Genomic DNA, 142723 nt, shown 5'->3' with positions numbered 1-142723 from the left:
AATGAATATTCAGGACTGATTTCCTTTAGGACTGACCAGTTTGATCTCCTTGCAGTGCAAGGGACTCTCAAGAGTCTTCTCCAACACCACAGTTCTAAAGCATCAATTCTTTGGTGCTCAGCTTTCTTTATAGTTCAACTCTCACATCCATACATGACTATTGGAAAAAGCATAGCTTTGGCTAGACGGACCTTTGTTGGCAAGGTAATGTCTCTGCTTTTTAATATGCTGTCTAAGTTGGTCATGGCTTTTCTTCCAAGGAATAAGCATCTTTTAATTTCATGGCTTCAGTCACCATCTGCAGTGATTTCGGAGCACCAAAAAATAAAGTCTGTTCCTGTTTCCACTGTTACCCCATCTATTTGCCATGAAGTGATGGGACCAGATGCCATGATCTTAGTTTTCTGAATGTTGAGCTTTAAGCCAACTTTTTCACTCTCCTCTTTTACTTCATCAAGAGGCTCTTTAGTTCTTCTTCGCTTTCTGCCATAAGGGTGGTATCATCTGCATATCTGAGGTTATTGGTATTTCTCCTGGCAATCTTGATTCCAGTTTGTGCTTCATCCAGTCTGGCATTTTTCATGATGTACTCTGCACATAAGTTAAATAAGCAGGGTGACAATATATAGCCTTGATGTACTCCTTTCCCTATTTGGAACCAGTCTGCTGTTCCATGTCCAGTTCTAACTGTTGCTTCTTGACCTGCATACAGATTTCTCAGGAGTCGGGTCAGGTGGTCTGGTATTCCCATCTCTTGAAGAATTTTCCACAGTTTGTCGTGATTCACACAGTCAAAAGCTTTTAGTGTAGTCAATAAAGCAGAAGTAGATGTTTTTCTGGAACTCTCTTGCTGATTCTATGATCCAACGGATATTGGCAATTTGATCTCTGGTTCTTCTGCCTTTTCTAAACCCAGCTTGAACATCTGGAGATTCCTGATTTATGTACTGTTGAAGTCTGGTTTGGAGAATTTTAAGCATTACTTTGCTAGCGTGTGAGATGAGTTCAATTATATGGCTGTTTGAACATTCTCTGGCATTGCTTTTCTTTGGGATTGGAATGAAAACTGACCTTTTCCAGTCCTGTGGCCACTGCTGAGTTTTCCAAATTTGCTGTCATATTAAGTGAAGCACTTTAACAGTACTATCTTTTAGGATCTGAAATAGCTCAACTGGAATTCCACCACCCCCACTAGCTTTGTTTGTAGTGATGCTTCCTAAGGCCCACTTGACTTTGCATTCCAGGATGTCTGGCTCTAGATGAGTGATCACACCATCATGGTTATCTGGGTCATATAGATCTTTCTGTATAGCTCTTCTGTGTATTCTTGCCACCTTTTCTTAATATCTTCTGATTTTGTTAGGTCCATACCATTTCTGTCCTTTATTGTGCCCATCTTTGCATGAAATGTTCCCTTGGTATCTCTAATTTTCTTGAAGAGATCTCTGGTCTTTCCCATTCTATTGTTTTCCTTCTCTTTCTTTGCATTGATCACTGAGGAAGGCTTTCTTATCTCTCCTTGCTACTCTTTGGAACTCTGCATTAAAATGGGTATATCTTGCCTTTTCTCCTTTGCTTTTTGCTTCTCTTCTTTTCTCAGCTATTTGTAAGGCCTCCTCAGACAACCATTTTGCCTTTTTGCATTTCTTTTTCCCAACCCAGGGGGTTTGGGGATTTTCGTGCTGGAGTTGAGTTACAGATACCTGGATCAACTTGAGCCGGTTTAAGAAGACTTAACTCAGGGGATGGTACTTCCAGAATAGTCGACACAAGCAGAGAGCAGGCTCTAAGTTGCGTTTCCAAAACAGCTCCTACCTCACGCTTCAGGATGGGCCTGGTGAGACAGCTGGTGCTTCTGCTTCCAGCAGTGGCCCAGCCACGCCTGGCTTCAGGATTAGAATTTAGAAGCATCACATGACAGTGGGCACACAGACCTCAGGAGAGGGCGCTGGTGGTTCCAGGCTTCTGGACAAGGCCTGCCTCCAGGGCTCTCCAGGCCCCACCCTCCTTGTTCTTTAAACAAAGAAGAGTGACTCTGGGGACTCAGGACTCCTCTGTTAAGTGACAGTGGCAGAGTCTGCATGATGGGACCAGAAACCGCAAGTCTGACCCTGGACACTCGCTCTGTGGCCACTGTGCCTACGTGAAGGTCTTCATGCCTGGGCAGCCTCCTGAGCTGCCCTCAGTCATGAGCACATGCGTGGTGTGTTCATGTGCATGCACACTGGAGCACAGACCTGGGTTTGGATTATGGCTTGGAACCCTAACGCACCACTTGTTAGCTGTGTCATTTTGGTCAAAGGACCAGCTTCTCAGACCTCCGTCTACTCACTTGGGTAGCAGTGTCTGCCAGTTCAACATGGCACCAGACCACCTGAACAGGAGTCTGGGAATTTCCCAGAGACTGGGAGATGCTGTTGGGGTCTCCAAAAGGCCCCTGATGAGGAGCCCTCTTCTGCATCTGGTTCAACCAGGATGAGACACCCCCCTGGGTCCTGGGCCATCATGGGCTGTGTGCAGCTCCAGCCACACCAGCGACACCCTCTGTGAGAAGACAAAGTGCATCTTGTTGAGAACTGTGCTCGGGCTCACGGATATAGGGCTCTGCCACAGGGCTCCTGTGAGCACAAAGGACACGGTAAACTCAAAGGCCAAACGGACATGACTTGTGTAGGACTCACTGACTTTTCCAGTGGGACTTGGGAGGACCTTTCATTGGGGAGGAACTGACTACAACACCACACCATTGGGGTGTAGATGACCCACGTTTCGCTGAGTGTGTCAAGACTGCCTTCCTCCTCCCGCCCCACGGTTTCCTGAGTGCCGGGGTCATCTCTTCCACTCACATCCCTGGGACACACTCCGCCAGGTGGCCAAGGTGGGCTTTCGCTCAACCTTTCTTCCCATGCACCACTGACTGTGTTTCGGGCTTCAGCTGAAGTTTGAGGCTAACCAGTGAGACCTCACCTGCCAGCAGGGTGGGTGGGGGTGAGTCTGCAATTCCTGACTTCCCTTCCTCACTCTCTGGGGTCGCCTGTAATGCCTCACCTTGCCAGGTCACCACACAGACTCCTCTGAACATTTCTGAGTGGGATAAGAGGCCAGAGCAAATGGTCCTCTTCCCTTTTTGCTGACCCAGCAACTGGTCACTGACCAGCAGGACAGCTGCCTCCCAGGCAGGCCTGGCTGGCTGGGGAGATGAGAGAGGGGTTGACATCCCTGAAACTGGCCCGAAGCTCCCATTACTGAAGATCACAGTGCATATTCAGGCATGGTCACTTGAGAGAAGAAAAGAAAAACAAAACAAGACAAAATGAATAAGCCAAAACAATTAAAAGGTGAAAGAAAAAACACCAGAGTCAATTATCTACTTTTCGTTCTCTCAGGTTGTCAAATAAAGGTCATTTCCCTACCATGTTTTGAAAAACCAAGGGAACGTCTCTGAATTATGAGCACTTGTGGCAAATTATTTAATATTTGAAGTGCCACACTGAACGAGTTGCCATGGTGAGTGTATCATTACCATTATTAAAGTCCATGTCCTGTTTAATCCGTTCAAAGACTTTCACATACCTTTCCATTTGATTCCATGGTAATGTTTGCAGCAAAGGTTGCTGGATGTACCATTCAGCTTTTTAAAATGAGGAAACTGAGGGGATTCATAATTTGTCAAGGTTGCTTTAAGGAACTTCAGCACATCTGGGGAGACCATGAATTCTTACAGAAATATGGTGCAGACAGTGAAGAGAGGTAGAGACGTGGCTGGGGGTGCAGGTGTGAGGTGAACCCCAGGGTGAGAGCTGGGGTGTCAGCTGCAGCACTGGCAGGGGCTCCCTGAGAGGGAGGAGCCACATCCCTGTGTTGGAAGAGGACTCCAAAGGGCAGGGAGACTAAAGAGTTTGTCCAAGGGCACACAGCCGGTGCCGGCTCACACAGAGCCCCTTGCACTCCTCTGCCTTCCCCTTGCCCCTGCCCCAGGAAGGGCCGGAGTGCGAGCAGGATCGCGAGCCCAAGAGGGTGGGAGAATGTCGCGGACAAGGGCATCTGGGGTCACCCGAGCCCTCATCTCAGTCCTGTCTCCTGCCTGGCGGGCTGTGAAGGGAATCCCTGAGCCCCTACCCACATCTTGGCCTGAATCACCAAGGAGCCCTGGTGTCTAGTCGGGCAGCTCAGACCAACCTCCACTGGCAGGAAGGGCCTTGGCCCCACGGGCTCTGGTCCACTCACGCGGCCTGCAGTCCTCCTGGCCGGGAGGGAAGGACAGAGGACGCACCTTCAGATTCAAGTTTCTACTCATAACCGAGTTGTCACAGAAGAAGGAAGAGTGAATCAGATAGTGCTGGGAACCAATAACAGGATAGGGAGCTTTGAACCTGTACAGACCACCTGTTGGAATCTGGCCAGCCAGTCCGACAGCTACTTGCTGAGGGGTGGTCCCACTTGGGGTGGAGGGGGAGCTGTGTCTGGTGCTACCATTAGCTGGTACCTCTGCTGGGAGCAGTGGCCGAGGGCCAGGGTGCAGGGCTGCCAGCCCACACGCGTCAGTTCTGTTCCTGAGTCAGAGGAGCAGTAGTGAGCACCGGCCAGAACGAAGCTGCCTCCCCGGGGCACAGGCGAGAGCGTGCGGCCTGTGGCCTGTCTGGAGGGGGACCTGGCCCAGGGTGCAGGCAGGGGGCCCCGAGGGAACAGCTCAGATGGACAGTCACTTGTCCACTGCTAAAGGAGGGCTTGTTTGGAACTCTGTCCACTTGGTTTTCAAATCTCTAAGACCGCCTTTGACAAGAAAAGTTCAAGTGTAAATGGTGTAACTATGAGTCAGGCTTTAGAAAAAATGTCAGAAACAAGTAATCTTGTGTAGGTATTTTTCAGGTTGGCAAATTTTGAATAGAAAATTGTCTGTTCTAGGAAGGGTTTTCTGTTGACAACTATCTCACTAGTTCATGGTGTGTAGCAGCCAATGTTGAGACACTTCTCGTAGACAAAAATCAAGTTCTTTCTGAAATAGTATTTTTGCAGGATTTGGGCCACAGGGATCAGGTTAACTACAGTTGCCTGCTGTTTGCTGCTTCTGGGAAAACTGCTCAAACAGCTGTGGGGGCAAAGAACCCAGCTACTCAGGTGACACTGCAAAACAGTGATGGAAATGAGCAGAAACAACTAACATATATCATTTGGAGAGTTTCTGGTAAATTACTATTCCATGACAGAGGCTAATCCCCAGGAAGGTCAAGCATCAAATCATGCATTCAAGGAACATTTATTGAGTACCAAGTGTGTGCAAACGATACTAAGAGGGCAGTCCCCCTGCAGGAACAGGCAGCCCCCAGCCCCACGCTCTGGGCACCGTCTGAGAGGTGGTTTTGAGTGACTGTGCTCATGTCTCCAGGGCTGCAGCAACACACTCCATGGCCGGTTCTTGGTTTCCCAACTCAATGAGAAACATTTAGGGAGCTTGGCCACGTAAACAAGTCCAGGTGTATCTACTCCAACTACTAGATTGAGTTTTCACGCATCCATGCAGCTGAGGCATCCACAGCACTCCCTCCCAATGTGTCCTCCTCTCTCTCTTTATCCTTCAAGTCTTGGCTCCTTCTGGCAGAGTCTCATCAGTCAGCCCTCTGCCTGGCTGGGGAGGGTGGCCAGAGGGGCACAGTGTGTGGAAAGGATCAGAAGCCTCAAGCTGAGCACCTGTGAGGCAGGCCCGCTGCAGGGCAGACCCCACAAAAACCTTCTGTGCAGGAAAGCCCCCCTTTCATCTCATCCTGGGAGTGGCTCCTGGAGGCCACTTTTGAAAATTCAAACTCGTGCACCTTTTCGGTGGTGCCTCCCTGCCATGGGGCCAGCCCCAGACAGCTGTGAATTCCCATCTGCGGGTGGCTCCTCTGATCTCAGACCCTCTTCAGGGTCATTTGTGCACTGAGATGGGGCTACCTCACTTCTTAGTCTGATGTTGATGGCTTAGTTCCCAGAGGTGCAGCAGGAGCAGTCCCAGAAGCTGAGAGCAGCCAGGCCCTGGTCTTGGCTCTCACAAGGGGAGGCAGGCGAAGGCCGAAGCTTCCATTTGACACCTTCATACCCAGAGCTGCCTCCTGTTTCGAACCTTTCTCTGGCTTCAGTGCACAGACTTTAGGGGCTTGTGAGGGAAGCAACCTCAGAAGCTCATTCGATCCAGCCCTCTGCTTCAGGAGGGACCACACATGGGAGCATCGGGGACAGTCTGTGGAGGGGCAGCCCCGCTTGGCGGCCAGCCCTGCCGTGCGGGTGGGGTGGAGGCTTTAGGCTCCTGCTGGCCCCTCTCTGCAGACCTGTGCTGGTGACCAACACACCCAAGCTTTGGGCCCTGGTGACAACTTCAGGCCTATAAGCAAAGCCATCGAGAGTATCTGCTTGCCTCTTGCAGGTTTAAAAAGAAAGCATGCACAGTGGCGAGGGCCCCTTCCCTCCTACCCTGAAGCCTTGTCCCCAGAGGCCCGCTGAGGGTCCTCTGTGGTGTGGACACTGCTGTCTGCCCTTACCTCCCTCTGTGAGCACGTTGCCCGAAAAGGCAGCCCCTTGGCTGATCCTGGTTTTGTTTTTAATACAAGTTTTGCCTGTAGAGCGATATAATTTGATATCTGTACACACTACAGCGTGCTCACCACCTCAAGTACCGTTTGCAGCTGGCATGATACAGATGAGTACCTATGAGCTTGTTTTTGTTTTGTTTACTTTTCAGATTCCGCATATGAGTAAAATCACACAATATGTCTTTCCCCATCTGACTTATTTCACTTAGCATAATACGTTCAAGGTCCATCCGTGTCGCAAATGGCAAATTTCTTTTTTATGGCTGAGTGGTATTATTCCATTTTATGTACGTACCACACCATCTTTATCCACTCATCTATTGATGGACACTTAGGTTGCTTCTATGTCTTGACTATAAAGACACTTGTAAACAGAGGTGTGATGAACACAGGGGTACATATAAATTTTTGATTTACTGTTTTTGTTTTCTTCAGATAAAATACCCAGGACCAGAATGTCTAGAATATATGGTAGCTCTGTTCTTAGTATTTTTGAGGGACTTTCATACTGTTTTCCATAGTAGCTGTACCAATTTACATTCCCACCAACAGTGTAGGAGGGCTCCCTTCTCTCCACATCCTCTCCAACACTTGCTATCTCTTACTGTTTTGATAGTAGCTCCCAGGATGATTCTTGGCTCCACTTCTTTAAGAATGTGGGGCACAGGGGAGGTACCTGCCCCAGCCCCTTCTCCCCGAGCCCTCCTCCCAGTCCAGCTACAACATCAGCATCTGCCTCTCTTCAGGGCACATTGAGGGGACCCACTCACAGGTGCTGTGATACTGTCCCCACGGGGCCAGGGAAGCCACTGTGAACCTAAGGAACATTTCTGGGGGCTGGTCTCTTTCTCCCACACCATTCCCCTTCAGCCCTTCTCTTCAGAGGCCCTGGCCGACTGGGTGGGGGCCCCCTCTGTTTATGGGCAGGGTACCCCACCTCCTGTGTCAGGCTCCCAGGTCGACTCCAACAGCTCCCAGTTGCAGGCAGCCAAGGGACAGTTTAGCGGCAGAGAGAGGAAGTTCCGTTACTAGTGGTGACATTTTGCATGTCATATTATGTGTGGTTTTACTTAGAAAATAATGCAGCATTTCTCAGGGGCTGCTACAGGTGCTGCTCTATGCCAGGGCCATGGGAGCACACATACACGGACAGCCACCGGGCTGCCTGAGACATAAACAAGGAGGAGATGTGGACACACCTCATGATCATTCTCAGTGACCACCCAGCGGGTTCAGCCCCTGTGGATGGGGCCCCCTGAGCCCAGACTGCCCTGGGCCTGGGTCAGGTCCCCACGACAGTGAGGCGACCGGCGTGAAGCGCAGGGTCTCTGGAGGGAAAGGCCCTCCCGGATGGCCTGTGACCAGAGGGTCTGGGCCCGTGACGGGGGCGCACAGAACCACCGAGCACTCTGGGGTCACAGCTGCCCCAAGCCGGCCCCTCACACCTGCGCCCACGGGTCTGAGTCTCAGGTGCAGACTCTGGTGGCCACACGCTGGGCTCCACGCTCCGCTCAGCAGGACTGTTTGGTGGGCAGGTGACCGCACCCGTATGTGTGAATGAGGGCGGCCTCATGGGCAACACGGCCACAAGCAACCACACTGTGTGACCGTACCTGTGGAATACACCCACAGAAACAGAAATCTGAAGGACATGACCAAATTTTCTTCCCTTCAGAATGGATGGATTCTGCATTGGCACCAAAGGCACAAGTGAGCACCCTGCCCTCAGCATAACCGATGGGAACACGGTCACTCAGGAAGTTTTATGAGAAAAGCTGGGCATCTTCTCGTGTTTAAGGGTGACACCCATCTCTAGCTCAGGTGAGCTCTTTGCCTCCTTTTCCTTATTGACCTACTAGTCTCTTTTTTATTGATTTATACAACAGAGAAACTATTCTTTATTTCTGATATGAGTTATAAATATTTTTTTAACCACTTATCATTATCTTCTGATTGGCTTATGGTGATGATTTTGATTAATGCAGCATCTTTATTATTCTTAAGTAATCTCTTTTTTTTTCCCTAACATTACGGCTTCTGTGTTTTGTGTTATATTTAGGCCTTCCATTGTTGTTCAGTTGCTAAATGGTGTCCAATTCTTTGTGACCGCATGGACTGCAGCATGCCAGGCTCCTCTCTCCTCCACTATCTTCCAGAGTTTGCTCAAATTCATGTCTATTGAGTAGGTGATGCTATCTAACCATCTCATCCTCTGCTGCCCACTTCTCCATTTGCCTTCAGTCTTTCCCAGCATCAGGGTCTTTTTCCAATGAGTCAGCTCTTCACATCATGTGGCCAAGGTATTGGAGCTTCAGCTTCAGCTTCAGTCCTTCCAATGAATGTTCAGGATTGATTTCCTTTAGGACTGACTGGTTTGATCTTGCAGTCCAAGGGACTCTCAAGAGTCTTCTCCAACACCACAGTTCAAGAGCATCAATTCTTTGGTGCTTAGCCTTCTTTATGGTCCAACTCTCACATCCATACATGACTACTGGAAAAACCATAGCTTTGACTATACAGATCTTTGTCAGCAAAGTGACATCTCTGCTTTTTCATACGCTGTCTAGGTTTGTCAGAGCTTTTCTTCCAAGGAGCAAGCGTCTTTTAATTTCATGGCTGCAGTCATTGTCCACAGTGATTTGGGAGCCCAAGAAAAGAAAATATGTTACTGCATCTACTTTTCCCTTTCTCGTTGCCATAAAGTGAGGGGACCTGATGTCATGATCTTAGTTTTTTTGAATATTGAGCTTCAAGTCAGTTTTTTCACTCTCCTCTTTCACCCTCATCAAGAGGGTCTTGAGTTCCTCTTCACTCTCTGCCATTAGGGTGGTATCATCTGCGTATATGAGGTTGCTGATATTTCTCCTGGCAATTTAAATTCGTTTGTGATTCATCCAGCCTGGCATTTCATATGATGTACTCTGCATAGAAGTTAAATAAGCAGAGTGATGAACAGAGTGACAAGTACAGCCTTGTCATACTCCTTTCCCAAATTTGAACCAGTCCATTGCTCCATGGCTGGTTCTAACTGTTGCTTCTTGACCTGCATACAGGTTTCTCAGGAGGCAGGTAAGGTGGTCTGGTATTCCTATCTCTTTAAGAATTTTCCAGTTTGTTGTGTTCACACTGTCAAAGACTTTAGTGTAGTCAGTGAAGAAATAAACATTTTCCTGAAATTCCCTTGCTTTTTCTATTATCCAACTGATGTTGGCAATTCGATCTCTGGTTCCTCTGCCTCTTCAAAATCCAGCTTGTACATCTGGAAGTTTGCAGTTTATGTACTGCTAAAACCTAGTTTGAAGGGTTTTGAGCATAACCTTGCTAGCATGTGGCATGAGTGCAATTGTATAGTAGCTGGAACATTCCTTGGCATTGCCCTTCTTTGGGATTGGAATGAAAACTGACTTTTTCCAGTCCTGTGGCCACTGCTGAGTTTTCTAAATTTGATGACATACTGAGTGGAGCACTTTCACAACATCATCTTTTAGGATTTGAAATAGCTCAGCTAGAATTCTATCACCTCCACTAGCTTTGTTCACGGTGATGTTTCCTAAGGCCCACTTGACTTCACACTCCAGGTGTCTGACTCTAGGTGAGTGATTGCACCATCATGGTCACCCAGGTCATTAAGACCTTTTTTGTACAGTTCTGTGTATTCTTGCCACCTCTTCTTAATATCTTCTGTTTCTGATAGGTCCATACCATTTCTGTCCTTTATCATGCCCATCTTTGCATGAAATTCTCCCTTGATATTTCCAATTTTCTTGAAGAGATCTGTAGTCTTTCCCATTCTATTGTTTTCCTCTATTTCTTTTCATTGTACCCTTAAGAAGCCTTTCTTATCTCTCCTTGCTGTTCTCTGGAACTCTGCATTCAGTTGAGCATATCTTTTCCTTTCTCCATTGCCTTTCACTTCTCTTCTTTTCTCAGCTATTTGTAAAGCTTCCTCAGACAATCACTTTGCTTTCTGGCATTTCTTTTCTTTGGGATGGTTTTGGTCACTGCCTCCTGTACAGTTATCAACCTCCACCTATAGTCCTTCAGGCACTCTGTCTTCCAGATCTAATCCCTTAAATTGATTAATCATCTCCACTGTATAATCATTAGAAAGGAAAGGGAAGTCTATCAGTCATGTCCGACTCTTTGTGACCCCATGGGCTACAGCCTACCAGGCTCCTCCATCCATGGAATTTTCCAGGCAAGGGTACTGGAGTGGGTTGCCATTTCCTTCTCCAGGGGATCTTCCTGACCCAGGGATCGAACCTGGGTCTCCCACATTGCAGGCAGATGCTTTACTATCTGAGCCACCAGGGAAGCCCTGGTATAATCATTAAGGATTTGATTTAGGTCATACCTGAATGGTCTAGCGGTTTTCCCTATGTTCTTCAATTTAAGCCTGAGTTTTGTAATAAGGAGCTCATGATCTGAGCCACAGTCAGCTTCCAGTCTTGTTTTTGCTGACTATATAGAGCTTTTCTCCATCTTTAGCTGCAAAGAACATAATCAATCTGATCTCAGTATTGACCAACTAGTGATGTCCATGTGTAGAATTGTCTCTTGGGTTTGGAAAAGGGTGTTTGCTATGACTAGCATGTTCTCTTGACAAAACTCTGTTAGCCTTTGCCTTGCTTTATTTTGCACTCCAGGGCCAAACTTGCCTGTTTTGGGGGGTATCTCTTGACTTCCTACTTTTGCATTTCAATCCCTTATGATGAAAGGGGCATCTTTGTGTGTGTTTGTGTGTGTGTCAATTCTAGGTGTTATAGGTCTTCATAGAACTGTTTAACTTCAGATTCTTCAGCATCAGCAGTTGGGGCATAGACTTGGATTACTGTGATGTTGAATGGTTTGCCCTGGAAATGATCTGAGAGAACCATTCTGTTGTTTTTGAGATTGCACCCGAGTACCACATTTCAGACTCTTTCGTTGATTATGAGGCCTATTCCATTTCTTCTAAGGAATTCTTATCCACAGTAGTAGATATAATGGTATCTGAATTAAATCTGCCCATTACTGTCCGTTTAGTTCACTGATTCCTAAAATGTCGATGTTCAATCTTGCCATCTTCTGCTTGCTGCTGCTGCTAAGTCCCTTCAGTCATGTCCATCTCTGTGCTACCCCATAGACGGCAGCCCACCAAGCTCCTCTGTCCCTGGGATTCTTCAGGCAAGAATACTGAAGTGGGTTGCCATTTCCTTCTCCAATGCATGCATGCATACTAAGTTGCTTCAGTCGAGTCCGACTCTGTGTGACCCTGTGGACAGCAGCCCACCAGGTTCCTCTGTCCACGGGATTCTATAGGCAAGAATACTGGAGTGGGTTGCCATTTCCTTCTCTACCATCTTCTGCTTGATCACATTCAATTTACCTTGATTCATGGACCTAACATTCCAGGTTCCTACGCAATGTTGTTCTTTACTGCATCGGATTTTGCTTTCACCACCAGACACAGCCATAATTAAGCATTGTTTCTGTTTAGATGCTGTCATTGCCTTCTTTCTGGAGCTATTAGTAAGTGCCCTCCACTCTTCCCCAGTAGCATACAGGACCCTTTCCAACCTGAGGGGCTCATCTTCCAGTGGCATGCTTTTTTGCCTTTTCATATTGTTCATAGGGTTCTCAAGGCAAGAATCCTGGAGTGTGCTGCTGCCATTTCCTCCTTCAGTGGACCAAGTTTTGTCAGAACTCTTCACTATGACCTATCTGTCTTAAATGGCCCTGCAAGGCATGACTCAGAGCTTCACTGAGTTACATAAGCCCCTTTGCCACAAGGCTGTGACCCATGAAGGGGAGGCCTTCCATACTTCAACAGAAAAACATCCTCCTGTGGTTTCTTTCTGTACATGTCTGTTTCTCTTTTGCATTTAGACTCTTGATCTTTCCGGAATTTACTTTGATGAGGTATAGAGATAACTTTTTAGTTTTCCATGATGTTTGCCCACATGACATCATTACAGGAAAATCATGTTGCCCAATGATTCAAACACTTTTATCATAAATTACACATATATGGGTCTGTTTTTGGACTTCCCAATTATCCATTTGCCAGTAACAGAAGCTTAAAATGTAACTTCACAATGTGTTTTAACATCTGATGGGACTAATTCCTCCATTATTTGTTTTTTCTTTTAGGTTTATCCTGCCTATTTTTTCATACAAATTTAGACTTAACTTGTCTAGTTAAAAAGGGTCAACACTTCAGTTGGGAGTGCATGATGTGTACAGATGAACTTGCAGCAACTGGCTCCTCCACGACACGGGCTCCAGCCCGAGTGCACAGGCGCTGCTCTCTGTCCCTATTTCTCATCTCTCCCTAACCACAGCATCAGATAGTTTATCTTTTTTTTTTTTATGCTGTGATAAATAAAGCCTTTTTTTTTTTTTTTTTTTTTCCTATCATAGTTCCTAGTGGTTTCCAGACAGGGAGGCTGCTGATTAGCTACTTTGTCAAATTCTCTTTTATTTTGTACATTTTTTCCAGCTGCTTCTCTATGGTTTTCTAGATATACAATGAAATAATATATAAGAAATCACTTTATCTCAGCCTTTCCCATTGTGGTACTTTGTTTCTTTCTTTTGACTAAACTGCACGAGCTGGAGCCACCACAACAGAGTGAGGGTGGCCACTGCATTGTGTGGCCTGCCTTCGCTCCGATGTTGGGGGGGTGCTGTTTCCAGGGTCCCCAGGGTACAAGCTTTCAAGCTGAGACAGCATTGATGACACTAAAGATATGCTCATCAACCTCTATTTTATTAGGAGCATTTTAAAAGCACAGAGTGTGTGTGTTGAATTTCATTCAACGTTTGTCAGCATCTACAGAGACGTTATTTTTATCTTTTGCTCCACTAAATGGTGATTTATATCTAAAGACCTAGTATTGACCCATTCCTACTTCATTGGGAAAAAACACTTAGTCACTCACTAGTATATAATCTTCTTAACACACTGCTGGATTCTGTTCTCTGATTATTTATTTAGGATTTTCACACTGCTACTTATACATTAGCTGACAGCTTTCCTTTTGTTGATCTCTTTGGTGTCAATACTATGTTTGCTTTCTTCCTATGTCTGCGATGGCTTAAACACTGTTGGAACAGACGGGCAAGTGGCACAGTGGGAGTTAGCCTTTTCCACCCTGTACCCAAGTAACCTGGAAATGGGTCTTCTATGTGCAGCTTTTGGACATCAGAAGGCACACAAATTATGACAAAGAAATTTCTATTTTTAAAAGCAGGTGAGATAATAAAGTCTAAATAGGAGTTTTGCTTTTGCTAAAATTCCAAGTTTGACTTGCTCATAAGGCCATTTGGTATCCAGCAATATTTGTTGATTAATTTGGAAGCTGAAGGCCAGATTTTAATTTTATTTAAATAACACTATGCTCTCAAGCTGCAATGGTGAATGGCCAAGAAAATGTAATTTATAAGCAGCCAAGCATCCGCTTCCCTGTGTCCAGAAAGCTGTAGGACTTGCCTGCTGTCGAGCACCGGGTAGTGAGTGTGTTGTGGGCTTTGGAGAAGTCGGGTGATCGGAGGTTGAAGGGAGGCGGGAAGGAGACAGCTGGGGGCCGAGTCAAAGTGCGGCCAGTGAGCCCTGGTGGGCCGTGTGATGGGGAGGCCAGGCTGATGAAACAACCGTGGGACTGAGAACCCGCAGTGACACCAAGCCCCTGGGTCTCAGAGGATGAAACATCCTAGAGCCACAAGTGAACATTTACAGCAGATTCTGTGAAACTCTGGGGGCCCTGCCCCCAGCTCCTGGTGCACACCAGGCAGCCCAGGGCTTGATGCTGGGCAGGCACTTCGGGAGGGGCTTGGGGATGACTCTGGCCACGAGGAGATCACTCATCCCAGAGATGGCTTCTCCTTAGCCCGTGTGGACTCTCTTGGGGGCCCTGACTTCCCAGTGACTCACGAGATGCCCCAGGGCTTGCCTGGGCATCCACTCCTGCCCACACAAAGCACTGAAGGGCCCCAGAAATCCCAGCGTGGACCTCATGCAGCCCTTCTGCCTGGTCCCGGCTCTGAGTGGTTCCACCAACACAGAGAATATGCGGGAGGGGCTGCCACGCTCTGCCCTTTTCTGATAAACCTGGGTTGGGGGGGGCTCCACATGCAGGTCTGAGCAGGGCCAGTGGCAGCACCTTGGACACACATGCCCGTCCTGATGGACACAAGCAGCCCGAGGCCAGAGCTGGTATCTCCAAAGAGAACCAGTGGGAAAAACAAGCAACTCAGTGTCCCTCAGTTCTTAGGGCTCAAAGAAGAAAGTAACTGTAAGCAGACAGGGTGGGATTCCCAGGTGGCACTGCTGGTAAAGAACCCTCTTGCCAATGCAGGCAGATGTAAGAGATGCGGGTTCAATCCATGGATCGGGAAGATCCCCTGGAGAAGGAAATGGCAACCCACCCCAGTATTCTTGCCTGGAGAACCCCATGGACAGAGAAGTCTGGTGGGCTACAGTCCATAGGGTCACTAAGAGTCAGACACGACTAAAGTGATTTAGCATGCACGCACAAGCAGATAAGGCAGGGATCCCAGGAGAAAGAACCAGGCATGGCTTTCTCACATAAGAAGCCATTTTTGGCCCAAGTCTTTTGTGATCTGAGTCTGGACACAGTGCCTGCCTTCGAACAGGTCTCAGTATTTAATGATCTTCATGAAGGTGGGGAACGCAGAAACAAAGGGAAAGCAGCCAAGAAGCAACAGTTCAGATAAAACAGTCCATTCCTCCTGTGGGATATAAGGGACAACCTGAAACAGGCTTTGAACTGCTCTGCAGGAACCGAGGCCCCCACCCCGGAGCACTGAGGGATGATGCTGACCCTCCCGACCTCAGTCAGCCGAAGCCCGGCCTCTGTCCACCTTTGTCCCAGTGCTGTGCTGGACTCCCCTCTGCTCCAGCTGCGTCACGAAGGTGCATGGGCACTTAGCTCAAAGCTCCCCGATTCTGCTGCTTTGGGAAGGATCCCTGGTGTTTTCCTGACTTGGTGCAAGTAATAAATCCTTCCTTATTTTCTGGCACAATGCTCACCAGGAAAGGAACCCAGTTTGGGGGACTTAACAGAGGTCTGGTTTTGCTTCAGACCCCTCCTTCCCGCTGGGGGCTCTTGTCCCGGCACCAACACCCGGAGGAGGGCCGTGCCTCCTGTGGGGGCTGGGACCCCCTCACTCCCTTCAGCAGCGTCGCAGTTCCACCTGAAAGCACCAACTCTCTCAGGAGGACCGCAGCTGTGCCCCCAGGGAACCTCCTCTGGAGGGATGTGGCCCCACGACAGGGCCTATGAAATGGTCCTTCTAATGGCTGATGAAGCCCACCCATTTGTTTCATTAAACCAGCTCCCTGAACTGCGTGGGTGGCAGACGTTCCCTGGCCGAGGGGCAGTGTCCTGGCAGTTGGCGCTCTCCCTGCAGGCAAAGACGCACCCTCAGACATCAGCCTGAAATCTGGGCAATGGTCCACTCTGGAGTCACCTGCCAGGTGCCAGGTGAACAAAAACATGCTGCCACCCAGCTCTGATTCGTTAACTCCCAACTGTAGCTGCTCCGCACGGGGTGGGACAGGGGGAGCACTGAGGGAGGGGGCCGGGACCGGGAGGAGGCCTGACCCCTCCCAGCCCCATTCCAGAGCACAGATAAAAGTGAAACCTGAGCCGGGAGTGTTTGTGTTGCCACCGCCAATCAAGGCCTCTGTCGTCATGGTAACAGGGACACTTCGGCAACTCGAACAGATGGTCAGTGAGCAACAGGCAGCATATGCTCCGCAAGCCCGGCCACGGCACAGATGGAGGCTGGGGGGGCACTCCTCGGTAACCTGACGTTTCCTCCTCTGCTCCCCGTCACGGGGATTAGCGCCGTGTGTGCACTTGGGCCTCAGCTAGCAGAGCCAGGACGCTGGACAGCCAGGGCTGGGAGCTGAGTTAACAGTCCTGCCCCTCCTGGGCTGGTTCCTGCGACCTTTGGAGATGGGGTGGGGGGAAAGACTAAACAACTCCTGAAGCATTTCCAGGGCGGGGGTGGGGCAGACAGGTGCTTGTGGGGACTTTTTAAACTCAAGGTTGGGAAGCACGTGGTCAGCCACTTGGCCACTAGCTAGTGCGTGACCCTGAGATTCTGTGTCTTCTGCTGTTTGTAAACATTCACTGCATTTGGTTATTAAACCTCCTTTCTGGGAGGTTTAAGTATCAGCCTCCACCCTGGCCTACAGAATACTCCTGTGCCGGGGAGAAAGGGCCTCAGAATGGCTGGTGACGACCAATAGCGTTACAGCAATTGCTCTTCAGGGCGTACTGGCTACACCCAGACGCTGGAGATGCCTTGGGCCACCTAAGGCAGAGGAGAAGCTGGGATGGCCATGCGGGCCCCAGGGCTTAGGGTTACGGGGCACGTCCTCCTGGACAGCTCCCTGGGGTCCTCTCCACCAGGCCTGGGCAGCAGTCACACTGTCACCTGGCCCCGGGTCTCATCTCCTGCAGCCCCAGCATGGGCGCACAGTAGCTGCTCATCTGTTGTTGTTTAAGTCTGACCCTGCGACCCCACAGACTGTATCCTGTCAGGTTCTTCTGTCCATGGGATTCGCCCGGCAAGAACACTGGAGTGGGCTGCTATTTCCTTCTCCAGGGATCAAACCTGTGTCTCCTACAGTGGCAGGCATTATGACTGAATGAACAAGTGACCATCCTCAGGGTTCCTAGAGCTATGCTTCAGGTAAAATTTGTGCAGATGATACTGAATTGGAAACGACGATCACCAAGAGAGACGTGCTATGACTGAAGTGAAAGTTGTGGAAAGCAGACATAACTCAGGCATCCCAGCCACCGCTGTGAACCCACCGGGACTAGAACCCTGCGTGGGCCAGAGGCAGGGGAAGAGCAACCGTCAGAAGGCCTGAGCGCTGCAGGCTAGAAAAATAAACGATAACATTTATTCCACAGAAAGAGGAGGCATGTGTGGTCCCCACGGAGGGAGGCTCACACAAAGAGACAGAGAGACAGGAGACAGGAGGGAGCTGAACACCCACCAGGCAATCAGGGAGCGTCCATCAACACGTGCTTGTAATACGCCTCCGTGTCAGTGATCTCAGTAAACTCCATCACACTTACTAAAGCTTGACTTTAAAAGCATGCTATAAACTACTATATATTGGATGATAAACAAGATCCTACTGTATAGCACAGTGAACTATATTCAATATCCTGTGGTAAAGCATAATGGAGAATGTGAAAACAAATTCATATAAACATGTGACAGTCACTTTGCTGTATACCAGAAACTAACATCATTGTGAATCAACTACTCTTAAATTAGGAAAAAGAAAAGCATGTGTTGCTTTCTTACTGGTTCCTTTTAAATGGTTATTAGGCTTTGCAAACAAACAAACAAAAAGAACCCACAAAATTTTACTAATATTCATCCCTAGTAAAAATGATGCAAATAAAATGCTTTGAACTCAGCAGCATGTGGGAGGAAGCAATCTTGGTGTGGCTGGCACTGGGGCGGAAGGCGGACTATTTCCCAGTTGCCGCGGGGCCTATGTGGAGGGGTGCATGGCCCTCCACAACCAGACAGAATATCTGCCCCAGGGCGAGCTCTCCAAGCAGAAGTGAGGCCCGAGCAGGGCAGCAAAACCAGATGGATCTAAGGGCTGGGCTGTCATGGTTGATGTGCTTTTTTAGCAACAAACTTACCTGCATAAAAGTCTGAAGTCGTAGGTGGTTCTGAATCAGTTGCCCTGGATCTCTCATGTAACCTGACCCACTTCACAGCCCATCAAAGGTCCCCGAGCTTGAGCTGCATTTACTCCAACTCGACGTGACCAGAAGACAGAGGAAGCCGCTGCACAGGACGATCACCTTCTGAGAACAGACCAGAGCTCGTGTCCCACTTCCTTCCTTAGCTCCTGTGGTTGAGGTCGCTGCTGGCGAGGTTTTGGGGATGCCTTTTGTCTCCTCTGCAGTGAACTGCTTGCTCCTCCCTTGCCCTCAGTTCTGATGCCTTCTGACCACAGAAGCCACGGAAACAGCCTCACGTGCTGTGGGCTGTCAGGGCCGAAGGGAAAGAGCCGACCCCTCACAGCAGCCCTGCGGCAGCACGTGGCCTCTGCGGACATGGCCCCCGGCAGTCACCGACTTCTACAGGCCCTGCCGAGTCTGCCCAGCAGCTGACGGGCCTCGAGTGCAGAGGGGATGTGTGGCCCCAGGCCAGGCTCAGAGGCAAGTCCCCTGGAAACTCCTGGTGGCCCCAGCACCTGCAGGGAGAGTGGAGATAAAACCTGACCCCAGCAGCCCCACCTCAAGGGGCTCTGACACCTTTGCTGCTCAGATAGTGTTTCTAAGATTCAACTCTCCTGAGAAACTCTAGACAGCTGGGAGCCCAGGTCTCAGGCATCAAGGCTCCAAGGTCAGGCGTCAGCAGCCACCCTTCCAACGGCGCCCTGGAAGCAGAACACGCCACACATTCCTCTGTTCCAGTTACTCTGAACACGTCCTGAGCCCCAGGTCGGACACTCCCTTCTCTCGGGCTACCTGGCTCAGAAGCAGCTTTGCACAGGCAGGAGGAGAGTCAATTCTTACCTGGACCCTGGGGACAGGGTCTCCCACACAAGTGTCACGGCGGCGCGGCTGCCCACAGAACAGCTGCACCACGCACGTGGCCCGCCGTGTTCCTGTACCCTGGGGCTCCGACCCCTCCATGCAGCCTCCTCCAGGCTGCCCTGCATTAGCTTTTGGACCTTCTGTTACAATTTATACCCTGTAACTCTTCCCACCTTCCATCTCTAGAGGTGCTAAAGTTGTCATTTCAGGAAAGCAATACAAAAACAGTTTTGTTGCCAACAATGGAATTTGAGATTTCAAGCAAAAATCAGAGTTTGGAGTTCTTGTGAGAGCCACAGCTGCCGGAGGCTGTCTACATGGAAGAGACCTCAGATGGGGCTGCCGATAACGCGGCCGGTGTGACTTGTGAGGGAGCACACTGGCATTTGGAGCCGTGGGACTCAGCGATCCATGTTTTCCACGTGACCAAGCAGGTCACACACCTGTGCGCCCACAGGGCAGGGCAGACCAGCGGCTGTCACACGCACTCGCCGAGGTCCTTAGGGGGTTTGGGTTCCATGGCAGTTGCCTCCAGAGAACTCCCGCCTGCAGAGTTTGGGGCAGTTTCCAGGAAGACTGTCGACAAGTCTCTGAATAGGCCACGAGGGCCACCTGCCCTTGAGCGACAGGTGTGCGGCTGGCCCTCCCCTCAGAGAGCAGCACACTCCTGCAGACCGGCGGCCGTCTTTCCTAAACCCAGACACTAAGTGCGTCTGCAGAAGCGCAACTGCCGCTCTTCTAATCTTGGGGGGCAACACAGGGGTTCCACTGGGAATAAAACATGTTCTCATGTAGTTGGTGTATTGTTACTTTTAAATGAATTAATAAATACACATTTAAAGTTTTTATCATTTTAAATTTCTAATACTTTAACCGAGAGTCCTCCAGTTTCCAGATGTAAAGGGGTCTAAGACCAGCAAGAAGAACTGCCCCTAAGGGGATGAGGGGCATGTTTTCCATGATCTCCATGCACTTGCTGGGGTCCAGCGAACCTGGGAGCCCACCGTGATGACAGCTGCTACTCTGTGAATGAGAAAGCTGTCAGTATCCGAACATAAGGCAACTCTCCTGACACCTGTCCACACAAGCTCAGAAATACCGTCTGACAGCCAGCTCTTTATAATGTGCTGTGAGCACGTTCATGAGAGTCAAAGACTGAACATCACTACACATCAGCCTGGATAAAAACAACTTTAAATCAGCTTTAAGACTTCGAAAGGTCCAATTTTTAGAAGGAATTATGCTGAAACCTAGAATATCAGAAAAGAGCAAAGAAGAGAAGGATTTCTGAGGGGGAAAAAAGGGTATGACTCTTTGTGGAAGCCTTTTCAGAATGAAATAAAATTCTATAACCTTAAGTTGGTGATTGTCCTTTAGGACGTAAAAAATACTGCTGAGTCACAGCCCCTTCAGCCACTGCAGCACTGTCTTCTCAGAGGCAGCTTGTCTCGGGGCTAACACCAAAGCTTCTGAAGACATCCCTTCTTTGGAGACGAACGTGCACGCCCCTCCCCTGGGCACACGTGACCTGCCACCATGCTGAGCCTGGGACAAGAAGGTTGAGGTCACACCAGACGCAGGTCAGCGGCTCAGACGGTCTCAATATCTCGTCACAATCGAAAGGCTTTTATCTTCATTTGGATCTGAAGTTAAGGGCTGTGGCTTGATTCAATAGACAGATTGGTGGCCTAAATTAATCAAATTATCTGCTTTTCCTGTATTTCAACAACTACACAGATCAGGAGAGTATATCTCATGCCATTTTACACAAACTTATGAGTCAGCTGCTAACACAGAGGGCTGACAGGATGATTCAAACCAAGAAACAGGTCTTGGACAGTGTTTCACTCTCGATGTTAGACGTGCCTCAAAGAACACAGGTTTAGAAGACAAGACGGTAGAAACAGCCAATGATAAAGCCCATCAAACCTGCCCTGGACTATGAGTTTTACTGAATTCAGCGGCTCTAGTGGAGACCAGGGCCCACGTTTGAGGCTGCAGCCATGGGGCCCGCCCCCTTCCCCTCACATCCCCTTGCCTCCAGCTCTCATCTCCAGGCAGAGGTGGGCTCCAAGCTGCTGTCTGTGGAGGCCAGTGGTCAGCACCGGCACGTGGACCCTTCATGACCACCCCGTGCCTGGTGGGCCTCTGATCTAGATCTCCAGGAGAGGCTTTCCAGGAACCATGGACAGGGAGACCAATCTGGTTTGCAGAGGTGGCTGCTTCTCCTTCTTTTTAGAACAGATGCCTTACCCAACAGAGAAGGCTCAGGGTAGTTTCCCATCTAACCTCTAATGAAGCTGGCGTTCACGATCTGCTTTCTCTAACCTCTAATGAAGCCGGCGTTCACTGTTTCTCTAACCTCTAACAAAGCCGGCTCTCACTATCTGCTTTCTCACTGAGAACTACACACGTCCTGCAGACCAGGGCTATTTCCTCAGGAGGCAGGCTTAGCTGGAGGCTGCTTGGCCTGGTCTGGGCCCTGGGGACAGTGAGGGTCCTGGGGACAAGGCACGAATCACCGTCTGGGGTGTCACCAGAGACTGTGAATCACCTTTCTAACAACACGGGACCTCCTTGTGCACGTGGCTCACGCGAGGGAATGTTTGCCAACTGTAGGCTCTGTCACTTTCGTGTGATGGGACTTCACACTAACTCTGCAGAGCCAGCCTCCAGGCCTTAACACTTCCCAAAGGGCTCCCAGAATGTTTGGGAGATGAAGCCATGGAAGAAGAGACATGAGTCAGCTTTTGCTAAAGTAACAGGGAGGCAGCCAGCTTGGCTGTCAGTCATGTTGGCATCAAACAGGAGGAGGTCACCGCCGGGCCCCCGAACACACCTGGCGGGCAGGCTGGGTCCGCTCTGCCCACACGGAGCTGCAGCTTTCCCAGGGATGCAGCTGCTTGTTTGACATCACGGTCTGCACAGCCTTGAGCCTGCTCCAAGCCGGTGGGATGGGTGGGGTGAGGAATCCACCGGGCACCAAGCCACGCAGACACTGAGGACCTGGTGAGGATGTCTGGCCACCTGCGTGTTGCCTGCTGAAGCTTCGGCACTACAGACAAAACACAGACTCGCCTCACATGTGCTTTGTTTTCCTTTTGCAACTTTTTTTTTTTTTTTTGGTGAACCAGGAAATATTGGTTCCTACTTATTTTTCTTCTTAAGTAGTGACAGAGGCCTGGAAGAGCTTTAAACTTTAAACAAGAAGTTCAAAGAATGGGAAAAAAATGAACATAATCAAGTTTGGGTTCTGAAACCTGAAATCAGATTAATAAATCCAAATAATGAGTACTTTGGCCTTCTCTGGTGGCTCAGCAGTAAAAGAACCCACCTGCAATGCAGGAGGTGAAGAGACGTGGTTGGATTCCGGGGTCAGGAAGATTCCCTGGAGGAGGAAATGGCAACCCACTCCAGTATTCTTGCCTGGAGAATCCCATGGACAGGGGAGCTTGGCAGGCTACATGGGGTCACAAAGAATCAAGACATGACTGAGGGACACCACCCCGATGAGAACTTAGAAATACACACTTTAACTGAGATGGACACAGCATCCCTGCCCCTCAGGTTCCACATGCACCTGCTGCAGAGGCTTTCGCTGCACGGCTCCGGGAGGAGCCCTTCTGAAACCCGGGTCCCAAGCTCTCCAGTTCAACGAAGAAGCAGCAAGGCCACAGTCCGGGTGCTGAGGGGACAAAGTGAGGATGGCCCAGCACCCCAGCTGCAGGGAGCAGGGCCGCTGGGCAAGGTCAACCCAGCCCCCGTCCCGGCACCACGGCTGAGCCTTGCTCCCTGCAAGGCCCTGACCCCCCAGTGCTGCCCATGTGGCCCCTGCACGAAGCTGACCATGCCGTTCCATAAAAGCCCTCCTCCGAGTACGGCCCACGGGGAGCTGCTGGGGTTGTGACACTGTCTGCTTTGTAGTTCCCTTCCACACATAGGATGTCTTAGACAGAAAGCTGTGTGAGGGAAGAGCTGCTGAGCCTAGAGAGTCTAATGTGTGTCTGCAAGTATTCAAATAATGTTAGAACAATAAATTGGCACAGGAATCACTTTTTCCCGCTTAAGGAAGAACACGTGACTTACAATTCTCTCCAAAAGTGACAGAAGAGGCAGGTGTTGACCAGGCCACCTGGAACACAAGCGAAGTGAGTCTCCCTGGCACCTGCATCTTCTGGGGCTGCCGGCCCTTCCTGCCAGGACCTGATGGCTTCCTAAGTGGGAGGGCCTGGGCGTGTAGGGGGTGGGCGGGACAGGAGGGACAGGAGGGTGAGTAAGCTGCAGCTCCTCCTCGGGGAGCATCACACTCGAGGGTGCGATCCACGTGTCTGCACATGTGCTGCATGTGTCTGTGTGTACTGTGCACATCTGCATATGTGCTGCATGTCTGCATATGTGCTGCACGTCTGTGCTTCATGTGTCTGTGCATGTGCTGTGCACGTGTCTGCACGTGCTACGTGTCAGTGTGTGCTATGCATGTGTGTGTGCTGCACACATGCATGTGCTGTGCACGTCTCCATGTGTGCTGCATGTGTCTGTACGTGTGCTGTTTGCATGTATGTTGCACGTCTGCATGTGCTATGTGTCTGTGTGTGCTATGCACATGTGTGTGTGTGCTACACGTCTGTGCATGTGCTGTGCACGTGTCTGCATGTCCAGGTGGACAGACGCATGCCCACACCCTCCTACTCCACATCTTCCCTGACATCACTCTCCTCCCATGAATTGTGGAATGTAGTACTTTCATCATTTCTAAAAGTCATTTTGCTTTTTATTTCCTCAATAAAAATGTACTTGCCCTTCAAAGAGGGCGTGTGTGTACAGAATGTACAGCAAGCAGAACTGTCACCTGTGCCTGGGATCAGGCAGCATGGGGAGCTAAGCAGAGAGGCCCGGGAGACCATGTGGCTGGTGGGGCCCGGGGCCAAATTCCTTGAGGCCGGTGAGCACTGAGTGTATGGTAGGGCTGGCAAAGGCCACGGAAAGGGAGCGCGAGGGACTAACATTAGGCTGCTGGACGGACTATCGAGTCAAGGCTATTCAAATCAACCCAAGGGTCACACTGGGAAGACTGAGCCAGGAGCCCACATCTGGAGAATCTGAAGGACAACAGGAAGCGTGGTGGTGGAGTAGAAGACATGAGAGCTCAAGTTCATTGGTTTTTTTTGGGGGGGGGGGGCGGGGATGCTCTGTTCAGGAGACTGTTTCCACAAATGGTCACAGCAATACTCCTGTCTCCTATGCTCTTCCAGAAGCCCACTCCTTTCCCACTGAAAGTCTACTTCATCTCCACCTGAAGCTGGATGCCTTTCTGGCTACTTTATTGGACAGAATATGGCAGAAGAGCATGACTTACTAGGTTATAAAAGGTGATGTGGCTTCTGCCTGGTTCTTTAGCTCATGGGGCACTTACCTTGGTATCCAGTTGCCATGCTGGGAAGAAGCCCAAACAAGCCCTGTTTGTGCACATGTCTGCATGTGTGCTGCATGTGTCTGCAGGTCTGTGTGCTGCATGTGTGCTGCACATCTGTATGTGTGTTGCACATGTGTCTGCATGTATGCTGCACGTGTCTGTGCTACACAAGTCTGCCTGTGTGCTGTGCACGTGTCTGCCTGTGTGCTGGGCATGGGTCTGTGTGCTGCACACATCTGTGCGTGTGCTGAACCATCACTTCACATAGTTATCATTTGTGTGTGTGTAGGGGGAGTGAGAACACTCTATTAGCAAATTTCAAGTATATATTATATTATTATCAACACGGTTGCCGTGCTACACATCACATCCCAGGAACTCATTCATCTCATAACAGAAAGCTGTTCATTTTGACGTATATCTTCCCATTTCCCCAACCCTCCAGACCCTGGTAACCACCATTCTATTCTCTTTACAAATTCAACTTTTTTAGATTCTACATGTAAGTGGTATCATGCAGTATTTGTCTTTTTGTTTGGCTTATTTCACTTAGCATAATGACCTAAAAGTTTATTGACACTGCCACAAATAACAGAATTTCCTTTTTTAAAAAAAGCTGGATAATATTCCTTTCATATATACACACCATAATTTATTCATTCATTCATTCATAAAATGAATGAATAAAGGACGCTTAGGTTGTTTCCATAATTTGGTTCTTGTGAATAGTGTGGAAATGAACGCTGGAATGGAGATGTCTCTTTGCAATACTGATTTCGTTTCCTTTGGATATGTACAGCAGAATTGTGACTTCTGGGTCATATGGTAGTTCTATTTTTAATTTTTTGAGGGAACCTCCATACTGTTTTCTATAGTAGCTGTACCATTTTACATCCACAACAGTGTACAAGATTCCCTTCTCTCTACATCTTCACTGACATCTGTTGTCTTGTCTTTTTGATGACAGCCATTCTCACAGTTGTAAGGTTGTATCTCCTTGTGGATTTGATCTGTATTTTCCTGATGATTAATAATACTGAACATCTTTTCATATACCTGTTGTCCATTTGTATGTCTTCTTTTGATAAATGTCTATTCAATTCCTTTGTCCATTTTTTCAATTATTTGCTTTCTTGCTAATGAGTTATAAGAGTTCCTTATATATTTTGGATATTACCTCCTTACTAGGTATGGCTTGCAAATACTCTAAACCATTCTGTAGGATGGGTTTTCATTTTCTTCATTACTCCTTCTGCTTTTGTTTGATGTACTTCCACTTGTTTATTTTTACTTTTGCTGCCTGTGCTTTTTGGTGTCATATCCAAAAGAAAAAAAAAATATGTCAAGATGAATGTCAAAGTTATTACCTACATTTTCTTCTAAGAATTTCAAAATTTTAGGCTATTTAAGCCTTTAATCCATTTTTGAATTGATTTTTTGTGTATGGTGTAAGGGTTCAATTTCATTGTTTTGTTATGTGACTATCCAGTTTTCCCAACATCATTTATTGATGAGACTTCTTGGAGACCTTGTGGAGATTAGTTGATCATGTATGAGGGTTTATTTGGGGGCTTTTTATTTTGTTCTACTGATCTATATGTCAGCTTTTATACCAAAACTGTAGTTTTGGTTACTTTAGCTCTGTAATATAGTTTGAAATCAGGAAATGTGACCCTCCAAGCTTTATTCTCATTTCTCAATATTGCTTTGACTATTTGGGGTATTTTGTGGTTCCATGCAAATTTTAGGATTGTTTGTTCTATTTCTGTAAAATGCCATTGGAATTTTGGTAGAGACTGCATTGAATCTGTAAATCACTCTGGGTAGAATGGACATTTTAACAATATTAATTCTTATAATCCATGAACATGGGCTATCTTTCCATTTATTTGTGTCCTCTTCAATTTCTTTCATCACTGTTTTACAATTTTCAGTAAACAGATCTGCTACCTCTTGGTTACACTTACTTCTAAGTACTTCATTCTTTTTGATGCTATTATAAATAGAATCATTTTCTTAACTTCTTTTTTTGATACTCTGCTGTTGTTGTTCAGTTGATAAGTTGTGTCTGACTCTTTGTAACCCCATGGACTGCAGCACACCAGGTTCCTCTCTCCTCCTCCACTATCTCCCAGAGTTTGCTCAAATTCATGCCCATTGAGTCAGTGATGCTATCCAACCATTTCATTCTCTGCTGCCCCCTTTCTCCTTTTGTCTTCAATCTTTTCCATAATCATGGGTCTTTTCCAACGAGTGGCGGCTCTTCACAACAGGTGGCCAAAGTATTGGAGCTTCAGCTTCAACATCAGTCCTTACAATGAATATTCAGGGGTGTTTTCCTTTAGGATTGACTGGTTTGATCTCCATGTAGCCCAAAAGACTCTCTAGAGTCTTCTCCAGCACCACAATTTGAAAGCATCAATTACTTGGCACTCGACGTTCTTTACAGTCCCATTCTGTTGTCAGTGTACAGAAAAGCAACTTTTTTTGTATGCTGATTTTATAATCTACAATCATTTACTAGTTCTACTAGTTCTAACACTTCTTTTTATTTTATTTCTTTGGGGGGGGATTTTTTTTTTTTTTCATTTATTTCTATTAGTTGGAGGCTAATTACTTTACAATATTGTAGTGGTTTTTGCCATACATTGACATGAATCAGCCATGGATTTACATGTGTTCCCCATCCCATTCTCCCCTCCCGCCTCCCTCCCCATCCGATCCCTCTGGGTCTTCCCAGTGCTCCAGCCCTGAGCACTTGTCTCATGCATCCAACCTGGGCTGGTGATCTGTTTCACCCTTGATAGTATACTTGTTTCAATGCTGTTCTCTCAGAACATCCCACCCTCGCCTTCTCCCACAGAGTCCCAAAGTCTGTTCTATACATCTGTGTTGCTTTTTCTGCTTTGCATATAGGGTTATCGTTACCATCTTTTTAAATTCCATATATATGCGTTAGTATACTGTATTGGTCTTTATCTCTCCGGCTTATTTCACTCTGTATAATGGGGCTCCAGTTTCTTTGGTGGAGTCTTTAAGGTTTTCTATATATGACATCATGACATATGCAAACAGGTTTTACTTCCTCCTTTCCAATGTAGATGTCTTTTATTTCTTTTTCTTGCCTAATTACTCTGGCTAGAATTTCTAGTACTATGTTGCATAGAAATAGTGGCAGTGGGCACCCTTGTCACGTTCCTGGTCTTAGAGGAAAAGCCTTCAACCAGTCACCATTATGTATGATGCTAGCTGTGGGTTTGTCATATGTGGCCTTTATTATGTTGAGGTACACTCCTTTTATACTTAATTTGTTGAAAGTTTTTATCATGAAAGGATGTTAAAATGGACATATATAAATAAATATAAATGTATAAATGTAAATGTATAAGGAAAATATTAACAAAACTAAAGAGAGAGACAGATAGCAATGTAATAATAGCATAATATTAGTATTGACAATAACAATTGCTTTTAACAATGGGTAGTAGAATCATCCAGAAAGAACACCAATAAACACTGAACTTGAACTGTTTTATATCAAGTGGGCTTAACAGACATATGTAGAACATTTTCATCCAATAGCAGAATATACAGTCTTCTTAGGTAAAAACAATATAATATTCACTAGGACAGATATGTTAGTCCACAAAACAAATCTTAAAAATTTAAGGCTAATGTTACATCAAGTGTATTTTCTGATAACAATGGTTGTTGTTGCTCAGTCACTAAGTCATGTCCGACTCTTCATAATTCCATGGACTGCAGCACACCAGGCTTCCTTATCCCTCACCATCTCCTGGAATTTGCCCAAGGAAAACAATGGTATGAAACTAGAAATCAGTAAAAGGAGGAAAACTGGAAAATTCACAAATCTGTGGAAATTAACACATTCTTGACCAAGCAATAAGTCAAGGAAGAAATCAAAAGGAAAATCAAAATGTATCTTCAGGCAAGCAAAAATGGAAATATAACATATAAGAACTTAACACAATAAAAGCAGTTCTAAGACTGAAGTTTATAGCAATAAATCCCTATATTAAAAAAGAAAGATCTCAAACCATGTAATGTTACACTTGAAGGAACGAGGAAAAGAACCTACTAAGTCCAAAGACAGCAGAGCATGTGTGTGTGCATTGTTTCAGTCGTGTCCGACTCTGTGCAACCCCATGGACTGTAGCCCGCCAGGCTCCTCCGTCCATGGGATTCTCCAGGCAAGAGTGCCAGAGTGGGTTGCCATGCACTTCTCCAGGGGATCTTCCAGACCCAGGGATCGAATCCACGTCTCTTATGTCTCCTGCATTGGCAGGCTGGTTCTTTAACGCTAGCACCACCTGGGAAGCCCCAACTTATCAAGAATGAATTACAATGAGACAGACAATCAGAACAGACCAATGAGTCAGTAACTAAAAACATTCCAACAAAAGCTCAGGACCAGATGGCTTCACTGGTGAATTCTACTAAACATTTTTTTAAAAATTAATGCTAATCCTTCTCAGACTCTTTCAAAAAACTGAAGGGAAAGAAACACTTCCAATCTCATTTTACAAGGACAGCATCACCCTGATACTGAAAACAGCCAAGGATACCACAAGAAAAGACAATCACAGGCCAATATCCCTGATGACTACTGATGCAAAAATTCTCAACAAAACATGTGTGTGCTCAGTTGCACAAACGTGTCCAACTCTTTGTGACCCTATGGACTATAGCCTGCCAGGCTCCTCTGTCTGTGGGATTCTCCAGGCAAGAATACTGGCGTGGGTTGCCATTTCTTACTCCAGGGGATTTTCCCGACCAGGGGAAGAATTGGCAGGTGGATTCTTTACCACTGTGCCACCTGGGAAGTCCTCAGCAAAGTTATTATGTTGGTGCTAAAGTAATCATGGTTTTGCATTGTTGAACTTTGCCATTTGATACTGGAATACGTTCTTTAAATAAATGTGGTTATGTTATACATCATTTTAATGTGCATTTCTCACTTCATATTTTTGGCTAATGACTTATTACTTGCTGTTTATGGCAAAAACCACTACAATATTGTAAAGTATTTTATACTTATTTTAGACTATAGAAATGATGCTAGACAAAAAGCAAATTTGAGCAATTTTTAGTTCAAAATGGCTCACAAAGCAGGGCAGAGAACTCGCCACAGCAACACATTTGGCCCAGGAACTGATAAGGAATGGACAGTGCAGCAGTGATGCAAGAAGTTTGCAAAGGAGACGAGAGCCCTGAAGATGAGGAGCACAGGGGCCGGCCATTGGGAGTTGACCATGACCAACTGAGAGCCACCACTGAAGCTGACCTTTTTACAACTACACAAGCAGTTGCTGAAGAACTCAACATCGACCATTCTACAGTCATTTGGCATTAAGCAAATCAGGATGGTGAAAAACATGATAAATGGGTGCCTCATGAGCTGACCGAAAATTTAAAAATCGTCATTTTGAAGTGTCATCTTCTCTTATTCTGCACAACAATGAACCATTTCTTGGTTGGATTGTGATGTGCGATGAAAAGTAGATTTTATACCACAACTGGTGATGTGCTTTCCAAAGCCAAACTTGCACCAAAAAAAGGTCATGGTAACTGTGGTCAGCATTTACCATAGTGGTCTGCTGCTGGTCTGATCCACTACAGTTTTCTGAATCCCGCTGAAACTATTACGTCTGAGAAATATGCTCAGCAAATTTAAGAGATGCACCAAAAACTGCAATGCCTGCAGCACACACCAGTCAACACAAAGGGCCCAATTCTTCTCCACAACAATGCCCGACTGCATGTTGCACAATCAACACTTCAAAAGTTGAAAGAACTGGGTTATGAAGTTTTGCCTTACCCGCCATGTTCATAGCAGGTGAATATCAACCAACCAACTACCACTTCTTCAAGCATCTCAACAATGTTTTGCAGGCTTCCACAGCCAGTAGGAGGCAGAAAATGCATTCCAAGAGTGTCAAATCCCAAAGCATGGATTTTTATGCTACAGAAATAAGCTTATTTCTCACTGGTAGAAATGTATTGATTGTAATGGCTCCTATTTTGATTAATAAAGATGTGTTTGAGCCTAGTTATAATGATTTAAAATTCATGGTCCAAAACCACAGTTACTTTTTCCATCAACCTAATATTAGCAAACTGAACTCAACAGTACGTTAAAAAGACTATACACCTTGGGCACCTGGAACTTACCCCAGGGATGCAGGGACGGTTCAACATTCCCAAATCAATCAACATGATATACCACATTAACAAAATGAAAATGAAAAATTATATGATTATCTCAACAGATGCAGAAAAAGCATCTGACAAAATTTAACATCCTTTTTCTTCACAAAGATCCCAATATGCTGGATGGTAAAATGCCTTCCAAATAATTTTTAAAAGTGAATTACATTTCCTTATGAATAATAATACTTTTATTTTCATTTTAAAACTGATATGTGGAAACTTCATCAGAAGACTTAATTGCAGAGATAATATAACACCAAAATTAGAAAAAAAATCACACTGGTTTTGCAAATGTAGTAAAGATTTTATCAACTTAATGGCTTTACTTAAGCTTGCTAAATGAACATAAACATTTTTTTACTAACATAAACATTTTACTGACAAGTTAGAATTTACTTATGACAGGGGGAAATGATATTCATGGAAGTCTACTCTTCTAGTCTAAGGAATGAAAGATTTATTTTAAAGTTATGCAAATAAGCAATAAAGAAATGAAACTTCTAGAAGCAGTAGTGGTCTCAAATTAGCAAAAACAAAATGAACAGAATGTTAAAAATTTAGACAGGAAACCTACATATAAAAAAAAAACCTATTTCCAAAACTGGGAAATAAGGCTATAGGTCCTACATGACTGCATGAAAAGTGACTAGACACGCAGATGTCCTGAAGAAGGACCTGTAGGAAGTGAATGGGAGACTATATTTCTTTTTGGTACATATTACCAAACGGGATTCTAAAACAAAGTAAGGAGCCTGCACACAGAGCTGGCAGTCAGGCTAAAGCATCAAGTGCAAAGATACAAACTGCACTGCAATTCGTTTAGGGTTTATTTTGTTTTAATGACATCAGCTGAAGGACATGTCTTGTGAGTGCCAGCAAGCACGACTCAAGAGGCTCTCCTGGGTATGGGTGCAGCCTGGAAGGTGGATTGGCAGTCACAGCAGCTCCAGGCCAAAAGGAGACAGCTGCTAACCTAATCCCTAATCTAGATTATTTTCAATTATCAAAATAACCAGGGGCTGAGGTCAGGACAATTTGGGGCTTAAAATTTCAATTCTTAGATTATGTGAAAATTCTTTCATGAAAAGAATGTCTCTGAAGTTGGATTCATTTAGAATATTTTTTAACAACAAGAGCCATTCAGGGCTCACAGATAAAGAGCAACAGATGTCCTACTTGTTAGCGGCATCATAAATTAGGCTTCCTGACACTCAACTACTGCCTCTCTCTACAGTTTGCAGGCTTCCTGTCTGATGCCTAACGTGTGCTGAATCCAGGTGTGTCTTCACAGGCACAGGCTCTGGGCTGGAGCAAATTCTAAATGAAAGGGTGACCCATGCGTCACATGCAATGTCAAGACCATGCAGCCACCTCTCCCACCAAGAGGGTGAGAAGGAAGCTGGTACATCTTTCTCTGTGAAGACCCAGTTGGAAACTTTACTTCTGGTTATAATTTATAATTAGTAAATAATTCCTGGAAAATGATATAGCCTATTAGACATCATGTCTTGAAAGATAAGATCATCTGGGAAATGCCCTCACAATCTAGTATTAAAGTTAAAGAAAGTGGGACATAATAAGATTCCAATTCATTAAAAGAATCAACAGATGCAGACTGGCATGAAGATGTTAACCATGGCTGTTTGGGGACGTGGAGTCAGGATGACATCTACAAGTAAGCCAACAAAGGCATTTTGGAAGAAGGCTGAAACAGACACTTTTCCTCTTGATGTGAGTCTGGGTCTGGAACCCCCAGAGAGCCTCTCCTCAGATGACGTAACTCTGAAGGATGGTCCAGAGGGTCCAGAGGCTTCACTCTGGTTTGACAGCCAGGCTCTGTGGCTTCTGCTTCTGTGCACACTGTTTCTGGAGGAAGCAAACTTACCTTGAAACCAAGTTGGGAGGTTTTAACATCTGAATTCTTTTAAAACTTTGGTACTTGATATGAAACATTTATGTTATAAAGACAGATGTTTTACTTCAATCTTTATAGAACTGATTTATACTGAAGATGTTAAGTGGTGGACTTACCAGAAGATGACTAATATCTTCTCCACTGGTCAGGCTCATACTGTCTACTTCCTGCACCAAACATAACAAAACAAAAAATAAGAATTAAATTTCTCTAAAAATAAAACAGAAAAAAAAGACACATTTTTAAGTACGTACAAAAACAACATCTGAGCTGTATTTGGGCCAGAACTTTATTCTCTTTTTAGCTGTGGCCACCTGTCATTAAAATTTTGTTCCATAATTATTCATTAAAGTAGGAAGCAATTAATTAAGAGGCAGTCCTGTTGGTGGAAGGAAGCACTGTCAGAACTGCTCCCCTCAACTCCAGGGCCACCGTCTGCACGGCGTCTACATGGCCACTGCTGCCAGGGATGTTTGCAAATGGCCCTTCCTGTGCAGATGGCGCCTGGGATGTTTTGCCAAGAGCAGGAAAGCGTGAGGGTGGCTCCCTCTGCAGCAGAGCTCAAGGCTTCCCTATCCCTGCCCTCGGGACTGCTGCCCACTTTCTGGCATCTCTAGGGTCAGAAAAGAACCATTCTACAAGTAAAACAGGTGATGGCTTTTCACATTTAAAATGTAACACTTCTCCAGCAAAAGGGATGGGCAGCCTTGTCACCTGCACCCCCCAGGAGGGTGACAAGAGAGGGTCACAGCAGTGGCCAGAATGAGGTTTCCAGGCAGCATCCTTGTTATCACAGATGATCAGAGGCAGCTTTACAACAGCCCAGGCCTCCTAGGAATCACCGAGAAGTGAAAATCTGAAGAAATCACAGGCAAATTTGTAGCTACTAACTGTGGAATTTAACACATCATTTCTCACCAACAGCACGTAGAGGTTAAACATTCTCACTTTAGCTGCCGGCTAGCATTTTAAAAGTTCCGAAAGCTTTGATGTTCACCCCTTGGTGAATAGAGGTTCACACCTCTGCTGGTCCCAGGTCCCCACCCCTGTCTCATTGGCTCCCAGCCCAGAAAGGCTCCCAGCCCAAATGGAGCGGCTCACCTCTCATCAGGTCAGGGGGCCTGGGGGCGGCCATGGGAAACCTGCTTGTTAACTCTGTCCTGAAAATAGTGACAACATTCTGCTTGGACCGCTTGAGTATCTCCAAAAAACACTATAACAGGGGCTCAAAAGTAGGTAAAACACAGCAAAAAATGTGCTGGCTAAGTAAAGATGACATAATTCAACCACAGAGAGGAGATAAAAAATGGATTACCTGACCTGAAAAAACATGTTCCTGTTCTAACAAAAGACTTAATGTACACATGCGTGCATGTTTAAAATATATTCTGTGTGGAAACATACGTGCACTGCAAACATTTTTTGAGCACCTTCCATATCAGGCAACATGCAAGGACACACAGTCTGCTCGCTTATATGTGTACTGTCAGACCTTCCAGTTTCTCGCCCATCCCAACTCCTGAATTCCCAAGTCCAACACCAACGTAGCACTCACCACCTCAACTCTGCCTCAAACCTGAGGCCCCCAGAGAAGTGTTTCAGCTCCAAACCCTCTGGCACCAGCACCCCTGGACTTTGGAGGGGCTCCTGCAGCCCCACAGAGCAGGGATTTCCTCAGAGACCACCTAGCAACTGTCTGCCCTGAGCCTGCAGGGAAAGCACCCCAGGGTGGCGACCAGCTCGGGAGCCACCGGCACCCGACGTCCGGCCTCGCTCGCCGAGCTGATGGTCCCTCAGGAGGTTCGGCAGCGGGACCCGTGGGGCCCAGAGCTCAGGTCACCAGCAGCGTGGAAGGACCGGGGTGACAGCACATTCCCCCCAGGACCTCTGCTCTGCCAACGTGCTCAATGCCCGTGAGTGGGCTGGACGACTCACCAGACACACAGGCCTTGCTGGCATGCGTCCTCGAACCCTCGCGTCAGACCGAAGTGGTGGCGGCCCTGGACTTATGCTCCTGCAGGTGACACCTCCTTCCCTTGCCTCCCAGACCTACCCCTTCCCAGAACCTCAGACCCTGCCAGACTGACAGGGAGATCACCAGGCACCAGCTTCCTGCTTGTCCTCTGGTCCAGGCCCAGGGGGACACCAGGCCCTCAGCGCGACCTGCTCACTCTGACTTGCATCACTGACAGCACTCACCTGACCTCAGCCTCCACCGGGCCTCGGCCATACACGCAGGACACAGTACATGGGCAGACCCTGGGGCTCTGCGTGGCCAGCTGTTCCCCAAGGGGCCGGCCATCTAGTTACGAGGGCTCCAAGATAAGACCCCTGCTGTCTAGTTATGAGGGCTCCGAGAGAAGACCCTCGCCATCTAGTTATGAGGGCTCTCAAGAGAAGACCCCTGCCCAGGGAGCCAGGGCTGACGTGAGGGTCTGCTCTTCAACCCTAAGAAGTCTCTGTTTTCTAATTCGCATGAGGAGAGATTTCCTAGACACCACCGTCTGCCAACAGAATCTGAAGAGACTGTTCACTGTAGATCCAAGGAAAACAGTTCCTCCTTCGATGTTAACATGCCCCTGACAGCTCTGCCATCACAGGGAAGTAAGGCGGAAGCCAATATTCACGCCTCTTCTTCCTTGGCCAGTGACCAGAGGAAACTCTGGCCAGGGTGAGGACAAGGGCCTGGGGAGGGCTTGGTGTTGAAGCGATGGCTTCTGGTCGCGTGCTCAGTGACGGCCGAAACCACACAGGCCAAGCCTGCAGTCAGTGTGCTGTTTCCTTGCTTTACTTTACGATTAAAAAACAGCTTTCACTGAGGTATAATTGACTTTGCTTTTTAACAGGAAAAACTTTAATAGGACAGGTCAATGTAAGAATATTAAGAGAAATTCTAGAATCAATGCAGGAGAAGAGTAAGATCAAAAAGGGACGATGGTGACCTGTGGGCCCAGGATATCAGTCTCTTCCCTCCATGTCAGAGGTCAGGGAGAGTTGGGGGGGGGCGGGGGGACTGCCTTTGCGGGATCGGAGGCAGCATCTACTTGTCTGGACTCGAGTGAAGTAAGAAGAGAAAGCCTGTAGCATGTACTGTTCTACAGGCTTCAAATTCAAGGCCCACCGGGTCCCAGTCCACCGGCACAGGCAGCACAAGGCCTGCTCCTGACAGCGTGTCCCCAGGACACGGCCTGCCCCCCACACTCACCCTGCAGGCCCGCCGTCCAGCTGCAGAAGAGCAGCAGCGGAGACCTTGGGGCTCGGAGCAGAAGGACCCCAGGGCACCAGGCTGACGCCCGTGAGGAGACCCAGGGAGGCACAGGAGCGGGCTGAGGGGAGGCCCGACAATGGGCTGCTGGGGTCGGCCACGCACGCCCACAGGCACTGCGGGTCACGGGGGTGCATGCCCCCCGCAGTCACAGCCTTGCCCATCTGTGCCCGTCTCAGCCTGCAGCCTCCCCACGGGGCTTTCTGGAAGCCGGAGCCAAGGAGCAAGGAAGGTGGCTATTCTCGCCCACTCCTGGCCACTACGGGGAGACGGCCAGGCAGGCGCTCTGGGCAGCCTTCCCTTTGCCTGGGATGCGGGGGTGCGGGCTCTGGAGAAGGGCCGAGCCGGCCACATCGGGCCGGGCAGCGGAAGATGACCGCGTCTCCGCGTGCTGCACCGCAGGCTCTAGGCGTGACCGATCACCGCCTCTCCCACGTCTGCCTGGGCCCCACAGCAGCCGTGTCCCCGCCCCCGCCCGTCTCCTCAGAGCCTCGTAAGGTGCTGGAGGAGGCCAGGGTGAGCCCCGCCTTTCTCCTTCCGGGCCTACACGTCTCCAGGTCCCTCTTTCTCTCAGAAACACCTTCCCCAGACTTCCCTGCTGGTCCAGTGGTTAAGAATCTGCCCGCCAATCCAGGGACGCAGGTTCGACCCCTAGTCTGGGAAGACCCCGTGAGCCGCGACTCCTGAGCCTGTGCCCTGGAGCCCGCGCTCCCCATCAAGAGAAGCCACGCAGCTTGCCGCAACTAGAGAAAGCCCTCTCTCAGCGACGGTGACCTAATGGAGCCAAAGATAGATAGATAAAATTCAAAACCAAAATGAAAACCACCTTGCCCTGTCTTCCCTGAGGAGGGCCGTCAGTCTTTAGAGTTACCAGCTGAGATTCTCCACGCACCACCGCCCAACTGGGGGCCATGTCCCTACACATGTGCGGGTCTGACAGACGGACAGTGACCCCCTTTCGCCCCCACCCCCATGTCTGAGGGACTTGCCCTCAACTGTGAGTCCACAGCACCGGGGCCCCTCTGATTCCAGGGTGGACACAGACCTGCCTATATGTGGGGGCCCTGTCTGTGGCTTAGTCCAGTTAACCTCAGACCCTTCTCAGCTGGAAATCCCCTCAGACACACTGGAACCAGGGGAAAGCTGGTATTTCCCGACTCCCGGTGACACTGCGCCACCTGACTGCTCAGACTACTCGGCTGGCGCCGGGGGAGGGAATCCACACTTGCCCCGGCGGGGGCTCCTCAGGTGTGGGCACCACCGACTGCTCAGCCAGCCCGCCTGGAGGCCCCGGGGGCACTGGGAGGCGTGACTGGGGAGCAGAGGCTGCAGGGGAAGTGGGGTCAAAGGAACAGCTGCAGCTTCTGTGACTAACTGTGGGGGTGTCTCTCTCCTCCAGGGCTGGGGCCTCACGGAGCCCTACTGTGGACCCCAAGTATCTGCTAAGTGTGCAGGTCCTTCAAGAACCAGCAGAGGAACACAGCCTCACAGGCTACCCGCGGGACCAAGGTCACACCGGAGTCCTGGGTCACGGCGCCATGATGGCCGCAGCAGTCACACACAGCAATGAGAAGCCGGTGCAGGGCACGCATCTCACAGGTTGCAAAAGTAACAGGAAAACTACAGGTGTTTGCATTTGGAAAGGTAAAATTAGAAATCTTAGGTAATTCAAAAGTCTATGCAGTTTGGCTCTCAAAACTGCAGAGAATCTGAATTTAAATACTGGTATGAGGTTTTTGGTGTATTTAAAGTATAAATTATTATATACAAAATTCATCCTCATGTTTTAAACCAGGCGTCGGTATCACACATGCAGGAAAAGACTCACCATGCTTCCCAGGTCACATTCTGAGGCTCCTGGGCTCCTCACAGGACGTAGGGAAATGCTGATACTGGCAGAATGCTACTTTGTGCGTTATTTCACTAGAAGGATGTACGTGTATATAGGGGTTTCCCAGGTAGTGCTAGTGGTAGAGAACCCATCTGCCAATGCAGAAGACTCGGGTTCCATCCCTGAGCCAGGAAGATCCCCGGGAGGAGGACACGGCAGTCCACTCCAGCATTCCTGCTGGAGAGTCCCATGGACAGAGGAGCCTGGCGGGCTACAGTCCATGGGGTCACAAAGAGTTGGACACGACTGCAATGACTTGGCACGCACGCAGGCACATGTGTATGTAACCTTCACAGGAGCTTTCTTCTCAGTAAATTACGAAACTGGTTCTTGAGCAGCTGAACGAATTGACAGAAGATGAATCAGGCGGCAGGTTAGTGCCCAGCACGGCGACTGCCTCTGCACTTGAGCAGGCGGGGCTCCCAGGCCTATGTATTTTCCTGCTCACTTGCTCGCAAACATAAAACCTACTCCCAAGTAGCCACGAGGCAGGCCCAGAACACCGTGGGCCTCTTACCTGGCCCCTGGTCCCTCCAGTGCTGTCTGTGGCCAGCCCGGCTGCACCCGGAGCTTGTCCCGTGGGATCTGGATCCCGGTCGGCCCCACCGTCCTGTGGGGACACGTGACGGCATGTCAGCAGCTACACGCGCCTGATCCCAGGTGGCAGCTGTTCTTAGGAGTGAGCAAGGTGGCCCTGGCTGGTAGCTTTCAAACACCTGGCATCCCTTCCATCAGAGGGACAGCCCATGAAAAACACAGGCTCTGGGGCCGGCTTTAAACCTATGCCCAGGAGAGTCTGTGTTGGTGCCAAGCAGGGTGTTCTGTTAGGTGCCTCCAAGCAGGGCCTCCTCGGTCAGCTGCCCTGGGCAGTGGACCAGACACTGCTGTGCCTGGAGCCAGAAGCCCAGGCCCACAACGCTGGCCACCAGCACGCAGCTCTGGGACATAGGAGGCAGGCCTGACCAGGCCGCCCTCTCCCAGTGCTTCACGAACTTCACCAGCGCGTACCCACTCACTCTCACTTCCTCTCCTAAAGTCCTAAACCCTGATGCCCTCTGTTTGTCTCTATGGAACGCAGCACTAGCAAGTCTAGGTACAAATTTAAATGTGATTTTAAACAGCATCTTGGTGCTTCCTGCTGCTCTATAAAGGAGGCCTAGCCTGCCCAGTACTGGCCCCAGGGTGAACCAGCACTTGGTGGACACAGGCAGGCAGCCCCTCGCTGGCCCAGCACTGTGACCCCTGCCCTCCACACACACTCTGACCCGGGCGCTGCCTGGAAGGTGCCAGGACCAGTGTCACTGGCACAGCCCTGTCCAGGAGGAGGAGGCAGCATTTGGTAGAGGTGACCAAGGATGCTGGGCTGGGCTCAGGGGGCTGAGTTCTGCCACCAAGAACCTACATGGTGTTGGTAGGTCACTGGGGCCCAGGGGACTGAACCAAAGAACCTCAGGCTGTTAACAGTTTCCTCCATAACTGGGGATAACAAGACAGGCCCGCCCTGGTCTGCCATCAGTACAGACACTTCACCAGAGATCAGTCACAGTTTCCTATCCCTACCAGAAGACACTGGATGGCAGCTTTAACACACCTGACATCTGAGAGACCACAGGCTGTCTTAGGGCCTTAAACAAAACCTGTCCCACATGTGGTCCTCCTGGGCCTGAGCACCCGACTCTGACATGCAGAAAGAGCTTCAGGAGTTCGCCTCCCAGCGACCACCGTGGCTGAAGCAGGCTGCACCCTGCCGTCTGCATGTCTGTAGCCAGCCCATCCCTGCTCTGCGGACAACTGCACCACTGACGGGAATCCTGGGCCAGGGCTCGCAGGGCACCTGTGATGCTGCCAAGAGATGCAGGGAACAGGTGATGCAGAGAGAACGCTGCCTATTTATTTTGCAAGGAAAAAACTTCTGCTTTGCTCCAAGCGGCAGGAGAAAGGTCACTGACGGCGAGAGGGTGAGGCCAGGGGGGTCTGTCCCACAGGAGCCAGGAGGGGCTGAAGCCGCTGCCCACGGCGCTGACCGGCAGGAGCAGGACTCGACCCTAGTAGGCCTTCCTTACTGACCTCAGGGCACAACATCTCTCAGAGAGAAACGTGCAAGGCTGGTGTGAGAACCAGGACAATCTGGGGGGAAGGAATTTGGGGTAATTCTCTAATTCCGTCACTACAGCACCAGGACTGCTACGGTGACAGTTACAGATCCTACCCAAATGAGAACATGGGAACATGATTAAACTGAACTCATTAACACAAGTTACTGAACAAGATGCCTGACTTCACTGATAGACAAACAAGCACCCAGTGAAGGAGATAGGCTTTTTCATCTATCAAATTAGTGAGAAAAGCAAATGTAAGTGATGTCAAGGATGCACCCAATGGACACTCTTAATCCTGCTGGTGAAGGTGTGAAGTGACCATGTGCTTTTAGAAAACAAGTTGGCAACGTGAATCTAAAACCCGATTATGTCTGGATCTGTAGTTCTGTGAACAATGGAACTCTACTCTAAGGAAACACACATACAAAACCATCATGCGTAAAAAGAGAAAACCGGAAGCTTGAGGCGGGGAAGCTATTAGGCGAACGCAACACGTGCAGAGGTGGGCATTCTGTTAAGGGGAGCCTGAGCACCGTGACTACGTGCTGGAAGGCGAGTGCCCTGGAGCAGAGGACACACACCGAGTACACTCGCAGTGAGACAAACACAGAGAGACGCTGTCAATAGCAAACATCTGTTACCTTCAGGGACAGGTTTAAAGGTTTCAGTTTCAATATAATTAAAACAAACCTTTTTAGTTATGTTCTTTGTATTCTGAGTTCTCCTCATATCATGAGAAAAAATAAACCCAAACCTTTGTCAAATAAAGACCCATCAACCCAGTGGTGCACACTCTAGGGCCTCCTGGAGAGCCAGTGAAGCCCCAGGGCAGGGCCCTCAGCCTGCACCCTCTGCAGACTCTCTCCTGCGGGGCCAGAACCTAACTGCTCAGCAGTGCACGAGCACCTCAGTTCCGCTGCTTCTTCCCGCTGCGCCAGCCTCCCTGAAGCTGCACGCAGGGTAGAGGGGCCAGGACCCACCTGCGTGGTGTGGACGCCAGTGCCGCCTGCTGACGATCGGTCTGCTCTCCTTCCCACAGGCTTTGCACACGACTGACTTCAGGGTGTGGAATCTGGTGACGTGGGACCTCTGCAGACAGACGCGACGGCAGAGCAGCGTCAGACACAGCAGGCACTCAGGAGACACAGTGACGGGGAGGGCAGCAGTCTGGGGCCGCAGGGCCGTGGGGAGTGAGACTGTGCCTGCCCGCACACCGCAGCCGGCAGGAGTCCCAGAAGCTGGTCCTCGCCTGCACGACCTGATGGTGACAGCGGCGGCACCTCTGTGTCTGCAGTGAGACAAGTGTCTGCAGAGGGGCCTCAGGTCTGCAGCGGCGTCTACGCCCTACCACCGACTGCACCGAGGACACCCCTGCTGGTGACGTCGTCACTTCAGTCCCAGCCAGCTCCAAGACAGCAGGCAGACAGAGAGATGCCGCCGACAGTGCAGGGACGGGCGACCTTCCTAGCTGCCTCTGGACGGCTGGGTGCTCGCTCCGCCTGTCGGCGCCTGTCGTGGAGTAGTAAGTGTAGCCCCTGACTGTCTGCACTGGCTCCAGACATGAGGCGGGTCTGCGGGGGTGACGTGCAGGCAGTGGCATGAGCCCGGCCTATGGTTACCTCTCACTGACTCAGTACTAAAGCCACGGTCGTGGGACATTCTCGCCAGTACTCTGCTTTTGCTGACTGTACCTAATTTTGGCTGCTTCTAAATTCTGAACACTACACTCCTGTGACACCCTGAATTGTATCTGTGTGTGAAACAGTGATGCCAACACATAAACGTTTTCTGTCTGACGTGTAAGGCGTGGAGTGCCACCCCGTCACTGACCAGTCAGCTCTCGCCCATCACAGGGTCCCGTGGGTACTGACACTTGTTCCAAATGAGCCAGGCTGTAGCCTGACTTGGAAATCTTCCAGGAACCATGCAGCAACTGTACTTACAGAGCCAGGGTGGTGGTGACCAGCCCCACTAAACTGCCGGCCTTCAGGAAATGATTCAAGGAACACATCACCACCACGCCGACTGAATCAGCCTGACACCTGCAGAGCGGGTCTGCAGGGAGTGCACGCTCTTCACCCAAATGGGGAAAAGGAAAAAAGGCGCTAGGAAATATAGAATGTATGACAGTGGGATGCTGTGCTGTGGCCTGCCTCCACAAAAGCTCGGGGGAGCTCACAATGCTGGGGGCACAGCCGGACTTGGGCGGCCACCAGCAGCCTCGCCGATTTCTGGGTCAGTTTCAGAACTCCTCAGTGCGGGTTTCTGGGGTCTGCCCCTGAAGGAGTGACTGTGAGGACAGACAGTGCTGCTGACCCCTGTGACCTCCAGCCAAGGACCCTGAGTTTTCATGATGCATTTTAACAACTGACTTCAAACCTACTAACTTCTCTAATGTGAAGAAGACTGTGGACTCACGTTCTGCTCCACGAGCACCTCCGCGGTGTACCCTTTCTCGGACTGCAGGTACTTCTGATGAAACAGCTTCCCATCGAACAGGTGCCAGGGCATGAAGTCAGCCATCTCCCAGGGGGAGCCACAGGCACCGTTGACCAACACCAAGGTGGTGAGACCACGCACCAGGAGGGTGGCCAGCTGCACAGCTCTGGGGTCAATGTGGTCAAGCTGCAGAGGCAAGACGCAGGGAGAAGGTGAGGAGGCAGCCCTCGCACGGGGAACCAGAGCTCCCCCCAGCGTGGCTGGTGGCTCAGGCACTGCGCCCACAAGGTCAGGCCACCTCTCCACACAGACGCCCTCGGGGCAGCAAAGCTCCATCCTGCCAGGAAGGTGACGGGATCGCAGCCTCAGGCCCACCGGGAAAATTTCTTTAAAAGCAAAGGCAGGAACTTCCCTGGTGGTACAGAGGCCGCCTGCCAATGCAGGGAACGTGGGTTCAATTCCTGGTCAAGGAGAGTCCACATGCTGCGGAACAACTCAGCCCGAGCCCCTCACCATGAATGAAGAAAACCTGTGCACAGCAATGAAGACCCGGCACTGCCAAAAAGAAACACAAAAAGATAGCAAACTTTGCAAGGGGAAAATGAAAAACAGGAAAGGCGGAGAGGCCAAGACAGAGTCATTCTGGACACTGATGAGTCAGAGTTCTAACCATGAGCATTACTATAAAAATTTCACATAAATGTCTGTCATTTAAGAATAAAATGGCTTATTATTGCACAGGGTTGATGGGCTGGTTCATTTCAGTCACTCAGTCGCGTCCGACTTTGCAGCCCCATGGACTGCAGCACGCCAGGCCTCCCTGTCCATCACCAATTCCCGGAGTTTACTCAAACTCACGTCCATTGAGTCAGTGATGCCATCCAACAATCTCATCCTCTGTCGTCCTCTTCTCCTCTTGCCTTCAATCTTTCCCAACATCAGGGTCTTTTCTAATGAGTCAGTTCTTTGCATCAGGTGGCCAAAGTACTGGAGTTTCAGCTTCAGCATCAGTTCTTCCAATCAATATTCAAGACTGATCTCCTTTAGGATGGACTGGTTGGATCTCCTTGCAGTCCAAGGGACTCTCAAGAGTCTTCTCCAACACCACAGTTCAAAAGCATCAATTCTTCAGTGCCCAGCTTTCTTTATAGTCCAACTCTCATAAACATACATGAATACTGGGAAAACCACAGCTTTGACTAGATGGATCTTTGTTGGCAAAGATGGGCTGGTACTTCTTATAAATTAATATCACACCCATACAAAATTTTTATTTTGTTGTCAAACCTCCTTCCTGTTCTTGGACACTGTGGGGGCTCCATATGGTAGGAAGCTGCAGAGACATCTTTCGCCTCAGTCGCTTGTGTTTTTGGCATTTGTGGCCTGTGCTGACCATAAACAGTGAACTGACCACAAGCAAGTGTCCACAGGGTTTTGTTAATACAGGAAGTTCCACTCAGTCTGTCAGCATCAGGTGGATCTATGTTGCGCAAAATAAATAGCAGTGATTTTCAACATCACATAGCTCACAAAACTGAAATAAACCAGGAAAAGGACCGATGTTTCATCCCTTTTCTAAGTCGTGTTTCATTTCCCTATTGAAAGAAACGTGGTTGCGACGTTGGATTGGGGTTGCACCAGGCTACCAAGCCCTCGCTGCCATCAGCACTCTGACCCCACCACCTACTTCCAACCACGGGGCACCCCCCTGAGTGCCCACACACGGCACTGTCCGGCTCGAAAGGCACCGCCCAGGCCAGTAGTAGGGCCCCAGGTGGGGCTTGAATTTAAGTGCAGTAAGGTTAACTGCACCGTTTCTCAGATGCCCCAGCCATTTCAAGTGTTCAGAGGCCTGCCTGACCCTACGGGACGGCTGTGGTCTTGCGCCCCTCTCTCTCCACCGCCTTCAGGCCCTGCAGTGCCCAGCCCTGAGGCGGCACCATGGGCCCCAGGTCAGCGCACCCACCAAGGCTGCTCAAGGTCCGCTGAACCGATGCAGACGTTACGTACTTACTGAGGGCTGGGGGCAATTCTCCCATGAAGTAGGCTTTCCTGTAAGAGTCAATTTCTTCATTTCTTATACACTTCTCTGTCACTTTTAAAGTAAATTTTAATAGAAGTAAACCACCTCCCAAAGCAGATATCCTCTGCAGACCATCTGAATTTTCAAACAAACCAGGTGACAAGCGCCTGGGCCACAAAGCAAGTGTCATCAGCACTGCAGAAGCCCCCAGTATCCCCACAGCCTGAAGGTGGTGCCACAGCCTACTCAAGTGTGGACAGGCCTGCTCACCAGCGAGTGATGAACGAACTGCAGCACACACAGGCTCAGGCTTCTCTGGGCTGAAACCGGGGTTTCTCTGGCTGTTCACCCTCTGCGCTGTTACCCACCACTGCATGCAGTGCTGGGGTTTCTACACTGCTCACCCTTTGCGCTGTTACCCACCACTGTATGCAGTGCTGGGATTTCTACACTGTTCACCCTCTGCACTGTTATACACCTCTGTATGCAGTGCTGGGGTTTCTCTGGTTGTTCACCCTCCACGCTGTTATACGCCACTGCATGCAGTGCTGGGGTTTCTACACTGCTCACCCTCCACGCTGTTATATGCCACTGCATGCAGTGCTGGGGTTTCTACACTGTTCACCCTCTGCACTGTTACCCACCACTGTATGCAGGGCTGGGGTTTCTACACTGCTCACCCTCCACGCTGTTATATGCCATTGCGTGCAGGGCTGGGGTTTCTACACTGTTCACCCTCTGCACTGTTATATGCCACTGTATGCAGTGCTGGGGTTTCCTACACTGTTCACCCACTGTGCTGTTATACACCAGTGTATGCAGGGCTGGGGTTTCTCTGGTTGTTCACCCTCAGTGCTGTTATACACCACTGTGTGCAGGGCTGGGGTTTCTCTGGTTGTTCACCCTCAGCGCTGTTATACGCCACTGTATGCAGAGCTGGGGTTTCTACACTGTTCACCTTCTGTGCTGTTATACACCACTGTGTGCAGGGCTGGGGTTCCTATACTGTTCACCCTCTGCACTGTTATATCCCGCTGCATGCAGTGCTGGCTGGGGCACTCTTAGCGTGTAATCACTCTGGAGACAGTAGCACCTTTCAACAGGCAGCCTGTTCTCACACAGAAGTGCATTCTATCAACACAGCTTTATGGCTCTCAGAGGGGATTCTGTCCAACTGCTGCTTTTCCTAAATGTTTCACATTTTTCCTTGTATGTTAAGTGTAAACGCAGCAAATGTGGTGGTTAGCTTTACTTGTTTCTGTTTTTGTAGAATATACTTGAATTATGCATGTCGACTTTGCACCATCCCCTGATAAATCTGTGTAGTGAGTCTAATTGTTGCTCTGTAAATTTGGATTCCCATAAACACAATCACACCACCTATCAATAATGAGTTTTATTCTATTCTTTCAGTGTAAGGGAAGTTGGTGAAAGAAGGCACCCCTGACTCACGCACACCATAGTGGAAAAACTTCCACTATTTTACTATGAAGTCTGATTTCTGTTGTAGACACTCCTTCTTAGATTAAGAAAACTCTCTTCTAGTCCTAGTCTGCTGAGACTGTTCACCACAAACAATAACTGAATTCAACCAATACTTTCTCTACAACATGCATGGTGCTAATGAAGGCAATCACACTGGTTTTCAAATGTTAAACTAAGCCTGTATTTGAAAAATAAACACTTGATTGTGTCAAAAGAGCAGAATGAAAATATGACGCTTGAGGGCCTCTTCCAGCAACTGGGAGAGTCACACAGCAGCTCTTCTTCCCAGAAGAACCGGGATTTGGGGACAAGTCAGTGTGGCAGAAGGCTGGGCCCTCAATCCCGAGTCAGAGTCGCTGGTAAGCATGGCTAATTCCATGTGGCTAAGGTAAGGCTTCACCAATAAAGTGATAAGAGGATGTGACCCACCTTTTGGAAATAGGAGTTAAGCATGTCTTCATGCTTTGGAATGAAGACAGGGAGGAGCTGATTCCTGAGCACTTCCTGCTGAAGTGATGGACATAGAAACCAGAAAAGCCAGTTCTACTGCTGCAAAGCCTCAGGGTGAATACTGAACAGTAAACACTCCACTGTCTGGTGTTTATCACAACTGGGGCTCATTCTGTATACACTGAAGCTGAAGCCCCTAAGTCAGCCGTTTCAGGCATTGCTTCACCAGAGCGACTATCTTAAAAGCAGGTGGAAACCCAGGCAGGGAGAGGAGAGTACTGCAGACATTGGACCACTCACCAGAAAACCAAACAAGAGCAAACTCTTGAGTTTTCGTGGTCTGAAAGGCCGGCTAGACTTTGGAGGTTCTACACCAAAGTTCTCTGTGGCTGTGGTTGGGCACGACCGTCCCACACAAGCCCGAGGAGGCCTGAACTTCACCAGGCAGGCTCACAAGGAGCAGCGGCTGCTCCCAGCCCTCTGGACTGGACAGGGTCCCACAGCTTCTGAGGGCAGAAGCCACCCATCCACCGAGCTCCTCCCCTGGAGGTTTCCCATGTTGTACCTGTCCCTTCTCCTTATAGTTTTCATTCCCCAAAGAAAGCTTTTATTTGCTGAAGGACACTGTCTGGCACATGCCCACCTATGTGAGTCACACTCAGACCCTCAGACACTCTTTGTCTTCAACAGCGGGCACATGGGCTAGAAAATACTGCTGGCTTGAATCAAAGACTGGTATTCTCCTGGAGCCCAGCAGCTCCCTAACTTAGACTTTCAAACCTCCCATCCCTGTCCGGGGCCACCCCCTGCCAGGAAACGGGATGTGACATGGTGAGAAAGCGGCGTGCACAGCGGGAGGAGGCGGCCTGGAAGCCGCGGGGCCAGTGGCAGGTGTCTGAACTCCAGTCACACAGCCATGGCCTAGCACGCATCCTCAGGACAGGGAGAGCTGTGGGCCAACAGGCAGGTGTGTGAACACGCAGGAGACAGGCTCATCTGCGTGACACGTGATGAGTGTGTAGGGGAGGAAGACAGGAACCATCGGAGCAGAGCCCGTGTCTGTGCCAAGGACCTGGACATGATGTGGTGGGCCCAGGATAGCCATATAACTGTGAGCGGAGAGTAACTCACCCACGTCTGTCTGACACACAAGCCTCTGAGAACACAGTGGGGCAAACGTGTCAGCCAGGTCACTGCAGGAGGAGTGCCCACACATTGGGTACTTTAAAAATAGCTGTTGGGTTCAGATGTAAGTAAGTGACATGTGAAGGCTGTGTGGGGAAACCCTGTCTGATTCTGTCTCTGAGGGAAAAAGAAATCAGATCGAGGTTTGGCTTAGCAAAGAACCCAGCAGGAGAGCATCCAGAAATCTCTTCTTCCTCACAAGGCACCGGGGTAGGGCTGGGTGTGGTGAACAAGGCGCCTCCATGAAGGACAGGCGCTGCCATGAGAACGCTGAGGCCTGGGCGGGCAAGCGCCTGTTACGCGGCTCCTGCCCCCAGAGAGCAAAATAAAAACCAGCTCTCCTCTGAGCGGTCCGTTCCCATCCAAGGTCACTTTTATGCTTCACCTTTAACCCAGGTAAACGCAAACTGTGTTGAGATACACTTCTAGAATTTAAATGGATACTTGCGAGGAACAAGAGGAGAGGGTAAAATGAAGTAAGAGACACACTGGCAAGGGCTGCCTGTCATAAGACTGGGCTGGCTGCTGCACCCTGAAAGATCACTAAAATACCACAGTCCCAGCGGAAACAACTGCAAGTTTTCTGAACTCACCATATGCAGCAACAACATCTCCCCCCAGCCAAAGTCAGTGGCTGTCTCAGATGAGCTGGGTCTACCAGGACTGACAGGCCTCCCAACCGTAACTGTCTTATCTGCAGCCTGATGGTGCAGGACACTGAGGAGGCAGCTTCTGAACACACATGACTTCCAACTTAGTCCTGACCCACATCTGAGGTTCAGAATGGAGGACCCTGGATAATAAACAAGAAAAACAACTTCTACTGGAGTGTCTGCCAGCTTATAGAAAGAACCCAGGAACACAGGAAAGAAGAGAGCGTGCAGCTTGGCCTGAGTCGAATGTCTTCCTCATGAAAAACAACATGAAAGAGGAAACAACTCGGGAGCAGCAAAGCCCATGCATGTCCTGCAGCGTGAAGCCTGCCCTTCTAACCATCTCCTCAGCCCACCTCTGACTCAGTCACCTGAACACACAGCGTCCTAGGGCTTCAGAGCAGGACTCACCTTCTCCATCACCTCATCCCAGGCAGCTCTTCCAGCCTCACATGCCCCTGTCAGAAGGAAGGGTGACCTAGGGCCATGACCACCATGAGATCTACCATTAGGTTTACAAGTAGAGAGTTGCAGAAAGGATCCAGGATTCAAAGGATGGCAAAAGGCAAATCTTTACAAGAAACATAGTAAGATCAAACCTGAACCACTAACCATAATCCCACCCTTCTCCCCTCTCTGTAGTCACCTAAGACTTGGTCCCCATCAATAAACACATGGGGACAGGAGAAGGTAAAACCGTCAAGTTCTGACCTCTGAGTTTCAAAAGCCTCACCGCTGGGAGAACCTGAGATACCTCAGACCTGCCCCAGGTGTGAAGAGTCTGAGCAAAGGGCAGGGGCAGGAGCACACGGAGCTCCGAGCTCAGAACAGCAAGACCAGGAAGCCAGCGAGCTCTGCCTCCAGCCCTGGAGCTGAGAAGAGGCTCTGCACGTGGGCTTTGCTGCCCAGTTGGCCTGGGAGCGGGCATTCCACAGGGGCTGGGGCTGGGCAACAGGCTCCCCCAAGCACAGCGAGTAGGGGATGGAGTCTTGGGATGCCCAGCCGCCCAACCCAGGACACATACCACAACCTATGGGAGAGTGTTTGTAAAAGAAACAAGTGAGGATACCTCAAGCTAAAATGCTCCTGCAGATTAAAAGATACAAAAAAAAAAAAAAAAAAAAAGATACGAACTACTATGTACAAAAATAAATAGGCTACAAGGATATATTGTACAACACAGGGAATAAAGCCAATATTTTATAGTAACTATAAAAGCTATAAATGGAGTATAACCTTTAAAACTGTGAATCACTGTGGTGTATACCTGTAACTCATATAATATTGTACATCAACTATACCTCATAAAAATGGAAAGGAGAAAAGGAAAAAAAGGCTTCTGCACAGCAAAGGAAACCATCAACAAAATGAGAAGAAAATGCACTGAATGGGAGAAACTATTTGCAAAACATTGGTCCTTATCAAGGGGTAAGTACTCAAAACACATAAATAGCTCACACAACTCAATAACCAAAAAACCGAGCAATCTGATTTAAATAGAGCAGAAGACCTGAACAGACCTTGTTCCAAAGAAAACATACAGATGGCCAACAAGCAAATGAAAAGATGTTCAACGCTGCTAATCATCAGAGAAATGCAGATCAAAACCACAGTGAGCTATTACCTCAGATCTGTTAGAATCACCATCATCAAAACGACAAGAAATAACAAATGTTGGAGAGAATGTGGAGAAAAGGGAAGCCTTATGCACTGTAGGTGGGAATATAAATTGGTGAGGTCACCGTGGAAAACAGTATGGAGGCTCTTAAAAATGAAAATCAGAAATACTATATGATCCAGTAATTCCACTCCTGGGATTTATCTGCAAAAAATGAAAATACTACCTCAAGGAGATATGCATTCCCATGTTCACTGCAGCACTATTTACAATAGCCAAGACAAGGAGGAAAACCTAAGTGTCCATCAATGAGTGCAATATTAGCATGTGCATGTACACAGGTGTGTGCATGTGCACACATGTGCACGCACACACACACACGATAGAATATTACTCGGCCATAAAAAAATGAAACCTTGTTATTCGTGACTACATGAATAGAGGGCATGATGCTATGGGAAATAAGTCAGAGAAAGACAAATGACATGCTTTCACTTCTATGTGGAATTTGAAAACAAAACAAAAAACAAACAAAAAAAAACACAAACTCACAGATACAAAGAAGAGAGTGGTGGTTGCCAGAGGGAGGGGTAGGAGGTGGGCCAAATGGGTCAAGGGGATCAGAAGGCAAACTTTCCAGTTACAAAGTGAGTGAATCATGGAACCTTTCCTGTGAAACAACAACCAAATTTACAGAACGCTGGCAAGTATGCCACCCCTGTGGTCAGGCGGGCCGTCCCCAGGGTGTTGACAGTCAGTACCTGCAAGTCTGCAAGCTCCACGGTGGGCTTTCCTTGGAGGCACAGGGCCTGCGCAATGAAGGCATGCAAATCCTCCAGACAGAGAGTGTCCACCTGCATGGAGAGAGAGCCAGCATCAGCCCTGGGAGAACACAGGCACATACACATATGTGCATGCACGCTTGGCAGCAAAGTGCACACACATACCAGGGCTGCATGTGCACATGTACAAATGCACACACACACACACACACGTGCATACATGCTCAGAGCAGCAAAGCACACACACCAATGTGTGCACATGCACACACACACACATACACCCAGGGCAGATCACACAGAGGACAGTGCATGCACACGTACACACAAACACATACATGTGTGCACGCTCAGGGTAGCAATGTGCACACAGTACAGCATGTGCACACATACAAACACACACACATATCCATGCACACATACACATACATATATGCATGCTCAGGGCAGCAAAGTGCACACACACACAGGACAGCATGTGTGCACGCACACATACACACATGTGCATGCACATGCAAACAAACACACACATGCACATGTACAAACACACACACATGCATGTGCACCCATACCATGTGTGCATACTCAGGGCAACAAAGTGCAAATAGAGGGCAGTGCATGCACACGTACACACACACAAAGTACACACACACATGTGCATGCACGGTAATGGCAGCAAAATACACACATACACAGGACAGCACATGTACACACACACACATATATACACACACAGATACATGCACATGTGCTCATGCTCAAGGCAGTAAAGTGCACACATATACACACACAGTACAGCATGTACCCACGTGCACACAAACATGCACACTCGGGGTGGCAAAGCACACACACAGGCTCTGGACAGCACATGGGTGCACACACATACGTGTACACATGCTCAGAGCAGCAAAGCAAACACACCTCCCTGGGGCAGCAAGGCACACACACACTTTCACATGAGCAGCTGAACACACACACACACACACACACGATGGGGGAGGCAAAGCATACACATGCTCGGGGCAGCAAAGCACACACACAGGCACAGCAGAGTGTACTGAACATATGTGTGTACACACACACACACATCTGGGGCAGGAGAACACACACATGACCATACACACACACACACACATCCAGGACAGTAGAGCACACACACTCTCTCTCTCACACACACACACACACACACACACACACACACACACCCGGGACAGCAGAGCACACACACACATGCCTGGGGCAGCAGAGGACACACACTCTCATATACACACACTCACACCCAGGGCAAAAGAGACATCCCTGAAGGTAGGCGGGGTCTTTTCTCCCCCCACCTGCAGTCCCTGGTGTATAAATCTTCATGTCAACCACAGCCAGGCTGGGAAGCAGAACCTGGTGCTCATGAGCAAGGCAGAACGCTCCAGAACGCCTGTGGGAAGCCTGAGCTATGGTCAAATCTGAGCCGTGGAGCAACGCAGGTCGTGTTAACACAAATTTCCAGAGACGACAATTGTGGGGTTTGCAGACAGAAAGCACCCACAGCTAGCCTGAGCTAGGGTGATCAGAGCTGGGACAAACACCCACCCTTGCAAGCCAACTGTGTCTTTGGATCCCCATTTAAAAGAAACCAGGATTCCCCAAATATGCATCTCCTCCCATCCTTTGTGGAATCAAAAAGTCCAACCAAAGTGTGAGTGAGAAGCAAGGAGAGACAGAGACACAGAGAGACAGAGCCTAGGTGGGTGACACCGGGTCCCAGAAGCACCTCCACGCGCTCCTCACAGGGTCGGGGCTCAGCCACCAAATGCTGCACTGGTCCTGTCACCATCCATCTCCACCTTTATTCCAAAGTAGTTGTTGCCTTTGTATAAATGAAGCTATAATTATGTTGCAGAAAAAGCAAGAAATCTACAAATGCGCAGCACTCATGACCAAGAAAAAAGATCTCAACCTACAAAAGCAAGACCAAGCAGAGAATATTTTGTTTTAAACTCATAAGCCCTCACCTCTCTCTTAGACAGGTTTGTTGGCATATAGTTAGTTCTACTTCTTGCCATTAGCATCTTTTGCAGAAAGCTGATTTTAAAAAACCAGCCTACAAAAAAGAATCACTATTGGACTTCCCTGGTGATCCACTGGTTAAGACTCTGTGCTACCACTGCAGGGGACATGGGTTTGATCCCTGGTCAGAGAACTAAGATCCTGCATGCCAACAATGCAGCCAAAAAATAAAATAAAAAAAAACAACATTTCATCATACTTTTTCAGTTTATCGATTTCATACTCTGCCACCACCTTTGTAATTAGCAAATATACGCTTACTCCTTGGCAGGAAAGTTATGACCAACCTAGACAGCATATTAAAAGGCAGAGACATTACTTTGCCAACAAAGGTCCATCTAGTCAAAGCTATGGTTTTTCCAGTAGTCATGTATGGATGTGAGAATTGGACTATAGAGAAAGTTGAGTGTCGAAGGACTGATGCTTTGGAACTGTGGTGTTGGAGAAGACTCCTGAGAGTCCGTTGGACAGCAGGGAGATCCAACCAGTCCATCCTAAAGGAGATCAGTCCTGAGTGTTCATTGGAAGGACTGATGTTGAACCTGAAACTCCAATACTTTGGCCACCTGATGTGAAGAGCTGACTCATTTGGAAAGACCCTGATGCTGGGAATGATTGAAGGCAAGAGGAGAAGGGGGTGACAGAGGGTGAGATTGTTGGATGGCATCACCAACTCAATGGACATGAGTTTGGGTAAACTCCAGAAGTTGGTAATGGACAGGGAGGCCTGATGTGCTGCAGTCCATGGGGTCGCAAAGAGTTGGACACGACTGAACAACTGAACTGAACTGAACTGATAACAGAGGAGACAAGATTCTTAGTAATACCAATTTTTAAAAACGTCACATAGTGGAGATTATTGTGATAAAGTATTTGCTCTACCATAATTATAAAAAATATGCAAACTTTCTATGATGCAAAATTACCCTTCCAGAAAAGTTTCTCAAATAAGCCTCTAATAAAAAATGTTAACTTGGAGGTTGGACTCCAAGTGAAAAATGAGTTAACCAAGTTAAGACTCAAAAGTTAACAAATGAGGGTTTTGTTTCTTTGTATGCTTTGTACACTAAACAGTATGCATTAATCCTGTGTGGCACCTAATTTAAGCTTAACTATACAAAAGTATACTATTTTAGCCTTATTAATCTAAAGAGAGAATAGTTATCCTTATGAATAACAACACAGTACAGTACCTTTTAATCTAAGGGGTAACACTGATGCATTGACTTGTTTTCTATTTTAAAAGTTCCAATTTGAATGTATCCTTTAAAGTCAACCAACAATGAGTCTATCTCATGCTGACTCATACTAAAAAGATTTCATTTAAAAGGTATTCACTAGTAGTAAGAAGGTAAAAGTGGAAGTTTTCCTTCTGATACTTGTCTAGCCTCAGTTTTATATAAATATGTGAGATGTAAAGTGACTATTCTGTGATTTGGGATATTTTCCTGCTGGAAGTGGACTTTCATAGCCAACGGTCACTTGCACAGATGACAAGAAAGCAGAGCTGTGTCAAGTGACGACGAATGGGCTCAAGGACCTATCTCTCCCGCTGGAAAAAGAAATGCAAGATGTAGTCCTAAGAGTGCTAACACAAGGCTCTCCAAGGATCTATCCATATCCCTATATTCACACACAGTCCTGAGAAGAAAACCGCTTATTCTCCTAGAGGAGAAAACTCAGCTGCTGGTCATCGACCAGCTCCCAACTCCCAATATGTCCATCTTAGTCGCCTGCAGATTCATAAACAAGGGAAAGAAAGCATTAACTGATAATACATGCATGCACATTTAGTAAAAGTAGCAAAAGAAATGTATTTTTCATTTAAACATTAATTAATCCTGCTACCATTTACTGATTTATACTTTGCTGAGTCTGGTGCAAATAAAGGAAAAGTTCTACTCAAAACAAAAGTTCGTCCTGGTGCATGTGAAACCAGTGAGGAGACAGTAAAATTAAAACTCACTAAGGGTGGCTTAACTACACCATGTTTGTGGTAGCCACCATCCAAACAGGGACACAGGACAGTCCACGCTCTACAAAGCTGGGCAATCGTGAGAAAGTGCACCAGGGCCTGGACCTGTCAGACACCTCAAGCTTCTATCACAGGTAGGTGTAGAGCCCACTTCTACGCTGGCAGCCGACAGGGCTCCTCAAATGTACAGCCACACAGAACCCTCACTTTTTATGAAACAGACACTGGGCAGAGATGGGGCAGGGGACCAACCCTCACACCTCACCCCAGACCACCACATCCCCCAAAAGGTGAGGGCCAGGAGCAAGGGGTGACTGCAGCAGCAACAGCCAGGAGTGAGGTTACCTGCACAAACAGGTAGACCAGGAGGCAGCAGAGTGCTTGAAAGGGGCTCTCAACTGCCTGCAGTTCTTCTCGCGAGGATGAAAGGTCAAAGCAGGCCAGGAGTGTGTCCAAGCGCTGGGCCTGGATTCCTGGCTCTTGGCTCAGCCACAGTTGTCTCAAATTAGGCGTTCCCCCTAGTTTAAAAAAAAAAGTCCATCTACCATTATTCTTTGTACTAACAAGTTATAACACGCTTCTCAGAAACAAAGTAAAGAAATAAAGGGCACTGACCTCTTTCCTTGCTGACTTCCTTGGGCTTTTACACTTAAAGCAACTGGAAAGTAAACATTAACAGAACTTCCTGGTTTAAACAAGCAGAAATCCTAAAAGGTCAGCATATATGTATTTCATTGAAAACATTCCTCTTTCTTTAAACTGCTATACTGTGCGGGAAAGGGAGGGTTTTCTCCTGCTGTGCTCAGCTGTGCTGTCCGAGGGAGTGAGACATAGCTGTGATGGGGTGCTTGGCGAAAACACCACTGGTCTACTCAGGTAGTTGGCTCTCTTATTTTCCTGGACTAATGGTTTTCAAAGTACACTGTGCAAAAGAAACAGCTGCCAAAATTGTGTAAGATACATTTTCCTGGGTTTTATATGCAGAAATTATGAATGAATGATTTTCACATTTTGAAATAGTCAAAAACAGCAAAATGAAAACATTTCACAGTATGAGAAAACTGCATGACTCTGCCAGAAAGGATCAAGGGTGGCCCCCACACTTGACCCAGAGTCCCGTGGGCAGCTGAGATTTCGTCTATAGGTCCCAAATGCATTGTTCCTGAAACATAACAGCTTCAAAAGTCAAATTATATCACTTGGCAAAGGCTTCTGTGTGAATTCATGGACAGGAAAGTCTCAGAGCTTCTTAGAAATGAGCAAGCTCCAGAGTGCTGCCCAGAGAAACAGGGAAGGAGGTAATTTCTGTGAATGACAACTTGTTTCATTTTATAAAACAATCGTCTAAGAGGATCTGCAAGGTGCTGGTGAGTCACGTCTTTATACAGTGAAGAAATACTAAGCTTACTCTCAGATTCTTGAATGCTTTAAAAATCATTCCAGATGGACAAACTACCAGTTAGATGTGTGCAATCAGCTTTCCTAGGTTTATAAAATAAGGATATGCTTAAAATGACCAAAAAGAGGCTCTGCGAAGACAGAAAAAATCAACTACATGTTGCCTAAAGAATAATCTCCAGTTTTGGAGATAAAAAGCTATGTCAGACGCTTGCCTGCTGTGTGGTCCGAGACTTGCAGCACAAAACGCAGCATGTTAGGAAGGGAGGCAGCTGAGGATGACGCACAGATGCAGGGACCCTGTAAAGGGGCAGGTCGGGGGAAAGGAAGCTAAATTTCAAGGTACACCCTTCCAAAGGCCTGCGGAAGGCAAGGATCAAGCAGCAGGAGTCCACTGCTCTTAACATACACGTTGTCAGGGTGATGGAAAACCATGAGACAGGCACCTGGATGATCCAGCTTCCAAATGAGTCTAAAAACTACCCGCCATTTTTCCTCATGGACATAGAGATGATTTATATATAAAAATCCTATCATTTTCTATCGTTATTAACATAAGTGTGAACAGAGCCATTCATCTGAATCACCTGTAACACAAGTTCAAGACCCCACTTCCAAGGTCCTAGTGATGGCAGACGCGTGCCCGCCCTCTGCCAGTGGGTGGGGCTCCAGCTGCTTCTGGAAGCACAGGCCCCGTGTGCAGAGCTCAGCAGTGCCAGCAGCCCGTGTCACAAGCCTCAGAAGCAGCCTCTCCAACAACTGAGTGAACTTCAGAGTTTATTAAAACCTTATATCGAGTGGCCTCTAAAATTAACTCATGATATAATAATGAAAGGCCAAATATTCCCTTTCTACATTATTTCTGGAACAATCCTATAAAATGAAAATTACATATATATATAAACACTTTTGGGAAATGATTTTGGGTATTCTTTAAAAGTACTTCTTGCAGTAAAATGTGTCAATTCATCTTAAATTGTTTTTGTGTTAAGTACCTTTAGGTTTGAAATACTAAAATACTAATATTTAGGTTTAAGTATATCGCTTACCAACTGAGCGAATAAGGAAATACTCCCTCAACTTCTTTCCTTGTACAATTCCACTTATAAGAAACATGTTTCACAACGTTTCTTATTTGGTAAATTATAGGCTTGAGTGACAGAACACAATAGTGACTTGAGAGAATTTGAAGCATATAAAAATGGAATATAAATATTTTGGAGAAGTGTTTTGTGAAACAATAAGAAAGGCCACTAAAATAAACCCTAAACTGTCCTCTCTTCAAGTGTCTGTGTGCAGAACACTGTCTCCTACAGTCAAACATGCTTGCCTTCTTCAGATACTAAGAACTCACAGGAAGAATTTACTTCAACTAATTTTTAGGAGAACTCTGTTTTCTCCCCTCCCACTATGTGTTTTAAGATATGGCCCTTGAAAAAAACTTATTTTTACAGTTAAACACTTTCCTTCACCTCCTCTTCCCAGTTCATCAAGCCCACTTTCAATCATGGAAGCAAGACAAGAATCGACCCAAGCAGAGCAGCAAGAATCCAACTGTGTTAATTTGCAGCTGCTTACTCAGGGATCCAGGTTTCCTTCTCCCCCTGGCAAGACCTTGGGCAGTAGGCAGGGGAGTGAGGCAGGGTGATTCAGCAGACTGGGCCTGGGGAGGTCTGTATAATGCCCTTTCCTCTGTTGTATTAGAACTTCATTAGGTACTAATGGTACTTCTTGGACCCATGGTAGAAATGAAAATCAGTGTGTGTGCAGTTCTGGAAAAGTATGTTTCCACAGAGATCATTATTGCATCATGTGGTGAACAACTCTGACATTTAATCAAGGCAGTCTGTACCTGGAATGTTCATCTGCAGAGGCCTGACGAGGTCCGGCTGCCTCAGTGGGTTCCCGGAGTACACAAACCACTCCTTGACAGTGGGGCCGGTGCTGAAACCACCTGAGTGAAGACAGCTGCATCAGTGGACGTGCATACCAATCCATCACCGACACTGCACGAGAGCCCCTTGGCCGGACCGATTCCATGCTGGAGAGCCCAGTGAGTTCTCACATCAAAGGTCACCGAGGGGCCTCGGGCATCCAGCAGTGGGTCTCCTACCCTCTGATCGGATGGTCATCCATCCATTCCTACCAGAACGATGACCTTGGGTGGGGGGTGGCAGGACAACCTGGGTAGGTGGTCACTGAGGGCAGAGGTGACCACCGAGACGGCTCCTGTAGAATCCTGCTTTCCTTCCCCACCACCCTCATGCCGTTCCAGAGAACATTTAAGGAGCAGGAATATGACAGTCCTTTCTGCTTTTAAATTCACTACTTTACACAACTATTAAGACTAGTGTTAAGTCAGACAAATCAGAAAGCTGGTAGGAATAGTCTAGAATAAAGGCACTTCTGTCTGTTGCTAGATTACTAACTGCTATGGAAGTTCAGGTGGCCCAGTCAGCTGCAGTGCTCCACTCAGCCGCACAATCACCGTGCCCTTCCTCACCTCTGCGTTTGGCCACGCTCTGCTCTGCTCCCGCTCCCCTCTACCACTCCCCCAGCCCGCCGCAGACGCCCACCTCCTGTGCCCACACTTGGCGAGCCCCCTTCCCTCCCTCTCAGCTGAGCCTCCCATGCTCCCCAAACACTGCAGCTCACTCAGCCAGCACTCTGGCTAGAGTCCCAAAAAACTGAGCTCCCTAGAGCAAAAACCATTCTCCGTAAAACACAAGGCCCAGAGCAAATGCTCATTAACTGCAGGTTTAGGAGCAAGTTCATCTTAGCCTAAATTTCATACACACAGAAAAAATTTAAAAAAAGAAAGAAGATCTGAGTATTCTTAATGTTGTTAAAAATAAAACAACCCAATTTCTATGTAATCCTCTTGGCCAAGGTTTTCATTGCATTAAAAAATAGCCAACTGAGTGAATGCTGCCCTGCTCATGCCAAGAGACAAACGTTACTAGGTTCTGTACTCCTACTCAACCACTGCTATTAAGGGACCTAGCCTGCCAAGTGACTCCTTGGGAATCACTAAAACATTCACAAAACCACATCTGACATTGCGTGGAAGTGACCACCTTTAGTCTTTATCTAAGACTGTTCACAGCACAGAGGTTCAGAGGCCATGTCTCAGAGTTTTAACTCTAAGTGACACACAAAGACAGAGAGGCTCAGGTGGGCACCTGAGCCTAAACACATCCGACAGGCCTCCTCGCTCTCCGCTGTCAGGGCCGAGGGAAGCAGTCTTTGGACCAATATTCCAAGAGGCACACAGCATCATCTCAGTTCAATTCAGTCGCTCAGTCATGTCTGACTCCTTGCGACCCCATGGACTACAGCACCCCAGGCCTCCCTGTCCATCTCCAATTCCCGAAGCTCGCTCAAACTCATGTCCATTGAGTCCGTGATGCCATCCAATCATCTCATCCTCTGTCGTCCCCTTCTCCTCCTGCCCTCAATCCTTCCCAGCATCAGGGTCTTTTCCAATGAGTCAGTTCTTCACATCAGGTGGTGAGAGTATTAGAGCTTCAGCTTCAGCATCAGTACTCCCAATGAATATTCAGGACTGATTTCCTTTAGGATTAACTGGTTTGATCTCCTTGCAGTCCAAGGAACCCTCAAGAGTCTTTTCCAACACCACAGTTCTAAAGCATCAATTCTTCAGCGCTCAGCTTCCTGTATGGTCCAACTCTCACATCAATACATGACTACTACAAAACCCATAGTTTTGACTAGACAGATCTTTGTCAGCTAAGTAATGTCTCTGCTTTTTATTATGCTGTCTAGGTTGGTCATAGCTTTTCTTCCAATAAAAAACTGTTTTTCATTTCATGGCTGCAGTCAGCATCTGCAGTGATTTTGGAGCAAAAGAAAATAAAGTCTGTCACTGTTTCCATTGTTCCCCCATCTATTTGCCAGGAAGTGATGGGACTGGATGCCATGATTTTCGTTTTTTGAATGCTGAGTTTTAAGCCAGCTTTTTCACTCCCCTCTTTCACTTTCATCAAGAAGCTCTTTAGTTCCTCTTCACTTTCTGTGACAAGGGTGGTGTCATATGTACATCTGAGGTTATTGATATTTCTTCCAGCAATCTGATTCCAGCTTGTGCTTCATCCAGTCCAGCATTTCTCATGATGTATTCTGCATATAAGTTAAATAAGCAAGGTGACAATATAAAACCATGACGTACTCCTTTCCCAATTTTGAATCAGCCCTTTGTTCCATGCCCAGTTCTAACAGTTGCTTCTTGACCTGCATACAGACTTCTCAGGAGGCAGGTAAGATGGTATGGTATTCCCGTCTCTCTAAGAATTTTGCACAGGTTGTTGTGATCCAAACAGCTAAAGGTTTTAGCATAGTCAATGAAGAAGAGGTAGATGTTTTTCTGGAATTCTCTTGCTTTTTCTACGATCCAATGGATGCTGGCAATTTGATCTCTGGTTCCTCTGCCACTTCTAAATCCAGCTTGAACATCTGGAAGTTCTCGGTTAACATAATATTGAAGCCTCACTTGGAGAATTTTGAGCATTACTATGCTAGCATGTGAGATGAGTGCAATTGTGCGGTAGTTTGAGCATTCTTTGGCATTGCCTTTCTTTGGGACTGGAATGAAAACTGACCTTTTCCAGTCCTGTGGCCACTGCTGAGTTTTCCAAATTTGCTGGCATACTGAGTGCAGCCCTTTCACAGAATCATCTTTTAGGACTTGAAATGGCTCAGTTGGAATTCCATCACCTCCACTACCTTTGTTTGTAGTGATGTTTCCTAAGGCCCACTTGACTTCACACTCCAGGATGTGTGGCTCGAGGTGAGTGATCACACCATCATGGTTATCCGGGTGATTAAGATCTGTTTTTGTATAGTTCTGTGTATTCTTGCCACCTCTTCTTAATATCTTCTGCTTCTGTTAGGTCCATACCATTTCTGTCCTTTATTGTGCCCATCTTTGCATGAAATGTTCCCTTGGTATCTCTAATTTTCTTGACGAGATCTCTAGTCTTTCCCATTCTATTGTTTTTCTCTATTTCTTTGCATTGACCACTTAGGAAGGCTTTCTTATCTCTCCTTGCTATTCTTTGGAACTCAGCATTCAGATGGATTTATCTTTCCCATTTCTCCTTTGCCTTTCACTTCTCTTCTTTTCTTAGCTATCTGTAAGGCCTCCACATACAACCATTTTGCCTTTTTGCATTTTTTCTTCTTGGGGATGGTTTTGATCACCATCTCCTGTACAATGTTACAAACCTCTGTCTATAGTTCTTCAGACACTCTATCAGACCTAATACCTTGAATCTATTTGCTACTTCCTCTGTATAATCATAAGGGATTTGATTTAGGTCATACTTGAAATGGTCTAGTGGTTTTCCCTACTTTCTTCAACTTAAGCCTGAATTTTGCAATAAGGAGCTCATGCTCTGAGCCACAGTCAGCTCCTGGTCTTGTTTTTGCTGACTGTACAGAGCGTCTCCATCTTCGTCTGCAAAGAACATAAACAATCAGATTTCAGTGTTGACAGTCTTGTTATGTCCACGTGTAGAGTTGTATCTTGTGTTGTTGGAAGAGGGTGTTTGCTCTGACCAGTGCGTTCTCTTGGCAAAACTCTGTTAGCCTTTGCCCTGCTTCATTTTGTACCCCAAGGCCAAACTTGCCCATTACTCCAGGTATCTCTTGACTCCCTACTTTTGCATTCCAGTCCCCTATGATGAAAAGGACATCTTTTTTTGGTGTTAGTTCTAGAGGTCTTGTAGGTCTTCACAGAACCATTCAACTTCAGCTTCTTTGACATTAGTGATTGGGGCATAGACTTGGATTACTGTGATATTGAATGATGCGCCTTGGAAACGAACAGAGATCATTCTGTCATTTTTGAGACTGCCCCTAAGCACGGAGTTTTGGACTCTTGTTGACTATGAGGGCTACTCCATTTCTTCTAAGGGATTCTTGCCCACAGTAGTAGATATAATGGTCATCTGAATGAAATTCACCCATTCCGGTCCATTTTAGTTCACCGATTCCTAAAATGTTGATGTTCACTCTGGCCATCTCCTGTTTGACCACTTCCAATTTACCTTGATTCACAGACCTAACATTCTAGGTTCCTATGAAGTATTGTTCTCTACAACTTTGGAGTTGGTACTTCTATCACCAGTCACATCCACAACTGGGCATTGTTTTTGCTCTGGCTCAGCCTCTTCATTCTTTCTGGATTTATTTCTCCACTCTTCTCCAGTTGCATATCGGGCACCTACTGATCAGTGGAGTTCATCTTTCAGTGTCAAATCTTTTTGCCTTTTCATGGGGTTCTCAAGGCAAGAATACTGAAGTGGTTTGCCATTCCCTTCTCTGGTGGACTACGTTTACTGAGAACTCTCCACCATGACCCATCCATCTTGGGTGGCCCTACATGGCATGGCTCATAGTTCCACTGAGTTAGGCAAGGCACCTTAGCATTATCTGCCCAGCTACAATCCAGGAGGACGGCACTGCCCATGGAGGTGAGTCCAACAGGAGCGGCAGGCCTAGCAGAGAAAATAGGCTCAAGACCAGCACCAACACCAGGAGCTCTTCTCTCAAAATTTAGACCAGCACATAAACCCGATCCCCTCTTTCCTCACCATGCAGACCAGCACTGACACCAAACTCCCTCTTTTCTCTATAACTTGGACAACAGAGGGTTTATTTTCTTGGGCTCCAAAATCACTGCAGATGGTGACTGCAGTCATGAAATTAAAAGACATTTGCTTCTTGGAAGGAAAGTTATGACCAACCTAGACAGCATATTAAAAAGCAGAGACATTACTTTGCCAACAAAGGTCTGTCTAGTCAAAGCTATGGTTTTTCCAGTGGTCATGCATGGGTGTGAGAGTTGGACCATAAAGGAAGTTGAGTATGGAAGAATTGATGCTTTTGAACTGTGGTGTTGAAAAAGACTCTTGAGAGTCCCTTGGACTGCAAGGAGATCCAACCAGTCCATCCTAAAGGAGATCAGTCCTGAATATTCATTGGAAGGACTGATGCTGAAGGTGAAACCCCAATACTCTGGCCACCTGATGAGAAGAACTGACTCATTAGAAAAGATCTTTTTTTTTTTTTTTTATTATTTTACTTTACAGTATTGTATTGGCTTTGCCATACATTGACTAGAAAAGATCTTGATGCTGGGAAAGATTGAAGGCAGGAGGAGAAGGGGATGACAGAGGATGAGATGGTTGGATGGCATCACCGACTTGATGGACATGAGTTTGAGAAAGCTCCAGGAGCTGGTGATGGCCAAGGAGGCCTGGCATGCTACAGTCTATGGGGTCGCAAAGAGTCAAATACAACTGAGTGACTGAACTGAACTGGGGGTTAAGTGCATATTAATTCCAAAGTATTTCTTAATTAACAAACTAAGAAAAGCTTTTGCTTTTTAAAATGATTAACTGAACACCTGATGAGTTTAACTGACCAGAACACGAGTGAACTTTGCTGCATAAACTGTAGCACTTACAGCTATTTACTTACAGAGCCTTGAATAGGAAACTCTTATCTTTCAAATAAAATTAGCTAGCCAGAAGATGAAAGTTCAATTGGAGCTGCTAATCTTAATTTTCATTCCCTAAACAAAATTTTGTCAGAAACTGTGGGGAAGGATACAGGAAAAGAGACACAAATGAGCATCTTCTCTGAAGTGGAGGCCAGGTGTCTGCAGGCTCTTCTGCGTCCTGCCACTACCCTGGTGAGCAGGCAGGTGACAGGGACCCTCAGGATGCCTGTTTCCTCCTTCTGCCAGAAGAGGGTAAAGGGCAGCACACAGTGGCCAGAAAAGCCTATCAACATGCAAAGAATAAGTCTTTAGTCTGAATGAGGTCTCTGTCCAAACCAAGACATTCATTTGGAAGCATTTTCTCTGTTAATTCAGATTATCCCTACCATAGACACAGTACAGCTCCCTGCTGCTTCCAAAAGCCACGACTAGATGCAAAGTATTACCTGAAATCGTCTTAAAATAAATGCATTTTGCTGGAAAATTAGCCCATTCTCTGGTTGCTGTTGTTCAGTCACTAAGTCAAGTCTGACTCTTGCAACCCCTTGGACTGCAACACACCAAGCGCCCACCAGGAGTTTGCTCAAGCTCATTTCCACTGAGTCGGTGATGCCATCTATCCATCTCATCCTCTGCTGCCACCTTCTCCTTCTGCCTTCAAACTTTCCCAGCATCAGGGTTCAATGAGTCGGCTCTTCAGATCAAGTGGCCAAAGTATTGGAGCTTCAGCTTTTGCATCAGTCTTTCCAGTGAATATTCAAAGTTGATTTCCTTTAGGATCGACTGGTTTGACCTTGCAGTCCAAGGGACTCTCAAGAGTCTTCTTTGGCACCACAATTCAAAAGCATCAATTCTTTGGCACTCATCCTTCTTTATGGTCCAACCCTCACATCTGTACATGACTGCTGGAGAAACCACAGCTTTGACTCTATGGACCTTTGCTGGCAAAGTGATGTCTCTGCTTTTTAATATGGTGTCTAGGTTAGTCATACCTTTCTTTCCAAGGAGCAAGTGTCTTTTAATTTCATGGCTACAGTCATTTTTTGGGGGAGCCCCAAAAAAGAAAATCTGTCACTGCTTCCACTTATTCCCCTTCTATTTGCCATGAAGGGATGGGACCAGATGCCATGATCTTAGTTTTCTGAATGTAGAGTTTCAAGCTAGCTTTTTCACTCTCCTTTTTCACCCTCATCAAGAGGCTCTTTAGTTCCTCTTTGTTTTCTGCCATTAGAGTGGTATTATCTACATATCTGAGGTTGTTGCTATTTCTTCCAGCAATCTTGATTCCAGCTTATGATTCATCTAGCCCGGTATTTAGCATGAAGTATTCTGCAGAGAAGTTAGGGTGATAGTATACAACCTTGTCACTTTGTACTCCTTTCCCCATTTTGACCTGTCAGTTGTTCCATGTCCAGTTCTAACTGTGGCTTCTTGACCTGCATACAGGTTTCTCAGGAGGCAGGTCAGGTGGTCTGGCATTCCCTTCTCTTTAATGACGGATTTTCCAGTTTGTAGTGATCTACACAGTCAAAGGCTTTAGTGTAGTCAATGAAGCAGTTGATGTTTTTCAGTCACTCAGTCGTTTCTGAATTTTGTGACCTCATGGACTACAGCATGCCAGGCTTCCCTGTCCTTCACTATCTCCCGGAGTCCACGGGAGAAGGGAATGGCAAACGACTTCAGCATTCTTGCCTTGAGGATCCTATGAAGAGTATGAACAGACGAGGCAGAAGTAGATGTTTTTCCAGTCCTCCCTTGCTTTCTCCATGACCCAACAAATATTAGCAATTTGATCTCTGGTTCCTCTGCCTTTTCTAAATCCAGCTTATACATCTGGAAGTTCTCGGTTCATGTACTGCGAAAGCCTAACTTGAAGGATTTTGAGCATGATACTTGCTAGTATGTGAAATGACTCCAACTGTACAGTAGCTGGAACATTCCTTGGCAATGCCCTTCTTTGGAAATGAAATGAAAATTGACCCTTTCCAGTCCTGTAGCCACTGCTGAGTTTTCTCTGAGGTACCACATATTTTCAGAGGTTTAATCTGGCATGTATTTTGAAATAGCAGAAATGTTTGCAATAATCTAGTTTGTCTGAATTCAAATAAAATCATCTTCTTAGATGCCTACATACGAAGAAAAAGAGAAGAGGGGATTGAGTTTGATAATTCCTAAAAGGAAAACTTGATTTTCTCATTTGAACTTTTGATTTGCTGGTTTCCGAGTTCAAGGAGCAAAGTAAAACTCAAGTGAAAGTTCTTTGTTAGTTTTACTCTCTATTCACACTATAACATTTTATATGAAAAACAAAAAAAATAACAATCAAAGTTGTTCTTCTGCTATTTCCACATTATACCATTTATAAAAGCTTCTGTGTATAACCAAGAAATGTTACCCTGGGAGCAAAAATGTGGGTCTGTCTACATGTCCAACCTTTCTCCCATTAAAAACTCCTGATTATTCCAACACACAAAGCCTCAAAAGTGCCCACTCCTCTCACACGATCTGGCAGGTCTGTGAGCACTGGGAAGGGAAGAGAATGAGCAGAAGCAATGTCAACTATAACCTCTCAATCACGGGGATTTTCAAGTTTGATAACAACTCTCCAGGCTTTAAAAAGTATATATTTAAAAAATAATAATAATAAAAAAAATAAAAAGTATATATTTGTCTTTATGATCCTACATTTTTTATATTGCTGGATTAATATATAATTATGTGTGGCATTAGTGCTTAAAAAATAGAAAATTCCCCCAAACTTTCTTTTTTGTATATATATTTGGGAAAAAAGGATTACTTTTTAGGTCAACCTCTCGGACTCGGAGGAGCTAATGCCCTGCAGGCGCTTTGCAAAGGTGCCCGTCACAAGTCTTATCAGCCTCCTGCAATTCCCATTGGATTCCTGGAATGTCTGCATGGTGAAAATGAGGGGAAAGTGACAAGGAAAAAGGACAGTTAATATTAACTGTTAAAGGGGGCCACAGGCGTGGGCTATTCTGAGCTGTGAACCAGTGAGATGGGAGGGGGAAAAGAGACAGAGTCTGCCTTCTTGCACCTTTTTGAGTTTCTTTTATTTCTTAAAATGCATCAAGCTTCCTGATGATTTTATCTAATCTTATCACTAGGGAGACTAAAAAACAGACAGTGTTAAAATCAGTGGTAAGAACAGGCATGAAGCCAAGGACGGGCTGAGGATTGAGTGACTTTAGGGTTTCTCCCCTGTTTTGGCCATGATGCCACTGAGCTGTCTAAACACCATATGCTCCACTATATAAATACGGGGAGGAGCGCAGTGACCAAGCACTCCCTGAAGAGGCACCCTCCAACATTCCAGATGAACTAGAGCATCCAACAGATCTGTTATCCAAATCCTGCCCCTAATTAGGGACTTTGAGGGATGAAGTCATCAATTTGGTGCCATACTTTGGCTCAGACCTCCACTGTCCACAGCTGCACACCTGCAGGAGCTCTGGTGCGGAGAGTCAGGGACTGCGGAGCTAAAGGCACCTTTGATTCTAGACCTCACTCCAAACAAGTAGCTCCCTGCCTGCCCGTCAGACAGGGTTTAGAGACAGCTGCTCATGTAGCAGCGTTTGAGGGACCATCACTCTCCCTCGGTGTCTGAAATTCAACCATCAGAGTAACCCTTTTCCAAGGAATGCCTTGCTAAATGCAAGCACTTCTGAAGAGGCAGTATTTTAAACACACACATATCGGTCACTAACTCACGCTGAGACATCTGCCAGGTGCAGCAGGACGCCCCTGACCAGGCCCTGCTCAGCCCGGTGGGGAAGTGGCCACAGACGACGCGCACAGGCAAGTACAAACAGTAATGCGCTGAAGAATGAAGAGTGCATGGTGCCCATAGAGAGGAAATTACTTCTTTCCAGGGAGGGAGAGGAGACACTGGGTCAGTGGCCCTCTGGGGCACCTCCTTCCTCCCCCGCTTCCCCACCCAACCACCCCTCTCCCACATGCAAGATGGTCCCTGTGAGTGACAGGAAATAACTTTTGATGAGGGAAGAAGGGAGGAATCCAGGGGAGTTAGTGTTTAAGGGCCTGAGGAATAAAGAGAACTGATCAGAAGGATGGCTTGAGTTGGAAAATACATTTTGTATCTGCCAACATGGATTTGATTCTTAAAGCAATGCAAGTGAAAGAAAGCACATGGGCAGAAAGGGAGCAAACCCAGCTCTGCCAGCCTCCCACCAGCGAGGTTCAAGGCTTCCAGCAGGAATTCCACTTCACTGGAGAAGTGTCAGGAAGACGAGTGAGGTCTCAAAGGAGAGAGAAATGAGACAGGAAGGAGAGAGGGAAACCTCTCAAAGAGCTGAGAATGAAGTGGTGAAATGTTCCCCAAATGCAGGAAAATCAAACCAGGAAGTAAGGATGAAGAAACAAAACATCAGCCCAGGAGGTCCAGCATCATCTCTGAGCAGCTCCAACAACGGACAATAGACATATGGATGGGAGAAAAATGTACCAACATGCAGGACAGAACTCTCCAAGGGCAAAGAAAAGCCACAAAAAAGGTACAAGCACCACACCAGCACTCACCTCCACCGGCACCTACAACAGGAGAGGAGGGTGGGTGTGGCTGAGACAGGGACTGCGGAGAAGCCCTGGCACCCTCAAGTGGACAGTTCTACCCCCAGGGCGCCATGCAGAGGGCAGCCAAGGCTGTGAGAGCCCAGCAGAGCAAGAGAGGGAAGCAGAGCAAGAGAGGAGAGAGGAGCGGAGTGGGGAGGAGAGCGGAGCGGGGAGCAGAGCAGGGCAAAGCAGGGCTCGGAGAGGACAGGCTGTCCCAGTGGCAGGGCTGCACACAGAACCAGAGCCCGCGCCATGCAGAGGAGCACCCTGAGGCCCTGAGGGACGGAGCGCGGCAGGTCCAGGGCAAGGCTGAACGAGGCCAGGCAGACGGCCATTGGCTGTGCGACCCTGAGGCCACACGTGCAGGGGCTGGGCTGCGTCAGCCGTCAGCACTCGGTGACAGCCCAGGAAGCCCCAGCCTCAGGAACAGGGCCCCTCTATCTCCTGAGGTTCCCCAGACCACCTAAGCAGACTTCAGGCAAACCCTGCAAGGATCAGGTAAATGACCCCTAGAGGACAAAAGGCAAGACCCTTCACAGATCCAAAACCTTTTCAAAAGAGTAAAATACTGGACACGAGAATAAGCAGAAACACGTGGACCCACCAGAAGGAGAAAAGACAAGAAACAGGCCCAGCAATGACAGGATGATGGGATTAGTAGACAGGGACTTGAAAACAGGTACTGCAAACAAGTTTAAGGATTTAAAGGAAAACATGAAGACAGGGAAGAAAGAAATGGAAGACTTTTTTACATGCTAAAAACACAATATCTGAAATGACCATTTCACTGGATAGGCTAGTAGCAGACTAGACACTGCAGAAGAAAGGCTCTGTAAATGTGAAATCAGAGCAACAAGAGGGATCCAAATTGAAGCACAGAGAGAAGAGGCTTAAAAATGAGCTTTGGTGCCTGAGGGGCACTGTGAGGTGTGAACCAGGTATGTGATAGGGGCCTAGAGCAACAGAGAGACACAGAAAAGTGTTCAATGAAATGGTGCTCTCTCAAAGTCAACAGGGAATAGAAACTCACAGACCCAAGCAGCTCAACAGCTGCAAGCAGAATAAACATGGAGGAAATGACTCCAAAGTTCAGCTTAAATAGGGGCTGAAAACCAGCAATCAGCAAAAAACCCTAAGGACAGCCAGAGAAACACACACTCACAACCTGTGGACCCAACAGTCAGAAGGACCACGGTCATCTCAGGAGAAACACAAGCTAGAGACAACAGAATGACACCCTCAAAGTACTGGACAAAAGCATCTAAAATTCTGCCGCCAGCAGAATTACATTTCTACAATAAAGAGCACCAGAAACGGCACACACAGCAATCAACTCACCGATTAACTCCTTTCCAAAACAACCAAAAGCACAGCTCACAGGCCAAATCTGGCTGGCTTGCTTTTATCCAGTCTGAAAGCTAATAATACTTTTCATATTGCTTTAAATGATTAGAAAATTAATGAAAGAAGAATATTCTGACACAGACCAATGACATACAATTCAAACTTTGGGACATGGGAAAACTAGACAGAGCTTCAGTGGCACAACCATGCCCTTCTGGATCTGCGTCCCAGGGCACCGCCTCAGCAGAGCTCATTAGCTGTTACTGACTGTGGGGCCCTCAAAGCCTAAAATATTTATCATCTGGTCCTTCACAAAAATTTTTGCCAACAGCTTAAAGTAAAAACAAGAATCACATATTTATGCTTAAAACATATGCATGAATCTCAAAGGTTACCTACTATGTTCCCATTTATGTGACACTCTCAAAATGACCGAGGGGTTGCGCTGGAGGACGGACCAGTGTTCAGCCAGGGGACAGGGACAGAAGGGGGGCACCAAGAGGCAGCAGAGGGAGAGCCCCTGCGGCCACGGAACATGCCTGGATCTGGGATGGGTAGTACATCCACATCTGTACATGGGTATCCGTACATCCACGCCTGGATCTGGGATGGGTAATACATCCATATCTGTACATGGATATCTGTATATACACACCTGTATCTGGTACGGGTAATACATCCATATCTGTACGTGGGTATCCGTACATCCACGCCTGGATCTGGGATGGGTAATACATCCACATCTGTACATGGGTATCCGTACATCCACGCCTGTATCTTGTATGGATAATACATCCGTATCTGTACATGGATATCTGTACATCCACACCTGTATCTGGTACGGGTAATACATCCATATCTGTACGTGGGTATCCGTACATCCATGCCTGGATCTGGGATGGATAATACATCCACATCTGTACATGGGTATCCGTACATCCACGCCTGGATCTGGGATGGATAATACATCCATATCTGTACGTGGGTATCCGTACATCCACGCCTGGATCTGGGATGGGTAATACATCCGTATCTGTACATGGACATCTGTACATCCACACCTGTATCTTGTATGAATAATACATCCATATCTATACATGGGTATCTGTACATCCACGCCTGTATCTTGTATGGATAATACTGCACAGAATTATACACATACACAAACGAATGGGTATAAAAAATCCTGAAAAGTGAGTAACATCTATAGTCTGCTTCACAGTATTGTACTAATGTCAAGTTCCTGGCTTTGATATTATACTTTATTATATACAATGTCATCTTATAAAGGGTAAATGAAATCTTATATGCTATTTTTTGCAACTCCCTTGACTATATAATTATTTCAAAATTAAATATTTAAAATATACCGAATAGCAAAAATGATGGGGGGAATGGAAGTATACTGTTGTAAGCTTTTTACAGTACGCCTTAACATGGTATAATACTGAAGCCAAATTCTGACAAGTTAAAGACACACATTATAAACCCTAGAGCAACTGCTAAAAAACAAGCAAACACACAGAAACAAGTAACCCTAATAATTCAAGTCCAATAGTAAGCCAATATAAAGCAAAATACTAATAATTAGTCAACTATTCCAAAAGAAGTCAGAAAAGGGGAAAATAGGGAAAAGAGGACAGAGCAAAGAACACAATGAAGACTTATTAAACCCAGTCATGTCAGTCAGCACAGTAAATGTAAAGAGCCCAGACAATCGAACTGAAAGACAGAGACTGAAAGACTGACATGCTGCTTAAAAGAGAAATGCTTCAAATATTAAGAAATAGTTTAAAAGTAACATAGAAAGATATACCATAATCATAAGAAACTGTCTTCTAATAACAGACACACTCTACATTACACTTCTACAGGAGGAAAGGGTTTCCAAATTTTTTAAAAAGCACAAATCCTTTTAAGGAATAAAAATACAACACTTTACAACAGAAACAATGCACTTCTCTTTCAATGAACTCTGGTCAACTGCTTGCTAACCAGATATATAGACATCCCATGCGTTCACCCTTAATCCCACACAGGCGTGAGTGGCATTTTCCATTTCAGACTTTACAGAGAAACAAATCCTGAGTCCTGAAAGAAGGCACTCATTCCATCTGGCCAGTTCTTAGAATCAGCTCCAGCCGCACGGCCCCTGGAGACACGACTCACCTGCGCCGCCCCCCAGCAGGAGGGAGTATACGCGCTGCCGCACGGGCCGGTAGACAAAGGCCTGGCTGGGCAGGGCCTGGTCCGTGGCGTCCTCCAGGCTGTTGCTGCACTCCACCTCACCGCTGCTCATCACGCCGTAGACCAGGTAGCTCTCCGCCTGGACGTGCTGTGCTCTGGCGACCTGCCCAACGGTTAAATGCAACTGGTTTCTCCTTGAAACAATACCATGACTTTCAGCAGGAAATCCAAGGCCTTCTAGGGCTCAGAGGTACAGTAAATGTCACTCAAACTCAGGAGGTCAAGCGGGCCTCTGTGTTTGCAGCTCAGAACTTTCTAGTACCGTTTTCCTCCTCCAATTTCCATCCCCCAACCAGACTTGTGCTAACCTCTGCCGTCACTCAGCATCCTGTCCACCCAACAGGGACAGAGGCTGCCCAGCGTTCCAGCCGCCCTGCTCCAGGCTCTCCAACCCACCCTTCACCCCAGCGACACTGTCTTCCTGGAAACAGAGGCCCAATCACTGCACTCAGGCCAGCTACCAGACTCTTCAGCCTGAGTTGAAGAAGCCCCATGAAGACCTCCATCTCCTCCCGTGCACCCCTTGTGGACACTCTGGGGCCCAACCTCCATGATGGAAACTGACCTCTTTCAGCCCTTCCCAAAAGCCACTTCCCAGTCTCTGCCCCATGAGGTTCCCCTGAAGTGTCATCTCTCCAGAACCCTGTCATCCTCTTTGAACAAGAACTCACCTCCCTGACCTGAGGGGCTCAACTCACGTTTACCGTCCACTCGTTACCTTGCCTCATCTCTATTAAACCATAAATTCCCTGGGATTAGAAACTGCATCACCTTCATTCACCTGTTCAGTACTGTTTTACTGAGCAGAAACTGTGCCCGAGCACTCGCTTCTTTCTGCTCTGAATGCAGTGCAGTGTCAGCACTGGGAGGTGACGAGATGGATGATGTAAATGGATGCCACGCTCCCATTCAATGAGGAGTTGAGATCAGATGGTCTGTAATAACCGACATACAGGTTTCATGTTTCTGCAAAGAACACTCTTACCACTGCAGGATAATTCTTCATAATTTAAATCCAGCCTACGCCTGATTGCATGTAAAATGTGCTCTGACAACCTGCAGGATTACCCTTCATAATTTAAATCTACCCTACCCCTGATGGCATGTAAAATGCGCTATGACAACAGCCTGCAGCATCAAAAACTCTGCACATCAGTGTCCTGCTACTAACGCAGGTGACCCGCTCGGTCACGCCCATTCACTCTGGTGACTTGAGTCTTAATACCTTCAGCGCCTGCCTCCTTCACATGTAAAATAGGTTCAACAAAGGTGCTGTCTTCACAGAACTATCCATGAGGATTAAATGAGCCAATACAGAGGCTGGCAAATTGTGCATGGCCAACAGGTGGCCACGACTGCTCTCTAGCTGGACATACTCCAGGGTCTATTTGATGGCTAAATGCTTCTTTAAATCAGGATGGCAGAGAAGCCAGCAGCTTTAAAGTCAGCAAGGATCCCAAAAGAGTTATTACTTGATGCTCTAACCAATCAAAGATCATTAGAATTAACATATTTCTCTGTAATGCCTCTTTTGATACAGAATCTATCAGAAACAATATAGTTAGATATTTCATGATTCTTTTAAGGTACAAGACCCTCTAATGTATTTTCCTATACCTTCTTACATTACTTACTCTTTTTTTATTTCAAAAGAGTTAGAATTTTGACAAATTTATCTATAAAGTTATAACAAATTGTATATTCACTGTATCAAAAAACTTTCAATTTTGGCAACTATACAGAGTTGAGATGTAACATTCTTTTCTGGGTGTACACAGGGTTTTCAGAGAAGTTTTCTACAATTATAATATTAATTCATTAACTAGCTCATCACCTCAGCATCTTTTATCTCTGCCCTTACTGCAGATATTATATAGCATTCCACACTTGGAGAAACTTTAACATATTCACCCAATCTGAAAATTCTAAAGCAAGAATTCAGTTTATCTAATTGCTGGAGGAAACAGCAATGGTTGTGTGCATGCACCCAGGTAACTGCTACATTCAGCTACTTGGCAGGGAAGGACTTCTAGGGTAACCACATGTGGCCAAAATGCACATTTGAATTCTGGTTATCTATTGTCAGTGCTGGAAGATGCCACTGCAAAAAAATTTTTAAGGAATTTTTAAGGGGAATATAAGAAACTTCCAAGTTATTTTCGAAGCGACCTCTAGGCTCAAGAAGTCCGGGTGTCACTGACACAGGACACACTCTGTCCTCCCCACCCCACTCCCCGACTCCCTGCTCACAGGCCCAGGAGACTCTGCTGGGCTTTTTCCACCAGACTTCCAGAAAGAGCAACCCCATCCCCAGCTTCTGCCTTTTTTGCCTCCAAATTGCCACCAAATTCCTGTAAACTGACCTCCACCAAGCCCATGGTGACCACAGCTCTGTAGGCCCCCCAATCCTCCCAAGTGTCAATCCTGACAACCTCTGAGACTGGTTCATGGCCGCTGCGGCAGCGGGCAGACCCGCCTCCCTTCTCACCCGTGAACCTGCCTCCCTGGGCCCTTGTCAGGTTACTCTCACCTCGCTCTCCCCCCCTCGGACACCCTTCACCCCTCGGGCATCACTGCTTCTACCTGGAGGGTCTCCACTACACGCACAGCACACATCTTACGCCTCAGAGGGTCCCTGTGAGGCCTGCCTTCTGTTCAGCTCAGGCCAAGCCCCACCCCAACGGCCTGAGCACAGGAGCTTCACCTGCACAGCAGGGTTCTCTTCTGAAACACTGCCTGAGTTGCTTCTTTTACTCCAGTTCCATTTCCCTAATTCCAGCTCATAGCCACACCAGTCCATTCTCTGCTGTGTTTCAGAACCTCCACTTGCTATCCCATGCCTCCTAAAAAAGGATAAGAACTAAGTCCCAAACTCCCTCAGCACACACATGCTTGCCCTCTGTGGCTGGACCTAACTTTTCTGGACTTCCCTTGGAGGAAACTGGGTGAGACGCCAGGCTGCCCGTGAACACAGTGGATGCCCAGTGGGTATGGGGCAGGCACAGCGAACGCAGTCAGGGTGCGTGAGGCAGAGCCCAGAAGGGACAGGTGCGAGGCACACAGACGGAAGTGACATCTGGGGACCGGCAGGAACCAGAGCAAAACAAAAGCGAGCCTGGAGTGGTGCTGGAGGTGTGGCATGGGAGTTCTCTGAGTCCTGGGCTAGACAAAAAGCAGATACCACCCAAGTCTTGAGTAAGACTCTGAGCAGGGCGGCTCCCTTTCAGACTCTTCTGTTCTCCCGCTTCCCAACTTCTGACCACGACGCGTCCCTCTCCCAGTGCCGATGGACTTTCAGACTCCAGGGAAGGTGGGTTCGATCTTGTGAAGTGTGGAAGGCTTGGGCTCAAACTCGGGGTCTATAAGAATTAGCTGTGTGATCACTGCAGACATGTCATTTAGCCTTGGCACACCCACGGCCTCACGTGAGCAAGAGACCAGGGTGTCCAGCAACAGAGCTGTGTTATCGGAGACAGTGAGGAACGGCCCGAGAACCAGGAACAGCTATGCAGAGGCGTGTCACTGGAGAGCCAGCGGCGTAATCAAACTGAACACCGAGGCCGAACGCCTTCCTCTCCCTTCTCCGCGGGCTGTGCTGAGGCCCTCCTGTCTCCAGGCCGTCACGTCCCACCGCCCACTGCTTGTCGGGACCTCCACGTGCGGGTCCACCGCCAACCTTCCCTGAGTGTTCACTCACATTCTTTTCCCTCTAAAAGGCAGTTAAGAATGTTCCAGGTAGAATAAATTTCTTAACTGAATACTTTTTCACGTATAACTCTCTTGAAACATGCATCACATTCTACCTCTCACTGTAATTTCCTGTGATGAGAAGCTACCCTGTCTGTTACAAGGCAGGTGACAGAGAGCGGGGACCAATGCTTGCAGCTGTACAGGAGGGAGGGGAGACGTCCCTGAGAGAGAGCGCAGAGGCACAAGAGGCAGAGGACACTCCCTGAGACGCGGCAGGGCAGGCCACGAGCTTGGAGCGACAAAAACAGACAAGGCCAGGCCCTCACAGAACCGCCCGGTCTGGAAGGAAAGACCTGAACCAGAGAGGACATTCCGGGGCACCTGCGGCAAACATCAGCCACTCACACAGGGTGGGCAGCCTCTCTGGGTGTGTGACGGGAAAGCCCAGCAGGCAATGACCAGCGGAGGGGCCGGAGGGCCGTCCAGGAGAGGGGCAGGTACGGCTGGAGCAGCTGGGGATAGGCCAGCTCTGTGCAGGTCACCACTTCCCTCTGAAGAGCTAGGAGATGCTAATCAAGGCTTTGCTTCTGCGTGCAGCATGACAAAGGGGCTGCAAGGGCCAAAGTCTGTTTAGGAAGGGTTCTCAGATGTCTACAGTCATCCACGCAGGGCGGTGAGAGCCCAGGGTGGTAAGAGCCACTGAAGAGATCAAAGTAACAAGACTTGAGAGACTGGTTATGAAAATGGGAGAGATGTTCCCAGGTTTTTAACTTGTGAAAGATGGCGACCCTCAATGCAACAACAATGAAAAGCTGTAAGTAAAGCCCTATTTGGCTCTGCACTTGCTGAGAAGCCTCAGGGCATTAGTGTCCACACGCACTTTCTCTGTAACCTAAGGATAACGAGAGGTTTCAAGAAGATAATAGATACACTGCAAGTAGACAGAACTTACACAGAGCAGGCAGTTCATGAACAGTGGCCCTCCTTCAAAAACTTATCAAGGCTCTGTATCACTTTCAGGATGACCTTCAAATCCCTAGGGTGGCATGCAGGAATATCCACCATCTGGCTGCATCTGTGCTTCCCAGTTATCTTCTCCTTACTTAGCCCTTCACACCCCAGGCCTCAGCTACTTGTCCCAGGGCTCTGCTGAGGGCACAGGTCCCATCTCTGCCTGTTCACAGCAAACCTCGGGAGTAGGAAGGCCTGGCTCCAGTTGTAACTACTCCTCTGGGGACTTCTCTCTGTCTTTAACCCACAGTGATCACACTCTTTCAAGTCCCTAGCACTCTGTAACAGCCATGGAACAACACGAGATGGAGTTCACAATGTAGGTTTTCACATATATTGTGAAGCTCCTAGCTAAACTCAAGGGTTTGGCTCTGTGGCCCCCACTGTGTCTTAACCACTGCAGGCAGTCAATAAATATTCACTGACAAATCCATCACTGGGTACATTTTCAATCATGACATATTAGATTTGGGTGGGCATGTGCACCTACCTTTAAGATTTCAGGATCTGTAACCATAGTTACTTGATGCTTGGCTTCAGGCCCCGTATTTACAGGGTCTTCTTGTTTAACTTCAGTGTTTGTACACATGGGTGCTTCTAGGTTAAATTCAGGGTCTGTACCTACAGGTAATTTCTGCTTGGATTCAGGGTCCATACACATGGGAACTTCCTGCTTAGATTCAGGATCTGAACTCATGGACAGTATCTGCTTGTCCAAAGTTACTACATCTTTAGGTTTTTGGATAAACCATGGAGATTTCTGTCCTGGCAAAAGATACGATGTTACTCCTTTATAAAAAAGAGCTTTGTTTGGTCCCAAAGGTAGCATCTCTTCCAGCTTTTTCTCACCTTGATGCAACCGAAGAACCTTAGATATGTAGTCTGCTACAGCTAAGATAATGTTACCTCTTCTATCACAGTTCTCTTTCACAGAGGTATAGGACGTCAAGCACTTGTACCGAAAGCTCTCAAACATGCCTTCGGGGACGACGTCATTGCCAAGCAGGCAGGCCAGCAGGGGCAAGTCGGCCAGGCTGAGCCCGAGGCTCTGACAGAGCTTCTCCCGGCAGAGCATGACGGTGTCCAGGCTGTCCAGGGAGAGCTCACTGATGGAGAAGTAGGGACAGGTGTCATAGATTAAGTAGTCAGTGTCTTCTCCAAGAATCCCAAGACAGTTGTTCTGGAAGCCATAGGAGGCCACCTCGTAGTCAGCCTCCTGTAACGAGCACAGAGTTTCCTGACCCAGGGCCTTCAAAGCAAACCGTGTAAATATGGCCAGCCCCGAGGGGATGAAGAACATGTTTCTGCCCGGCTGCTCCCTGTGGGACTTGATGTAGTGGAAGATCTTGGCTATCTCCCTATTGTTTTTGAGTCTGCGTTTCACCCACTCGTCTCTCTTGGACTGCTCCACCATGCCATCAAAGAAGAAGATCAGCTTGATGCCAACAGCGGTAAAAGTTCTCACGAATTCTCGCAAAGAAGAATAGTATTCCCTCCACTGTCCACCGCAGATCCAAGACTCCGGCGTGTACCAGTACCTGAGGCAGCACATGGCATCGACCACGACGGTAGGGGTCCCTCCAGGGTGCTGGCTTCGGTGGCGTTCTGCCAGCTCCTTGAAATTTACTACCGTACATACATGTGGGCAGCTACTTGCCACAAACCCATGCAAACCTCTCACACCCATAATGGAACTCCTGGGAAGGATCTAAAAAGGAAAAGAAATGAGTGAATATGGTGTCATCATCAGACACATGGCACCTTTCAAAGCAAACACAGTCAAAGTTTCACATTCCCTCTGTTCTCATCATAACATAGGGCATGTCATGCTCTCAGGAGCCCGAAAGCCCTCCTCGCACATACCCGCAGGACTGGGCCCGAGTGAGGCGCTGACTCGGACTTCTACCAGGACAGTGCAGGGCAGGGCTCTCTTACGATTTTCACTATGACTATTATTCAAGAGATTTCTCAACAAAGTTTGAAAACAGGTTAATAGTTTCAAAGAAGTAATGCTTCGCATCTAGGACTGCAAATAGAAGTTAATTTTGAAAACTTAAAATGTAAAACTGGTACATGCAACGCTGATGTTTCTTAAAATAATTTTGCTGAGTGAAGGAAGCTGGACCAAGGCGCGCACGCTGCTGTCAGCGCCTAGCCGCCCGAGCGCCGAGCTGTCACAGGGGCCAGAGCCCTGGGATCGTCTGCGGTGGGGCAGGAGGGGGTACAGACACCGCGGAGGCAAAGTATAGACATGTTCACTACCTTGGCTGTGGGGCAGTCTCACAGGTGAACACAGGCTTGAAGTTTCCCGCACATCAATATACCTCAATAAAGCCATTAAAAAGACTACGTGAACATTCTCTAGGCCAAATATCTGCAACATTTGAGATGATGACTGACTGACGTTAGATGAAAAACTATCTGTTCTAAAATGTAAAAACACACAACAAAATAGTTCAAAGAGTTAGAATTCACAATCTGGAAAAAAAAAATTAAGCAGAGTCCTTTATATGAGTACGATGTCCTTGCACATAATAAAAGACACCCATCATGGTCAGACATCATTAATCTTAACAGCTTATTCTTCTCATCAAGGCTTCCTGTCCTCTGATAAAACAAAAGAATCCTTATCATGCAAAGAGCAGCAGAGAGGAAACGGCCCTCTCCCAGGCCAGGGGCTGAGGGCAACCGCCCCAGCTGCCTCCACACAGCAGAACCAGCTCCTGCCCACCACCTGCCAGACAGTACTGGGCACTCAAAACACACGTCTCTACTCTTCAAAACCACTCTGGTGGGTAAAAATTATAAGCCCTATTTCGCAAATGAAGAAATTATAAGCAAATTACTAGGCTGGGAAAAGGCCCCCTTGTGGATTCCCTGCTGAGAAGGTACACCTGTTAATGGACAGTGGCCTCTGACAGAATTTAAAGCTATCGACGTAACTGCTGCTAATAATATAATAAACACAGGGCTTCCCTGGTGGCTCAGACAGTAAAGAACCCACCTGCAATATAGAAGACGTGGGTTCAATCCTTGGGTTGGGAAGATCCTCTGTAGAGGGGAATGGCTACCCACTCCAGTATTCTTGCCTTGCCTGGAGAATTCCACGGGCAGAGCAGCATGGTGGGCTACAGTCCACAGGGTCGCAAAGAGTCGGCCATGACTGAGCGACTAACACTTCCACTTTTCACTGGTGGCTCAGCAGTAAAGAATCTGCCTGCCAATGCAGGAGACACGGGTTCAAACCCTGGGTCAGGAAGATACCCTAGAGATGGAAATGACAACCCACTCCAGTATTCTTGTCTGGAAAATCCCATAGACAGACGAGACTGGCAGGCTATAGTCCACGGGGTCACAAAGAGTCGGACATGACTTAGTGACTACACAACAATAATAAAGAATATCTAAAAACCAAGTGGACACAAATAGCACATTTAAGCTGAAACTGAGTGAGGCCATCTCAGTAAGCTGTCAGACATGATGGGCCCACATATCCCAAACCACTGCAGACCTCCTGATGGCACTGGGCTGGCCTGGGAAGGTGTGTGTGTTTCTGATGCAGAAGATGGACTTCACAGAACAACCACCTCAACCACAAGGCAGTTCCCCCGGCAGGGCCCTGGGCCTGGGGGGAAAGGGGATATGATTCAGAACATAAAGAAGGGCTGTCAGACTGGACAAAAACCAAACTGGAATTTTTTTTAAAAAAGGAAAGGTTTGTGGAAGATGAGAGGACCCAAGGCAGACCTTACCCAGCGGGAGTTTGACTCTTCCTCTACTGTGAATGGAGATCTGCTTCTTCCTTGGCCCATGTGGGTTCTGGGGACCCTCCCGCCAAGCCCGCAAGGAGACGCTCTCCTCTCCCACCCACAGATGCAGCCCGTTTGTCCGCAGCCCTGCCTCGTTTGCCTTGGCTGCCTTCCCTCACTAATAGAAAGACTATTTTGTTTCAAGCATTTTTCTACTAAAACTGCAAGTGACAACACTGAGTTTCTTGAAACACTCTCCTCTTTATTTTGCAAGAAGTCCGGCTCAGCCTCTGCTTTGATTTCATTCAAATGATTTTCCTCCTCGCTTACCCCAGTACTCGTGCCTGGAAAATCCCATGGACAGAGGAGCCACTATTTTTTTAAACAGGTACTGGTTTTTCCTGTATTTTACACTGCCAATTTCTCACAGTTTGAATCACAAATTACCTCAGGAATGAGCTCTTCTAAGGTATTTACAAAGAAAATTTTGGATAGGCAAAGATTTGGGAACTTGGGACATTGGAGGATGCCTTCTGGCATTTCAGGTCTCCTAAGCGTGACTGCAGTGTTAACCTGCCATCAATGCAGTGTGTGGTGTGAAAAGAAATGCTTAAAAAGAGAATCTGTGAATATTACCTTGTTAAATAACTTTCTTCTTAAGGATTTACATTCTTTAAAGGTAGTTTTTAAGATGGCTGCAAATAAATATATAAAATACACATTGCAAAATTACATCTATATACACACATACACATATATAAAGTTTTACTTATTCTACCTGCAAAGTATACAGTAAACTGCCATTACCTAGATAACTACTGTTTGGAAAGAAAACAAAAGTTAGTCTCGTCGGGGAGGAGTCTTACTGCCCAGAGGAGAATCTGGGGATCCCGCCCATGAGTGCAGGCCTCGGGGCAGGTGTCACCCCATTATCCCTAACACCCAGCAGAGGCAGGTACATGAGGCCTGGCAAGCATCTGTGAGGAAACAGACAGATGAAGGCATCACAGGGCAGGTATATAAAGAGAAACAAGGAACCAGCAAGTTTACAGACTCCAGCTGTGGGCAAAGAAAGACTGCAAACCAGAGTCTGACTTGGAGAGAAGGAGTCAGGGCAGGAGAGTTCAGGAAGGAGCCACGCAGTGCACAAGTGGAGCGGGGTGGGGGCCGCAAAGGGGGACCAGGGCGACGCCTTCTTCTGCTCATGTCCAGCTCAGTCCCAAAGTCCTGGGTGACGAGTAACTGAGGCCTGGAGAGAAGAGGCGAGAAACTCAGAAACTCCTTTATTTACCATCTTTCTACTGACAACACGTAGGAGAAATGGAGAGGCAGCCCTCACCAAACAATACATACACCTCTACCTGCTACTGAGAGATCAAAGGTGACATATGGAGGGTCACTCAGAGCACAGGACAGTGGGCCCACGACAGCCCCGGGCACACTCCCCACGGACCACGGACAGCCACGGGCACACCCCCACGGACCACAGACAGCCCCAGGCACACTCCCCATGGACCACGGACAGTCCAGGGCACAGAAATAAAACCATAACCTCTCGATAGATCTATATCAGACAAAAATAATGTCTCTACAAGACAAAAATCTACAAATTAACATGTAACATCATGATATTAAGGTGGTGGTGAAAAAATACCACAACTTTGATATTCCAAAGGGAATGACTAGCATCTGAAGATACCTAACTAATGCCTACAGTAGGGATGAGTTCACCAACACCTGCCCAGCGATAAGGAGGTTGAAATAGCATACAGTGACGTAGCCAAAAGACTTAATAAGTAAAAGAGCACTTACGAGAGAAATGTCTTTACATCTTCCCCTAATAATAACATACTTTTCCTAACAGACTGCTCCTCTTCCTAGAAAGTAGAAACTTTATTTGGTACGAACATGCAGTTATTCCAGATTAGGATAAAGGATAGACAAGGTATAGTAGCTGTCTTGAAATAAATATACTCCTAAGCAGTATTATTTTAAAATTCCTTTACCCTGCCCATATCCCCTAGCCCGTATCCTCCTCTCCTCTAATTTGGAGACACTCCATCACAAACTTTCACTTTAGAGATAGTTTGCCATCTCTCTTGAGCCTTCAACACTGGAGTCCATTCACTGTGTATCGATGACAGAACTTTTGAGGTGCACTGTTCAACTGTTAAAATAGTAACTGTAAAAAAATTAAAAAAATAAATAAAATAGTAACCGTGACCCCTTCAGTCAGGCCCAAACTGGTGCATAATACATGGTACAAGGAATATTTATGTATTTTTGGAATTTTATAATATTTAGTAAGAGTATATGAAAGGATTGCTACTGTATCAAAATATTCTCTTTCAGTTTAGTCTATCCTGGATATGTACTAAAGGATGTTACCACCCGAGAAGAGTGCTTTTATAGAAAGTCAGTGCAGATTTTGTTATTTTACTTTGTACATGGGTTTTTACTTTTGCCTGAAAGCATTTTTCTTTCATACTAATGATAACATCTGACACTACTTAGAAGCTGAAAGTTTAGAGGGAAGGATGGTATTTTCAAAATCTTCTCAAGCATATTATGAATATGAGAGAAACCAGTGGGCACCTGATATGCTCAGTCTAAATATGTTACTGGTTATATGTATTTTGTCCAGTGCCATTCATTTGGAACATTATTGCTTTCTTCCTTTATTTTAAAAGTGCTCTTTTTTAAGGTAAGCATCAGCCTTGCTGTCTGTAGATCTTTTGAGCAACACTACATAAACTGATATTTAGTTCATTTAGCTCTAGCAGTACAGTGATTAGTAAAGGTTAACCTAAGGAATATTGCATGGGTTTGTCAAAATATCAAGCATATTTAATGTGGATAATCTAAAGAGTGCAGCATAAATCCTATATTAAAAACAAGATAAAACAGGTTATTATTCCACCCCATTTACTGTTAGACTTCAGGTAGAGGATGGTTCACTCCTTTTGGACTAAATTACAGTTGTGATGGTGACTTCATATTTACTGCAGTTTTGCCTAATCGCAATCACTGCATTTCCTTCAATTAAATTTTTCTGAAGCTACACTGAGGAATAGCACTCCGCATGTTTGCTTCTTAAACTGACGTCCTAAACCAGGAATTTTTTGTGTGTTGTAACAAGGGAGGATAAACTTGATGAAAATAAAAGTTTGCTAAGTATTTATTCACTTAAAAGAAGGAAAAAACGACTTTCTGTGTACTACTCCAAAGACTGTGGTTGTGACTATAGTTAATGTTTTTGGTCATTTTTATACCTAACTTGTTTAAGAAGTGCTATTTCTCATAGGCTGTTTTTGCAAATTTTAAGTATATTGCTTTAATATGGCAATGTTTTTTGCCCTATGATATGCTAACATTTAGTAAACACTGGCTTTAAGGAGGCAGCCTGATTTTTTATAAGCATTATGCATTTATTTAAATCTATCAGTAATTAGCTTGGTGTAGAAAGATAAGACGGAGAAGGCAATGGCACCCCACTCCAGTACTCGTGCCTGGAAAATCCCATGGACAGAGGAGCCTGGTAGGCTGCAGTCCATGGGATCGCGAAGAGTCGGACACGACTGAGTGACTTCACTTTCACTTTTCACTTTCATGCATTGGAGAAGGAAATGGCAACCCACTCCAGTGTTCTTGCCTGGAAAATCCCAGGGACGGGGGAGCCTGGTGGGCTTCTGTCTATGGGGTCGCACAGAGTCGGACACAACTGAAGTGACTTAGCAGCAGCATCATGATATTTGGGCTGCATCAAGAGTAAACAGCAAATTAAAACAGAGATGGACATTCTCTTAGAAAACTGAATTATCTCAGGTGTAACTCTTGGAAATGGGCTAGGATTCAGGGAAGGATGCACAGTCCTCCTTTGCCTTGGCTTCGTGTCTGAGTCTTGAGTAACTGCTCTCAGCAGGAGCCTACTGCCTGGGCCCCGAGAGCTTGAAGTTCAGGATCTGAGGTCCACTCTCTCCTCTTCTCCCCGCGAGCCCCAGCTAAAAAGAGGAACTTACAGGGACCCTTACTACACAGCAGGGTTTGAGAAAAAGGACTGAAAATTCAGAGATGAAAATGTGTCCCAGGCCAGCACAAGACACGGCAACTGCTCAGCTTTCACCGGAATTCAGCAGTGCAGCCTCAGGGGAGTGGGCGGGCCCAGGGCAGCCCCGGGAGGCAGCTCCCAGGTGGGTCCCCGCATCCGAGGCCCCACAGAGGGCACGGCACTCCCGGCCAAGCCAGCGGCCCTGTGACCACTCCAGCAGACGTGACTGACCGAGACAGACCAAGACAGACGGGGCCCTGCCCTCAGCAGCTTACACTCCAGCAGGAAAACCCCCAACAAGCAGTCGTCACTGGGGCATCACTTCAGAGCAGATAAAGCAGACAGTGTGCGGGATGGTCAGCAGGAAGACTCAACCCATCCTGGGATCCGCAAGGGCCACCTGAGGAAGGGCGTGCCACCTGAGGAAGGGGATGCCACCTGAGGAAGGGGACGCCACCTGGGGAAGGGGACGCCACCTGAGGAAGGGGATGCCACCTGAGGAAGGGCGTGCCACTTGAGGAAGGGGATGCCACCTGAGGAAGGGGATGCACCTGCAATTCCAATGCAGGGGACCCAGGTTCAGTCTCTGTTTCGGGAACTAAAATCCCATAAGCTACATAGTGTGGCAAAAAAAAAAAAAAATTTTTTTTTAAAGAAAGCAGGCAAATCCTCTACTTTAGAAAGATTTCCATCCTAAATGTGATTTTTCTGCTTAATGGGCAAAAACCGAAAATTAAATTATCCAGAAAACTCTGCCATTCAGAGCTACTAGCCCCTTGTCCAGATGGTCGACCACTTTACCATACACGACTTAAAGTAACTTACAGGAATCTATACTGGGTTAATGATCTGAGCTAAAGCACTGATATGGAGAGCATCCATCGCTGCCGTGTACCTTCCAGAGCCCAGCGTGCACGCAGGCATGCAGCTGGACAGGTGTGTGTTGAGAGCAGGTGTTCTACAGTAAGAGCTGACATCAACGGACTCCTTGAGTAACACTTGTTTATAAGGAAAAGGGTGCAGAGGACCTGGCTTTTTAGCTAGTAATGGCCCTGACTTACTTGCTGACTGAAGAGAAATCACTGACTCTTTGTATACCACTGACTTCTTTATTTGCACAAATAAGACAATGGTTTACCTCTCAATTTGGCAGATTTTAAACCAGTACTACAAAATCCTTTAGTAGTTTATATTATTACATGTATAAACATAATTTAAACCTTAAATAACATGTTTTAATTCTCTGAAAACTTTTCCAACAGAACATCTTACAAAGAAATAGAAATTTACTTATAAAAGCAAATGAAAAAACGTTCTGCCCCCTGAGCTCAGCTGTCAATCTCTGACCTCGTTCTTCCCGACGCAAGAGAAAACTAAAGCCATGTGACAACAGCAGTGTGACCAGCCCCACTCATTCATATTTTCTTTTTGGCATCATTCAGTTGCTAAGTCACGTCTGACTCTTTGCCACCCCATGGACTGTAGCACACTGTCCTTCACTATTTTCCGGAGTTTGCTCAAATTCATGTTCACTGAGTCAGTGATGCTATCGATCCACCTCACCCTCTGCCTCCCCCTTCTTTTGCTTTAAATCTTTCCAGGCATCAGGGTCTTTTCCAATGATTTTGCTCTTTACATCAGGTGGCCAAAGTATTGGAGTTTCAGCTTCAGTCCTTCCAATAAATATTCAGAACTGATTTCCTTCAGGCTTGAATGGCTTGATCTCCATGCAATACAAAGGACTCTCAAGACTCTTGGCACACACCACAGTTTGAAAACATCAATTCTTCAAAGAAGGTGCTCAGCTTTCTTTATAGTCCAACTTTCATATCCATACACGACTGCTGGAAAAACCATAGCTTTGACTATACAGGCTTCTTTGGCAATGTCTCTGCTTTTTAATACACCGTCTAGGCTTGTAATACCTTTCCTTCAAAGGAGCAAGCATTTTTTAATTTCATGGCTGCAGTCACCATCTGCAGTGATTTGGAAGCCCAAGAAAATAAAATCTACCACTGTTTCCATTGTTTCCCCATCTATTTGCCATGACGTGACGGGACTGGATGACATGATCTTAGTTTTTTGAGTGTTGAGTTTTAAACCAGCTTTTTCACTCTCCTCTTTCACTTTCACTCTCCACTTTCATTTTCTGCCATAAGGGTGGTGTCACCTACATATCTGAGGTTATTGGTATTTCTCCCGGAAATCTTGATTCCAGCTTGTGCTTCATCCAGCATGGCATTTTGTATGATGTACTCTGTATATAAGTTAAATAAGCAAGGTGACAATTACAGCCTTGACATACTCCTTGCCCAATTTGGAACCAGTCTGCTGTTTCATGTCCAGTTCTAACGGTTGCTTCTTGACCTGCATACACGTTTCCTAAGAGGCAGGTAAGGTGGTCTGGTATTTCCATGTCTCTAAGAATTTTCAAGTTTTTGGTGATCCACACCATCAAATGTTTTAGCATAGTCAATGAAGTAGATGTTTTTTCTGGAATTCTCTTGCTTTTTCTACAATCCAACAAATGTTGGCAATTAGATTTCTGGTTCCTCTGCCTTTTCTAAATCCAGCTTGAACATCTGGAAGTTCTTGGTTCATGTACTGATGAAGCCTAGCTTGGAGAATTTTGAGCATTACTTTGCTAGCATGTGAGATGAGTGCAATTGTGCGGTAGTCTGAACATTCTTTGGCATTGCCTTTCTTTGGGGCTTCCCTTGAGGCTCAGCTAGTACAGAATCCACCTGCAATGCAGGAGACCTGGTTTTGATCCCTGGGTTAGGAAGATACACTAGAGAAGGGAAATGTTACCCACTCCAGTATTCTGGCCTGGAGAATTCAATGGACTGTATAGTCTATGGGGTCACAAAGAGTAAGACACGACTGAGTGAGTTTCATTCACTTCTTTGGGACTGGAATGAAAACTGACCTTTTCCAGTCCTGTGACCACTGCTGAGTTTTCCAAATTTCCTGGCATAATTGAGTGTAGCCCTTTCACAGCATCATCTTTTAGGATTTGAAATAGTTCAGTTAGAATTCCATCACCTCCACTACATTTGTTTGTAGTGATGTTTCCTAAGGCCCACTTGACTTCGCACTCCAGGATATCTGGCTCTAGGTGACTGATCACACCATTATGGTTATTTGGGTCATTAAGATCTTTTTTGTGTAGGTCTTCTGTGTATTCCTGCCAACTTTTCTTAATATCTTTTGGTTTTGTTTGGTCCATATCATTTCTGTCCTTTATTGTGCCCATCTTTGCATGAAATGCTCCCTTGTATCTCTAGGTTTCTTGAAGAGATCTCTAGCCTTTTCCATTCTATTGTTTTCCTCTATTTCTTTACACTGATCACTTAGGAACACTTTATCTGTCCTCCCTATTCTTTGGAACTCTGCATTCAGATTAATATATCTTTCCTTTTCTCCTTTGCCTTTCACTTCTTTTCTTTTCTCAGCTACATGTAAGGCCTCCTCAGACAACCATTTTGCCTTTTTGTATTTTTGTTTCTTGGGGATGGTTTGATCACTGCCTCGTGTACAATGTTACAAACCTCCATACATTGTTCTTCATGCACTCTATCAGATCTAATCCCTTGAATCTACTTGTTACTTCCACTGTATAATCGTAAGGAATTTGATTTAGGTCATAACCTGAATGGCCTAGTAGTTTTCCCTACTTTAATTTAAGCCTGAATTTTGCAATAAGGAGCTCATGATCTGAGCCACAGTCAGCTCCCATTCTTGTTTTTGCTGACTGTATAGAGCTTCTCCCTCATCAGCTGCAAAGAATAAAATCAATCTGATTTTGGTACTGACTATCTTGTTATGTCCATGTGTAGAGTTGTAGCTTGTGTTGTTGGAAGAGGATGTTTGCTCTGACCAGTGCATTCTCTTAGCAAAACTGTGTTAGCCTTTGCCCTGCTTCATTCTGTACTCCAAGGCCAAACTTGCCTGTTATTCTGGGAATCTCTTGACTACCTACTTTTGCATTCCAGTCCCCTATGATGAAAAGGGCATCTTTTTTTTTTTTTTTTTTTGGTGTTAGTTCTAGAAGGTCTTGTGGGTCTTCATAGAACCGTTCAGCTTCTTCAGCATTAGTGGTTGGGGCACAGACTTGGATTACTGTGATATTGAATGATGTGCCTTGGGAACTGAACAGAGAGCATACTGTCATTTTTGAGATTGCACCCAAGTACTGCATTTTGGATTCTTTTGACTATGAGAGCCATTCCATTTCTTCTAAGGGATTCTTGCCCATAGTAGTAGATATAATGGCCATCTGAATGAAATTCGCCCATTTTGGTCCATTTTAGTTCACCTATTCCTAAAATGTTGATGTTCACTCTTGCCATCTCCTGACCACTTCCAATTTACCTTCATTCACGGACCTAACATTCCAGGTTCCTATGCAATACTGTTCTTTACAGCATCGGACTTTACTTCCATCACCAGTCACATCCATCCACAACTGGGCTGTTTTTGCTTTGGCTCAGCCTCTTCATTCTTTCTGGATTTATTTCTCCACTCTTCTCCAGTTGCATATTGGGCACCTACCGACCAGGTGAGTTCACGTTTTAGTGTCGTATCTTTTTGCCTTTCATTCTATTCATGGGGTTCTCAAGGCAAGAACACTGAAGTGGTGTGCCATTCCCTACTCCAGTAGACCACATTTAGTCAGAACTCTCCACCATGACCCATCTTTCCTGGGTGGCCCTATACAGCATAGCTCATAGTTTCACTGAGTTAGACAAGGCTGTGATCCATGTGATCAGCTTGGTTAGCTTTCTGTGATTGTGGTTTTCAGTCTGTCTATCCTCTGATGGATAAGGATAAGAGTCTTGTGATGCTCCCTGATGGGAGGGACTGGCTGTGGGGGAATCTTGGACTTGCTCTGATGGGCAGGGCCATGCTCAGTAAATCTTAACCCAATTTCTGTTGACAGGTGGGGCTGTGTCTCTCCCTGTAGTTTGTCCTGAGGCCAAACTATGGTAGGGGTAATGGCAACCTCCTTCAAAAGGACCTATGTCAGCATGCCAGGACTCCCAGGACTGTTGTATTCAGTGCCCCTGACACTGCAGCAGGCCACTGTCCACCCACACCTCTGCCGGAGACTCCTGGACACCCACAGGCAAGTCTGGCTTAGTCTCTTGTGGGGTCACTGCTCCTTTCTCCTGGGTCCTCGTGTGCACAAGGTTTTGTTTGTGCCCGCCAAGAGTCTGCTTCCTGAGTTCTGTGGAAGTTCTGTAATCAAATCCCACTGGCTTTTAAAGTCAAATTCCCTGGGGGCTCTCAGTCCCTTTGCAGGATCCCCAGCTTGGGAAATCTGTTGTGGTCCCTAGAACTTTGGCAACAGTGCAAGAACTTCTTTGGTATAATTGTTCTCCAGGTTGTGGGTCGTCTGCCCAGTGGCTCTGTGGTGGGGCTAATGGTGACCTCCTCCAAGAGGACTTAAGTCACAAGCTGCACCGCCCAGGTCTGCTGCAGTCAGAGCCCCTGTCCCTGTGGAAAGCTTGCTGATCTGTGCCTTCACAGGAGACACTCAAACACTCAAAGGCAGGACTGGCTCAGTCTTGTGTGACTCACAAGGTTTTGTTTGAGCCCTTTGAGTATCTCTGGTGGGTATGCAGTTTGATTCTAAATGTGATTTCGCCCCTCCTATCATCTTGTTGAGGCTTCTCCTTTGCCCTTGGATATAGGGTATTTTTTTGTGTGTGTGTGGGATCCAACATTCTCTTGTCGATGGCTGTTCAGCAGCTAGTGGCAATTTCGGAGTTCTCACAGAAGATGAGCGCACATCTTTCTACTCTGCTATCTTGAGAGTATCTGAGCCACTAAGGAAGCCCCCAATGAAGCAGAAATAGATGATTTTCTGGAATTCCCTTGCTTTCTCCATATTCCAAGGAATGTTGGCAATTTCCAGTTCCTCTGCCTTTTCTAAACCCAGCTTGTATATCTGGAAACTCTCAGTTCACATACTGATGAGGCCTAGCTTGAAGGATTTTGATCATAGACTTCAGTCAGTTCAGTCGCTCAGTCGTGTCCGACTCTTTGCAACCCCATGAATTGCAGCACACCAGGCCTCCCTGTCCATCACCAACTCCCGGAGTCTACCCAAACCCATGCCCATCAAGTTGGCGATACCATCCAGCCATCTCATCCTCTGTTGTCCCCTTCTCCTCCTGCCCCCAACCCCTCCCAGCATCAGGGTCTTTTCCAATGAGTCAACTCTTCGCATGAGGTGGCCAAAGTACTGGAGTTTCAGCTTCAACTTCAGTCCTTCCAATGAACACCCAGGACTGATCTCCTTTAGGATGGACTGGTTGGATCTCCTTGCAGTCCAAGGGACTCTCAAGAGTCTTCTCCAACACCACAGTTCAAAAGCATCAATTTTTCGGCGTTCAGCTTTCTTCACAGTCCAACTCTCACATCCATACATGACCACTGAAAAAACCATAGCCTTGACCAGACGGACCTTTGTTGGCAAAGTAATGTCTCTGCTTTTTAATATGCTATCTAGGTTGGTCATAACTTTTTTTCCAAGGAGTAAGCATCTTTTAATTTCTTGGCTGCAGTCACCATCTGCAGTGATTTTGGAACCCCCCCAAATAAAGTCTGACACTGTTTCCACTGTTTCCCCATCTATTTCCCATGAGGTGATGGGACCAGATGCCATGATCTTAGTTTTCTGAATGTTGAGCTTTAAGCCAACTTTTTCACTCTCATCTTTTACTTTCATCAAGAGGCTTTTTAGTTCCTCTTCACTTTCTGCCATAAGAGTGGTGTCATCTGCACATCTGAGGTTAGTGATATTTCTCCTGGCAATGTTGATTCCAGCTTGTGCTTCATCCACCCCATTGTTTCTCATGATGTACTCTGCATATAAGTTAAATAAGCAGGGTGACAATATACAGCCTTGACGTACTCCTTTTCCTATTTGGAACCAGTCTGTTGTTCCATGTTCAGTTCTAACTGTTGCTTCCTGACCTGCACACAGGTTTCTCAAGAGGCAGGTCAGGTGGTCTGATATTCCCATCTTTTTCAGAATTTTCCAGTTTATTGTGATCCACACAGTCGAAGGCTTTGGCGTAGTAAATGAAGCAGAAATAGATGTTTTTCTGGAACTCTCTTGCTTTCTCGATGATCCAGCAGGTATTGGCAATCTGATCTCTGGTTCCTCTGCCTTTTCTAAAACCAGCTTGAACATCTGGAAGTTCACAGTTCACGTATTGCTGAAGCCTGGCTTGGAGAATTTTGAGTATTACTTTACTAGCATGTGAAATGAGTGCAACTGTGGGGTAGTTTTGAGCATTCTTTGGGATTGCCTCTCTTAGGGATTGGAATGAAAACTGACCTTTTCCGGTCCTGTGGCCACTGCTGAGTTTTCCAAATTTGCTGGCATATTGAGTGCAGCACTTTCACAGCATCATCTTTCAGGATTTGAAATAGCTCAACTGGAATTCCATCACATCCACTAGCTTCGTTTGTAGTAATGCTTTCTAAGGCCCATTTGACTTCACATTCCAGGATGTCTGGCTCTAGGTGATCCTAGCCTTACTAGCATGCAAAATGAGTGCAACTGAACAGTACTTGAAACATTATTTGGCATTGCCCTTCTTTGGGACTGGAATGAAAGCTGACCTTTTCCAGTTCTGTGACCACTGCTGTTTTCCAAATTTGCTGATATATTGATGCAGCACTTTAACAGTACCCTCCTTCAGGATTTTACTAGTAAACAGCTCAGCTGGAATTTAATCACCTCCACTAGCTTTATTTGTAGTAATGCTTCCTGAGGTCCACTTGACTTCATTCTCTAGGATGTCTGGCTCTAGGTGAGTGACCACACTATCATGGCTATCTGGGTCATAATACCTTTCTTGTTTCAGTCTTCTGTGTAATCTTGCCACCTCTTCTTAATCTCTTCTACTTCTGTTAGGTCCTTAGTGTTCCTGTCCTTTATCATGCCCATCCTTGAGTAACACGTTCCCCTGACATCTTCAAATTTCTTGAAGAGACCTCTAGTTTTTCGTATTTTGTTTTCCTCCATTTCTTTGCATTGTTCATCTAAGAAAGTCTTCTTATCCCTCCTTGCTATTCTCTGGAACTCTGCATTTAGTTGGGTGTATCTTTCCCTTTCTCTTCTCATCTTTCCTCTGCTATTTGTAAGGCCTCCTCACATAACTGCTTTGCCTTCTTGCATTTCTTTTTCTGGGGATGGTTTTGGTCACTGCTTTGTGTACAGTATTATGATGTTCCATCCATAGTTCTTCAGGCACTCTGTCTACCAGATTTAATCCCTTGAGTCAATTCGTCACTTCCACTGTATAATCACAAGTGATTTGATTTAGGTCATACCTGAGTAACCTAGTGGTTTCCCCTACTTTCTTCAATTTAAGCCTGAATTTTGCAACAAGGAGCTCATGATCTGAGTCACAGTCAGTTTCAGGTCTTATTTTTGCTGACTGTATAGAGTTTCTCCATATTTGGGTGCAAAGAATATAATCCAATTTTGTAATCGACCATTTGGTGATGTCCATGTGTAGGGTCGTCTCTTGTGTTGCTGGAAAAGGGTGTTTGCTATGACCAGTGGCTTCTCTCTAAGCCTCAATAAGAAGCACACACAAGGAGGAATGGGAGGTGGGGAAGGGAAAGTAAAGGACAGGAACACAAAACCAAGACAATAGGAGGTAACTAAGGGAATCCAAGCACTGTGGGGGGCTGAAACTTAATAATTTGAGGCCCTTCTTTAAAACACACACACACACACAATTATAAAGTAAAGACCACTGAGGCCCTTCCCAGTGCCTTGGAAGGGGCCTGTGAAAGTGAGAATGCTGAAGTCTGAACTTTATTAGCTTTACAGTAAAATCTGCCCCACAAATGCTACTGATTCAGGCTCGGGGAGTAGGCAGAACCTCAGAATAATAACAACTGAAGGTGACCTCAGCCATCACCTACTTCAGTCTTCTCATTTCTCAGGTGAGAAATTCATCGGCCAGAAGTGATTAGATATTTTTGTGTCTGGAAGGCTGAGTGGTTAGAAGTTAAACAAAGAAACTGGGAGGTAAGGTGGTCAGAAGGAACGTGTGGAGGTGAGCAGTGTGACACAACCAAGGAGTTCTCACTGCTTTCCACGAACACAACACACTAAGGAAGGCTCTGCTAGATTTCTGAGTGAGGAATGGCCAGGTTGGGAGAAAGCCACTCCAGTGAGCGGAGAGATGGCAGATGCTGGGGAAATCAATACACAAAGACTGTGTGAAGCTGCGGTGGGGCAGGGGGTAGCTCCCAACAGCAAGGTCCAAACACACGCAGGTCTAACAGCACATGATGCTGGGAGGCCATGGTTCAGAAACAACAGCAACAAAGCACAAGGATCACACTAGACGCCGAGGACTCACAGAGCGCAATACCTTTGGGAGGTGAGAGGTGAGGAGCCTGATGCTGCAGACCTGCCTTCCATTCTCTGAATTACCTCAAGTGCTCAAGTCAAAAATGTGGAAGTCACTTGAAATACCACCTCACTTTTCCCCGCATCAAACTCACTTCCAAGTTCTCCCCAATACCATTTCCAAATTTTCAGTCCTAAAACTTCTCTTCCGTAAGTGACTGCTAATGCCATCTTATCACCCGTAGACATCCCAGACCACCATCAGTACACCTGCCAGATGACTCTTTTAATACCAAGATCTAATCACTTATTTGATCACATCTCTTGTTGTTCCTAGTTCTCCCAAATGGGCTTCCCTGGTGACTTAGTGAAAAAGAATCCGCCTGCAACGCAGGAGACTCAAGAGACATGGGTTTGATCCCTGGGTTGGGAAGATCCCCCGGAGGAGAAAATAGCAACCCACTCCAGTCTTCTTGCGGGAGAAATCCCATGGCTAGAGGAGCCTGGCTGCCGGGAATATCCCATGGACAGAGGAACCTGGCAGGCCATAGTCCATAAAGTCGCAGTCAGACAAGGCTGAGTGAACACAATTCTTTCAAGCTTCCTGCCAGCCCCAACTCTAAGCAAATATTTTCCAGAATATGTCCGACAGTCTCGAACCTGCATGTGGTAAGCACCGTTTCTGCTGCAGTAATGAATGGCTTCTTGCCCACAGCACCTCTCAACTTCTACTTATTCGAAGCTCAGCTGGAATCCCCTCTCCAGTACAGAGACTTCTGTCCCCTCCTTGGCCGTCTAGGATAAACCATGTTCTCAGCCACTTAAGCGTCATCCCGCCGGCCTTTCTTCCCCCAAGGGCATGGTGCTTGCTGGGTGCTGGAGCCCCAGCTCAGGACTTAAGGGTGACTGGGGAGAGGCGCCCAAGTTCGGAGGCGCACATGCAGAGGTCAGAGGACGCCTCCCCGAGAGACGGCGGACAGGGTCACCGGGGACACGGAACGACACGCCTTTTTCCTGAGAGGGGTCGGGCCAGGGTGGCGCCGGGGAAAGCAGGCAGGGCGCACAGCTGTGGGATCGAGCGGTCAGAGAGACGCGGCTCAGGGACCGCGACGGCGCCGAATCGCGAGTGCACCCTCAGCGCCAAGGCGACAGCCCCGCAGGCCCAGCCCTACCTAGAGATGCGCCAGGACACCGGAGACGCGCCCGCGCAGCCCTCGGCCCTCAGCAGCGGTCCGCACTTCCGTTTCCCGTCGCGAGACCGCCCCGCCCGCACGGGGGCGGGGCCTGCGCGGCCGGGAGGCGACGGGAGCGCCACGCGCAGGCGCCTGAGAGCGCGTGGCGGCGCCGGGTCTGCGCCCGTTGCCTCGGAAACCGCGCTGTGCTTCCGAGGTCGGGGTCACGACTCGTTCGGCTTCCGCAGGCGTAGCCGTTGGTGCTGTGGGCGGCGCGGCTGTGTTACGCTAGGTTGGGGTCCTACGCCGCAGTTTTGCATGAGCGCCCTGAGAGGGTGCGGTGAGCTGCTGGGAGATGGCAGGCTGGACCTGAGCCCCGGGCCCGGAGGAGCAGGTCCTGAACGGGTGGACTTTCAGGCTTGGCGCTCTGTCCGCCTTGCCATCTGTCCGATTGGGAGGAGGCCGGCGCTTCCCAGCTGGGGCTGAGCAAGGACACGGTGGAGCACAGCAAGCCCTAGGTAGAGAGCCACGCTAACATGGCTGTGACGGCGACTGCCCCCCGAACTATTCTGGAGCCTACGGGTCTTCGTAGGCAGACCTGCGGTCTGGAATGGGGCGAGAGCCCAGGGCTGCCGCCAGGGCAGGGGAGGAAGTGAGGATGCGTCTCACGTTAAGGAATTTGGGCTCTGGAAGCCATGTTGTTGTTTAGTCCGACTCTTTGTGACCCCATGAACTGCAGCAGGCCTGGCTTCCGTGTCCTTCACCGTGTCCTGGGAGTTTGCTCAAACTCATGGCCATTGAGTCAGTGATGCCATCCAACCATCTCACCCTCTGTCTCCCCAGCTGGGACTCCTCTTGCCCGCAGTCTCTTCCAGCATCAGGGTCTTTCCCAATGAGATGGCTCTTCCGGAGCCAGTGGCCAGAGGATTAGAGTTTCAGCATCAGTCCTTAAAGAAGGCTGAGTGCTGAAGAACTGATGCTTTTGAATTGCGGTGCTGGAAAAGACTCTTGAGAATCCTTTGGACTGCATGAAAGTCAAACCAGTCAATCCTAAAGGAAATCAACCCTGAATGTTCATTGGAAAGAAGCCGCCATCTCGACATTGTTTTGGCAGCTGCTTTGAGGCCAGTAAGGTTCATGTTAAGGACATGCTTCCCTGGGTTGGGAGATAAGCAGCCTTCAGATTATACACAATTCCCATTCCTCTAGTCACAAAGCCAGTCTTTTATTTACAACCAAGAGAACATTTTGGTAGCCAAGTGTGATGACAGAATAACTTTGAAACCAATCTAATTTATTTTTAAATACTTGCCAAACTTCAATTAATAATATCAAGTTTTTTAAGGTGCATTTCAAAACCTATCTTTACACATGACATATCTCAGGAGGGCTGCTGCAAGCCCCAGAGAGCTTACTTTTCCTCTGGAAAGTAAGATGGTCAGATATTGTTCCTGCAGAGTCTCTTGCAGATCAAGCAGTCAAAAAACATTAACAATTTAATGGGACTTCCTTCCTGATCCAGTGGTTCGTCCTCTGCTTCTACTGCAGGGGGCACAGGTTGGATCCTTGGTCAGGGAACTAAGATCCCAAATGCTGTGGCATGGCCAAAAAAAAAAAAAAAAAATTACCAAATTGAAGTAACACCATATGTATGTATTAAACAATTCAGGAAGGGCTCTCCATTCCGTCTACAAGACTTTGATTTTTGTTGATATTTTTTTCTAAAATCAAACAGTACTCAGCACCTTATACTGGTTGGGTGCCATAGGGTCAGACAAACAGTATGTGAGATGGTCTCTAGTCATGAGTGCATGTGTAGCTGAGGAGACAAACACTTCAAATATCAGAACAAGCAAAACAGAGTGGGTTTTATAGCATGTGGATGAAGAAGGCAGGGAGGAGACAATGTGAGAATTGAACCTGGAAGGGAGGGTAGGATCTGAGGCTGGATGAGAAGGGGAAGGACTTATAGGCAGAAAGAGCAAACCTAGGAAAGAGATGGAGGTAGGGATTCAGGTGTTGTGAGGGAGCAGCCAGGCATCCCAGACTTTAGGAGCAGGAAACACATAGTGCAGACACGGGGCCAGATTATGGAGGCCGAGGCAGCAAGCTGACCAAAGCTCCCTCCCATTGCCCTGTGTCAGTCCTTACGACTTAGCAGCACTTGGTTCTACCCCACAGAACTTCAAATAAACACCTCTGTCTCCCTCCTAATACAGATGATCAAGGGTCAACAGACATTTGAGAAAGACGGGAAGGAAAAAGGAAAAAACAAATTTGGAAGAGGAAAAAATATTAAAAACTTTATTATCTGTGCTTTTGGAGATAATTTATCAGTGAAAGAAAAAGAAAAGGTATATCAAAGAGCATTCAGAAAATAAGAGCTCTTGAGAATTTTTTTAAAAAGCAATAAGTTAAATGTTAAAAATTGATTAAAGAGAAGATAAATTTGATGATGACTCTTGGATAATAGAACAAAAGGAAAAAGAGATAGAGAAAGAGGAAAACATAAGAAGGAGACCCAGCAATGCCCAGCACAACAAACCTATGAAGATTCACAGGATGGCACAGTATCACTAAATGTCAGGACACCAGGGACAAAGGGCCTTAAAGAGTTTCCATAAGGAAAAACAGGATACATTTAGGGATTGGAAACCAGGATGGCATGGAAAGTCTCAACGGAATTCCAGGAAACAAATTCAGTGGAGCACTAAGTTTCGAAATTCTGAAGAAAATAAAACATGGAATTCTACTCAAAATCAGAATATTAGTTATAAGTGTGGGAGTAAAGATTTTTTCAGATATACAGTTCAAAAATATTATCTACCAAATACTTTATCTCAGATACCTGCTGGAGGATACTCTCCAAAATTTTAAGAGGCCAAGAAAAAGGAATATTTAGGATCCAGACAGTAGGGAATCCAAGTGAAGAGAGGTGGGAAACCTCAGGTCAAAATCTAGACACACATCTCCAGGAAAAGTCAGTCCATAGAATGCTTGGGGTGTTTGAGTATTTTAAGAGGAGATCTACAGAGTTTGGTGACAATATGTAATAGATACATAGAAAAGTCAATAAGCAAATTAGGCAATTGTTGACTACAGTAAAGACAAATTGTACAAAGAAGAAAATGTAATCATAGCATATGCCTCAGCTGTGAATAATGATTCCATAATTTTAATGAGGTAAGTAATGGTAACCTAATGAAAAGGGTGCTGTAACTTTTTGAAAAAATGAGAGGCGATCATCTATGGATTCATAACTGTGTGTGTCTAGGAAATCCTGTGGAAGTGTTAAACCTTCAGTTTCTAGAATTGGAAGTTTATAGACTGTACACAACTGAAAAAGATACAGCATTAGAAAATTACTTTTAAAGAAATATGAGTAAATTTCAAACAAAATAGCTATGAGGTAAACAGAAAGGAAAAAATTGAGAGTGGGAATGCATGGTGTGGGAAATTCCTATGTTTTTGTTGTAAATCTAGAAGTACTATTTGAATTTTAAAATCCGTAGGCATATTAAAAGGAAATATATAATTAAAAGGAAATTACACTGTTTTAAAAAGTAAGTTGCATGTACAGTGATAGTAAATTGCACAATTATTACTCAAATCTGTCTAAATTCTAAAAGTTTCTTAAAATTTTTTATGGCTGTAATACATTACAGTGAAGGGGAGGAGAAGCCAAAGATTATTTCCATGTCTCTTTCCTGGGATATTGAAGGAAAAATTGTACATAGAAATCAGTTGTAAAAGGAGCACAAACATTTACATGTGACTGTTCGCATCCTTTTCCCCGCCTTCTGCGTCATACCACCTATAAACACTTTCCTGTGCCCTATTGTACACATCAGGTTTATCAGTTTGGGGAGAATCTAAAAACAGAGGATTTACATAAAACAGAAAAACAGGAGAAAAAGGAAGGAAAAAACTGCAGGTTGAAAATAGGGAGAAGTTAAGGGAAAGTATAATGTTTCCAAAAATTTGGGCAAGAAAAAAGGCCACAACCTTGAAAACAATTCTACATAGGTGATCGATGTTAAATATAGAATTGCTTTACCGCTGAAAAAGAGTGTCACTTCCTCTACCGGCTATCCTCATGTCTGTTTATGACTGCTTGGATCCCTAAAGGCTTCATGCGGTCACAAAAGAGAGCTCATCCATGTTGGAAGCCAGCAAGACAGGAAAGGTGGAGCAGACAGACGGGGGTACTCTGCCTTGATGATGTGGTTGAGCCAAACTTTAACTCAGACCACTCTACCTCCTTATCCTATGAGATGAAGTCTTTTCCTTACAGTTAAGAATATTGAATTAGAGTTTTCTGTTACCTGCAGCCCAAAGTACTGTTAACTGTTCCAGCTCTGTCCATGAAGGAATAAATCCGACAGAACTGCTCCTTCCACTCTAAACAACTAGAAAACTAGATAAAAATATATGAAATTACTATTTTCAGACACTAGGCAATAGGAAGTGAAGGATGAAGATTCTTGAAGACTGATCTTTGATAAGATTGATTAAACTGATAAACCTTTAGCTAAATTGATCATGATAGAAAGGAGACATGGGTTACCCATAATAAGGATGGGAGATGGTATCACAGATTTACTAACACTGAAGAGGTTAAAAGGAGGCTATTTGCATACCTTTAGATGAGATGAAGAAATTCCTTGAACCAAACGAATTACCAAACCTGACAAAAGAACAAACAGAAAATCTGGGTAACTTTGTATCTCTATCTCTTAAACCCTATATTTATTGAGTTGAATTTGTAAGTAAAAATACTCCAACAAAGAAAATTCCAGACCCTGGTGGTCTCAACTGGTGAATTCTATTCAAACATTGAAGATGTTAATCCTACACAAACTTTCTGAAAATCAAAGACCAGGGAACATTTCTTTCCTTGTACCATTCTTCTAGTGGCAGAAAGCAGGTCTGATTTCACTTTAGACCTCCAGTCCCTTGAGCGGTGAGTGGGTGAATGAATAAATGACTGAATTGGCCTTCTCATTGCCATGTGCTTTGGGTCTGAGAGTAGCCCCAGCTGTGAACGGTGACTGAGATAAGCCAGTCGTGGTTTCCCATGTGCCTTGACTGTCTTTGGTTCAGTGGTGACCTATGACTTTGTTTAAACCCATGAGAAATGCAGGTGGTGATGGTGGGTCATTCCCTAACGTACTCAAGCTGTTATTTGACCTGAAAACAGCTACATTTCTTGCTTCAATTAACCTACCTATGTTAATAGGAACAGTTTCAACTACACAAGAACAATTTATAGTTTATGATTGTTCCTTAAGTATTGAGACTCACCAACCATACTGCTACGTACCTGACAACACCTCCGTGCATCCCTTTGGAGAGCAGTTGACAATCACAGTGATGATTATTGAGAAACAGCCCTGGGCCCCACCCTATTTTCCTATGACAAAACAGAATTTTGAAAACAGCTCTTGATGGTGGGCCAGTGCTGTCTCCACTCTGTGTTTCCTGTGAGGTGGGGGAGGGGAGGGAGCAAGGATTAAAATGACAAGCAGGAAGGAAACTGTTGAAAAGCTTGAAAGTGTGTCTTACATTTGGAGATTAGGAAATGTGCTGATGTGAAGGTGAAGGAACATTTGCCTAAATTTGTCCCCCTTTTTTCTCCAATACTTAGGCTGTTTATCTCCAGCCCATTTACTGGAGTAGGGCTTTGCAAAGCTGTTTCCTAGCAGCAGAGTGCAGAAGGCCCGTTCACAGTACAATGGACGGGAGAGGAAAGAAAGAGCTCCGTTTGTTTAAACTGCCTCTGTCTTCATTCACAGCCTGATGTCCCTCTGCATTGTGACACCCACAATGGCACTAAGGGAATCATTGTGACCGAAAACAAACCAAAACAGAATACGAGATGCTGAAATAAAAGAGTCATACAACAATCTTGCTAAAAGGAATCTAAGTCATACATCTGAGATTTATGTTCGCTTTTGGCTCTGTGGCCTATTGGCCGGTGTTTATAATAACCATTAGAGTTTAATAAACAAAAAGGTAAACGGGAACTTGTACATTTTAAAGTTGCTTCCACAGAGAGGATGAATATGCTGAAGGCTGTTTAATAATCACTGGTCTTTGTTTGCACAACATTCGTGAGCCACCCTCCCACGCTGTTTATTTTCCTTCTAATACTCGTGCCCTGGCGGTGCCCATGTCGCCCAGCACCGTGTCTCGCACAGTCGGCCCCGCCAGCTCCCACCCCCACCGCCACCCCCAGCCCGGACCGACATCAGACGTTGCAGGAACCCACGCCCAGTTCAGCAGGCAACAGGTGGAAGGTTGAATAGCTTCACACGTTTTTCGGGAGGGGGTGGGGAGAAAGAGGAGAAAAAGGAGGGCGGGAGAGCAGGCTTTTGGGAGCCGATTTAAGGATTAGATCAGATGTTATTGCTAGTGAAAAATTAAACAGCCCGGTGCTCTGGGGAGTGCAGATTAATATATTTAGTGACTGTGCGCACAAAGGCCGCTCATTGTGGCCACGTCTGAATGCCTGTGAATAGGATGGAACATATGCGGCCTGTCACCGCAGGTGCCCACATCTGTTCCTTTGCGGGCAGATGCTCGCAGAAAGGAGGTGGGAGGCCGGGCAGGACGGCGCAGCCGCGCGGAGCCGCTCGGGTCCGGCGGGGACAAGCGGGCGGGGCGGAGTCCGGGCGGTTCCGGCCCAGCCTGCGCCCCGCCCCGCGGGCCGGTGATTGACGGGCGCCGGGACCGGCGACAGGTGCCCGCGACCTCCGGGCGGGGCGTGTCCCGGAGCGAGACCCCGGGCGGGCCCGGGTCGCTCTCGCCGCCCTTCCTTTCCCACCCGCATTGTCTGTCGCGGCCTCGGGCCGGCGACTCCAAGGTGGGGCCGCGCCTCGGTGCAGGTGACCGCGTGCGCCCCCGTGCCGCGCGCCCGGGGACCAGGGCTGGCCCGTCGACCTCGCCCTCCCAGCCCGCGCGCGTGCCCCTGCGGCGGGTGCCCGCCCTGCCGCCGCCACCCACTCCAAGCCGCTCTCTGGAGTGCCCACCGGCGCCGCACCCCCTCCAGGCAGTCCTCCGGAGCGCCTGGCCCGGCGCGTTCAGTCGGGGGCCGCTCGGGCGGGAGCGCGGAGCAGCTGCGCGGTCATCTGATCCGGACAAAGGCGCCCGGAGCCGCGCCAGGTAAACAGCGCTTTGTCATGGAGATGAGCGCGGACCGCCGGGCAGATGATCCCGGGGTCGGAGGAGCGGCCTCCGCGCCGCCAGCTGAGCCACGCGACCGCCTTTCTCATGCAAACCAGCGCATGCCTCCGCAACCCCGGCCCGCGCTGCGCCCCTGGGCATGGGGGTCCCCGCTCCGGACCACGTGGCCGAGCCGTCCTTCCACACTCGCCGCGGGTGGAAGGGAGGGGGGTGGGGAGGCCTCAAGTCCACTGGGTTTTCCCTGGGCTCTGTCCTCCTGTCCTCGTGGCCTCTGCCCCGCGCCAACCTGCTGACCACAGGTCATGGTCCTGGGTGTCTGCGGGCCGCCCCTCCTCCGAGGGACATGCTCCTGCGAGGGCAGGGGAGGCCGAGCTGCGGGGCCTCCCTGGGTGTGCTGTGTACATTTTTATCCTCAGCGAGAGGGAAGCCTGGGAACCTAAGTATAAACTAGATCGGCCCCTCTTTTCCGCTGTGGACCAATGGACGGCTCGGGTTACCGTGTGTCTTCTGTAGAGTGATCCAGACGCAACGGAGTGATCAGGTGCGAACGCCGTGCTACATTCGAGTCAGTGTGTCTTGTAAATGTCCATGCGCCTCTGGGGTTCAGTCCTTAAGAGGTAAGGAAATATCCCTAACAGCTACCCGGCACGGGTGAGGTTTTACACACAGATATCTGTAAGAGCTCCCTGGACGCCCAGCAAGCAGGCCAGTTCTCTGTTCCCTAAGGGCTGGACGATTCCAAACCTGTGACTGATGGAGACTGGGCAGAGGGCGTGTTGGTGGAGATGTGATACTAATACCAATTAATAAACTTTCTTTAGGTTCCCTTCATCATCTTCTTCTTTTTCAAGTAAGCTGGCATGTTTGATCAACACCAGATTTGCTGCCTGGAAGTTTTTCATTTTCTTGTTCTGAACAAGGACCCTAATTCTTCTTAGGAATAACAGAACTTGTCTGTTGGGTATACAGTATTCAGTTGGCCTAAGAAAACACAAACCCCCTCAAGTCTCCAGACTTGTTTACACAGAAAACTGAACCTGAGTCTGGCTTAGAGTCTGGAGCCTATTCTGGGCATTGTTCACTGCAATCTGCCCAGACCCTCCTCCCCCAGCCACAACCTCCACCACACATGTTCCGCAGGAACAGAACCTTTCTTTGGGCAAAGGAGATGGAAACAGGATTGGGTGACCACAGTGTCAGCTCACACACTGCTGAGAGTGGCATATTTAATTTGATAAAATGATGGTCATAAGCTTTTATTCCCATGAGGCCTAGTAAATGGTGGGTAAAATAATCAGGGTTTCCAACAAATAGATAACTCAGTTGCAGTTGTTGTAGCCGTGGTTCTGATTATACAACTGAACCTACCCTGGTCACTGGGGTCATTCAGGCTACAAGCTATGCATGCCTGGCAAAAATAAAACACCAACACCAGGCGGCAAATCCCTCTCTCCACTCCTGTGTCTGATATATTGGGTGCCTTCTAAGCCCTAATGAGCCTCACTTTGTACAGTAAATTTGCTGAGACATCAAAAAGTATTTAAAAGAAAGTTTTCTGCTTTTTCCTAATGAGCTAGGTGAGGATTTATGGAGTGTGGGGGAGGAGGGAATCTGGCTGCTACAGCCAACACGGGGCAAATCTATTTAACATAGTCAAGCTTAAGCTCCCTCCTGCATTTAGGGGGTTCAGAGCACTTAGTTGCGGGAGTATACAGACATGCAGTTAGGGAGTGAAAAAACGCCATTTGGTTCGGAGCAGATGGCTGGCTAGGGGGCTGATGGCGTCTAAAGGCGTGTCATCCCCCTTCAGCCTGAATCCCTAAGGGCTCCCCTTGTCTTCCCAATCAATGAAAATTAAAGAGCAAAGAAAGGGTGAATAGTTGGACCTCGAGTCTCTCTTTTGTTCATCTCAGCTACTGGTGTGCAGGAGTTAAACTACAACAGACTCCTATAGAAACACTGAAGTTAAACAGTCTCCCGTTAGCTCCGCTTTGAAAGGAAGAGGGGGAGAGTGACCAACGTGGGAGGGGGGAGAGAAGGAGAAGAAGATAGAGAGAGAACGGGAGGAAGAAAGTGGAGGAAAGAAGAGCAAGAAGAAGAGAAAGGACAAGAAAAGGGCTTTCTGCTTGATTTCCCCAATACAGAATCGCGTGGCATAAATTAAGCTGGAAAAGAATGAACGCTTTGGGCAGGATTCTGATGGATTTTACGATGCCTTTCAGTTCCGCTTTGCCTCTGTAATCGAGAAATCTGTGCCATGTCAATTTAACAAATACTTGATACTGAGGGGGGTTTGTTAAAGATTTGGGGCAAGTCTTCCCCCCACCCCAAGGTTTAAGCCCTTGCGCGTGGAACTTTTTATTTCCAGTTTTCTAAACAGTTATTCAAATGAACCTGTTTCTCACTTCCATTTTCTAATTAAAAGGTTCCTGATATTTCATTTCTTACTGAAATCTACTCTCAGTCTGGAAGCACAGAGGACTTAGATCTCGTGTTCCTTTCCTTGGCCCCCTCCTGCTCCTGGAACCCTCTCAGCTCTCCCCACCCACCTCTCTCCCTCTCCCTCTCCTCTCTCCCTCTCTCTCTCACGTAAACACACCAGCTTCCATGCATTAGGGAGCAGAGTTCTGAGAAATTAGCTTTCAGAGGAAACATGGATGTAGTGAAAAAAGGATGCTGACACTAGGTGGCAAGATTAAATTAGGATTCGCGCTGGTCCAGCCCGGTGGTGATGCAGTGAGTCCTCAAGAAATCCCCAGCGGGAGGCCACACTGGGGTTGCCACCATCATGGGGCCACAAGAAGGTTTGAAGTCTCCATTTGTTCTGAGCCAAACTGTAGGGGGTTCTGGTGGGGTCCAAGCCTGCCTTTCTCACCTCAGCCTTGGATTACATTACTTGTGATTAATTCTTTGCTTCTCTGGCAACAGTGGAAAACCTAAAATCTGTCCTGAAACTTGATAGGTATTTGGGAGCCTGTTGCCTAACAGCTGGAGGGATGACCATGGAGGACTTCAGCTTGGTCTTTGAGGATTTTCCCTCTCCCCGGGCGTTATGTGATCTCAACATCTGCCTCAATGAAAGCCACATTTTGCCAGGACAGTGCAGTCCCTACCAATAAGCCGGCTGCAGCACACCTCTGGCGAGGCCGTAGTGACCGGGCGCCCTGCGCGGTATTGCTCATCAACTTGACCTTTACTCCACGCTCACACCTTTCACCCTGGATGACGCTGCGCGGGTGTTGGGGGTTGGGGAGACGGAAGGAGGAGCAGATAGGGGTGGGATAGAGACCTCAACGTGAGCCCTGCGCGAGGCTGGATGCCAGAGTGGGAGTCCCTGCCCCACCTTAATTCTGCACTGTGCCCGCAAGCTTGAAAGCAACTTAGATAGCGCATTGTGAGATAACGTGCGTTCTTGGCCCTCCCAATAAACTCATTTCCCTTAAAAAAAAAAGAAAAAAAGAAAAGTTCTAGTGTCTGATGGACGCGTAAAAACCTAATAAGGTGATGGTTGTGCGAAGGTGGCGGGCTGGGGGGGCCATGCTGGAGAGGCTTTAGAACATGTGCCGGACATTGTTGCAGAGGCCGCCGCGCGCGCGGAGGGGAGCTCTTTCTCTCTGCATTGTGCGGGGAGCAGGTGCGGTCTGCATTACCATACAGCTGAGCGCACAAAGAGCCACTGATTCAGCCGCGCACAATAACAGACTGCCTTAATGACAGCCACGCGAACGACACACACCAAACTCACTTTTTACCAAGCAGAGGGAGGCCGAGGGGGGAATACCCAGGAGAGAGACCCAGGAAAGGTGGCGGAGGCCGCGAATCGCGCCCAGAAGGGTGTGTGTGTGTGTGTTGGGGGCGGAGGGGGGGCGGCGGTTGGAGACGTCAGGATCCCCGGCGCTACCCGGACCCCGCCCCCAGCGGTGGCCGACCCGTGCGAGGACACCCCGAGCTCGAGGAAACGGGGTCCCCGAGGGCGCCGCGCTCACCTCTGCGTTTCCAGACGCAGAGTCGCTGTCCGGGAGGCGTCTGGGTGTCAGAGCTTTCCAAACTTCCCGAAACTGCCGCTGCCCTTTGGCCACCGTCTGCCCACTGCTCACACCCTCCCCTCCCTGCGCCCCGGTCCCCCGCCCCAGAGACTCCTCCTTAGGAAGAGGCTGCCCGAGCGGAGGGGCGGCCCACTGGGGACTGGGCTTCCGACTTACCCCCCTCCCCCCACACCCCAGGACCCGGCCACGGCCGGAGAGGGGACGGAGGCGGGCGCCGCGGCGACCGGAGCGTTCCCAAGGCCGGACGCGGCCTCACCCGCCCGGCGGCTCTCGGCCGGGCCAGGGCACAGCGCCGCCCCCGCGCGTCCCGGGCCTCTGCGGGCCTGCGGCCGGAGGGCAGCGCCAAGGAGCCCGGGCGGCGGCACCCGCCTCGGGCGCAGAGGGGATTCTTGCGGTGAACGTTTTGCAGGAATGTAAATGAGTGCGTTTAGGGCGGCGGGGGCTGGGGGCGGGGGCAGGGGAGGACCGGGGGCGGGGAGGGTGGGGGCGGGGAGGAGGGTTGCACATTTTACAGCTCACTGACCATTTGGCGATCCATTGAGAGGAGGGTTTGGAAAAGTGGCTCCTTTGTGACAGCTCTCGCCAGATTGGGGGGCTGCTCATTTGCATCTCATTAGCCATGCGGGCGGCCAGCGGGATATAAGGCGGCGGCGCCGGGAGAGCCCGAGCCCCTTCGCGCCCGCGGAACCCCGGCCGGCGCCGCACTGGACGCACAGCCAGGCGCGCAGCTTCCGCCTCGACCCGGTCCGGGACCCCGGGCGTTGACCTGGATGGCATTGGCTGGGTCCCTGGGAAAGCCTCGAGTCCAGGGCGCTCCCGGGACCGCCGCCCCCGAGTGAGCCGGCCGGGCCGCTCCCGCTCCACGGCCCCGGATTACTGCCTCGCGCGTGGGATTTCCAGACCGCAGCTCGATAAACGGACTCGCGAGGAGCCCTGCAGCTCGTTGGGAATCGGGCTGATTATCTGGACGCTTTCTCTCCCCTCTTTCTTTCTTTTTTTTCTTCCCCCTGCCAACAAGCTTGAGACAAAACCAGGAAGCAGACGACCCCTACCTACTCGCTCTTTGGAAGAAAGAGGGGAAAACCGAAAGTTGCCGCGCCAGGAGCTGTCTTTCCGGAGAGACTCCCCTTTTTCTCTCGCGCATCCCCGGGGCCGCTGTCGCCTCCTCAAGGAGGACCTAAGGAACCTCGGCCTCCGAAAGAGCCGAAGCCGGACCCTTCAGGAGAGAAGTCCGGATTATCTCGGCCCGAGGCAGAGCGGCGGCGCTCTCCTGCCCGAGCTCCCGGGGACACCTTCCTGCTCCAGCGTCCCCTGACGACTTCGGAAGACAAGGCGGGGGGACGCGAGGGGGGCCGGCGCCGCGGGCGGTGCACCATGGGCGGGCGGTGCGCCCTGGCCCTCGCCGTTCTCTCGGCTCTGCTGTGCCAGGTCAGCTGCCGCGCGGGGCCCCGGGGCCGCGCCGTCGGGTGGGCCGTCAGCTGGGCGCCCCGGCGGCCTGTGGCGTCGGGGGGGGGGACCCCGGGGAGCGGGCCGCGCGGGGGGCAGCGCCCAGGGAAGGACGCGGCCGGGCGGGATCCCCAAGCCAGGCGCTCCACGCGTTCGGCTCACCCGCAGGTCTGGAGCTCCGGGGTGTTCGAGCTGAAGCTGCAGGAGTTCGTCAACAAGAAGGGGCTGCTGGGGAACCGCAACTGCTGCCGCGGGGGCGCGGGGCCGCCGCCTTGTGCCTGCAGGACCTTCTTCCGCGTGTGCCTCAAGCACTACCAGGCCAGCGTGTCCCCCGAGCCGCCCTGCACCTACGGCAGCGCCGTCACCCCGGTGCTGGGCATCGACTCCTTCAGCCTCCCAGACGGCGCGGGCGCGGACCCCGCCTTCAGCAACCCCATCCGCTTCCCCTTTGGCTTCACCTGGCCGGTGAGCGCCGCACCTGAGGGCGCGGGGCGGGCGGGGAGGACCGGGAGGCCGAGGCGCGGCTGGGGGGGGGGGGGGGTGCCCGGGCCGGTGGGCGCCACGCTCTGCGGGGCCCTGGGGCACCGCCTCCACGAGGCGGTGGCAGCGGCGAGGGGGTGGTGCGCGGGGTGACAGCCAGGGTAGAGTGAGGCGGAGAGGCCGAGGTCCTGGGACATTTCCGTGTCCGGTCTGCGCGCCGAGCCGCGGAGTTGAAAGGACCCCTTCACGTGGGAGAATCCCAGTTCCGCAGCTCCTGGACCGGCCGGTTGTCAGTCGCCCTCGCAGCCTGGCCGCCCCCAGCGCCTCTCCCTGGCTCCTTCCCCAGAAGACTGCACACAAGCCCCTCCAGCCCCGCCTGCTCCGCGGTCTTCTTTCTTTCTTTCAAACGCGATATCCTGTATTAACAGGCTGAAAAAACATGTCAGGAAACCACTCTTGAAAGTTGTTCCATATCCTTAAGGAAAGTGAAATCAGGCAAGAGAGATACACAGACCCTCCCCAGGACACGCTGCGCACGGATCTGCAGCCACTCGGTTGCCCGGGATCCTTTGATTCTTTTGTAAACAGTTCTGGTTTGTCTACTGTCTTTCTGTCCTTCCTCCAGGGAACCTTCTCTCTGATCATTGAAGCTCTCCACACAGATTCTCCTGATGACCTTGCAACAGGTACAAACAATCCCCCCAAACTCCCAAACTATGTGAACTGCTTCCCTAGTTAGTCTGTATTTAACTTCAAATCTTCCTGGAAACAAGTGTCTATGCCTTTCATTCTGCCAGTTCTTCTGGGAGGTCCAGGAGAAGGGTTAAGCCTCCCTACCTGGCATCCTTTCCTTCTCCCCAATTCCCCAAGCTTCGGGGTTCTCAGTCAGAACCAATAGGGCGTCCTCTTTCTACAGAGAACCCAGAAAGACTTATCAGCCGCCTGGCCACGCAGAGGCACCTGACGGTCGGCGAGGAGTGGTCTCAGGACCTGCACAGCAGCGGCCGCACAGACCTGAAGTACTCCTATCGATTTGTGTGTGATGAGCACTACTTCGGGGAAGGCTGCTCCGTCTTCTGCCGCCCCCGAGATGACGCCTTCGGCCACTTCACCTGCGGGGAGAGAGGGGAGAAAGTCTGCAACCCTGGCTGGAAGGGCCAGTACTGCACAGAGCGTGAGTCCCAGGGAGGGAGGCCACCGCCCTCAGCTTGTTCCCCCAGGCCTGCACTCCTGAGCAGGGGGGCATATTCTCGGGGCTGCTGGGATCCTGTGATTTTAGCCCCAGGGAGATGTTCTGGGGGGTGGAAACTGGGCCAGGGAGCCAGAGAGATTAGTTGAGACCTCATAGTCAGCCAGAGGCGGGTTGGGGTCGACTCAGACGTTGTAACTTCCGCAATGGGAAGCTGCCTTTCTTAATCAGGGAGGATTTTGGACACAGGGCCAGGGGTCAGGAAGTAAGCCAAAGGGAAGGGAGGGAGGAAGGAAGGGAGGAACAGAGAGGAGGCTGTGTGCAGGGCATGCTTTTACCAAAGGAGTTCTCTTTGCGAGACAGCGTCTCATTGAAGAGAGCTTCATTCTCTCCAGAGTTGGTGTGCTCGGCCTCTCTGCAGAGCCAGTGTATTTAAAAACATCCCACTGTTTGTGACAGTTTCACTTGTGGGGGACGTGAGTCTGCCAGCTCTGCTTGGGGAGGGGCTCGCTTGCCCTGTTGTGGGGTGCTCACAGCACCCTACCCGGGAAGGAAATACCTTCACAGGAGTGACTCCGGCCCTGCCTGCCCGCAGCTCTGTGTTCTCACAGGTGCAGGCTGCGGGACCCGGCTGGCTCCTGGGCCTTAGTTCAGCTGGACCCCAGGTGCCTCACTGCCCCCCGCCTCACTCCAGGTCTCCCCAGAGTCAGGTGGGGAGCCTCCCCCAGAAACCCCAGGGCGCCTCCTCCTGCCCAGAGCCCAGGAACCTTCTCCTGTAGGGTAGAACCCCTCACTGGGAGGGGCACTTTATCAGTTCTGATTTGGTCCTGCCTCCAGCGTCACGGTTGCTCAGCCTGCTCAACTTTCGGCTCCTTTGAGCTTGCCTTGGCCAGAGCTGGCTCTGTTGTCCTGAAAACTTGTGGGGCGGCTCATTAATGAGTCTCCTCGCCAGGAGAAGGAAGCCAGCCCGGAGCCTCAGCCTCCAGCACCGCCCCCCCCCCCCCCCCCCCCCCGCTTCCCCGCCACCACCTCCGGGACCTCAGGCTTGCCTGCTGCCTCCCTCCTGGCTACCCGCCCTCTCCTTCGCCGTGGGGTAGCCATAAACTTAAACTTTTTTCTTCTTATTCAAACACTGGAGTCTCTCCCTGCCCCCAGCTCGCGCGTGCCATCGATTAGATCTCTCCGGGGATAGGCGGCTGGGACGCACGCCTGTTCCCATTGGCGGAAAGGGTGCACGTGCATGTGTGTGTGTGTGTGTGTGTGTGTGTACATGCTAGGGGTGTGTGTGAGGGGTGGGGGCTTGGGGTGTGAGGGGGAGGCCGGTATTGTTGCACTGGGGCAGCTGCTGGGAGAGAACAGACAATAGAGCAGCTGTCTTGCCCTGGTACTCTGCATACCAGCTGTCCACCCTTATCTACACACACACTTTCTGGGTATTAAGAGGTGGAGCTTTGTGCATAGAATTGGGAAGTGGGGGAGGAGGAGGGGGAAGGACTTCTGACCCTCTCTTAGAAGAAAAGGGGCCTGTGGGGGTGGGGGCTTCCGCGCTCTTTTGTCCTTGAGCTGCTGTGTTAAGAAGAATGCTCCTCTCGTTGAGTAAAGTCCGATGCCAGGGCCGGGGGCTCGCTGGCCCGCTGGGCACGGCTCACAGCTCCCTCGTACTGGAGCGCTCTGGTGGGCTTGACCCCGTGCCTTTCCTCTTGCAGCCATCTGTTTGCCAGGGTGCGATGAGCAGCATGGATTTTGTGACAAGCCAGGGGAATGCAAGTAAGTTTGCAAAAGTTGCTTCTTTCTTTTTCTTCTTGTCCTTTTACTCCTAGTGTATTAGCAAAGTGTCTCTAGATGATCCTTTGAAAAACTCAGGTAAGATTAGCTGTTTGCGGGGTGGGGGAGCTTTTTGTTCTGGTGTTTCTACTTAATACATACCTGGACAGTTGTTGAATCAAGGTAGTCATTCACCTAAGCTACTCAGTGGCTGTGGAACTTACAGATGAGATTTTAAAAGAATTGACAGAGAAAAGGAGAGTGTTTAGTAGGTTAGAATCACCTAGAGATGCTGCCCTGGTTGACCCTCATGCCGAATCAGACCCTCTGAGGCAGGACTGAGCTGTCCTTGGGGTTTAAAGATCCTGAGGACCGCCCAAGCCTCATGAGGACCAGCAGTGCTGGTGCTGTTGGAGGTGACGTCTTGTGCTCAGGGAAGGTGTTGCTGTGAACCCAGCAGCAGCGTCCACTGACTGTCCTCTCTCCTAAGGTGCAGAGTGGGCTGGCAGGGCCGGTACTGCGACCAGTGCATTCGGTACCCAGGCTGTCTCCACGGCACCTGCCAGCAGCCCTGGCAATGCAACTGCCAGGAAGGCTGGGGGGGCCTTTTCTGCAACCAGGGTAAGCTTCCGCCCCCGCAGCCTTCCTGCCTGGGCTCGGTCATAGGCGAGGACGTCTCCCTCATCTCTCCTCCTCACCCCGTCTCCACCCTTGCAGACCTCAACTACTGCACGCACCACAAGCCCTGCAGGAACGGGGCCACCTGCACCAACACAGGCCAAGGGAGCTACACGTGCTCTTGCCGGCCTGGGTACACGGGGGCCAACTGTGAGACGGAGGTGGACGAGTGCAGCGCCGGGCCTTGCAGGAACGGAGGGAGCTGCACGGTGAGTCCAGCCACCGCCGACTCTCCCATCGAGCCGGGAGCCCTGGTTTGAGACAGATCGTGTGGGTCCTTGGGAGCGACTAGGAAAGCTTTCTTTGTCTTCTCCATTACTCAGGACCTTGAGAACAGCTACTCCTGCACCTGCCCACCCGGCTTCTACGGCAGGGTCTGCGAGCTGAGTGCCATGGTGTGTGCCGATGGCCCCTGCTTCAATGGGGGCCGGTGCTCCGACAACCCCGAGGGAGGGTACACCTGCCGCTGCCCTGCGGGCTTCTCCGGCTTTAATTGTGAGAAGAAGATGGATTCCTGCAGTTCCTTGCCTTGTTCCAATGGTAAGGGGGCCGCCTGACCCACCTGAGACTTTGTCTGGGGGTCCACATTGATGAGAAGCATGTGGGTTTAGTTTCAAGCTGAGTTCATCACTGTGAGCTGCCTTGAGTCTCAGAAGCCTTTTTGTCTGAACAATGAGAAACTTCAGAGAAGTCTTATCCTTAAGTCTGGAAACGCCCAGGGAGCTAGAAAGGCAGGCAGGAGTGTCCCTTCCCTGCAGGACCGGCTCGGGTGGAGATGCAGTGACTCGCTTGCAGTCCTGCGGTTCCTCAGGGGCTCGAGACCCCAGTGTCAGTGGGTCCACCCTCGCAACAGCCCAGCCGCTGCATGTTTAGGGGCCAGCCCAACTCCGCTTGGTCAGCAAGCAGAGCCGGCTGGTGAGACTGCGTGGTCTCCACGAGTGGGCGGGATGCCCCACGGAAACCCACGGGCAGGGGCAGCTGGGCCCAGACAGTCCGGACCGTCTTGGGTGCTTCTGCGCTGAACATGATCGTGGACAAGAGAGGAATCACCTTGCTTTGCTCTCCTTGTGCTCTACAGGCAGCCCTGGGGTCAAGCTCTTTCTCCGGTTTGTTTCCAGCCATTGAACCAATAGAGCATTGGATGCTTAATCTTTAGAGAGGCAAAATAAGGAGGGTTAGCAGACTTGGCTCTGGAAGGACAAAGACCCATCCCTAGCCCCCTCCCTTCCTTTCTTCTTTTCTCTTTCTTTCTGTTTCAATTCTTGCTCTTCACTAACTGAAACCACAGCAAGCGCATCGTCCTCTTTAAGCCTCGGTTTCCTCATCTGTGAACTGGGTCCTCTGCTGGCTTGCTGTGAAGATGAATTCAGCAGTGCAGGCAAAGCACTTTGCTTGGGGCATGTCAGGAGGTGTCAGCCTGTATTTTTTATGTAATTTGCGGTTTTGGGCCAGAACCCTGCCCCCTGCCCACCCCTGCCATGGGCTGGCATGTGACGCGTGTTGTCTCAGTGCTGGCCTCTGTCTGGCCCGCCTCTCTCTGCTCTGGTGTGCGGCCCGGTGGCAGAGGCAGCAGATGCCCCAGGACGTTTCCCAGGTGACAAACCGCCACCCTGTCTATGTCCCAGGTGCGCAGTGCGTGGACCTCGGCGACACATACGTCTGCCGCTGCCAGGTCGGCTTCTCCGGGAGGCACTGTGACGACAACGTGGATGACTGTGCCTCCTCCCCGTGTGCCCACGGGGGCACCTGCCGGGACGGCGTGAATGAGTACTCCTGCACCTGCCCCCCCGGGTACACGGGCAGGAACTGCAGTGCCCCCGTCAGCAGGTGTGAGCACGCACCCTGCCACAACGGGGCCACCTGCCACGAGCGGGCCTTCCGCTACCTGTGTGAGTGCGCCCGGGGCTACGGGGGCCCCAACTGCCAGTTCCTGCTCCCCGAGCCGCCCCCGGGCCCCGTGGTGGTGGACCTCACGGAGAAGTACGTGGAGGGCCAGGCCGGCCCGTTCCCCTGGGTGGCCGTCGGGGCGGGTGTGGTGCTGGTCCTCACGCTGCTGCTGGGCTGTGCCGCCACGGTGGTGTGCGTGCGGCTGAGGCTGCAGAAGCGTCGGCCCCCCGCAGACCCCTGCCGGGGGGAGACAGAGACCATGAACAACCTGGCCAACCGCCAGCGGGAGAAGGACATCTCTGTTAGTGTCATCGGGGCCACACAGATCAAGAACACCAACAAAAAGGCAGACTTTCACGCCGAGCCCGGCGCGGAGAAAAACGGCCTCAAGGCTCGAGACCCCACCGTGGGCTACAACCTGCTGCAGGGCCTCAAGGGTGCTGCAGCCACGGCGGACCCCCACGGCAAGCGTGATGCCAAGTGCCAGCCCCAGGGCTCTGTGGGGGAGGAGAAGGGCACCCCGACACTCAGAGGGTGAGTGCTTCAGTCTGGAGGGGGCACATGGGGAGGCCAGCTGGGCAGGGGGCCAGCTGGAGAGGGTGCCCCGACACCCGAGGGGTGTGCAGGACAGGCTGGGCAGGGGGCCAGCTGGAGAGGGTGCCCTGACACCCGAGGGGTGTGCAGGACAGGCTGGGCAGGGGGCCAGCTGGAGAGGGTGCCCCGACACCCGAGGGGTGTGCAGGACAGGCTGGGCAGGGGAGCCAGCCAGGGAGGACACCGTGAAACCCGAGGGATGGGCAGGAAAGCCTGGGCAGGAGAGCCAGCTGAAGAGGGCACCCCGACACTCAAGGAATGTGCAGGATAGGCTGGGCAGGGGGGCCAGCTGGGTGTGTTCCTCCAAGCTCTGGTCATTTTCCTGTTCAAAAATGTTTTCGTGTGTTGACTGTGGCTCTTTCATTTTCCCTCTAGTGGAGAAGCATCTGAAAGAAAAAGGCCGGACTCTGTGTACTCTGCTTCAAAAGACACAAAGTACCAGTCAGTGTATGTCATATCCGAGGAGCAGGATGAGTGTGTCATCGCCACTGAGGTCAGAGAGGGCTTGCGAGGCCCGCCTGCAGCCGGGGAGCCAGAACGGAGCCTCCGGCCTGCGCTAACCACCCCTGTCTCCTGGGCCCTCTAGGTGTGACGTGGAGGTGACGGGGCAAGTTCCATTTCTGCAGAACAAGGTGTCGGCCCCGACGATGCTGCTGGGAGGAGCGGGCATGCTCCTGACTGCTGCTGGAAGCCAGGTCCTCTTCCTGCCAGGGTGGCGGGCGCTCCCGCGGCTGCTGCTCTGCCTCTAGGACGTTTCCATTGCACTATGGACAGTTGCTTTTAAAAAATATATATTTAAATGAATGGACTTGATCACTACGTAAGAAGCACGCACTGCCTGAAGTGTATATTTTGGATTCTTATGAGCCAGTCTTCTCTTGAATTAGAATCACAAACACTGCCTTTATTGTCCTTTTTGATACTAAAATGTGTTTTTCTAGGTGGAAAAAATGTGCGTTATTTTTTGGACTTGTAAAAATATTTTTCATGATATCTGTAAAGCTTGAGTATTTTGTGATGTTCATTTTTTTATAATTTAAATTTTTGGTAAATATGTACAAAGGCACTTCGGGTCAATGTGACTATATTTTTTGTATATAAATGTATTTATGGAATATTGTGCAAATGTTATTTGAGTTTTTTACTGTTTTGTTAATGAAGAAATTCCTTTTTAAAATATTTTTCCAAAATAAATATTATGAATAACATCCAGAGGTGTGCTTACTCACCCCTCCTCCGAGTACACTCATCTAAGACCCTGAGGACAGACGCGGCCTCTGCTGTTTGCGTAGTTTCATTGAATTGATGACGAGCAACTTCCCTTGCTCCTCTGCCCCTCAAAGAGCCCTCCGGGAGTTGCCATCAGGATGAAGAAGGGGCAGGTGCCTTGCTGTGGACTGTCTTGCTCCTAAGCAGCCCCTGGACTCCAGGGCAACACGAGGCCCGAGCCCCTGCACCTCCTGTCTGGTCGGAGCCGAGAACCCTGGAGCTGGTCACCTTCCTCTGAGCCTTACTTTCATCAGGATTGGAACAAGCCTCATTTTGGATTAAATACCTGTGAAGCACTTCAGTGTTGCCATGGCAAAAGCTTTTGGTCCTAGAATACTACTTATCCATCCATTTGTTTGTGGGTTTATTTGTAGTGAATTCAGCCACAGGACAAACAGCAAGGACAGAAATCCTGTCTTCCTGAGTGGTTGGTCACTACCTGCCAGGTGCCTGCTCCTCCTGAATTGTCTCATGGATCCCCAAGAGCTCCGTTGTGTCTTCCTTGTATGGCCGAGGAGACGGAGGCTTGGGGTGTGGAATTACTCGGGGCTGGTCAGGGGCGAAGTCGGTTCAGATCTGGGCATCTGGCTCCAGACCCGAGTGCCATCATTGTTTGTCACAAACGCAGCTTCTTGTTGAGAATGAGATGGGAGTTAACAGACCCCCACCGCTGGAGCAGTTTGGTGGTTCTGAAGGATCTGTGTGGATGGTCAGCTCTCTAAGACAAGTTAGTGTTGGGGAGAAGTGGTTTATTTCTGGGGTTGGAGGGAACGGTCAGAGGAAAGAGGTTGCCTTTGCCCAGTGACCATGATGAATTTATTTCTGGACTCTTCCTGCGGAGGATGGTCAGTCTTCAAGCCCACCCGCGTGTGCATAGAGGATGGAGACCAGGAAGCTACATCAGGCCAGACAGTACCCAGAAGCCCCCTGGCTGGGGCTCCTGCCTCTGAGACACAACCCCATCCATCCCGTCGCTCTGGCTGGCTGTTGTGGAATAACTGCTCAGGGAGGGACTCCAGCAGAGTGACTTCATCCATGGAGAGCTATCAGCATCAGGCCCGAGTGTGGCCAGGGAAGACTGAAGCTTCGAAACCTCTTCTGCCTTCGAACTGCCCCCTGCTTCCTCTAAGGGGTAGCAGCATATTCTGGAGTAAGTGAGGTTTCTTTCAACAGTCTACAGGATCTGGTGAAAAAGTGGGATAAACTCAGTCCTGTTGACTCTTGTTAACCTGGAGTCATTCATAGCTTCCTCTCACCTTCAGAAGTGACCTGACTTGGATAATAAATGCATATCTATTTTCAAGAATATGGAATTTTCTGGGATTCTTGTGAAGTCCATTCAATGAAAGAACCTCCATGTACTTAAAAATAATCTCACTTTCATCTTCCCCACCTTCTAGTAAAATCAGGGAATAAATTCATCTTTCATCTGGGCAAACAAGTAACCTGACTGAGAGCGAACTGGAGACTTAAAGATGCAGCTTTGGAATTGCCAGCTGTCTGGGCACGTGCTTCCCAAGGTCCCTTCTGAGACTGACGTTTTAATTTGACATTTAACCAGATGGTCCCTCAGCTTTCAGGGTTTATGTCATTTGCAATGGGAAATTTAGGTACACTGATGAAAAACATCCATATAAACACATGTGTATTTATCGACCAGCTGTGATCTACCACACAAGTGACGCCCAACATGATCAGCCTTGGGGCACGTCCTCCAAGGAGTCTGCTGGGAACCAGGCAGGCAGGAGCAGTGATGACTGAGACGAGGAGGTGAAAAGGCGGGTCCCTGCGGCAGGGGTGAAACTGGTGCTGGACCTGGCCCTCGAGTTCTGAGGAGCACCCGAGCGTGGGTGACCCCCGCCCAGGGGCCCGCCTGCAGACCTCAACCCCATGTTCCACATGCCACCTTCTGGGGCTGTAGTGAGACCAGTAAGTAAGGTGAGGCTCACATCCTTTTCCTTAGGCCTTTTCCTTTAACTTTTCATATGGACATACTTTTGGACTTACGGAAATGTTGAGAGTGTAGTGCAGAGAGTTCTCATTATGACGATGGTTGTCACATCCATCCTCCTTCCATCCTACCTGGTCGGCCTCTGCAGTGACGAGTGGGCCCTTCCTATCCTCAGTGTAGGGAGAATAACTGCTGTTATTCTTATTCAGAGGCTCATGGGCCGTTGCTGCCCAGGGTGGGGTGGTTCCCATTCCTGCCGGCTCCTCAGCTGAACCCATGTTCCCGGGTGTGTCTTACTTTTAGGCTCACAAACCCTCCTGGCTCGGCCCTGGAACCAGCTCCTCTCAGTAACCCTGGTTTCTCATTTGCGTGTTTGTGAACCTGAAAGCAGTCAGTGGCTGAGATGTAAACAGTATGACCTGTGCTCAAACCCCAAACAGGCCCAGGAGAGATCGAAACCCACATACCTGCTCTGTGTCGTTGAGCAGTCAGCCAACAACACCCTTGTTGTTCAGGCACTCAGTTGTGTCCGATTCTTTGTGACCCCATGAACAGCAGCACGCCAGGCTTCCCTGCCCTTCACTATCTCCCGGAGTTTGCTCAAGTTCATGTCCCCTGAGTCGGTGATGCCATCTAACCGTCTCATCCTCTGCCACCCCCTTCTTCTTCTCCTCTTGCCCTCAATCTTTCCCAGCATCAGGATCTTCTCCAATGAGTTGGTTCTTTGTATCAGGTGACCAAAGTATTGGAGCTACAGCTTCAGCATCAGTCCTTTCTTCCAGTGAATATTCAGGTTTGATTTCCTTTAGGATTGACTGGTTTGATCTCCTTACTGTCAAGGTACTCTCAAAACTCTTCTCCAGCTGCATAGTTCAGAAACATCAATTCTTCAATGCTCAGCATTCTTTATGGTTCAGCTTTCACATCTGTACATGACCATTGGAAAAACCATAGCTTTGACTATAAGGACTTTTGTTGGCAAAGTGATGTCTCTGCTTTTTAATACATTGTCTGGGTTTGTCATAGCTTTTCTTCCAAGGAGCAAGTGTCTTTTAATTTTGTGGCTGTGGTCACCATCTGCAGTGATTTGGGAGCCCAAGAAAATAAAATCTGCCATGTTTCTACTTTTTCTCCTTCTATTTGCCATGAAATGATGGGACCAGATGTCATGATCTTAAGTTTTTTGAATGTTGAGTTTTAAGCCAGCTTTTTCACTCTCCTCTTTCACCTTCCTCAAGAGGCTCTTTAGTTCTTCTTCACTTTCTGCCATAAGGGTGGCATCATCTGCATACTTGAGGTTATTGATATTTCTCCCTACAATCTTGATTCCAGCTTGTGCTTCATCTAGCCTGGCATTTTGCATGATGTACTCTGCATAAAATTTAAATAAGCAGGGTGACAATATACAGCCTTGATGTACTCCTTTCCCAATTTTTAATCAGTCCATCATTCCATGTCCAGTTCTAACTGTTGCTTCTTGACCTACATACAGGTTTCTCAGGAGACAGGTAAGATAGTCTGGTATTCCCATTGCTTTAAGAATTTCCATATTTTGTTGTGATCCACAGAGTCAAAGGCTTTAGTGTAGCCAATGAAGTAGTGATAGATTTTTTTTTTTAATTCCCTTGCTTTATTTATAACCAAATGGATGTTGGCAATTTGATCTCTGGTTCCTCTGCCTTTTCTAAATCCAGCTTGTACATCTGGAAGTTCTTAGTTCATGTACTGTTGAAACCTAGCTTGAAGGATTTTGAGCATTATTTTGCCAGCATGTGAAATGAGCCCAACTATGTGCTAGTTTGAACATTCTTTGCATTGCCCTCCTTTGAGATTGGGATGAAAACTGAACCTTTCCAGTCCTGTAGCCACTGCTGAGTTTTCCAAATTTGCTGGCATATTGAGTGCAACACTTTCACAGCCTCATCTTTTAGGATTTGAAATAGCTCAGCTGGAATTCCATCACTTCCACTAGCTTTGTTCATAGTGATGCTTCCTAAGGCCCACTTGACTTTGAACTCCAGGATGTCTGGCTCTAGGTGAGTGACCATGGTTATCCGGGTCATTAAGACCTTTTTTGTATAGGTCTTTTTCAACACCATTGAGGAAGTATTTTGTCAAGAAAACTGAACTTGAATCTGACCAGACGTCTTGATCTAGTTACCAGTTTACAGGAGTTCAGGGGGCTGAGGACACAGTCAGGACATCACTAGGATCTACTTGGCAAAAGGAGAAGGACCAGGGAACCCACAGATTAGAAGCAACTTTGTTAAAAAACAGTTTAAAAATTTCACAAGCCACCTGGATGAATGTAAATGCTGATTAGGCGTTTTAATGATATTAAATAGCACTTGTAAATTACTGCTACATTGAACAGAGAAGGGTACTTAACTTTTAGAGAAAACTCTGAAATATTATGAATGAAACAATACTGTGTCTGGGATTTGCTTAAAGACAACAAGAAAGGTTGCTGGCAATGGGTGGGGAGCCCGTGAAACGAGAAGCCCGGCAGCTGGCAGCAGCGGAGCGGAGTAGGGTGCGTGTGGGGCTGCACCGTCCTCTCCTCCTATGCACGGGCAGAAACTTACCATAAGGGAAGCGTTACAATGACATGCTTACTGGTGTGTGTGCAACGCTGTCTCTCGTAGAAGTGCGTGCACCACACAGTGGTCTTCAGGGAGCCTTTCTGTCTCTGACAAGAAGCCTTGTGAGACCAAACGATCGAATCCAACAGATAGAGATGCAACGGGTTTGCTCAGGGCTTTCGGGCTGGATCCAGGCTCTGCCCTCACTGGCTGGGCTCGGAGACAGCCTGCACTGCTGAACAGTGATGCTCTTCCTCGGGCAGTTCTGTAGGACCCTGCTCTCCATGTACCTCCGGAGGCTCCCAAAGCACAGACCAAGAGCGTCGCTCCTGCTAAAACCAGCTAATGTCTTCTGGCTGCTTTTAGCATAATCTGCACAGACCTACCTTGGTCTGTCGTCTCAGTGTGACCCAGCTCCTGACGGTCTTTCTGCCTCCCTTTGTATTGTCCTCCCCACGGTCCATTCAGCTCGCAGCTCTGGCCACTCCGGCGGCTGGATGTGGCTCTGCACCACCCCCCACCCCCGCCCAGTCCCAAGCCTCCACCGCCACCTACCACCTGCGGGCCCTCTTGGCCCTCGAGCTGGCAGAGCCTGTGGGCAGCGAGAACCCAACCAGGCCGTCCGCCAAGGCACCTGGGCTGGCCCAGCGCTGCCCTCCAGCTGGCCTGCAGCTGAGGTGTGTGAGCAGTGATTGTGGACGGTGTGTGTCCCTGGGACCAGCCAGGGCTCCCACTGCCTCCAGGCCCACCCTGGAGCTTGGGCTAGTGCTGTTGCGTGTGTGCACACTCACCTGCACGGGAGGGAAGTGTGTCTGAGTTTGTGAGGACTGATCATGACAGAGGTTTTATTCCTCCTACTGTCACTGGTACTTTGGGACCACAGCATGAAGCCAAACATAGATATTATCTGGGGGGAGACTATATTCCTTTGTTTTTATATAAATAAATGGTCACCTAGACACAAATGTGCTATGAGGATATTTGCTTGGTATCCAGCAAACAAAGCCATATGCATTTAGCAATTTCTCAGGGTATGAATTTTGTAGAAAACCTATAGGGAAGTTAAGTGTTTTTCCTAAAGGGCAGCTGGGTGTCTATAGAAACATCAAGAAGAGTGGGATTGGCACTTGCGCTGAGCTGGGGCCTCGGATGTGGGACGTACAGGCTGTGCTTCTGTTGACATCAAGCCTCTTGTGACAAGTGTAGACACCCCAGTACATTCGACAATGTTAGGTATTGGTCGTTTGGAAGTAATTCAGAGGTAAACTTCTTAAAGATGGTATGTGTCCAGGCAGAATATTAGCATTTCCCCCAGAACTACCTTGAATGACATCCATTTGCTCAAATAAACATTTCCGTTTTGGAGACACTTATCTGGCTGGCATCACCCTGGGAGGTGCAGCTGATGTCATTCTTGCCTTTTTTTGCTAAAAAAAACTTGAAAAACAACACTCTCCCTTTCTCATCTTTCTCGTTTCTTAAGGAAACATCCACTGCCCCGCATCTGGCTTCTCCAATCCCATATTCTGGAGATTACAGTCCTAAAAGAAACGAGAATGGGGTCCCTGAAGGTGCCAGCCTGACGCAGTGCTTAAAAAGTACGGCAACACAGACTCAGTGTCTTCCTTTTCTAATGCACACAAAGAAACAGCAAAGTGTCAGTAACAGCACTCCTGACACGGAAACTGGGTCAGGGTAAGAGGAGAGAGTCCAAAGCTGCTGGGAGATTTGTGTGGGATCGGAAGACTGGCTGGCCTGGCAGCAGGTTGTTGGGGTGACTGCATTTCCTTGTGATGTGACCTCTGAAAACCCCGGAAATGTCGAGTGGGAAGAAGTATGAAGACCTAGAATGCTATGAGGTCAGGTTTGAATTCTCTGCCATCAACTTCTGCTGGTGACGTCTGTGCTGTGTACATACTGGGCTTTACCTCTCACATGCTCACATCAATATTAGCAAAATGTTAGTAAATTTTTAAGTTAACTTGAATTTTAACATGACTGGATCAGAAGGGAGAATGTGTTCATCTTGGGCACTTGACAAAAGCCATCATGACTGTGAACTCACCTTTGGAGACGGAACTGGCTGAGGGTTTCTGCCGCTTTCAGGGCACAGCGGTGCCGCGTGTGGCTTTGGCCAGATGTCTCAAGTCACCTGCACTTGCACAGAAGTGACCTGTGATGTGCTCTCACGGCATCAGTGACGTTTCCACGGTCCCCTTGGGCTGAGCTCCTGCATCTCAAGTGGGAGGAAGCGCCTTCTGTGTTTGCCACTCACGGACGCGTGGCCTGTGCACACGACTCCAAGAATCAGAGTGGATGCCCGGGACTTGTGGCTTTCAGCCCTTCCTTAGAAGCTTAGAAACAACTTGGTAATAAAAAGTCAAGTTAAATGCAATATTTAAAAGGGCATGCTTATGAGTGGAAAACATCTGAAATTCAGGAGGAGTTTCAGTTGAGATGAAAAAGGCAGGTGAGGTTCCTTTCTGCTTCTCTTGACCCAGGAGAGGGAAGGAGGCTGGTGAGCCTTTGCACTGCTGTCCGGACCAGCAGAGGGAAGGGTCCCAACTGCACAATCCTGGCCCAGGAGAATCGTGGGCACTGGGCTGTAGGGGATGGTCTGACTGGGAGACGCAGGGCGAGGGGTGGGGTCCCCTCTGAATGCGGCAACAGCCCCTCCTGGCCACTTCTGCCTTCCTGGAGGAGACGCTGCCCTTGGTCCCAGTTTTCAGGCCTCTTTGCTGACTCTCACCCTGTTCTGATGGCATAACTTGCTTCCCAGCCCCAATCGGACTCTGTGGAAGGTAGGGCTGTTCCATGTGACTGAGAAAGGGAGGTGGGCTTTGTCCTCCACAGCTCGTGGTGAAGCCACCTGTGAGTCTGTCCTGGTGGCTGCGTTTCCCTGAATGGATTTGGTATGTCCCCAGGTGAACACACTGATATTAACAAACCGACCCAAACAGAACTTGGAGGTTATGTGTTCACCTTTCTTCCCTTCCTGCTCATTCCAAAGCCAAGGATGCTATTTTTATTTATCTACTGTTTCAGGTGATCTTTGGGTGGCTCTCTTTTGACTGCCCGGGAGGTGTCCCTTGGGTTGTGAGGCAGTTGGACCCTCCTGGTCTCCGAGGTTTTCTTCTGTCCTCAGTGGGATGAGCCTGGCAGTTGGAGGAAGACTGTTCTACTCCTTAGCTGTGCCCTCATATATTTGCTCTACCCTGTTTGTAGACATTTGATAGCTGTCAGTCTAAATAATCTTTCATTGAACATTTTTGTGCATAAATGCTTGTGATTGTGTCATTTATTCATTATGATAAATTTCTAGAATTGAAATTCATTTGCCAAAGGAAATAAACATTTAAAGACTCTATCCATTTATAAATTTCCACTAGAAAATTTGTACCAATTTATAATCCTGCCAGTTCTTCAGCAACAAAATGAATCATGATTAAGAAATTAATTCCCCAGTTTGATTAGTGAAAATAGTGATCGGAATCAATCTACTTTATCTATTCAGTGGTGGCACCTGGCACCTGCTGTCCACAGGGAGGACCCACTGTGTGTTGGATGTTTCATAGACATTTTAAAGGGTGGAATAGTTCCTTCCTTTCCCCATGATACAGAAAGGTCACGGGTTCAGTGAAGGACCTGGCAGGCCAGCTGCTGAGGAGTGAGGGCTGGGGTCCCGTGACAACATCCCTTCCGCAGACCCTCCCAGCGTGTCTACAGTCTGCAGTCTGTGTGGCTTGCATTTTCTTCATAGGTGGGTGTACTTTTGTCTTAATTTTTCTAAACAACTATACTTGCAGTGCAATCACTATGTGATATGGCACACACATGGTAAACCCTATTGCGTGAGTATTGAGAAATGTGCACATTCACGAGAACAGCTGCACAGTCAAGATGGAGGACCCATGCTCCCATCACCCCAAAGGCCCTGTGCATAACCTCTGCTTTGGGTCAGCTGACTCCAGTAACAGAGGTGCTGGGAGTTCACGCATGTGGACCCTTCCTACTGTGCTGGGTCTGTCTCTGCTTACATGTATTGTATGTCTCTTTTCCTTGTTTAGAAATTTTGTAAGAATTTTTCCACCCAAGCCTCCCACCTGGGGGAGGTAAAAGGACTCCTGCTTTACCTATGCCCATGTGGAAATTGGCCACTGCACAGTTTGTCCTTGGCCAGCCTGGCCACCGACTCAGTCTTGGCTCAGAGAAGCTGCACGCAGCATGGATGCTGGCCCCTGGTATGGGTGCTGGTCCCTGGTGTGGACGCTGGTCTCTTGGTATGGACGCTGTCCCCGGAATGGACGCTGGTTCTTAGTATGGGTGCTGGTCCCTGGCATGGACGCTAGTCCCCAGTGTGGACGCTAATCTCTGGAATGGATGCTGATGATTCCTGGTATGCACATTGGTCACTGGTCTGGACGCTGGTTCTTAGTATGGGTGCTGGTCCTTGGCATGGACGCTAGTCCCCAGTGTGGACGCTAATCTCTGGAATGGATGCTGATTCCTGGTATGCACATTGGTCACTGGTCTGGACGCTGGTTCTTAGTATGGGTGCTGGTCCCTGGCATGGACGCTAGTCCCCAGTGTGGACGCTAATCTCTGGAATGGATGCTGATTCCTGGTATGCACATTGGTCACTGGTCTGGACGCTGGTTCTTAGTATGGTTGCTGGTCCTTGGTATGGGTGCTGATCCCTGGCATGGATGCTGGTCCTTGGCATGGGTGCTAGTCACTGGTGTGGACACTGATCCCTGATATGGATGCTAATCGCTTGTTTCAGCTTTCTTTTCCCATCTATGCCTGCTCCCGGGGGCCTGTCTGTGGCTGCCATCAGTACCTTGCCTATTGGGCCCCTTCTGCTTCTGAAGCCAGCTCCCTCTCTCTGTTGAGGGCCAGCCCTTGGTGGAAGCAGGGTTTCTGGTGCAGTTGGGAGAATAGGACAGGAGCGGCCGAGGAAGTGGCCTCTTCTAAGCACTTCACAGAGGGATTAGGAAGCAGGCGTGGCACCCCTGCTGGTCCTCATGGTGTCTGGGTAAATCTTCATCAGTTGGCACCTGGAACAGGGTCATGGGGTGAATGGTTGGGAAATGGTTGGGGGGTAGGATGAGGGCTCCAGCTGAGGGCGTCAGGACCAGTGGGAGGCCCAGAGAGCAGTTTTCTTTGGGTGAAATAAATGACGTTCCACAAATCAGCCAGCTCCCCACCTGCTCCCACCCCCCACCCTCCTGGTTGTTAGCAGAGAAGATATACAGCCACCCCTGCAGCATAAAGCAGCTGCAGTTCTGGGTAGCGATCCTAGAGAGTTTCTCCCAATAGTGCTGCCTCACCCTTCCTGGCCTTGCTCCACGCACCTCATATCCTCGGGAACTTACAGTTTTTAAGACATAAAGTCACCTGTTTAGACAGATCATCTCATGAAAGAAGAGTTCTGCCCTGGTTCATTTCATCTGAATTCAGTTTGCATCAGAGTTCTTGGGCTCCCCTGCCCCTCCCGCCGGGGCCCAAAGCTCTGGACACCTCACCGCAGGCAGCAAGGGTCGGCCGTGAGGCTGCCTCTGGGCCTCAGACCCGGCATTGCTTCACTGTGGTTTTTAGGGTTCCGCTGTAAGCATAGGCTCAGAGTCACAGCCTGGTCCTCCCGTGGACCTTGAGCCCAGCTGCTCTGGGCTTTGCCCACCCCAGGCAAGCACAGAAGACAAGCCCCTGGCCCCTGGTGGCATCAGAGCTCCTGGCCTGTGGCTTTTGCCAGCTGACGTTGCGACGCAGGACTAGGTCTGCTTCGCTGGAGTGTCAGCAACAGGAGAGCTTGGAAATACTCGCTGGACAGAGAAACAAGTGAGATTTGGTGGCCTGTCATCCTACCTGGGCCTGGATGGCAGTTAGATGGCAGTTTTGTCTTTTGGTCAGAAAAGGAGCAAACCTGGGGGCCAGGAGTCCTGTTCTAGCAGCGCTGGCCACCCAGTCACTCCTTCTGAGAAGCCCTCGCTTCTCAGGGGTGAGAAGCATCTCACCGCCCCTGCAGCTGGGGCGACGGGCAGACGTCGAGCCCACACCAGGAGCCCAGAGGAGCTGCCAGGTGGGCTCATGAGCCTAGGATGGCCGTGGCACCTGCCGCACGTGAGGTGGGGACATTGGTCACTCACGGGATGCTGGCTTGAGTTCTGGTATACTGAACACCTGCCCCCAGGTTATTTGCACCTGATACAGTGAGATGCAGTTTGAACAATTCTTCATGCACGATTATGGTTCAAAACATCTGACCACAGTAATTATTAATAAATTTGGCTGTTATCACAAACCACCTTTTGATGTTGTGCCGTGAAGCCCCACATAAGCAAAGCGTTACTATGCAGAAATAGAAGATTCAGGAGCGGGCACTGAAAACTGCACAGAAGTCTAGTTGTGCTTCGACAGGTGTCTGTGGTCAGAGGGAAGCGGTTTCAGAATGACAGTGACTGTCAGCGCCGGGACCAGAAGTGAAAGTGGCAGGAGCTGCTGCAGCGTCAGCGAGAGGAGGGTCAGCCGCTCGCCAGCAGCTTCCTGCCCACCGTCCCGAGCTCAGTGAGTGCACAGGGGTGATGCCGAGGGCCCCGCCTGGGGCCAGGGCCTCCCCGCCGCCCTTTTAGGATCGAGCCTCCAACCTGCCCCTCACACAGCCACCCAGAGCCAGGGTCCCTGCTCTGCACCGGGTGTGTTTCATTTAATCCTTATTCTCACCTGTGGAGGTTGAAGTCCAAGGTCCCAGCGCCAAAGAGACCAAATCCCAGAGGTTTCTGAGCCTCCCTCACCACACAGCTTCCTGGTGGCCAGGGATAGTGTTTAAATAAACACCTTTCCAGAAGGATTTGTATGTAAGGCCATAGTTCTCAGATTCTAAGAGGGGGACACGGTTTCCACGCCATCAACAAGGAAACAAGACTGGTCCGCCCGCCCCTGTCCGCGGTGACTGCCTGGCCCCTGACGGCCCCACTCATCTGCAGACCCCCCCATCTGGATGGAGCGGCCCAGGGGAGCTGCCACTTTGTAACTTGTGCAGCCGGTCTCCCCTCCCCAGGCCTGGCCTCTCTGCGGAAAAGCGCTCTCTGGTGCCGGTCTGATCCTGAAGAGAGGAAGAAGGGGCCTGGAGCGAGGCCAGGATACAGGCTGATGGGAACTGCTTCCCTCCCACTGCAGCCCCAGCCTCTGTGCTGCTTCACGGGCAGCGAGAGGTCACTACTGGTCCCTGCTTAGTTAGGTGTGTTAAGTGCTCCACCTGTTAGGTGTGCTGAGTGCAATGCATTTTCAGGCTAGTCTTCTCAGCAAGTCTTCCTTCCAGCATCAAAGCCCCTTGGGTCCTGAGATTAGCCTCCTGGAAAGGTCCAGACTTTACCTGGAGTAACAATAGCTCTTGCCCTGGGCTGTGCTGAGCTGGTACTCGGCCCTGGGTTAAGGGCTTTATAGATGAAAAATTGAGGTGCACGGGGGTTCAATCACCAGGTTTCACAGCTCATGAGTGTCAGGCAGTCACGAGACCCAGGCCCTCCAGACTTGACTGGGAACCATATGCGCGGGCGCTGAGACGCCGTGATGATCCCGGTCGTTGGCTGTATACTCCATGCTGACAGCCTGCCGTCTCCACAGGAAATCCAACAACCTCTAGAAAGTTTGGAAATTCTAGGAAATAGGTTTTGACCTCTTGTTATACTTTCACTTTCTCGCTTTGGTTTACTGAGGAAGTGAAAATTCCAAATTAGCATGTGACACTCATTCAGATCATTGGGGTTTGTGTTTGTGCATTTTCCCACAAAACTGGCAAGAAAACACAACCCACAGGAAACTTTATTGCTCCAGGCTCACTTCGGGGGAAGGACATGTGCCCCAGGAGACTCCATCCAAGTGGCTGGACTAGACACAGCGAGAGGGCCTCCCGGTGGCCATTTGCTATTCTGCCCGCCTGTGACCTCGTGACCTTCCGTGGTCCTGGTCACCCTGAACTTGGTGTCTTCCATGGTGGGTGCTCAGCAACAACTGGCAGAATGATGCAGGTGGAACAGACTCCTTCCCGCCGTCCTTTCCACCTCCCAGCATCCTAGAATTAGAACCCAGCGAACGGTCAGGTGAAGGGCATCAGCTTTATGGATGATAGAAACTGAGGCAATTCAAAGAGATCATTAAAAAATTACCTAGATCAAGGATGTGGTGGACAGAAGAAGGCCCAGAGCTGTCGGCCTCCGGAGCCCCCGAACTTGTGAACATGCTGCTTCCTGTGGCAGCAGGACCTGCCCTTGTGATCAGTTGAGAACGTCGGGATGGGAGGTGATGCTGGGTCACTGGGTGGCCCAGCGTACTCAGTTCAGTTCTGTTCAGTCCCTCAGTCGTATCCGACTCTTTGTGATCCCATGGACTGCAGTATGCCAGGCCTCCCTGTCCATCACCAGCTCCCGGAGTTTACTCAAACTCATGTCCATTGAATCGGTGATGCCATCCAACCATGTCATCCTCTGTCGTCCCCTTCTCCTCCTGCCTTCAATCCTTCCCAGCATCAGGGTCTTTTCAAATGTGTTAGCTCTTTGCAACAGGTGGCCAAAGGCTTGCAGTTTCAGCTTCAGCATCAGTTCTTCCAATGAATATTCAGGACTGATTTCCTTTAGGATGGACTGGTTGGATCTCCTTGCTGTCCAAGGAACTCTCAGGAGCCTTCTCTAACACCACAGTTCAAAAGCATCAATTCTTTGGTGCTCAGCTTTCTTTATAGTCCAACTCTCACATCCATACATGGCTACTGGAAAAGCCATAGCTTTGACTAGACAAAACTTTGTCAGCAAAGCAATGTCTCTGCTTTTTAATATGCTGTCTCAGTTGGTCATAACTTTGCTTCCAAGGAGAGAGCGTCCTTTAATTTCATGGCTGCAGTCACCATCTGCGGTGATTTTTGAGCCTGAGAAAATAAAGTCTGTCACTGTTTCCACTGTTTCCCCATCTATTTGTCATGAAGTGATGGGACCAGATGCCATGATCTTAGTTTTCTGAATGTTGAGTTTTAAGCCAACTTTTTCACTCTCCTCTTTCACTTTCATCAAGAGGCTTTTTAGTTCTTTGCTTTCTGCCATAAGGGTGGTATCATCTACATATCTGAGGTTATTGATATTTCTCCTGGGCATCTTGATTCCAGCTTGTGCTGCATCCAGTCCAGCATTTCTCATGATGTATCCTGCATATAAGTTAAAAAATTAGGGTGACAATATACAGCTTTGATGTACTCCTTTCCTGATTTGGAACCAGTCTGTCGTTCCATGTCCAGTTCTAACTGTTCCCTCTTGACTTGCATTCAGATTTCTCAGGAGGCAGGTGAGGTGGTTTGGTATTCCCATCTCTTGAAGAATTTTCCACAGTTTTTTGTGATCCACACAGTCAAAAACTTTAGGATAGTCAATAAAGCAGAAATAGATGTTTTTCTGGAACTCTCTTGCTTTTTCAATGATACAGTGGATGTTGGCAATCTGATCTCTGGTTCCTCTGCCTTTTCTAAATCCAGCTTGAACATCTGGAAGTTCATGGTTCACGTACTGTTGAAGCCTGGCTTGGAGAATTTTGAGCATTACTTTGCTAGCGTGTGAGATGAGTGCAACTGTGCGGTAGTTTGAGCATTCTTTGGGATTGCCTTTCTTTGGGATTGGAATGAAAACTGACCTTTTCCAGTCCTGTGGCCACTGCTGAGTTTTCCAAATGGGCTGGTATATTGAGTGCAGCACGTTCACAGCATCATCTTTTAGGATTTGAAATAGCTCAGCTGGAATTCCATCACCTCCACCTACATTGTTCTTTGTAGTGATGCTTCCTAAGGATCACTTAACTTTGAATTCCAGGATGTCTGGCTCTAGGTGAGTGATCACACCATCATGATTATCTGGGTCGTGAAGATCTTTTTTGTATAGTTCTCTGTGTATTCTTGCCACCTCTTCTTAATATTTTCTGCTTCTGTTAGGTCCATACTGTATCTGTCCTTCATTGTGCCCATCTTTGCATAAAACAGTCCCTTGGTATCTCTAATTTTCTTGAAGAGATATCTAGTCTTTCCCATTTTATTGTTTCCTCTATTTCTTTGCCTTGATCACCAAGGAAGGCTTTCTTATCTGTCCTTGCTATTCTTTGGAACTCTGCATTCAAATGAGTATATCTTTCCTTTTCTCCTTTGCCTTTCGCTTTTCTTCTTCTCTCAGCAATTTGTAAGGCCTCCTCAGACAACCATTTTGCCTTTTTGCATTTCTTTTTCTGGGGGATGGTCTTGATCTCTGCCTCCTGTACAATGTCACAAACCTCCATCCAGTTCATCAGGCACTCTGTCTTTCAGCTCTAATCCCTTGAATCTATTCGTCACTTCCAGTGTATAATCATAAGGGATTTGATTTAGGTCATACCTGAATGGTCTAGTGGTTTTCCCTACTTTCTTCAATTTAAGTCTGAATTTGGCAACAAGGAGCTCATGATCTGAGCCACAGTCAGCTCCCAGTCTTGTTTTTGCTGACTGCACAGAGTGTCTCCATCTTTGGTTGAAAAGAACACAATCAGTCTGATTTCAGTGTCGACCATCTGGTGACGTCCATGTGTACAATTGTATCTTGTGTTGTTGGAAGAGGGTGTTTGCTATGACCACTGCGTTCTGTTGGCAAAGCTCTAGAGGGTCCTAATACAGGAGGAGGGGGGCAGGGGGTCAGTCAGGAGGCGGATGTGACTGTGGTAGCGGAGGTCAGGACAAGAGATGGGACGATGGAGGGGGAGCCAGGAGCCAAGCCAAAAGTGGCCTCTAGGAGCTGGAGGAGCAGGAAGGACTGGGCCCTGGAGGCCCCTGAAGACCAGCCCTGTGGACAGTGGGCCTTAGCCTAGGGGCCTGTCTCTGCCCTTCACAAGTGTGGTATGAGGCTTTGTTTGTTTGGAGCCATTTGTTACAGCAGCAAGAGGAAGTGAGTACTGGCTTCAGCTGGGGGCTGCAGACAGACAGGGGAGGTGAACCTGGCCCCCCCTCGCTCTGGCCTCACCAGCAGCCAGCGTCTGAGGCTGGACCCTCAGAGTGTATGTCCAGTGCCCCGGAGACCCTCACTCCAGACATCCTCTGGCAGGGAGAATTGCAGATAGGTCCACTTTAGTCTTTGCAGGAGCAGGCCCGGAGCAGGGCAGGGAAGCCAGAGGGCTGCGGGAGGGGGGCTGGCTTGGGGCTGGGCTCTGCTGGCTGCGGGGTGGCTGGCCGTGCTCAGACGTCCCAGGAGCCTTTGTCTCCACAGCAGTCGGATGCAACCAAGCACACGCTCCAAAACCCAGAGCTTTTCTGCAGGAAAATGCTCAGTTCTTTCCAAAACGCCATGAGAACACTAATGATGGGAATAAATAACAGGTGCAGGGAGCAGCTGCTACTGATTCATGACACTTCTTTAAATATGTTTTCTGTAGAGGAACCAAGGGCTTTCAGAAGCATTTTGCTCTGAAATATTCAAGGAATGTTTCTTGCTTTTCCTTATGACAGCGACAGTTTTAGTATTTGTAAGCTGACTCATGAGACCTGCAGCAGAGCCAGAGAGGTGACAAGCTGGGGGCACCAGGCCGCGCGGCTCCTGCAGTTGCTGTGAAGTGGCATCTGGCCCTTCATGGCGTCTTTCTGAGATGGCAGTTGCCTCCTCTACAAGCCTAGGCTGAAACCACTGCCCGGAGCCACGTACACTGTGTGGGAGACACGTGCGGGTGTGGCCGGGTGACTTGGAGGTGGGTCTTGGTCTGGAGGTTCAGACATGGTGTGCCTGGCTCCTGAGATGCTCCCCTCCAGCCTGCATTTCTGGAGGGGTCTGTCCTGAGGGAGGGTGGGCTGCAGGCAGCACCCTCTCCCTGCCCACCAGCAGGGCCCTTTGTGTGGGCACTGGATGCGCAGAGCCAATAGCACTCTGTGCTCCTGGCAGAGATTCCCGGCCATGAGGCAGTTGTGAAGGGCCCTGAGCTCCCCGCATGGAGACGACAGGCCGCAGTGTCCGCTGAGCTGGTCCCTGTGATCAGCTGGGTTCTGTACTCTTAGACGCTGAGCTACCAAGTGCCAAGAATTTCTACAAGATTTTCTCATTCACTTTTTTTGTACCTCCTGGAAGTGTGGTTAAGTTACTGATTAAGTTCTTTGGTGTGAAGACTGTGAACAGGGCCCCGGCCCTGCCCGTGTTCAGAGTGAGGGCCGCACACACCCTCCTGGCGAGTACTAGGCCGGCTCTCCAGGTTTGCAACAGCAGGGCTGGCTGCCTGCTCACTGCGGGTTCTAACCTGCTCAGAGCCGCGGGGTCGAATGCTTGAGACAGAGCCAGGAGCGTGCTCACCCCGTGGAGTTCACGCGCCAGGCACCCCGGGTCTCCAAGCTGTGTTGTGCAGATAACAACCAGCGGCCAAGTCTCTGACTTTGAGTCAACACCTCCGCGCTTCCTTGGTGTGGAGAGCAGAGTCTAGTCTTGCCCTTGTCTGCTGTTTATCAGCTCAGCGTGAAACGGGAAGCTCTCTCGTTAGTTCAAGCCACAGAGTCCCCCGTTCCTGCCAAGGCCGTGTCCCTCTGGGGCCCAGGTAGTCCCGCGGGCTCCCCTCACCGAGCCCACTCGGCTTGTGCCCAAGGCAACTCACAGGGCAGTCCACAGGGGGACAGTGTCCTGGGGCCCTGGGCAGAGAGGCCTGGCTGCAGGGTTTCCGGGGGAGGGCGTGGCCTGAGGGCCGTTCTGGAAGTGACTCTAACGCTGGTGCGTCGCAGGCTCTCGCCTTGGGGCAGCTGCCCTCCTTAGAACTGACTTGATGCTTTTCCCCTCCTGGGTCCTGGACCGAGTCCTGGGGCCGCCAGAGCACGCCCCTCGAGCCGGGCAGGTTTAAACGACAGCAGCATGGTCTCCCACCATTCTGCAGCCAGAGCCCAGTGTCAGGGCTGCCAGTGAGCGCGGTCCCCCTGGAGGCTCTGAGGGTTTCTGTGCGGGCCCCCCACCCTGGCACCCAGGGCTCTGGGCTCGGGTGTCGTCACCTTGGCCTCTGCTCTGGCTCCATCTCCTCAGGGCCCCTCCCTGTGTGCCTCTCCTGCTACTGTGAGGACACTAGTCTCTGGGTCGAGGGCCATCCAGGGAGTGTGGGCCCCCCTCCATTCCGAATTGTCTGTAAAGACCCACTTTTTGCACAAGGTCAGGCTCTGAAGTGCTGGGTTTGAAGGGAGATCATTTAATTTACTGTAGATGTTGTCACTATGATTGATGAAATGGCTTTGAAAAAAAGAGTATCTGCTTTAAGGCTCAGTGGTAAAGAAGCCGCCTGCCAATGCAGGAGATGTAGGAAACTTGGGTTCGATCCCTGGGTTGGGAAGATCCCCTGGAGTAGGAAATGGCAGCCCACTCCAGTATTCTTGCCTGGGAAATCTCATGGACAGAGGAGCCTGGCAGGGTACAGTCCATGGGGTGGCACAGAGTCAGACACAACTGAACGTGCATGCCACGAGATCTGCTTTAGATTTTCCTCAATATTTTCTGAGAACCTATTTGTCCAAAGCCCCCAGGGAGTGGAGATGTAATAGAAAGCAGCGCCTGAAAAGGCAAGATGTACATGCTGTTCATGAAACCAGGAACACATCCCAAGACAGTCTCTGTGATCAGACGCATGATAGAAGGTTCTACTGGACACCAACAGAGCAGGGACGACTGGGAGCTTCTAAATTGTAAGATGGGTTTTATGTGGATAAAAACCCTGCGACGGAACAGGCAGTGACAGCGGTCCTCAGCTCTGCTCTGCTGAAGGACCCACTGGTTGCTGTGGGATTCATCCAGGGAAACCCGCTCGCCGCCCCCGTCACAGGCGGGAGGCGGGAGCAGTCCTCCAGCCTTGGGCCCACATGCAGGGAGCAGGGAACAAAGTCACCTTCTCTTGGTCTAGAAGAATCCATCCCACAGTATTCCCCAGCCCTTACTGACAAACAGGATTTTAACCCCCTTATGTGCAGACAAACAGAAAGTGTGTGCTCCCAGCGAGGGGAACAACCTGAGCTCATGCTCTTACCGCTGTTAGGGGACACATGCAAAAAAAAACCCAGCAGTCTGGTCAGCGCCGATACTTTCTGACAGAAGTATTTTTTTCCTGGGGGTATTTTCTAAGAAACCACATTTCAGAATCCCAGTCTCTTCAGCCCCTGGCCCCTGACCTTTGACCTCTTTGAAAAACAAAGAGGAAAGTGATCGTGTTGACCTGAGCCCCTGGGCTCAACCCGAGCTGGTCGCTGGGTGGGGGCGGCGGGGAAGCCGGGAGAGGGCCCAGCGCTTGCCGGAGGTCTTGCTGCCCCTGGGGGGGTGCAGAGAAGCCCCGGGTCCCACACGCCGAGGTGTCTCCCCCACTCCAGGGGGCCTCTCTCCCTCCTCTGCCCTCCTAACACTTACGTTCTGGGGGTTTAGGCTTTCACTTTTTTAAAGTAAATAATGTCCAGTAGATGCATTCATTAACGCTGAATTTTCTTCTGTGAAATTGTCTTCTTGGCCAGATTTTTCCAAGAATACCAAGGACCCAGGCCAGTTTTGAAAGGGGTGTTTACGAGAAGGCACTGCTTCCAGGCTGGAGAGCTCCCCTCCCCAGAGCCGGGCCCTCGCAGACCCATTGTTGGTGGCGGTAAGGGTGTGAACTTTGCTGGGAGGGAAGCTCTGGGGGGTCAGGCACCCCCTCAGGGACTGGGGTCCCCTTTCAGAGGGCCCCCGACCTGCCCTCTCACTTCCTTCCACTGCTCTGAGGTCCTCGCAGTGGCTGTGGCCTGCAGAGCCCCCTGCCCCGAGCTCTGGCTGGGTCTTTGCACGGAAGGGCACAGGCCGCTTGGTAGACGGCAGAAACCGTGGAAAGAGCTCCTTCCTGGGGTCAGCACAGGACAGGAGAAGAGCTGGCGATGACTTCAGCAACATAGAAGAGAGAAACACGAACCTCCGCACACCGACAGTTTCCAAGTCCTGGTTTCAGGCACTCGGGAAGTGGGGAAAAGTAAACAACCCAACATTTCTGCCTTGTTACCTGGGGCAGCCTGGCAGCTGAGCGACTGCTAACATCAGGTGGCTTGGAAAATGGCCATGGCCCCGTGTCTCCGCCGGCACTGCTGCTAGAAGCCCGCCCCCAGGCAGTGGCTGGGTGGGCCCTGCGCCCTCCCTCCATCCCCCACTGCCAGCTCTGTCCCCAGCAAGAGCTCCTCGTCTCCCCTTCTGCCACTGCAGACCCCCTAAAATGCCCCGATGGAGCTTGGCGAAGCGACGTGAGCTCTGTGTGTGGGGACCTGAGAGAGGGCGTCACATAAAGAGGTTCAGATCCTGAAAGAGGCCCCATGCCCTCAGGATTTTGCTCCAAAGATGGAGCTGTGGGCTCTTGCTCTGAAACAGATGGTACAGACGATGCACAGTGGGAATACAGCTCCTGCCTCATGTACCGGCAGGCCGGAGCAGAAACCGGGGTGCGGCGGTCTCAGAGCCACAACGCTGGGACCCCGTGTGACAGGCAGGCGCCTGCTGGCAGCTCTTTGGGAAGATCTGCTGCTCTTGTTGCTGCAGCTCTTGAAGCTGTGACCTCTGATGACTTGAAGCTTCTCTGAAGGTGTGACTGCACTGTTGGGGCTGGAGTGTGGCGGGTGGACATGTGAGGGAAGACGTGCAGGCCTCTGCCGGGACGAGGCCACCCTCGCTGTTAGGAAGGTGCGATGGTGGGGTGGGCCCCACGGCATGCGAAAGCTCTGCCCCTGGCCACATCCTGGGAAGACGGCGAGAGTCAGTCTTCAGGTGTTGTTCCTGGCTCAGGAGCGACGCTCAGTCTGGAGTTTCGAGTTGAACGTGTGCTGTAGCTGACGCCGCGCCTCAAGCCGTGACGGCGCCCCGAGATCTCGATCGGCACCTCTTGCTCCTGCAGGGCCGTGGCCACCCGCCTGCCGTGGGGAGCCCTCACCCCTCCCGCTTGCCTGGGCCTGGGCGGGGGGGACCCTCAGACACCCGCTCTCCCTGCACACCCTGGTCCTGAGAATCCCAGAGAGAGCCAGGCTCCGTCCCACCCCTGGGGCAAATCACCGATGTCTTCCAGGAACTTGTGTTTCCACACTCCTGTCTGGTCGTCCTTTAACTGCTTTCCTCCAGGCTTTGCCCAGGTTTTAGCAGAGACAAGTGACTAATTCTGGCCTGTGGAGCCTCCTCTGTCCCAGCGACAGGACACAGACAGCTGGGTGAACCTGTGACGCCGGTGTCTTTCTGTTGGACCTGGGAGAGGCCTGTGTCCCTGGGACCTGGGTGTCCAGCAGCAGTGACCTGTGCATGTCTTAGTGTTCAGAGTCACAGTTTCATCTTGCTTTGCTTTTTATGAATCACTTTGGGCTTCCCTGGTAGCTCAGACGGTAAAGCGTCTGCCTACAATGCAGGAGACCTGGGTTTGATCCCTGGGTCGGGAAGATCCCCTGGAGAAGGAAATGGCAACCCACTCCAGTATTCTTGCCTGGAAAATCCCATGGACTGAGGATCCTGGTAGGCTACAGTCCATGGGGTCGCAAAGAGTCGGACATGACTGAGTGACTTCACTTTCACTTTCTGCATATTTTATCTCATCAATCTCAGGAAAACCAGGGTCTTCAAAATCAGAAAGAGCCGACGGGGGTAAGGCGGGGCGGGGGCGGGTAGAGGGAGATGTAAGCATAGGAAACGTGTTTCTACAGACATTTGAGTTGGTGAATTTTGGGGAGAAGTTACAGAAAAAGGTCTTTTTTTTTTTTTTTTTCTTTTTTTTTAGAAAAAGGTCTTGTATTATTTTTTGCTTATAACTGTCACTGTGAAAAGAGGTGTTGTTTTATGGAATGATATAAATTTGAAAAAATAGTTATGGTGAAGAAGAGAAATGCAGCTCTGAATTGTAGGTCGAATGTTGTTCAACCTGGTGGAATGTGTGGGCAGTTTTTCAACACGGCTTTAAGTTGTAGGTAAAATGAATCAATTTTATAATGGCTTTCTCTAGGTGCTGTATTTGTATTATGTAATATTTATTTTCTCTTATCATGATGTTTTTGAAGGTGCTGCTTACTTCTGGTCCTCAAGCAGAGGGGGTATCCTCTGGAGGGGGTGTCTCTGAAGCCCCGTCTGGAGGGGCTGCTAGGCGTCGCCTGGAGTCCCGCCGGGAGCCGCTGTGGCCAGCCGTGAGCCAATGTGCGGCCCTGGCTTGGAACCATCTCTTAGCACTACCAAGAGGGAAAACCGAGACGCCCTTCTGTTGGAAGAAGTAATTTTAGTTGGAAAGTCTGAACTGATAAAGCCAAGGTACAGAAACTTTGGTAAAATGACTTAATCCTAGCACCCATGTCATTTGCTGTGTTTTCTCATCTCTTTCCTAGTGTACTTTATGTAAACTTGTAATGATACTCTGAGAACAATTTTATATCCTGCTATATTTAATCAAGTTTATAAGCAATCTCTTTGTTACTACATAGTCTTTAAAACCATAATTTTAACAGGCTGCTTAACTCTCTGTAAAATGCTTATTTGGAAAATTCTCACTACGGTAATGACACTGGCCCACAGCTCCTGCCACCTGCCACACAGACCCGCGTAGCAGAGCCTGAGCTGGTCCTGTTCTCAGAACTCTCACCAAACTCGAGTCTCTTCCCCCAGACGGAACCAGTTTCCGTGCCCTTGACAGATGAGATGCCTGTTGTACCACAGTTTATCATGGATGTTTTATATCAAAATGGGTTGGCAATCATTCTCATTACATAATTTGATCATGAGCAAGGTGGGTTAGCCTCTCACTGAGTTATAATTTTCTTTCACCTTCATCTAGTAGAATAGTAATGGTTTTCCTATCAGTTTGACTGATCTCACTACACGATGAGATTCCTCAGCTTCCTTGGGGTACCAGAACTTAGCAAGAACAGTGGTACTCTCAATCTTTCTATTATCAAAGACTATTTTTTATTGTTTTCCCCATAAAGCCTATGTTCATTTGTACTTTGATGCATTTTACCACTTTATTAATCAAAGGCATATTTAATTGCCAAAGAGCAGCTGGTGAGTGTTGAATGATTTGATGTAGTTCCACCAAAAGTAAAGACTGTTTTAGCTGACTTGTGCAGTTTAGGTGATTGCTTGGGGGTCCCCATGACAATTCCCACTTCTCAGATGGTCTGAACCTGCGTCACCTTCTTCCTGAAATCATGGCAGGCCCTAGACCCTGCTGGCGTGCCAGCTTCCTCGGAGAGGGGGTTACGGAGAGGAGGTGTCTGTTCATCTACCCTGCTTCCCAGGGCCTCAGGCACCTTGAGCTCATCTGCTTTTACAAAGTCACATTAGGGTTCAGAGCTCTGAGGATCTCACAGAGATTCTCCATATGATGAGACGGGTGGGATCACAGCTGGTTTCCCGCGGGTGGTGGCCAGATCTCCACAGTGTGATATCTTTGGTTTGTGATATTCCCGTGGGCCCAGCCTTTAGCAGTTGAAGTGCTTTATTTTGCTTAGGTGTTGGGCCTGGACCCACAAGAATCAGAATTTAATGACAGTGGTAGCAGGTGGGCCAGACTGGCACGTATGCTAATGGCCTGCCTGTAGCGGGGGCCCTGGACCAGGCAGACCTGCTCTGGGCATGGCTGCACCTCAGTCAGGGTATTTAGATTCTCTGACCGCACTGTTCCCTTCTGCAGAAGGAGACAATAGCTCTCCCTTTAGAGTTGCTGTGAGGTTAAATGAAATAGTGCTTCCTTGGTGGCTCAGAAGGAAAAAATCCACCTGCAGTGCAGGAAACCTGGGTTCAGTCCCTGGGTCAGGAAGATCCCCTGGAGAAGGAAACACAACCCACTCTAGTATCCTTGCCTGAAGAATTCCATGGATAGATGAGCCTAGAGACCTAAATGAAATAAACACTTATAAAAGTGCTCAGTAGAAGTATGTGTAGTATTAATTCTTGGCAATTTTGTTTCTGCCATCCAGAGAAAAAGAGTTATCTGTTGAATCCAATTTTATAGATTTCTGAAGGCTCAGAACAAGGCAAATCCCAAGGGGTAACAAGTTTACAGGAAAGCTTGCTGACATCCCAGGTAGAAAATTTTCTGACTAAATCCTTCAGCAGTTACATCTGGCCTCACCCTGTCGGGTGCGGGTCTGTGTCTGCACTAACCAGCAAGTCTAAGGCAGTGACTGTCAGTGCTTCCGAGAGACACAAGGCCTTTAGTACAGGGGTTGGTCCTCTGTGTCCGTGCTCCATGAGGTGGAAGGCACACACACTGTCTCTCGTCCCACCTGGATTCTTGGGGGCTGGAAGAGGGCAGGACCAGGTGTTGGAGCACTTGTGTCAGCTGATTCTTTGTGTGGCAGCGATGAACCAAAAAAAGAAGTTTTATTTTGATTTGGTCACTTATTGTCATGAGGTTTTATTTTTGCTGCGTTGTGGTGAACCAGACCACTGCTTTGTGCTCGCCTGGGGCACAGAAGCCCCACCGTGCCCGGGACCCAGGACAGGTGGGAGCAGCTGACTGTGTGGAGCCCAGACCCAATTTCCAGTCAGATGAAGTCACCACAAGCGTCCACTATTTGCAGCTAACATCACTGGACCTTAGAGTTGCGATAAGGAAAGCGCGAGGTGCCTGTGAGGACCTGGGAGGGGTGTGGCGACACCCTGCACACATCTTCGTGTGAACAGAGGAGAAGAAGGAAATAAGAGGAGGAGGAAGAGAAATCGAGAGTTAATAAAGGACTGGTGATTCCAGCTTCCAATCTTTCTCTTCTTTGAAATCAGTGTCCCTGGGGCCGCTGACCCCCTGGATGCCAGGATTTTCGTGAACAGGATGGCAGTTCTAGAATATAATGGATTCCACATATAATAGATAACCTACCTTCATCATTCTTCCAGCACATGTAAAGTATGCTGAAGATTACACCCCACGACCTTCATCCTCTTTGGTGATAGTCAGTAATAGGTGCTGCTCTTCTCAGCGTCTGCAAGGGGATGAGTGTGAGCCAGTGGGGACACTCCACACTGACTGGTCCTCCTGGGGTGCCTGGGCCTGATTTCAGCAGTTCCCGAGGCTCTGGCACCTTCCCGTGGTCGGGATCCCCCTCCACTCCTAGTGCTGAGTTAGGGCAGGTACCAGGTCCTCTGTCCTCACCTGACATGCTGGAAGTAGGAGGCCTGGGAACCTTGTCAGTCTGTAGACTTTGGGTGGACTAACTTCAGGACCACAGCAGGGAGCTTGCCTGACGTCGTGTGGTCCATTCTGGTGAGCTTTCCTCCCCTGGTGGCTGAGCTGCGGAGAGGTCCTTCTGCCCCTGGGCAGCAGTAAATCATCAGGACATTGGCTGCTGGCCCCATTCTGGCCCCAGAAATGTGGCCAGCAAGAGCATCTGACACAGACAAGCAGGCCCAATGGAGACGAGCAGGCCCGACGCGGACCGGCAGGCCCGACGGGGACAAACAGGCCTGACAGAGACAAGCAGGCCTGATGGAGACAGAAGTGCTGTCTCTGCCAACGGGCCTGTGGGAGAGGAGGCCCCCAGAGCCTGCCACACATCCTCCGGGTGGAGGCGGCAGGGCGTTCTCAGCCCAGCGGCAGGAATCAGGAAGCGGTGACCTTGCTGTTTAGCTCAACTTCTTCCTCTAATTATTCCAGAGCAGCCACCCTAGAATAGAACAGTGAAAGTGAAAAGCATGGACAGTCACTCTGAGTGGCTTCCTGAGTGACCGCCCAGAGGATAGTCCTTGTGGACCCTGGGGACGAAGGTCCAGCCTGCGTCTGATTCACGGTCTCTCTGGGGTAGATGTCTCCCCCTCCCCACCAGGACACCGAGTTGACCTCTGCCTGGCAGGGTCTGGTGGATGAGCCAAGTGTCGTGCTGGAAGCAACGGGGCCCTTGTGTCACGACACTTGGGTGAGCCAGCAGACGCTGGATGAAGAAGCACACGCACTGGCCCGGGAACTGGGGCGATTCTGCGGCTTGTGGCCATGTTGGGAGGGAAGCTGACAGGCAGCTGCTGGAGCCACAGAGGGCAGAAAGCAAGGGAGGCCCTGTGTAGCCCCAAGGCTCTCAGCATGGAGGCAGGGCCCTGAGTGCCCTTTGGAGGGCAGGGGCTGGCCTGGCCACTCCTGGAACTGGCCTCCTCAAGTCTAGTGGCAAACAGCAGGGTGTGTGGCCGTTGCTCAGTCTGATGTCTGTTGCCCAGCGGGCTGGCCCTCGCTTCCTGGCCTGGGTCCTGCCGATGTGGACAGCAGACCTTCCTGGCATGAGCCATCTCCCGCACTGTGCGGCTTGCCATTTAGTAAAGGAGAAGGAACGTGGTGTCTTTGGGACCTGGCCCCGTGAGATCTCTGCATCCACCCTGACCTGCAGGAGGGACCCCTGGATGCTGAGAACCAGTAAAGGTCTCGTGGGGCCGTGCTCCCAGGTAGAAAGAGGAGGCTCAGCTAAACCTGAATTTCAGATGGACTAGAAATTTTGTTACTAGAAAGTGTGACCTAGATATTGCATGGGATGAAGCTATGCTAAAAAATTCATTGTTTATATGAAACTCACATTTAATTGTACGTCCTGCACTTTTATTTGCTAAATCTGGCCACAGTCCCGAGGGCCTTCTCTGAAGCTTCATTTTGGGAGAAAATGGCCCAGAACAGAAAGCTGGCCCCAGGGCTGGGGGTGGGGCGGGTGCGGTGACAGGTGACAGAGGCGCGTGCATCTCCAGCAGGCCTGGCCGTGATTTATCGTAACACAAGGAGAGGTATTTTCGGCGCCGGCCTCTGCCAGGGCTTAACTTGGGCTTCAGAAGTTTCTTCTCCGAAGCAGCTGGTCTATTTCTAGGGAGCGACTTGCTCGCGTCGTGAGGCTGCCTGTTACTTTTAAGGGTGTTGGGTGGACGGCAAGGAGCAGCAAGTGTCAGGACTCAGGGCCGGCAGAGCGCTGGAGGCTCAGGCAGCAGCGTCAGGGCCAGTGGCCCGTCCCACTCAGGAGGCTGGCCTCCCGGGTGGCTGCGCAGACCGGCACCTTCCGCTGACTTGGCAGGACCCGAGCGGGCGCTGGCTCTCCTCGGGCGTGGAGCCTGCCAGGCTCTGCGGAGCTTCTGCTCTGAACCTGTCCTATGACAGTCAGCTCCAGGAGAGGGTGCCGAGAGGGCTGTTGGTCACAAACGCTGCGTTCACTGAGCGGAGCCTTCAGACGGCTGCGTGTCCATCCTCAGGGCAAACTCACAGCGAAGGTGGGAAGTCACAGACTAGAGACCCTAATCAAAGTTGGTGCCAGGACATGCGGCTGAGCCACAACAACAGCCTGCATCCAGCGATGTCTGTCCTATGGTGGAGAGACAGAGAGACAGAGAGATAGAGAGGGACAGAGGCAGGGAGAGACAGGGAGATAGAGAGGGAGAGAGAGACAGAGACACGGAGAGAAGGAGACAGAGGGAGACAGGGAGAGGCGGAGAGAGGCAGAGACGGAGAGGCTGAGTGTGGGGGCGGGGAGTCCTCAGAACGTTGGGCGCCCCCGGCCTTTGCCCCTCAGACACCCCAGGCTCGGGTTGGCCCCCACTTCCTGGAGGGACCTGGCTATCCAAGGGCCCTGCCGGCCAGACTCTGAGCGAGAAGCGTCCTGGGGGCTGAGCTCCCGAGTTGCTCCCCCCCAGGACCCTTCCTGCCAACCTCTCCGGGAGCCCCGGTCTCCTGACCCTGAAGCTTTCTGGTCTTGCCTTTACAGCACGCTTCCTGGGGTCTCTGAGGCTCAAGGCCCAGGAAGACCCCAGTTCACACTCCTAGGGCCTCTTGGTCTGTCTGTCCTGGGGATGGCCCGGTTCGTCTGCTCAGAGGCCCATGTGGCCGCCCGCCTCCTGACGAGGTTCTTCTGGCCCTGAGCCCCCTC

The 142723-nt window shown here is 49.0% G+C and overlaps 2 protein-coding genes and 2 long non-coding RNA genes across 12 annotated transcripts; 2 read left to right on the top strand and 2 right to left on the bottom strand.

Moving 5' to 3' along the window:
- Positions 1 to 28084: 28084 nt before the first annotated feature.
- Positions 28085 to 94885, bottom strand: FAM120B (family with sequence similarity 120 member B). 9 transcript variants are annotated; one of them, XM_061130051.1, is made up of 12 exons: positions 94801 to 94854; positions 79448 to 79660; positions 76934 to 78151; positions 71665 to 71845; positions 57889 to 57990; positions 54984 to 55156; positions 50588 to 50680; positions 42392 to 42598; positions 40954 to 41062; positions 38392 to 38484; positions 32835 to 32885; positions 28085 to 32669 (listed from the first exon to the last, which is right to left on the bottom strand). In XM_061130051.1, the coding sequence occupies exons 3-11, from the start codon at positions 78128 to 78130 to the stop codon at positions 32845 to 32847; spliced, it is 2196 nt and encodes a 731-aa protein (XP_060986034.1). In that variant the 5' UTR covers positions 78131 to 78151; positions 79448 to 79660; positions 94801 to 94854; the 3' UTR covers positions 28085 to 32669; positions 32835 to 32844. The 9 variants fall into 9 exon arrangements, with proteins under 9 accessions (XP_060986034.1, XP_060986032.1, XP_060986033.1 ...); XM_061130049.1 differs by having other exon boundaries at positions 28085 to 28368; XM_061130050.1 differs by lacking the exon at positions 79448 to 79660 and having other exon boundaries at positions 28085 to 28368; positions 94801 to 94885.
- A 1188-nt stretch (positions 94886 to 96073) lies between these two features.
- LOC133047009 (uncharacterized) lies at positions 96074 to 106075 on the bottom strand. The gene is made up of 4 exons (XR_009690642.1): positions 105972 to 106075; positions 100124 to 100281; positions 99441 to 99487; positions 96074 to 96393 (listed from the first exon to the last, which is right to left on the bottom strand). It is a non-coding gene; the product is annotated as an uncharacterized LOC133047009 (long non-coding RNA).
- On the top strand, positions 101868 to 105543 carry LOC133047010 (uncharacterized). The gene is made up of 3 exons (XR_009690643.1): positions 101868 to 101964; positions 102499 to 102602; positions 104948 to 105543. It is a non-coding gene; the product is annotated as an uncharacterized LOC133047010 (long non-coding RNA).
- Positions 106076 to 107329: 1254 nt separating the features above from the next.
- Positions 107330 to 115277, top strand: DLL1 (delta like canonical Notch ligand 1). Its single transcript, XM_061130048.1, has 11 exons — positions 107330 to 107459; positions 107646 to 107942; positions 108583 to 108643; positions 108874 to 109131; positions 110853 to 110913; positions 111401 to 111531; positions 111628 to 111797; positions 111912 to 112128; positions 113214 to 114009; positions 114445 to 114562; positions 114656 to 115277. The coding sequence occupies exons 1-11, from the start codon at positions 107406 to 107408 to the stop codon at positions 114659 to 114661; spliced, it is 2169 nt and encodes a 722-aa protein (XP_060986031.1). The 5' UTR covers positions 107330 to 107405; the 3' UTR covers positions 114662 to 115277.
- Positions 115278 to 142723: the final 27446 nt, after the last annotated feature.

Source organism: Dama dama, chromosome 26 (assembly GCF_033118175.1).
Source record: "Dama dama isolate Ldn47 chromosome 26, ASM3311817v1, whole genome shotgun sequence".
Taxonomy (NCBI): Eukaryota; Metazoa; Chordata; class Mammalia; order Artiodactyla; family Cervidae; genus Dama; species Dama dama.
This window is presented reverse-complemented; position numbering and strand designations above follow the sequence as displayed.

Excerpts from the sequence above, each read along its gene's own strand:
- FAM120B (XM_061130050.1), bottom strand. The coding sequence starts at position 78,130 with ATGGGTGTGAGAGGTTTGCATGGGTTTGTGGCAAGTAGCTGCCCACAT. Across the intron at positions 42,599-50,587 it reads TGGAGCTTGCAGACTTGCAG|CTTGACCACATTGACCCCAG; the intron begins GTACTGACTGTC and ends TTGCCTCTGCAG. Across the intron at positions 38,485-40,953 it reads CTGGCGTCCACACCACGCAG|GACGGTGGGGCCGACCGGGA; the intron begins GTGGGTCCTGGC and ends GTGTCCCCACAG.
- DLL1 (XM_061130048.1), top strand. The coding sequence starts at position 107,406 with ATGGGCGGGCGGTGCGCCCTGGCCCTCGCCGTTCTCTCGGCTCTGCTG. Across the intron at positions 108,644-108,873 it reads TCCTGATGACCTTGCAACAG|AGAACCCAGAAAGACTTATC; the intron begins GTACAAACAATC and ends CTCTTTCTACAG. Across the intron at positions 111,532-111,627 it reads GGGCCTTTTCTGCAACCAGG|ACCTCAACTACTGCACGCAC; the intron begins GTAAGCTTCCGC and ends CCACCCTTGCAG.